Raw genomic sequence first — 144,179 nt, 5'->3', positions numbered from 1 at the left:
TCGCTGATGCAGTCAGCACCATCTGTGGTAAAAGGATTAATATATCATAAATAGTTTTAAATGTTATCCATTGTGTACATTATGGATAAACAGACACAGCAAACACATCTCCAAGCAGTGCAAGATCCACCTTTGCTGAAAGGTTTTGTTTCAGAAGCAGAACCCTCAGAAATGCATCAGTTTTGACAAAGCTCTGAACGTGAAGCTGTCCAGGGTGAACCTTCCCTGGTTACTCCTCACTGAGAGACTCAAATTGAAAACTTGACCTTTCAGACTGGTAAGAGACATTTCAACAGTTCCATTTCACAAAAATAGATAAATTCTTCTGTTTCATTCTCACCAAGAATGCTTGCCAAGGACAGCTGATGCTCTCTAAACATCAGCAGCCAGTCATTTTAACAAGGATCATGTCATATTCTTTACTTGTAACTTTCCAAAAAACTAACAAATGCTAACATGATGATATTTGAGTTTGGGGCTTTTTTTGGGGCAAGGAGGTTTTTGGTATGGATTACCAGGTTATTTTAAATAATTCCTGTCCTTTACATTGTGGAGACATGCAGTCCTACAACCAGAAGAAACATCATCTCTCACCAGCTATCCAGGCAATTAAAAAGGTGAGAAAAGATAAATGAAATTTAAAATGTGAGCTGTTCCTCTCATTTGCAGTAGGAGTTTAAGCTAACCACATCACCATCCCAGAGACCCAAATGCAGATTGCTGCAATGTGAGAACTCATGACAGCCTGGCACCAGGAAAACACCATTTAAAGTACTCTGGCTTTGACTGCCCACCCAATTCCTCAGCCATTCCAGCTGAAATGTGCATTGTCCATTAGGTCCATGTAATACATTTTGGTGTCCATCCTGGGCCCACCCACACCCAGTCAGATGGATGTGATCAGGGGTGCTGCGCTCCTCCTGCACAGGCAGGGAGCAGCTGGCAGATATCCTCCATGGCATTTCCATCACTGCAGCCAGAGCAGGCACAGCCCTCACACCCACAGCCAGAGCACAGCACAAGCCAGCCTTTCATGATAGAAAAACAAACACCTCTTTCCAGCACCAGCAAGAAGTTTCTGGAACAGTAAGGGCCTGTTAAGTAACCCAGACCTGAGCTGTGCTGTGAAGCTTCCATGGAACAGCTGCTCAACAAAGATGAGCCTGAACTTTGAAGATGGCAAAGCCTTCACCAGTGTTCAAAGGAGCTTCCAGGAAGAAGAAAACATTAATACCCTTTTTTTAAACACTAAAAAAGATCAGGCATATATATGAGGTATATCATCATAAAAGCAATCTAGAAATTCTAGTATAGCTTCTTTTCTTCAGCAGAAAGGAAAATGTAAAGTCCCAAGGCAAAAACCTCAGAACACAGGATTCAGGCAAGAAAGATGTGCAAATATTTCTGGAGAAGAAGAGCAGGCTGCTAGTAGAGATGAACCAAATGTACCAAATGTTCACATAGAATGGCTAAAAGAGTTTGCAATTGCTGTCATGTCACATTTTCTTGTTTTTGTCATGGGCCTCCATTGTCTTTTAAGTCAACCAAATTTCAGTAGGAGTCTGTCACCACACTTGAACTCAGCTTCAATCTGTTAGATACATCCTTGCACAAGTGTAAGGTGAGACAGTTTTGAAAGAAGATACTTAATTACAAATGGGATCCAAGCTACAGACCTCCCCCTAGCCACGATAGAAATATACACATGTGTATATTTATATATTACATATGCACAAATGCACATATATATTTGCGTGTATGCATATTTTTAATATTTTAATATATTATTACACATACACACATGTCTATATCTGTTATGAAGTTCTAAGCAGAGAGATTTCACTGGATCAATAGTTATTATCAATTACTATCACAAGAGCTGAGAAGAGAGAGTGGGACATGAGAAAACATCATTAGCAGCCAGCCCCTGAATAATTCCCACAATTCAAGGGACATTCTTTGAAAGCCAACTCGAAGTGCCCTGCACTGAATTCACCTGAAATGAAAACAAACCCTTTCAGACCAGCCCAAGGGAAAGTCTGAGCAGAGAGGCCACAGCTGATTAGGAACCCACCCCAGGCTCTGCTGCTGTTGCTTAAAAGTCACCCTAGGGAAAGTCTGAGCAGAGAGGCCACAGCTGATTAGGAACCCACCCCAGGCTCTGCTGCTGTTGCTTAAAAGTCACCCTGTGACTGAGCCCAGACTTACCACAAGCCTGTTCTCCCCCTCTATGGAACAATTAAATAGGATCCCATTAGCAGCATCAATTAAGGCAGATCAAGTAATAGCCCAATTGAATGCTCCAGGAGGCCAATGGCTCTGCTCTCACTGATAATGGATTGCACTCCCTGCTCTGTGCTATAGAGCCAGACATGGGATCAATACTTCCTTCTGCTTAGGAAGCCTGCTTGCCTGGGGCATAATAGATATCTAATTTAAGAGTCTTTGCTCAGGCTTTCTTCTCTTAATCAAGGAATAATATATCATTTCTTAAAAAGTACTTTTTTTAGGGGTGTAATTTCCCCATCATTGCATTTTAAGCAAGTTTTAAGTAAGTTCTCCAGCTTTAATTCCATGGAAGCAAAAGGTCCATTTATCTTAGGACACATTCCAATGCTCCCTTGGTAAAGGAGACACTGCTGACCAGCTCAGCTGCAGGAATGTGTCCCTGTCTGCAGCCTCACTCTCCCAGAAGGGCTCTTGAGGGACTGCAGAATGCAGAGTTTGCATGTTTACAATAAAATTGTGGGGGAAATCAGTTTGGATAATTCCATTGCTTTTGTTGTTCAAGGAAGCATATGGGTTTTTTCTTCCTCGAGGAAGGCTAAAGTGAACAAATTTTGTAGCATTCCAACTCTGAATCAATGCAAAGGAGAACTCTCAGCCCCAAAATGCATCAGGAGACTGAATGCATGCCAGAAAAATGCAGCTACATCAATATAATTGAGAGCTCACATTTTCAAGGACAATAAATACATACTTGCTATTGATTGCTGAAGAAGTTTGTCATGAGCAACATGGAAAAACCTCTCAGGTTATTGTAGGAGTGGGACCTCTAAAAGAAATGAGTCATGAAGAAAGAAATAGTGACCTTTGCTACATTTAACTGAAAAGATGTTTCTATTAACAGAGACTAACCAAACAGACTAAATGGCTGCAAATGAGGATTCAAAATACTAAACAAATAATGGCATAATAAGATTTGCATTTAGCACTGAAATCAGTGAGTAGCTTTAGCAAAGAACAGCTTTTTTAGGCTGCTGATTCTGCATTTACCACAAAAATCAGAGCAATCATGCTCACAGGAGCCAAGATGTGAAATTTGTTAAGGATGAGACAAATCCAAGGGGTTTTAGGACTCTGTCCATTCCTGAGGGTGACAATACTGTGGGTCTCTGGTGCCTGGTGGTGCCCAGCAGAGGATGATCACACTCAGTGAGAGCTGGAAGCAGGAGAAACAGGGAAGAGCTGCTGCTGGCACCAGGTGCAGGCTCCAAGATGTGCTAAGGAGGGCTCTCAGAGAAGCACTGGATAAAACAGGAATCCCAGAGCACACCCCTCTGAGCAGAGACAAGCAACACCTCCAAGGAGCTAATGCCAAGGAGGGAGGCTGAACTATTTGGGGACTGAAAGCAGTCACTGACTTCAGGCAGTGGTTATAGATACCCTAAATGGGTCACAGAATGTCATTTAGCCACTGCCACCATGGCAAAGGGGGACTGGAAACTGCCTCTGAGACATGACCTGACCTGCTCCAGAGACAGCTGGAACCAGCACTGAATGAAGCAGATCAGGTACCTGGTCCCAGAGTGATTCCTAAAGACTCTTCAACCATGTGCCTTTTACAGGTGTGCCATGCAATAAACATTTCAAATATTTATTATTTAAAGCAGCCCCTCCAAATGACTCCCTTTGCTACTCTGAGTTGACCAGTCTGCATTATCAGTCATTCTCCTGAGGAATTCCCAAGCCCCGTCCACCACTGACTTGGGTCTGAAAAAGCTCCACCTTATTGATTATTAGTCCCGATGTTTCCAGGTGTGGGGTGCCTGGCTTCGTCCGGCCCTCGCTGCTAGACCAAAGGCAGCAGCTGTGGCGTTTTACCCCAGAGATACCTTTGGCTGGCTGGATTCTGCAGCTAGGCACTCAGAACAAATCCAGGCAGAGTAGGAACTCAGTTTACCTCTGGTGGAAAAGGTTCAGGCGACAGTGAAGAGAAAAGAGTGGGTTCTATCGTAGAGTCTTAATCCAGAGTTTTATTTCAGGGTGGTAGACCTCTGAATGTGGTAACAGCTCACAATAGAACTCCCGGCCGCATGGTCTCGTGTCATTTTAAGCCCCGGGGACAGGGGGAGGGAAGGCATGGGTAAGGGCCAACCAGGTGTGAGGAGGGGAAGGCTCAAGGGATATAGACGCTTGGACAGGCCAATGAGCCCGGACCTGAGGGGCATCTTTTGAACTTCTGCCAACCACACGACGCCTTGCTGGAATGTTAAGATTGATGGACAGCTCTTAGCAGGAGGGCAAAAGGAGGAGGGGAAAGGTTGGCACACCTGAGGGGGTTGGGATAGGTGAAGCAGGAAATCACACTGCAACACCACCTCAGTGCTATCTGTATTAAATCAAGAGATTTAGCTCACAACTTGAATTACAGGAAATGCATATAAATAACTTCTAACACAGTAAGAAGTCAATTAATCCAGAAACTTCACTGTGAAGGCTTCCCCATATAAAAATTCTGCTTTATTGCAGTACCTAGACAAATTTCTGAAGAATGGTTAAGAAAAAGGTTTTAAGTGTCAATACAGAGGAGGTTGGCAAGACTTTCTGAAATATAAATGAGTATTTATATATCTTTCTAAAAAAAACCCCAGTAATCCCAGGAAATGCACACTGCTTCTACTGTTGCTTTTTACTCATGGACAACCCAAGAACTCTTTAAAAGCCCTCTTAAACTGGAAAACAAGGTGCCTGTTCTTGGAAGGAAAATGCAGACAAAGCAGCCAGATATAGAACCTGGCCTCATGAGCTCAGACATCACATTTCTGGTCTGGACATGCTGAGAATGGACACTTGCAATGCTATATTCCATTCCTAAGGATGCTACAAATGCTCTTATGTCAGGGCAGAGACCTCCCCAGAATTAGAATGAGAGACAAGAGGTATGAGCAGAACTATTTTACTGCCATTTAGCTCTTCCCAGAGGTGCCCAAGGCTTCAAGGCTTGTCTCCCCCCAGCCAGTCTCTTGAAGTTCTTCAGCACATCAGGGTTTTTCAGTGAGCTCCCATAGGTTTACTGGGACCTCTCTGATTTCTGCAGTCCTGCTCTAAATCCAGAATTATTTTGCTTTCACAGTCTCTTCTCTGCCCATCCATGGCCCCCAGACACTTTGTGTTAAGCCATTATAAATCAGAAGTGAGGGAGGTTTTGTTTTTCCTCTGCCACCATTCCACCAATCCTGTCTGCTCCCAGTCCAACAGCCCACAGGAAAACCACCCATCCTATCCAAGCGTGCATTTGTACTGCTCCTCCCTGAGGGAATTTCAGCTCCCTGTTCACTCTCTGCACACACAGCATGAAAGGAGGCTGGGCTTGCTTCTGTACTCAGGCTGCCCTTCCAAACTGGAACCAGTTCCTAGGGACTGTCAGAGAACAGCAAGGCACTCAGGACTGCCCAGGTGAGAAGGGAGGATGCTCAGTAGGAAGGAGGTAGAGACAAATTACTGATGTGCCCAAATGAGGTGTCCAAGTGACAAATTGAGGTAAAATGAGAACCAACATCACTATCAGAGCTTACCCCATGAATATTTCTTCATAAAGACATATTGCAGAAAGCCTGGCTAAACACATCCTTTGCCTACTTTGAACTTAGCATTCTCAAGACACCAGCTGCATGAAGCATCTTGTCATTCTAAAATTTAATTTGATAATCATTTCTGTCTCCTCTATTAACTCTAATGAAGCAGGCTCATTAATTTTCCAACAGGTACTGCTTATTTCATCAAGATGATCTGTCAAAGCACAGCAGTGTGAGGAGGGCATTCCCTCCTTCTCCAGGCCTGCAGAAATTGCTCTGAAAGGCCAAGTGCACACCCTGGGTTCAGTCTGGGGTCCCAGAAGAGTCACACTTTGTAAAGCCTTGCAGAGTTATTGCTGCTGGACTGGAGACAGCAGCACTTCTGTGACACATGCAAGGACACCAAGGCAGTGCTGTTATCCCTCTTACCCCTGACAGATGAGGAGCACTCAACAGAAAAAATTAAGTCCTTTCTGATGTCTTAGCACAAGGCATATTGAAATGCTTAGAAGACACCAGCTAGCTCTTTATCTCTGGGAAGTTAAAAACACACACATCAATTCTGTCATTTCATCTCAGGTAATAAAACTGCCATGCACAAGTCACCCAAATCACAGCAACGGGGAACAGTGGCAAAAAGCTGAAGGGCACCAAAATCTCAACTACTGGCAACACCTCTGACAGGAGAGGCTGAATTTCCAGGAGAGAGCAAAGCATGGACTGTGGCTGCCTGCTGAAACAAGAGACATCTGTAAACCCCTGTAAATCAGAAGCTGCCAACAGCTTCAGAGGTTTCTATAGCAAGAAAAACCCCATGCTAAGTGGAGTTTTAAGCATACAAAAAGGAGACTCAGAGAGCAGCATTCTGGAATTGAGAAGGCAAAAAAAATCATCATGTTTCCTTTAACTAGTTCTGATTTCTCATTATAAAAATGTGCCTTGAGGAGTCACATTACTGGAGGGTTATTACACCCAGTCACTGCTGACCCTGAGGTGACAAATTAAAATCAACCAGATCTACAGCTCTATTTAAATTATAATACACCTCTCATTTCATGGAGGAATCTCATCATGAAGATCATAATTGCAAATTGCCCACCACACACATTAGGCAGAAGCTGGATTTATTTTAAATTAAAAAGTAGCATTTCTTGTACCCCACCAGCATACTGTAAGGGTCATTAAAACATTTTGGAAAGCTCCAGTTTTAGTTTGCCTTCAACTTTTCTGCAGTACAAAAATAAGTTCCTTATTTGAATTTACATTCTTGATCCACGATGTTAACTCTTTTCTGACTTATCTTGTCTTGGGTTATCAGAAACAGTTAAATTTATCCTTCTACCATAGAACATCAGAAGAGTTTAGGACCTGACTGTTAAACATGGATTTAAAAGAAATATTTTGATCAGGTTAGGCTTCGTTCAAGTTTATGCTGCAAGGAAAGGAACGTCTGCATCCAAACAGGCCATAAAAAAGATATTGATGGCACTGACCAAATGTAAACTGTTTGATAATCTGAAGTGTGTCAAGACAGGTAGAACTTTTCCACAAGACCTGTCAACAATACAAAATATTTCAGAGAAGAAAATATTTCAGTTGGAAGGGATCCACAACAATCATCCAGTCCAACTGCAATGTGTATCACCTGTAATTTTTATCCCAAAAGAGCTTAAAATGTTTGTCTGACTTTGTGCATAAGAATCACTTAATCCACTGAAATACAGCAGCTAAATTAACTAGGCCTGGAATTGAAGAATAAGGATAAAAATTTGAGAGAACATTGTCACTGTTTAGAGTTTATAACATTTGTTAAAGGACAAAAAAATCCAACCATGGAAGAGCACTTTAAAAAAACAAGCAGGAAAATAAGCACTAAAAATTAGATACGAAACTGAAGCAAAGTACTCTGGAATTCCGTTTCAAAGCATTAGAAGTGAATCAGTGCTTAACATCTTCTGTGGATTATATGTTTAATTTTTAGCAATCCAATGAGACATTTTTCTAAGAATGCACCTAAAATGGGCAGGGCAAAATTGTATTAATATTTACATTTCCAGGAATTTTTTTTTCCATCTCTGTTTGGCCAAAACTGAAAAATATCTATGTGACACACAGTTTGACCCCTCAGAGTGTGCAGGGTGTGATCATTTTGTCTAATGCCATATTAACAATTTTTCTTTTACATTACTGCTAAAAGTGTCAAAGAAACATCATATCCTTGTCTAAGCTCTCATGGTATAAAATGAAATGAAGTACAAAAAATTGAACAGAAATCACAAATACTGAAACATCAGCCAAGTTCAACTCTACAGGCAAAATTCTGTTCTCCAAGCACCAAATAATTCCGAACAAAGGCTAATGGAAAATGAACTACCACGAGCTGTCAGCTCAATCCCTTTCTGGACAGGGATTATTTGTGAATTGTCCCTGTGCTGCCCTGGACAAAGGTAGGGCACAGATTTCTCACATTGAGCAGTCAGCCTTTAAAGTGAAGGGCTCCCAGCAGGAACAGAAACCAAAGCCCTTTGCACAGAGCAAACAGCACTGCCCAGAATGTCCCTGCAGCAGCCCTTGGGCAGCCAAGCCCAGGTTCCAGACTCACTGCACAACAGGCAGCAGGGAAAGGCAGAGCCAGGCAGAGCTGATGAACAGGGACAAGCTGCAGTGGCACTGGGAAATAAAGAGGGACACGGATCATCACGATGGACAGCTGACATGTACACAGGAGAGTCACTGTCAGGATCAGTAGAGTTCAAAAAAGGTGTTTGAGACGATGAAGTACAGATGTTTCTAGAAACTTTGCCACATATAATGTGGGGTCAATACACTGAAAAAGCACACAGAGGTGTATTTGAGGGAAATGGACCCAGGCAGAATCCAACCTCTGGGTAAACAACAGTGCAAAAAGGGGAAAGGGAAGCAAGGTCCTCTGAAGGTTGAGGTAAAATGTTTGATGTGAAAGAAAACTGGGAGGCTGCAGAGGAATAAAAAGCAAAGTTAAAAATGGTCAGAACCACCAGCAGTACATAATCTTTTGGCAGCATTCTCCAATCATACACAAATTTGTTACAAAAATTGGGACATTAGGCTTTGAAAGTCTGTTCAGGGAGCAATAGAGCAAAGCAACATCTTCAAGATGCTTTGGGGAAAGAATCTGTAATGGTTAGAGGCTGAAAAGACTGAACTAAAGCAACCCAAGAACCTGATAACGGAGTCACAGAGCACCAGAAAGGAAACCAGTGTCAGTGTCCCTCAGAGCAAGGGCAGAGACACAGCAACCTGTCCTACTCATCCTGAGCTGGATCTAATGGCAAAGGGACAGCCAGTGGGGTAGACAGATCGAGAAGTGAGCTCAGAGAGAAAACAATTCTGAAAGGGAGCTGTGTCCAAGGGGTGCTCACATGAAGGAAATTATGTGCACATACTCACAGCAAGGCACGCCACTACACAGGCACAAACCACCCAAGTCACAGGAATAATATTCCCTTTGAGTATTTCCTGGTGCCAAAGTTTAAAAACATCACAAAGAACATCACAATATTTAGCCTGTTTTGTCCCTAAGAACACCCATAAATCCTTTCTCACCAGATTTTGTTCCCATCTCAGCTGGAAGTATCCTTTTCCCTTTTATTCTCCTCCAGTTTTATTACTGGATGACAACAGGATTACAGAGGGCTTTGATCTCTGCTCAAGTACCAGGCAGACAAGCACTCAAAGTCTGCAGGTGAAATATAATTCTTACAGTGCTTGGGCTTGGGTTTATGGTTCTTTTTTTCCCTTTTGGGGGGTTGCTGGGTTTTGGCATGGGTTTTTAAATTTTTTTTCATTTTTGCTTTTCTTTTTAAACCCAGTTTTTCATATTCACATGTTTGAGGCAGTGATTTTTAGGTAATTTCAGAGAGCTGTCTGAATTTTTCCAAAGTTATTTAGCTAGGTAAGTCAGCACTAAAATGCAGGTTGCAGCAAGGGAAATGCTTTAGCTGAACACACGGACAAGATTTCCCAAGCATGTTTCCTGTGCAAGTGCTCAGCACAAGGAAACTCACACAGACCAAGCTGGTTTCTCTGCCAGACTTTATCCACACTCTGTGACTGAACTGTGGATAACTGAGTGGACCTTCAGGAGTACAAGATAATACCCAGAATTATTCTCTTTTGCTGCATATTTGCTTTTCATCATTTCCATTGTGGAACCAGCTACACTGCTAACCTAGAGACAGTCCTTGTTTGGCTGGATAGACCCAAATATTTGGGTTTCTGTTTTTATGCAGCAATGGTTTCCAGTTTACAACCAACACACAAGGCAAGGGACTGGAGAGGCTCAATTAGTACAAATGCTCTGGCCAAAGATTATCCATAAAGCCAATGCTGCAGAGTTCTGCAGGTTTCTGTTGTTTGTGTCAATATTCTCTGTGCAACACAAAGTTCACAACAAGAACAACTAAGAAAACTCAGATATGAGGTATTTTGCTATTTATAACCCAGTCTAATGATTTAAATGAAACTTTAACTGTTTTCATGATGAAATGCCTTGTCAGTAACAACCAGGGCATCAAATTCAGTTTTATTTTCTCTAGAGGAGTGGCAGTGAGCTGTTTCAATTACAGTGAAATTGTTTTGTCAGCACACTGTTTAAAAGAGCAATAGGGCTATGCTGTACAAAAATACTGATGCTGCTTACTGTGACTTACTAAACAAGAGAAATGGCATAACCTACTCATCTCTTCAGGTGGCTCAGTACTAGAAATATGTAAAAACTCCTGAAATCTCCATATTCAAGAATTTGAGAAGGTAGAATGTGAGTAGAAGACATTCACTCAAAGACATTACCACAAAGAGCCTTTGGAGCTACTTTTTACAATGTCATTCAATGAAAAGCTAATAGAGATTTTTATCTTTCCTTGATTGCTAGATCATTACATTTAATAAATGTAATGGTGTTTAACCCTATTGCAAATGAAATGTACTCTTCCAATGGCCTGAGTCATCTTGTGCCTTCACCCTCCTCTTCAAAACACCACTGGCTCTGGACTGACCATTAAGTTCTATTTCATCTATAAATAATTGAGAGGGGAAAAGCACTGTTGCCACTCAAAAAGTAACCAAATTTTTACACTGAAAAAATGCAAATCTGTCCTGTAATGCTCCCTAATCTATAAATAATTAGATCTCAAGTGCTTTCTAAAGGTCAGTGATATTATCTTTTCCCTCCTGAGAGGCAAACCAAGGATGCAGCAGAGCAATGTGGCCTCTCCAGACCCACCCAGTGGCAGACAAAAACAAAACCAGGTCTCCAGAGGTCCAATGGGCTGCTCCACTTTCAATCCTTGTCATACACCAGATGTACCTCAGGTACATCTTTAGAGATTGAAGGAGTCAGCTCTGACTTGTGTAACTTCCAGATTAAATGGAGCATGTGAATTAAATGGAATACCTAAAACATTTTCAACATGTAATATGAAGCAGTGATTTTAACCTCCTAGAGGTGGAAAAACGGCAGGTGAATTTTTGTGCTCACAGTTAGGCACAGACTTACCTGAAGAAATTAAGTTTGTAATTGAATGATGCACAATGATGCATACTCTTTAACATCTCTTGAAAACATTTGATTTCATTTAAACCAACACTCTTTATTCCTCCTGTTTGTTGCTGGTTTTGATTATTCAGAAGTTCACCAGTTTTTTTCCAGTTCCTGTGCTTACCTTGATCCTCTCGAATCTGACTGGAAATGTCACTTCAAAAGCAATAGCAGGCCAGGTCCTCAGAGCATGCAGTTTTCACTTCCTGCTTGAATTTAACACCAGCCTTCTCATTTGCACATTTTAAATTAGATTAGAACTTTTTTTACCTTTGGACACAGAACTCTTAATGAATTAGCTTGGTTACAGCCTCCTCTACCAATTTAACCATTACATCAGGGTGGGTGGAACTGGATGATCTTGAGGGTCCAATACTCATCAAGTCCATTTCCCATCACCTTGTACCTTCTCTCCTCCAATTGCCACCTGAAGTGACTCAAGGGGTCTAAAACAGATTTACCTATGACTCAGAGATCTTGGAACTCCTGAGATAGTTTGAAAGAGAGCAAGCCCCAGAGCAAATAGGGATCTAAGGAAAACAAGGTGGGAAATCCACTGTCAAACAACAGGACAAAATTAAAAAAAAAAAAAAATCCCAACAGGTCATCTGCAGAAAATGTTATATTGGTACCAGAATACCAGAATGTGCTGATTGAAATCAATTCTTTTTTTTTTAAACCAGGAAAATTCAAAATGCAGAACTCAGACTGTTTTTATCTCATCTTAAGTTTTCCTTTTTCTCATTTCAAATTCCCTTGTTCCATTTATCTTTAATCCTCCTGTATGAATTATTCAATTGCAGTGAAAAATAATGTCTTCCAATGTTCATTTGATTATTTTAGCCTTTCCTTGAAATATTTTGAGACTTTGATTTTTTGCTATACTTCAGAGTGAAACCACTAAATTGATTGAAAATTTCCCTGTTTTTTTTCCAGCTCATGAAATAATAAAGTTATCATGGGGGAAGAAGCAAGAATATTCCCTCAACCTGTTAAAAATCAAAGAAACAGTGTAGAAACAATTTCCAACTAAAACCTACACGGTTTTCTAGCATGATGAAAACACCAGACTAGGAAGGTACAGCCCTCTGTGAGGTCATGGTACCTGAAGTCCAAATAAAAGCCAATAACATTTTGTATTCCTGTGTGATCTGCAGTACCCAATGGCCCCTCATGTTGTGTCAGGTTAGGAAATTCACCCAAAAAACATTGCCTGATAAAATACTGTGAGGAACTCTACTGCAGGGCAGAGCTGACCTCACACGGCCTAAGGGCAGATGCCAGGGAAGCACTGTCACCACCTGAGGTGAAAATTCACCTCATTTCCTTAACAAACCAACCTGATTTACATCCTTTTTTTTTTTTTTCCTGGAGCTATGTAAGAATGTCGGGACCTTACCTACTCTGAACCTGCTCCCTAAGAGACAGAGTGCCATTTTTCCTTACTGCAACTTTCATCTCTGAGGTGAGGAAACAACCACTAGGAATGTCAGTTTTATTGTGTGTCCTGGAATGATTTGAGACAGGAAGCTCCTTTTCTGACATGAAAAGACAGTTTTCTACTGAGTGTCCGAGGCCAGCTACAGGAAAAGGGTTATTAGCACAATAAAAACCATGAATGGTTCACAACCATATTCCAAAGCCAGAAACAGCATCTAGATTTATGAGCTATAAATGTTCTCAGAGTCAAAGGAAAGCCCAGCTTCCTTTGGCTCTGTCCCTATCACTCCACCTTTTCTTCAGGGAAAATGTGTAATAAAAATAAAATGCATAAATGGGTATGGAAAGGCTGGAGCTGCCCTTTCTTTTTCTCTAGAGTTTGCAGCTTGGTACCATTGACAAGCATCTGCTTTAACTGTTATTATAAGCCAGTACAAGTGCCACCATAATCTGGCAATTCCTCACACCCCAAATTCCACCTGTTCACCCAGAGCAAAGTTCCTGACAGAAACCCCAAGCCTATGCTAAGAAAATTGGCACTTGCAGGCTCCCTTCCCCGGAATTCAGCTCAGGCTGCTTTAGGGCCACCTGGATATCCTGTCAGACCCCTCCTGATGAGAATTGCCAAATGAAGCTCTTCCCCTCAATTGTCACGAGTGCCTGATTCCATCTGCAGCCTTGATTGCCCCTTCAAGTGCACCAGGGAAGAACTTGCTGTGCACATCAAGCAGGGAGATGGAAGAGTGCAAAACAGAGATCTAGGGTGATTATCCAAAAATCACACTGCTGAGAAATGAGCATTATATCAGTTCAAGTGTCACTGAAACACAGGGATGAGTATAGTCAGGTAAAACACCTGATAATTGCTTATGATTTTCAGTGTTTGGTAAACAATTTCCTGGCCAGATGCTTTCACATTGTATCAGACATTTCCCTCCCTGTCAAGTGTTGTGCATTTTCCCCAGTTTATGATTCAAGGTGTTAATCATATCCAGTCTTTCAAGATGATTACCTGGTAGCATTAACATACAAATGTACAGTGATTATCTCTGCTTTTCAGAATTCTTTGCATTTTACACAAGGAAAACAAATAATAAAAGAAATAAAGCAGTCTCCTTCAACTTGCATGTTGCCTATTACAAAATGAAATTACTATGAATTCACAGTCTATGAAAATTAGGTATTAATCAACTTCAAAGTACAAAGTACAGAAAACTTTCGCCTGAGCTTGAAAGTAGCAACACAGTCTTTCAACAGGCTGGAGCTGACAGGCATTACTGCCTCATAAAACAAGCACATTCCTTACCTCCAGGAATCATCCAGTGCTTTCATATCCTGTTGATCACACTTACCAAGTACTGAGTATCTGCAGCCATTTCTGAGAAATATACACCAATTTACAGCAGACAATCATGCAAAATTAGGACACTATTTTAGAGTGTAAAATACTGTTGAATCTCCAGGCTTCTATCATGAAACAGCAAAAATTAATGTAGTTAAATTGGGTCATGTGCAACACCACCTGAATCTAAAAAAAAATAGAGGTTTTTTACAAAGGAACTTGATGAAGGCAGTATGATGGGAATACATCTCCAGTTTCCAGTGATTTCACATGAAGGATATAAATTTGTTCCTAGTGCATTAATACAGTGATTTTTCTGTGTCTGAATTCATTATGTGCCGCTTCTTAAAACAAACACGACAATCCCAGCAACAGTTCTGTGTGGAGTCATTGCCAGACACATTTATGCAAGATTTGCATTTTGAACCCTTGTCTTGTTAGATTTCTGAATGAGTTCATAAGATAAACTTTCATGTCCATAGCAAAGTGTCCTGTAACTGTGAGATATCCAATGGCTCATGACAGGTGTTCAGAGGGACAGAGCACAAGCCTCCTTCACTCCCAGCAGCAATCAGGGCTGAGTCCAAGGGATCACAGCCCAGGCAGGAGCACCAAATCCAGATTTACACACCCCCCACTAACATGGCCCAATGCCTTGGCTAATTCCTGCTGCTGTGCTCTGCCCACTGCTCTTGTTTCTGTTTTTCTGTTGGGCCTTTCATGCTACAGCATCAGGGCTGAGCGATTTAAAATGAAATAAATCTGATTAATCTTCCAATTCCTTCAGTTCATTTTTACTCCTTTGCTCTCATGGTTGATACTCCCCCAGTCCTTTTGGCCCCTCCACAGTTCACAGTTCTGGTACTGAAAGATATTATTTTCAAAGAATATGGGAGAAAAAGCCAGAGGGAAACATCAATGCATCCACATTTCCCTTTGTTTTTCCTCACTAAATTCCTACATATTGGTACTGCAGATTAACATACAGCTCCTCTTATCAGGCAGGAGCCAGGATCACCTATTCCAGAGTTTTTCACTGTTATCTAAACACCTGGACTCAAAACCAGAACTGATAAATAATTAAAAGCAGCAAATGAAAGGAAATGTTTCCCTAGGTTCAGAGGAAAAAACATAAATGGGAAAGTTTGGATCAAATCAATCACAAATGAGTTGCAGCATTTTGCCAATAATTGATTAGTTCTGATTTCACTATGATGAGAGTGCACCTGCTCCTGCTCATGTCTAGTGCTGGTAGACATTTGCTGCTTCACACTGAGTGCTCTCTTTCTTTGCAAGCAATGCCAACTCACTGCCAAGCCAGCTTTTGAGCTCCAGTGGCACTGATGACTCCAGGATTTTTTTGGAGTGAGGTGCCACCAGTGTCATCCACAAACCCAGAAAACCAAACCTGTGCCTAAACCACTCTCCTGTTCTGCGTTCCAGGCTGGTTCTCAGAAGTTAAGGTAAATTCCTGGTACTTTTGGCCATTTGCTAGTAACTTGCATGAAAACAGAATGTCACTTTAAATCTTGCACCGCAGAGCCTCATTAAACATAGAATCTGCTACTGAAAAAATGCCATAAAGACAGTAAGAGCCAGAAGAATGAATCCTGGCTTTTATTCAAGCCACAGGCAAAAGGATTACAAACTTCATGATGTGAAATGATGTCTGCACAGAGGAGGAATGACAATTAAGAGCTGGGCAAGGGATTTATATCCAACAGGCACAGTGCTGATGTGTTCTGTCTAATGTGTTCAAGCCCACATTCTCAATACATCTCTGTATTTAATATTAATTTTACTTTTCTCTGTATCAAGTCCATCATTTATCTATAAATATCTGATTTTATTTTTCTCCAATTTTTAAAGTCTAGCTAAAAAATAAAGCCTATGCAGAAATTGCACCAAGCTTTGCCCCCAGCGACTCACCAAAATCCCTGAACCATTTAAGAAAACCTGCTCAAAGCTTATCAGCCCACAGCATGTTCTCTCCTTGACATTGGGCTTTGAAACATCTTCTGGTGCACTCCAGTGTGGTCTGCTGAGTTATTACCTTAGAGGCTGCATTTCCAAAGAAGGAGACTGACTTTTGCTTGGCTATAAGGCTTGCCGATTGACAAGGGGAAAAATCCCCACAGTGCTTTAAGGGCACAAGCCCCCATCACCACCTTTCCTAAACCTTGTTTACTCTTCCTGAGAGAGTTCCTAGAGGTAAGTCAGCATCCAAGGAAAAGATTGAAAGGATTCTTTTAAAAAGGTACCTCAAAAGAGGAACTATTAGCCCAACAGATAGTCTTCATTCTCCACCTCATGTTCTGAATTATGTATCTTTTATTCCATATGACTTTGCTTTAGCTCTAAGAGCAGTATCATATAATAAAATTGGAGACAAACAACATTTACCTAGCTCCATTTTAAAGGAGTAATTATTTCAGCAGAGAACATGACTTAGAATTTCAAGCACATTAAACTATATTGACACATGCTGTTGCTTTAGATATTTTTCTGTTAAAACTTTACTGATTATTTAGAAACAAGGAGGCAAAGTGAGTGTTATTTCTGGAAAATGAGCCATCTTTCAACACTAGCTAAGACAAAGTCCCAACAAATGTAACTGTTTGAGGAGTAATTAATGCGCTTGATGTCTATTTCTATTGCAGGACTACATGATTAATGAGCTGTCATGTTCCTAAGGCATTCCCTGGCATATCTCTGTGAGCCTGTTCAGATAATGAGCCTTAAGAGATGAATGAAGCATGTCCTGCCAGACCTGCTGGGATGATTTCCTTGTACCATAACCAGGGGATATGAACTATCTCATCTATTCCTAAAACAAATCTGTCTGCTCATTAATCACATCCTGTCTCACACTGCGTGAGAGCCACGATGAAGAGGAGAAGCACACGACAATGCACACACAGCATCCAACAGCCTGGACTCTCAGCTGTGTGGGCTTCCCCAGCTGGAGGAAAGGTGCACACAAGGTGTTGTCAGTGTGCAGTGACCATCACCAACAGATCACCTCAGACACAGCCAACAAAACTTACCTCAACCTGATCAACCATTTTCCAGGATCTTGGGAGCAGGACTTCAGTCAGGACACAGCACAGCCCTCCAGCCACTGTCCCTTCCTGTGGGCTTACCTCAGAGAGAGCAGGTGCAGACAGGACATGGGGGCATCACTGCTCCAGGAATGAGTTCTGCTCTGGAAAGCAGGATCGGGGTGGTCAGCTGGCAGGTTCTTCTGCAGAGACTAAGTCAAGAGGTCATTAGAAAGCATTTTTAAAACAGAGGAATTCTACAGCAAACACAGGGTACCTTTAAAGCCTCTTTGTCTAATTTCTGGGTGGTGGTGTAGTGTTTTGGTTGCTTTTTTTGTCTTTCTTCAAAACATAATCCGAACTGTGACTTCCCTGACTCAGATATTGTACCTAAAGCCATGTGGACAGAAGGCACTGCCCAATAGTCTTTGCTCACTTAAGTTATTTGGCAAACTCCTGAAATGCACCTGCTGATACCAGGAAATTATTTGGATGGCTTTCAACAAGTGTGGAGCTAGACACAGTGAGAGCTAGAACTTGTGCCCTGATGGTCCCTCTGTACCTACCAAGTGAAGGAGAGAGTGCAGCAGAAAAGCCACCCCTGCATCTACAATAGCAGCTCTGGGCTATTCATCACTAACACCGGCAACAAATGCAAAATGACCAATTAGAAGTGAAGCCCTATCACCTCCTGGGTTTCTTTTCCCTGCTGTCATGAGCAGAGCTTTAGACTGCCTAAACAAAAAGGAAAGCTTGTGAAACAAGCTGTAAAATTTCACATCGCTCTCACATCCAATGAATTTAGAGAGAAGCATCTCTGGACTGCAGTGTACTGTGAGAAAGTTGCCAGGAAACAAAGTATTCCTCCTGTTCTCTCTTATGTTTCTCTAACCTGGTTTTCCTTTCCCTGTTCCCATTCATCAGATCCAATGACTTGTCCACCTCATTTTGTACCATAATATTTTGACAGACTACAGGTTTTTGATAGTCAGATGGTAACTAGCTTTACTAGTTTTCAATTGCAAAAGAAAATAAATCCCAGCACAGCCAGCATTTCTTATAACTTGTCTCTTTTTGTTCTATTTCTTTTATTTGCCAAGCATAAAACAAGGACTGAAACTAGATTAAGTAATTTTCACAGTTTGTTCCAGCAGAGCAACAGCAAGTTATGATGCTTTCTCTCACTTCCTAAAGACCTAAGAGACAGGATTTGGGTTTTATGATTTGTTGGTTTTGTTTAGGGTTTTTTTAAACAAGAGTTAAAATCTGAAGGATTAGTTTGAACAAAGAGGCTTTCAAAACAGAAACAGTTATTGTATGGTTAGCTGCAGAGAATCCTGATAGAGATCAGGGAAACTGGATGCAATGATTACAGCTCATCTCTTGACTGAAGTCTAGGCCAGAGAAAGAAAACTGCAATCTTCTAACTAGACCACTACTTTTGCAACACAATCATCCCATGCTGGTGCTCATTAAACAGCAAAATCTGTCCACACCAACTGAATGAAATACATTTCTAATGCCTGAGGAAACAAATAGAGGACAGGGGAAATCTCTTCCTATTCATTTCTCAGCTAACTGGGGGGAATCAGCTTTACTAGAAGCATTTTTGCAGTAACAGGTATGGCTTAGTACATGATTTATTGTGATGCAAGGGAATGCACATCTAAGTTTACATCAAGAATTAAGTCCAATATTATGGGATAATTAATGTGACATTGACAGAGCAGCTCGCTGTATGCACACATTACTTAGCAAGCCTCAAATACATTTGTCCTTTTCTGATAAGCAGCTGTGCAATAAATCATAGAAGCTTTTTTGCCTAATTCTGCAAACTACAACTTAAGGACTGACAGAATTAAATCAGGTCACTTCCAGCTCCATGCAGGATCCAAGCAGTTTCCTGAACTGGGCATGGCCCCTATTGGAATTCAACCATGGCAGGCACCCAGGCCTAAACTCAGCAAAACATGGAACCACACAGGATACCACAAGGGAAATTAAATTCCCTATGTCCAGCCCAAAGCAGCACAACCCCCCACACACACAATGGCAACACCTGTCAAACAAGGCTCAGTTCTGAAACCTCAATAGCTGAGACCTCCCACAACAAGACAGGCCCAAGGAAACCAACCTCTCCTGTACTCAAATGACAAACTCTGGGGGATTTTGTGTGTCTGTGTGGGTGGGTGGGAGAAATAACGCTGTGTGGTCTGAAAAAGAAAACATGAAAACAAATACATAGAAACATTGCTTTCTTTTTGGAATTTACAGATGACTTTTCAGTAGGCTGCCTTTCAGCATCAAATGCTTCATTAGACTGAAAAAGTATTGAGGTGCTGGAGTCTTAGGAAGCTTTTAAAAGAATGAAAACCAACAAAACAAACCAGAACATTTGCTAGTAAATAAAACAAGCTGCATCAGTTCTAGAGGGTAAAATAAGATACATCTCTCTGGGGTGGACACCATGAGAACACCGTTTCTGTCAGTCCTCAGAGCAGGGCCAATCAGGACCTGTCACCAGAATCACTTCTCAATCAGTACTAATGTGCCACATGCAACACAGACCATGTGGAGGAAAATGAACAAACGCTGGAGAACATCACAGAGCTGCTGTGTTGAGCTGCCTGGAAGGCCCAGATCTTGTTTTGCTCTGAGCAAGACCACACCAAGTCTGCTCCTAAGCAAGCACAAGTTTGGGTGTGCTTGTGGTTGCTGTGCTCTGCCCAGGTTCAGCTGTGCCCTATACAAACACACACAGTGCAGAAGGTAAAACTGAGTTTATCACACCTTGTATCTCCCTGAACTCCCCCAAAAAACCACTGCCACCCCAGGCTCTGTTCCTGGTGCCGTGTGCCCGAGCACAGGAAGCCCAGGGCCGAGACCGAGCAGGAAGCAGGTCCCTGCCGCGGGGGATTCAGGAGCCGGCAGGAACCGGGAACAGCCCCGCCGCTCCCGCTGTAAGTACCCGGCACTGCCCCCGATGAGCTGGAGCTGCTGACAGGTGACAGAATCATTTGTCTTCTATTCAACTCCAGCGCTGAGTTACTGCCGGCTGGAGCTGTCTGGGGCCTAGAGGGAGGCATCGTGCTGGAGTTTCATTTGCTGCTATCGAAGCCAAAAGGTTTATGAAAGAAATACAGCCAGCAAAGAGACTGCAGAGGGTCTCCATCTCAGCAGCAGCACATAGATGCCTCTGGCTGTTACACAGGGCAGCAAAAAGGCACCAGCCTTTCCAGGCTCCGATGCCATCCAAAATATTTAACATTTTCACTGGAACTGCTGTTTTTCCATCATTTGACTAACTGCTAGAGCTGTTAATTTTCCTGACTTTTTTTATATTTTAAGTCAAGCACAGCAAGCTTATAGAATAGACACTGAAATGAAGACAAAATAGCCCAATGCTATTGAATATTTTCATGCCTTAAGGGTGTCTCTCAAGCAGTCCATGCCTACAATTAGCACAGTTAAAAATCTGCAGTTAAAGATGTCTCCTGAACCAGCCTGTTGTTAGGGACATGGTCTTGACCTAAGGAACAGGTCTCAGGTAGACTCTGACTACAAGAAGTGCAAATCATTTCCAAAAAACTTTCTGACAGTTAAAAATTTAATCCTATATGAGGCACAGAAAGTCACATAATCCTAGTGTAAGATGAAAAGCAATTTGACAGAAAAAAAAATTAACATTGCTTTAGAGTCATCACTAAAGGACTTAACACCCGTTTACAAGGCTTGGTTGTGTGGGTTTAAATTAAATCTCACTAATACTTTGGGAGAAATCATGATGCTATTTGCTTTCTGGGATATAAAAAGAGATTAAAGTGTCAGGAAAAGCAGCACGTTTTCTAAGATGCACTATTTACTGATAATGGCTAAATAACTTTCTCTCATTACAAAGGAAAATGATTCTGTAGCAAAATATCCATGGATATCCAGTGTGAGGAACTCTGTCTTTAAAGCAGCAATGCTCTTCCACTAGAATAACTTGGGGAGAAGAATTGCTCACACTTTTCTCTTTCAAACGAAACAAGGGCAAAAAGGTTGACCTTGAATGTCACTTGTATTACAGCAGCCCCTCCAGCTCTGTCACAAAGCCCCAAGGCTCTGGAACCCAATTTCCCTGCACAGCAGCACCAGTGCTGCTCTGGCTGCTGAGCATTTCCTGAGCTGGGCAGGGGAACACCAGGAGGGCTCCAAAGGAGTTTCCCAGTGCCTTGGCTATCAGAACTCCAAGCCTGTCTTCTGTGCTATCAGAGCTGCTGCCTGCACACCTGAGCAGTGTCCCAGGGAAGGTCCTGCCCCAAACTGCACAACACTGAACTCCTTGTTCTTCACCCAAACTCTCTCTCCATAAATCTGCACGCTCTGCCCCTTCTACAAGCACCACAGCAGAGCTCCTGCCGGAACACCACCTAACCCCTTCCCATCCCCTGCAGCTGATTTTCTGGGGAAGCTGAATGTTGCAGTAATTCCTGTTCTGCTTTTGACCATCTCAGTCAGAGAGGCAAATGAATAAACCAGGACAAAACAGTGAGAATACAGAGGCAGGTGTATAGGAGGCCAGAGGGGAGCACAGAAGAAAAACTGCTGCAAAGAACCAAGAGAGGGGAGAGGAAGGGAGAGGGAAAGTGTCAGAGGAGGGGAAGAAAGTGGCTGAGCAGCACCCCAGGTGAGGCTTTCCTGTTGCTTCTGATTTCTGCTACGAGCAAAGCTCCTCTCCAGTTAAAAATGAGCTTTTTCAAACTGCTGCAGAATAAAGCTGTACCCACACAACCCCCTGAACTTCTCATTTGTCCCTGGGTGAGCTCTTAATTCACTGCAGCCAAGCACTGCTGTACAGCACCCTCCAGCCAGAACCCCTTATTCATACACAGATACAAAAACACACCAACAGTCCCACACTTGCACATTTATTTACAGCTCCCTTCAGTTTTCCTTCAGCATTAACAGCAGTGAGATATCAAGCATTGTGGGTTTTACCTTGAAGGCTTCTGCATGTCTGAGCAGGCACACTCTTACCTGTAAAAACCTGGAGGCTGCTCCTCACCTGATAACATTCAGCCTTAGGCCAGGATGAAAACTTCCTTTGCAAAGAAGCTCAGAGGCAAACAAGCTTTATTTACTCACAAGACTTGCAGAAAGGTAACAGTGCATTCAGAGCAGAGAGAAGTGAAAGTTTTTCAACTGAAAACCGATGTAGGAACAAGTAAAACTTGAACAATTACTTCAATGTTCTTTGATGCTCCATGAACTATTTTCTTTCCCCATTATGCTGTGTTGCAGATTCATTTAGTACACACCAGATACTCTTTGCTCTATGGAAATGTAATCCTATTCCCTCCAAGTAAAGCAGATTTCTTTCCCAAGAAGAAGCGGGATTGCACCCTTGCAATTACATCCCCCAGAGTTACCAAAGTACATTAAGCACTCTTGTCAGAAGTAGTTTTATCAGTCTGTCATTTCATAAAAGACTAAATACTGTATAAATCCCTAGAAATGATTGTGTTGACCATTTTAATACTCTCTATACTCCGTTTTCACTGCACTGGAGAATGCTGCATGCATATTTGCCCACAGTGCTCTGCCTGAAGATACTCACTGGTTCTGCACTGGTGGAGAAACACACTCAGATTTCTGAAAAAAATGCTTCTCCTTAAAGTTTAAAGCATTTTCTTCTTCATTCTTGTTCATTCTTTGATATATCATTTCTATAAAATACCTGCTTTTTTGCTGCTCTCTAATCTTGTTCAAGCACTTGAACAAGTTGATTTTAGGGGAAGTTTAGGGGGTTTGTTTTGTTTCTTTCCTTGATCAGTTCGTTTATTTTTTCAGAAAATTTATTTAGTTGGTTTGGGTTTTTTTGGTGTGTTTTTCTTTATTTGATTTTCCTCCTATTATCCCAGATTCAGATTTTTTATGCCAAATTATCTAGGTTCTCTTGTCTCACATTTTCCCCCTTTTTCCATCTATGGAACCAGACTGTCTTCACGCTTTCCAAATGCCCCAGCAGAAGCTCTGAAATCACGGGAGACTCCTGTGGAAGCTTTTGTACAATTGTGCAGAATTGTGTTTGCCCTGAAGAATACTTTGTTAAAAATTCTGAAGGTTAGAATGTGCTCAAAGCTCATGTAATGCTCAATTTTTTTTTGTGCTAAGCCAAGCACAAAAACATTGAAATGCTTTTCAGATTGTTGAGAAAAATTGATAGTCTTCAACAAGCAGGACTCACCTTTCAGCACCTCACCATGAAAAAAGCTCCACAGGATTCCCACCCGTTTAGCTTGGCTTCAGAAGCAGGAAAGCCAAGTTTCTATAGCAGGAACACAGCTTTTCTGTCCTTCAAAAAATGACATAGGAAAACATGATATGCACACAAATTTGAACACATGTCATCAACCAGACACTCTACACTGAACCAGCCATGCACAAGGAATAAGGTTAATCCCGTGTTCCTCATTTAATCTCATTGCAAACACTTGGCTGATGTCTAACTGTGGACATCAACAGGAAAACCAGAAGAAACCCCACAGCAAAGACAGCAGGGCAGGTAATAAAACAAAATAATAAATATAAGTTTTTATTTCATGACCCTAGGGTTTAGGGCTGCCAGGCAGTGTGCCCATTCCCATCCTGCCTGTGCCTGAAGGAGCTGTTCCAGGGCCATGTTTGCTGTGCCATCCCCACACAGAGGATGGAGTGCAGGGTTTCAGCTGGAGCACTCACTGCTCCCTTGGCTGATGCTGACTGACACTCCTCAGTGCTCCCTGCTGGTGCTCTGCAAACCCCAAACTGGCTGCAGTGCCACAGTCCATGCTCCACAAGTGCCTCGGGCCAGGATTGCAGCTGGAAGTTCCTGCTAGAGCAGCCTGTCATTTCCAAGAAACATTATCATTTTCTCTTCACCTTCTCTCCTTCCTCCCCCCTGGAAGACTTTGTTTAATCCATGCTGAAATAGGCTATTTTTATTCAGCTGTCATCAGATTTCCATACACCTGCTCAAGGCACTGGGGTTTGATGGTGATGCTAAAGGTCATCCAGCTGCACATGCAACTTGATTTTATGTCTATGAGCATCCACCTACACACAGAAATGCCAAGTGGGGTTTTTTTGTTTGATTAGAAGTTTGAAGTCTACTGTCACTGATTTCCCAAAGCACTAAGCTTTTAAACAAAATTCACATGCACTGAACATACAACACCTTGAGGTTAATCAACATTATTTGCACTCAATTCTCCCAGGAAATGAGGGAGGGTCTTACAGAAAGAACTTCTGCATGACAACAGAACCAAGCAGAGCTGCACTTGCAGCGCACAGTAACACAGCAGCTCACAGCTCCCACCTAGATGTGTGTCAGTGATTCAGTCCAACCCTGTGTGACTTGAGGAGCCCTGGAAAAACTCAGCTGTGGCTGCAGCCTGCAATGCTGCAGAGCAATAGGTGCTCACAGCTCTGTTCCTCTTCTCTCTCTTTTCCCTGCCCTCACACCCCTGCTCATTTCACCCTCCCACACTGTACCCAAATCCAGGAACAGACACACCTGATAATTCTGCACTGGGAACGTGCTGACTCCACACAGACTCCTCAGTGTTCCTCTGCCCCTTTTAGGAGCAACTTCAGGATCCCTGAAGGTGAAGAAGTTGAGAGCTAAGTCAGAAATCCAACAGCCATCCACACTCTTTTCCTGTAGGATTGCTGTTCAGCCTGTGTAGGAGCTCCCTCACTGCACTGGGTTTGTGCTTCTTCCACACCCACTGTCTGAAGCAGACTCTGGCCTTGTGAAAAAGGCTTTTCTGCAGCCCCCGCATGTATTAATTATGGGAAAGATTGCAGATTTTTACTATGTTTTCTCAGAGAAACTGAATGAAAAGTATCTGAAGATTTTCATTAAAACCTTGCCACAAGCAAAAAACCTTATATTCCACCAGAAAATGTGCTGGATTTCTCCTTTGTGGCAAGCAGAAACAAATGACAGAATGGTTTGAGTTGGAAGGGGCCTTAAAGACCATCCAGTCCACCCCTCTGCCAGGGGCAGGGACACCTTCCACCAGCCCAGGCTACTCCAAGCTCCATCCAGCCTGGCCTCAAACACACCCAGGGATGGGGCCAAGCCACAGCCCCTTGGAGCAACAAACTGGGGAACACCAACAGCACTGCAGAGTCCTCCACACACATCTGCACCAAAGTCATGAGGAAAACTCTCCCCCTTTAAACCTTCCATCAAATGCTGCACCTGGGTTAATTGGAAGCCAGTCTCCCCCACTATAATGGACACTGAATTCTCAGCTCCTGTAGCTTTCAGACTCCTTGTCACAGGAGGGAACTCTTAGGACAGTCATTCTGTGTGGCCTTGTGTGCACTTACTGTTCACAGTCAGGCATTGACAAACACCAGTGTAAGAGTTTCTGAAGGGGATGTCCCTGCACAACAGAAACCATTGTCATTTTGGCAATTCAGAAAAGTCTTGATCTTCAGCCCTGTTTAGGATGGGAAATACTCAGAATGACATGCCATGCCTTTCTCTGTTATGGGCACTGTTCAGGGAATGTGGTCAAGGAGCTGTCAGCTCCCACCAGAGGAGCATTTCTGCTGCACTCTGCTTGGAGCATCTCCTTTCACCAGGAGAGAGAAAGGAAAGGGTCAGAAGCACACACAGGTTTCCTCCAGCAACTTTCCCAGGCAGGGATTTGGAGCATTTTGTCACCACCCATGACTGGTTGGGCTCAGTCAGTACTTTGTACTCTGGCACTCCAAGCTGTACCCAAAGGGAGAAATATGCTCTCTTTAGATAAAGATTCATTTGCTGAGTCACACCCGAGGCCCTGTCTTGCTGTGCACAGATCTGAGGCTCGGCACAAAGGGGGGTTTGTAACCCGATCTGACCACGGGGAGGCCAGGCTGCTTCCACAGGGACCCTCGGATTTGGGAGGCTGTGAGCCCGAGATGCCAAACTCTTAAAGGCTCCTCCCCAACATCTTCTGAACTGCTTTACAAGTCTGACTTGAAAAGTCCCCAGCACGCATTCACAAAGCCAGCAATAATCCTTTAGGGGATGTGAAATGGCTTCACAGCAGCCAGGGCCCAGACATTTCAAGGCCCCAGGATAGAGGCTGGCTGGCATAAAAGAAAATTTCTTGTACAAAAAGCTTTAAAGGCTTTCAAAGCCTGCAGTAAATTCCTGCATTCATTCCTTTCCCCCGTTACACACTGCAGTGACTCAGCCCCCTGCAGTTACCCTGCACTTTAAATACTGTATCAACATCTTGTTTCAGACAGAAACAGTTTCACAGCCATCACAAAAATACTGTGTCTTCCTGCTACCGACACCAAAGCCTTGTCTATACTTACACCTTCCATTTCCTTTTCTCCTCATTTGCTGTAGTTACAGCGTTGGACCTAATCCTTATCCCTTCTGCTTGAGGCAACATTAACATCAAGGTATTTCCAAGCAGATGTTTGCCAGTTTACAGAAAACACAGAACCTCCCAAAGAACTTACAAGTATTTGCTTCCATTAGAGATAGGACTAGGCAAAAATGTAACTCAGTTAAGATACATGCAATTCGGTAAGTTTGTGCTGAAAAAACAAACATGGATTTTATACAGAGTAACCTTGAAATCAGCTGGAAAGTAACAGCCCAAAGCTGCTGCGCAATTACCCAAAAGAGTGGTAAGAGGTTAAAAGCAATACAGCTAAAATGCCATTATTTATTTAACATAGTAAGCCTCTCTCAAGAACATTTTAGTTTTTACTTTAGGAACAAAAGGCTCTCTAAGAAAAGATGTCAATACCACCATGCAAGTTTATCTGATAAGAATCGAGATAATGGTAACCAAAAAGCCAGGAAAAAGGAATTCCTAATTAGCCCTGTGCCCTTACAGCTGGAATGGCAGCCTGAGTGAACACATGGGCCTTCTTTTCTCTTAGGTTCACCTGAAACACCTGGTGGGCACTCGAAGGCATTTCATCTCTTGCCTTCACAGCGGCCCAAGCATTTCAGCATTGAAGCTAAAGATGCCAAACTTGGACATACACACTAGAATTTACATAGTACTGCCAACTTCAAATAAATCAAGACATGAACAATACTTTCTGTCGCTGTTGTGAAATATACCTAACATATACAGTGACACATAGCACATATACTTCAGGGAGCACAGTATATTGCAATAGGAGATGTCAGGCTCCCCATGGCTGGAAGACACACCAGTGTTAGCTAGGGAGTGGAAGGAAAACCAACCAGCATATGAATTAATGGCATCCTCAATATATTTTACATCTCATACACACATAGCCACATTTCTGACATAGCTATTCTGCCGTTAGGATGTGTTAAAGTGAGAAAGTGGGAATGGAAATTACAGTACGAGGCCAAAAAATTCACTTTAGCCCCCAGGGAAGGGGACAGAAACCATATCAGCCCAGACAACCGCAAGAGACCTGTCCTCACCACCCCGGCAGCCCTGAGGGGTTGTGCCCTCTGGCTGTGCCCGCCAGAGAGACTGCCGAGCCCTCATGGCCTCCCCACAGCAACCTCCTTCGCTCAACACCGACAGAACTCGCCCATCAGGCTAATCAAACACACCTACCTTCAGCACTGCAAAAAGTCCCGTCCATCCATGTCTTTCCTCGGATCAGTTCCCTTTCCCCGGGTTGGAAGAGCCCAGACCCCCGAGGGGCTCCGCCTCAGCGCCCGGTCCCGCCGCCTTCGCACCTCGCCCCGCCCTCAGCGTCCTTCACGCCGCCCTATCGAAGGCCAGAGCTCGCCAAGACCTGGCGAAGGTCATTGGCGCAGTTTAATACTTGCCTGCCCCGAGCCGCCTCGTGTCCATCTCTTACCCCGGAGGCTCTTACAAGGAAATAATTCGAATTTACACCGCTCCTCCCGCTCGCCCCCCGCCCCAGCCCTCAGCCACCTTCGCGCGCGAGCCACCAATTCCCGCCCTCAGGCGCCGCGCGTGGGGGCTCTCCCTCAGGTGCTCCCGGCCCGGCGGGCCCGGCGGGCCCGGCCCCGCTCCCCTCAGGGGCACAAGCGGGCGGGTCGGTGACAGGAGCTGGGCAAAGGAGAGCGATCGAAGACCAGAGGCAGCAGCGGTGACCCGAGATGGAGGTGAGGGAGCCCCGTCCCTGAGCCCCCGCTGTCGGCTGTAGCCAAACTGTTCCCGCTCAGGCCGTACCTGGTGAGGAGCTGCTGGCTCAGGTTGATTTCCAAGAGCGCTGTCCCTGGGACTTAGCAGGTGTGGTGGGCAGGCTGCCACTAGGTCTTTGAGATTCTAATTGTAGATCACAGGAAATACCACCAAACTGTTTCATTAAATCCCAGATAGATTTAAAATCATATTTCCTAGACTGTTATACCATGTGGTAATTAGTAATAACAGTAATCCAAATCTTAGTACCTTGTAACCTCACCTATATGACCTGGAAGTGTGAGCAATCTCTAATTAAAGTTTGGTAAGTGGCAGCTGATTGCAAAAGAATTGATAACCCACAAAAATTCAAAAAGTCTCCGTGCAGCAAAACAGCTCATAGCTTTAGCAGAGAAAGTTTGGGGAACATAGAAGGGTTTTTGCACCAGTGCTAAACCCAGTATATTTTGTACTCTGTATTTTGCAAAGTGCTGCAAAATACAGAGTACAAAACATTGGAGAGGAGCAAAATTTTTACCAGTTTCCAAAACTTCCATCTTGGAAATCAGTGGTGGAAAAGCTAAACAGGGTTACGTAGGCCAAAATAAAACCGAGAGAAACGTGTTATGTGAAGATTAGAAAAATTAGGCCCAGTTTTGAAGGAAGGCTTTACCAAACCTTCCATTGATTCCGTTGATGCTTTTCATGGCCATTACCAGCACAGTTTTTCTGAGCAACTTGAAGATTAGCTTCCCTCAAAAGGCCCATCCCATTTTTTTGGCGATAAAGCTGATGGGATTAAGAATAAATCCATTACTGTGAATAATGCATCATATGAGGAGTTATATTGGCTGAGTCTGAGTACCCTCTCTGTCAGAGGTAAATTCAGCACAGAAACGCTGCCCACCCACTCTGCAGAACCCAGTTCAGTCACACTGAGCTCAATGTGTTACAGCAGAAGACACCAGGCACGGCTTTTCCAGCAGAACACCGTGCAGGAGGCTGCAGCTCATGAATGTTTCACACAGGTCGGGTTAATTGCAGCAGTAATAATCAGCTTTTTGTTGTATGAGGCACCACAGTCAGATTCAGCCTGCCCTGCCCTGGCTGTGGGGACGTGCAAGGAAACATTCCATCAGTCAGCTCCCAGCAGGCCTCTGCCTTATCCCTGTGTTAAACAATTTCTAACAGCCTGTTCCTAAGCACAGCTTTCTCCCAGCCTTCAGAGCAATCCAAACTTGCAAACAAAGCAGGAGTTTAGGGGTTAACAGTAATTGGAGGAAAAGGTTCACCCATTGTAGTTGTTAAATGGGGGTTTGTTTCACTCTAATCACCCATTAATAGTGAAACACTATTTGTGTGCCTCTATATAATTCAGAATATATAGCTCTATACTTAATGCCTATATTTAGACGTGTATAAAGTATATGCATTTATAATTCATCCTATATAATGATATAATCAAGTTTAACTTCTGAAATGAACAATTCATTTACATTTTTACCAGGCACCTACCAGAAATACGGGAATGCTTAGATTAGCCTGATCCACTCTGACTCAGCTTGGTTATGGAATGAGTGGATGGCAGCAAGTGTCCCCTGAGATGTGGAGTGCAAGGAAGGATCCAGCACACCTCAAAGTGGTTTTGTTTAATTCATGCAAGTCCATGGGTCTCAGGAATTGGTTTAAGGCTTTCTTGATCCAATTTTGTGTAGCTTCTTCCCCTTGTATGGTGTTACTGTGCTCAAGGGGCCACAGCTCGTGTGTTCTGCTCGTGGCATTCCAGGCTTAAGGCCAAATGGAGCTGCACAGGTGTAAATAAAGAGCAGATTTGGTTCCCAGTGTCCCTCGTGCAGGACTTGAAGCCTAACTCGTAAGAGAAAGGAAAAAGTGGACTGAGCTCCTGCCTTATTTAATTCCCCTAGTAACTATCCTGTTCTTTAATTACATTTATGTAATTGCAGAACCTAGGAAAAGACTGACATGTAGTCCCTGTGACTGGAGTTTCTGCTTTTAAATTTAGATCACTGGCTCATTAAATACATCCTGTAGTTGTATGGCCAGGAACTGACTTAGTGTTGATCTGTTTGACATGATAATTACTCCTGTCACGGAGTTTACAGCTTCTCCTTGGAGCAGGGCACTCCAGAGAAATCCCTGCTCAGAAACCTTCCTGCCAGGCAGGGCTGTGGCTCAGAAGCTCTGCAGCACTGCTGATCCATGAACTGGCAATTAAGGGCTGGTAATTCAGGTACTGCAGGGCACTGAGTCTCTTCAGCAGCACAAGCACACCAAGGTGTGAGTTTGTGCTGAACTCACCTGATGGTCCTTGTTCATGGATGGGCAGAGGAGCAAAGGAGCAAATGTCCCTTTATTTTTCCCAAATGGAAAAAGGATCTCAGGAGAAACAGGCTTTTTTAGTGTTTGCCTCCCAACTACATTTGACTTTTCAGTTTCAGAGAACTGATCCTGTTTTTACTGAGGAAAGGAAGTTTAAGAGCAATCATTCTATGCCTCCGTGCAACTTATCCTTGTGCCAGGTTTTGGTTCCACTAAAGAGGGAAAATATCCTTGTATTTTAGATGTGCTCATTAACCAGAATTATGAGATAGCAGACTCTGAACCTGAGCTGTAGAGGAAGCAGAAATGGCTTTGACAACACCCACTGCAGCAATTTTTCTCTGTGGGTATTAATTAGACAACATGAAAAAAATGATGAAAAGTTCAGGGCTGAGCTTCTCTGGCCCAAGGAAGGAATTTAACTGTGAGAGCAATTCCTCACATTTCCAAAACCAACTCCTGGTCGGTGCAGTGGACAAACACCATCCATGTGTTCTCTGGCCAAAGGGACATGCTCTGATTTTCTCAATGCAAACTCCTCCAGTCTCCATGGAGCAGGACCCCTGGACTGCCTGGCATGAGAGCACGTGGCCTGGCTGTAAGGCAAGACATCTTCATCCTCATGCACACTGCTAATGTTTAATTTAGGTGTGCCCAGTGAGCAAACACATGAGTGTATTAATTCCTTTGCAGTCTCCTGATGTATACAGCAGCTCTGTGATTTGATTTGAATTGATTTTTCTGCTAACTCTGGTGACTTCCAATAAGAAATGGTTGCATTCGCCACAAAGTGATTTATGATGGCAGAACACTCTATTGTATAAATACTTTGCAATGCATTAGTCAGAAATCCACTATCTTACTTCATTAAACCAACAAATACAATCAATTCTTATCTGATTTACAGTTTTTATGCATGGAAAAATGATTTTACCTTTATGCCAAATGGAGTTGAAACGTAGCTCACATAATAAGAAATGTCTCTGCCTCAGTGTGTAAGTGCCACTAATCGCAATCAGAGCCTGCAGTCCAGGACCAAGGCTCTGATCACTCTCTGGCTGGCACATTACAGGAATGAAATGCACATGCATGTTTAGGTAAACAGTGCTGAGCATTAGCACCGTGCCTGTTTGCAGCTAAACACCCACCTCATTTTAATCACAATGGGAAATGAAAGGCATGGCTGGAATGCCAGCATGGAACAAATGGCATTAGGGGACCAAGTGTTTACCAGCAGTACATTATTAGTTACTGTTTCTCCTCTCAAACATCCCCCAGGTCTGTAACAGCTGATATGTGTCTCTTTAAAATATCATACACAGGAATCACTTCAGTCAGACTTGAAATGCAGAGCCAGGACTTGCTTGCTGTATGTATGCAAGCAGAATAACACATTTTCAAAAGTAATGCATCTTCTAATTTAAAAGGATGGATGTGCTGCTGAATCTATGGCTCCTTATTACAACACAGAGTCAATGAAAAGAGCTCTCACCCAACTGCTCTGCAGTCCATCCATAATTCTGCCAGAACCTCTAAACACTACATTGCCCATGGAGTCCCTCTGTCCCACTTATTTGCATCATGCTCCAGGTTCTGCTGATGCACAGCCCTCCCCTCTCTCCCATACTGATGGGGAAAGGGCCCGGCCCATGGCTGCTGCTGCTGCTGGGAGGGCTCTGCATTTCTGTGACATCAGCTGCACCTCTGCAAAGGCACGTGGCAGCTCCTGAAGGAACAATCCCACACAGATCCATTGCCTGCATTCCTATTCTTTGTGGGCACAGGTCAGACACCAGTGGGGCACTGTTAGCAGCACACTCAGCATCATGTCATTTGCCAGACAAGTTATTTTTGAGCTTTTAGGACCCAACACTTCCAGTTCCACAGTAGGCTTTTTTCTGTAAGGAATGGCAGGACCCTGGACAGATGCCTGGAATGTCAGGGGACACTCACAGAGGAATCATTCTGTCTCTTTTTTTGAGCCCCTCAAGCTAGAGCAGTAACTCTGCTAGCTGTCAGGAAATCACAGCACCCCCCCCCCCCCCACCCAAAGCAAAACATCTGATCTTGATCATAAAGCCTGTGCCCTACACTATAAATAGGAAAAAAAATTAAAAGCCAGGAAAAACTTGATAGCTGGGAAGGAAGAGAACCACAAATCTTTGTGGCATCTAAGAGTAGTTTCTGTTCTCTCTTGATGCAAGAATAAGAGGGAAAGGATAAAAACCACTGGTATCAAAGAATTTTTCTTGTCAGAAAGGCTGCATTGTTGTCCTTACTAAAGGAATTTCAAGTGGGTTTGATTCATCTAGACAGTTCAGTGATACCTGTCATACCTATGGACTTTTTCCAGCTCATACATTTTTTATCAGCAGGTAAAATGTTGCTACATCTTTCAGGAGTTCCTAAACACTAAATTGCTGTTTCTGGAATCAGAGATCCTTTTGTACTTTTGTACATGATCCAAGAGGTTGGATTTCCACTAGTTCTAAGAAACCTGCCCAATTACACTGCAATACACCATGAAAGCATCTTCATAAAGATGAATTAACAAAGATATCAGATGAATACATAGACAAAGCCTGACTTCCAGAACCAAAGTCCATTTAAGAAGATATTTCTCCCAGGCAAGGAGATTTCTCAGCTTGATGCACTGTCAGAGCATTTTCCTGTAAGATTTTTATCTTAACTTCATGCACAACTGAGTGCACAATTCATAGGTCAAAACTCTTTGTTTCATATTTTCCCACGCGCTCCCTTTCCCTTTGCCCCTGTCACACCGTGGCACTGCAGACTGTGCCTGTGCAATGTCACAGGGGGTGTGCTGGGCTGGGACAGAGAGCAGTAACACCCTCCTGGTTACAGGGTACCCCTGAGGAGTGGCCAGGTGTGAGTGCAGCTTTTTAAGGGCTGACCTTTGGAGAAAGGTCAAAACAGAAACTTACTTCTGATTTGGCATCCCCAGTTTTGCAACTGAGTCCTCTTGCTGAAAGGTGAGAATGAACAGCAGGGACATAAATGGCCCTCAAAGCTCTTTAGGCTGGGGCAGACCAGCTGCTGCAAACACAGCTGCTCACAGGCACAGGGTAATGAAGAAAAGGAGTTTTATAAGTGCCACAAAAAAGCCTTGCTGGTTGTTCCTCTGGCTCCACTTCTCTCTGGTGGAAATCTGTGCTTGGGAGTGACAAGTAGTGCCTGAGCCAAGAACCTGACACCTGGTGGAGGGGAACTACCTCATTGATAAATTAATGGACAGAGTGCTTTTCTGGCTGTGCATGTGCTCCAAAATGGAACCAGGAATAAATAAATGTTTGGAAGATCCTCTTGATTATGAAAAAATGAGAGTTTGCATGTGTTTTCAATGAGATGAAGACTTATTTCCTGCCCATTTCCCCACTGAGAGCCCAGTTGTAGGGATGTCTGCCCCTGCCTAATCTTTCCAGAGTGGGAGAGCCACTTAGCTTATACACCAAGAAAAATATTGCAAAAGAAAAAAAAAAAAAGGTATGAGACAAGTTTGATGTGAGCTGTATTCATTCTGTGACCAGGTGAGAAGCTCTCATTAGCAGGTGCAGTGCTCTTACAGAGAAAAATGGCATTTGGAAATTACAGCCCACATGCTTTCTTCAAAGCAAACAGCCAAGGGCACAAAGAAAACTCCTTAGTGAATCATGAACTCCTGTAGTGCAGTGTGCCTTGTGTTCAGAGGTTTGGCTGAAAGGGTGAAAAAATCACCTCCTTTGGTGGAGCTGTATTAGCACAGTGCCAGACAAATGAGACAGAAGAAATTTCTTGGTGGCCTAACAGTAGGCAAGCCTCGCTTAAATGATAATTTGCCATGTGAAATGTGTGTTTTTAGCTATTACCTGTAGATATTCCTTTCAAAGGTGTTTTCTCTAGAAAGGTTTTTGCCCTCAGAATGATGTGAGACCATTTATCCATGAGTTTCAGGCCTATCACATGAAATTAAGCACCAGAATGCTCAGTAATTAGAGACCTCACCCTGGAAAATGGATAATGACAGAGTCCTTGAAATCAATGAAGGTTAAAGCTGCCTGTTTATAACAACACCTCTATAAACCCAAAATAAGATGTTGATTAGGATATTGTATCAGCCACATAACAATTCTATTTAATGCTGTAGGGAGAGTTTATTTTGAGCATTGCATGACCTCACAGGTTTATCCAGCAAATAACCCCCCTACTTTGCAAAGACACAAATATTGTGCTTTGTTTCAACTTGTCCCATGTGCATACACTTCTCCCAGATAATCATTTAGGGGCATAAAGGACACATGAGGGGTTCCTGAAAAGAAATGTCTACAGCAAATCAACAAGTCCAATGTTGTTTTTCCCAATAGGAATGTGTAAATGAGCCATAAGTCAGCCAAAGCTCAGGCAAAAGTTCCCTACAAAATAACTACAAATTGTATTTAGGTCAGTTTGGAACCAGCTGACTGTCAAAGCAAATAGATGTGGTGCTCTCCTCTTGCCCTGCCTGCCTGAGAGGCTGCCTGGCAGGTGGCAGATGTCCCACCCTGGAACCATTCCAGGCTGGGCAGAGTTCTGAGCACCCTGATGTGGCTGCAGATGTCCCTGCTCAGTGCAGGGAGCTGCTCCAGGTGCCCTCTAATGGTCCCTTCCACCCCAAACCATTCTGTGACTCTGTGACCTTCCCAAGGGACTGACATGGGTAAACAGAAACTATCCCTTGGCCTTTTTCTCATGAATTCTCATTATTAAGTAATTACAGCTTTTGGAAATATGTTGGTTTAAATTATGCTTTTAAAAGAAGTTTATAAATATTTTATGATTTTGCTTTCATACAACAATTTTAATCTCACAGGCAATAAGGTTCTCCAAAATGATCTGTACAACCTCATATCTACCCCTGAGCAAGGATTCTCACACAGGCAGTGCCTAATACAAAGTAAGCCCACATTCTTCATTTCTCTGTTTGCATTATTCCTGCAGTTAGCCCTTGAATGTGCCCCTAAAGTGTTAGGAAAGATCAGACTTCCTTAAAATTTGATGCATGCTGTTCATAAAGAGTTAAAGATTTCAGGGGAGGTGGAATTGTTTGAGTACTCCTCAGGCCTTACAAGCATTTGGGTGTTTGCAACAAGATGTGTTTTGTTTTCCTGGTCAAGAACTGAAAAATAGGATTATGAGGGAGGAGGAAAGAATATCTGACCTTCTCCAAACACTGCAATTTTTGTCACCTGAAATCAGATCTGCCTTCCATTACATCCACACAGCACTGTCAGCATGTACATGACTGGAAAGATGAGCTCTAAATCCTTCTGAGAAGTTCAAGTCCACAGGTTTGCAATAGATCTTCCTTTGTGCTCTTTTGTCTTTAAATTTGCTCTCACAAAGAATCCATGAACTACAGGATTTATTACTTCTCACTCCTGGCTGCATTCAGCTTTTGGAGTCCAGGCCCTGATCTAATTTTGGTGGTTGTGAATAGTTTCTTTAACTGAAAAGAAAATCACCAGAGAATTTCATTGTATCGCCCTGTCTCCTAATGAACACAGACAGTGCTGCTCTAGAAAGTTCCAGATTTCAAAGGACAAGGTTTTGAGTTTTAGTAGTCCATATTGGCCAGTCAGAGACTTCCTTCTGGCAGCATCAATAACCTTAAATGCTGCAGATCTCTAAACTGTGGAACCTGTCAGCTGAGAACTTGCTCTACACTGACTGTGATGAAAGTGCTAGGTGATAAAACTTTCCAGCTCAGCCTAACTCTGTTATTAAGCCTTTTTTATGATTTCTAAGCCAAGGCTCATCAGGGATTCTAAAGTGAATGGAACTCCACACCTGCAGCTGGACAAGAGGCTGTCTACACTCCACCTTGTTTCTATGCCAGAGCCTAAGTAACCAAGGAATTCTTTCTCAAACATCCCTTTGTGAAAGGTTACGTTGTTTAAATAACAGCTTTAGGCCCAGACAGATAAAATAAGACACATCTGTTATTTTTTCCTCTTAGCCTTAGTATCTGGCAATAAGAATCGTTCCTTCAACTGACTCAAAGCAGCAGGCTTGTTTCTTGTGATTTTCCTACTTTTGCTGGAAGGTAAGTTAGCAGCATCAATTGTATTAGTGCTTCTGTCAACACCCACATTAAATATGTTTCTGTCTAGGAGACATCACATTCCAGCCTACTCTGGACATCTAAATTTATCAATCTTTCATCACATCCATATTGAAATCCAGCTACCACCTGGATTCCTGTAGGGTTTACTTCGTGAAATGTTCAGAATATTTCTGTTCCAAATATCAAATTAAAAATTAACTAAAGTTTATATTTAGGCAGGACAGCCAGTAAACCACAGACACTTTCTCTTCTATCTTTCTGCTTTTTTGTAGTGTCAGAGCAAATTCCCATTATCCAAATCAGAATTTGGTACATGCTGTGCTTTTTTGATATTCCTTTATGCTGCATTTATTTTCCCTTATTTTCCAAGTTTAGAATGCCTTAGTGGCACAGCCACTCAGCCCTTTGCACTCTTGACTCCAAAACCAGCTCCAAAAGGGAAATATTCCTGCCTACAGTTTTGTTTGCTGATTCCTTCCAGTTTTTTGTAAGACAAGACACTCTTGATTCAGGCCAGGGAAAGCCATGACAGGCTGGAAACAAAGGTGGAAATTCTATAAGCCTATTAAAATCCCAGCTGAATGCAAAATTTAGCCCAGGCTTAGCTGTAAACATTTAAGTGGCCTTGTTTTGCTGAACTGGGGTCTAAAGCTCCCTACTTCTAATGGACAACATAATTTAACTTTACACTCAGGATCACTATGAATGAGCCAATGCAGAAATCAATGGTAAAACCTAATGGAAAGTGACAAGATTTGAAGTTTCACTTTTTCTTTCCTTTGGAAAGAACTATGCCCTTTTTCCCTCAGTCCTCCCCACCTACCATGGCATACCCATAAATGCACATTTAGGAATGCTAATTAAGAACATATTCAAAGCAAGAGCAGTAGAAGGGTTGACGCAGACAAAGAGTTCAAGCACCAAAGGGCAAACTAATACCCATAAAGAAGAAACAAAGACAGGAGAGAGAAAATGAGGAGAGAAAAGAAGAGAGTTTGCTCTGTGCCAATAAATAAGCTGAAAATTACATTCCCAGATGGATACCAATAGCCTTTTCTGTCAGCAGAACACCAGGATTACTGCCACATGATTGAACATTATACATATTTCTTGAAGTTTACAGGACTTTATGTGAGCATCCAGCAAAATAATTAAGGAGCCACTCCAAGCTTCCCCCATAAAAGCACTGTGGTGTCTGGTTTTGCAGAATAATAGGGTATTAAAGCATCCATGGGAATGCCCATTTACCTGCTAAATGGATGTGTGCAGCCCTAAGTGTGGATACAAATTCTCCAGGAGCAGCTTTTCAGCTGCCATTTCGGGTGATGCTTGGTAACAGCACCCTGTGCCTGGGCAGAAGCACAATTGCCTGAACAGATGTGGGACACTGACTACAATTTTCCTTTTGTTAAGGTCAAGGACCAAAATTTCTGGTGTAAAAAAATTATTGCAGGTAGCCAAAACATCTCAATCATTGTAAACAACACAGCTACTGCTCAGAAATTCTGATGACAAAAAGTAGTCTTTCAATTATCTTTGAACACTTGTCCTGAAGTTTTGTTCATGCACACAGGTATTTGTATTCAGGGATGTTGATTTGCTGCCATGGGATGAGACTGCTGGATCCTGTGGTTATCAGCAGGTGGTTAATGGAAATATAAAAATGTGGTGGGAAGAAAGCACAGCCCCTTTGGATCCTATTTGATATCAACTATATTTTGAACAAGCCTGTCCAAAAGAGTGATGTGCTGTATCTTAGCCACCCATGTAATCCAAGGGATTTCATCTCAGTCCTTGCTTCACATGAGATCTGGAGGTAGGAAGGGGCATTTTGTTATGAGTGCCTGGCAAAACACCTACACGCAAAGGATACTATGTAGTGTACAAAGAGTGACTCCTTGTTCTTGCTCACCAGAGTTGGTAAGGGACACTTGAAAAACATCATTGTTACCTGAAATGCATTGGTAGTCTCCCAAAAAAATTTCACAGTGCCCATCAAAAATTTATTAGCTAGAACAAGTTGAAATGGAAGGTCAGAAGTGAGTGCATTACCTATAACAGATTATGAGTATGACCAAGGCAATTTTTATCCACTTTTAGGGACCTATTCAGATTAATTATGAGAGGCACTGCCACCAGAAAACACATGAGCAGAAGAACAGGATGTTGTAACAGGTTTAAAACGTGTCCAAGAAAACACTGAAGGTTTGGATTAGCATTTCCTTAATTGCTGGAGCTGTGAGCTGTCAGGAACCCCTCCCACCTAGCTCTGTGCCTCAAGCTGTTTAAAATACTGGTTCATCCAAAATAACAGCATTGGCTGAGTTGAAGATGTTGCCTCAGCTGGAATTAAAGCTGGAGCTCCTCCTACACCAGAGGACTTTTACTGTAGTCCCAGTTTCTCTGGGAAAAATGGATGAGTAAACTGCCTTTAGGGCAAGGGCACCTACAGGCTGAGCAGACCTTAGTGCATCCTACTGCAGCTAACTGAGCCAGGAATGAGCTTCCCAAGGAGTGCCAGGCCAAAGGAGAGAGACCCTGCCAATGAAAGCACAGCCCTCCTTACAGACACTCAGCATTTCCCCACTGCTGTGACACGTTCTGGCTCATTTTACAGAACTGACACTGCCTGCAGCAAGGGATGGCTTGGAGTCCCACAGGTATTGATGCTGGGGAAGCCTTTCCCAAGTGCTGAGTGCTCATTTCTTGAAAACCAGCTACTTGGAAAAGTGCTCCAAATTGAGGAGCCAAAACCACACCTGTCTTAACACATCAGGTTTGTCATGGAGAATGTCAAACACAAAGCTTTTCCAGTCTTTACAAGGATTTTTTCCGTTATATTTGGAGAGCCTGTAGAACACAGAAACCAGCTAAAACCCAAGCCCCGATTTACTCCGTGTGTAAGCTGTGCTAAATCACACACTGAGAAAACACAGCATCTCTAGTATTTCCAGGCTCATTTAAAGTTAGATATTTAATATTCTATCTTATTTGTTGGATAAAACTTTTAATTTCTTGGATTCAGATTTTTCCTGAGCAATCAACATTTGACATGAAGAACATTTTGATGGAACATTTGGTGCTCTCAATATAGGTTGTTTCTTGATTGTATGCAAGCCCTTAGAAAATCAGAGCCATGCTGCTTGTATTCACAATTCCAAATTTAATTGCTGAAACTGTTCTGCAATTGTTGCTTTAAAGGCTCTGGTTTGACCAATGCTCATAGTCTCACAAGGTGAACTAATACAGTTCAAATACAAAAGACCTTGGTGATAGAGCAGGAGGGACAAAAGCTCTCTCCATCCATTTTCATGTCAGGTTTCTTCAATCAAAGTCCAAGGGTCACAGGCACCAGGACTGGCACAGGAAATTCCCTCCCACAGCTCCAAGGACAGGCTCATCTCCCCTGCAGTGCACCCCCTGCACTTTGCTCTCACTCTGTTTCCCACTTGTGAGCACCTTTTGCTCAGGCAGGGAAGGCACCAACTGATCATCTGTCCTTTTGTGTTGTAGTTTGCGTTTGGTTTGTTCGGTTTCCCCCTCCCATGTTTCAGGTAATGGTTTAGCCCGAACCCTGGTCTATGTCAATCCCGATACCCCTCCCCTGTTTCCCCGGTTACCTATTATGCAATACCCCAGGCCCCTCCCCTGGTCCCCTGTCTGTCATCCGGCACCCAGCCTTTTCTTCCAGAATCTTCTGGCTGGGGTGTCGAGTGATTGGCTGAGGGGCCGGGGCTCCACCCTAGATTAGTTTCTATAGGTTCCTTCTTCCTATCCATCTTGAATGTATCCCTTTCTCCCGGTTCGCGATTGGTTCGTTGTTACCCCACCCCTTGCTTTTAAAGCATGAGTCCCTTGGGGGCTCGGGGCTCTCTCTGGCTCTCTCCTTCGGGCTCTCCCCTACTTTGCCTCTCCCTATTAAACCCATTTTACCCTAAGTCAGTAGAGAGTCGCCTCTTTCCTTTTCCTGCGGCGTTGGATCCTTTATCATCTGCGGCTACTTGCCCTTTCCTACCGACCCACGGTCGACACACGCCCCTGGCTTCGTGCCGGAGGAGTGTCGGGACAGCTGGAAGTGGCTGGTTCTCTGCTTCTCTTCTAGCCTGGGCACTTCTGCTTTACAGCCACTGCTCCACTTCTGCACTGGGAGCTGCTCTGTCTCATGGCTGGGACAGCAGCAGCTTCTCTGCTTAAAAGCTTTTCAACTCTGTTTCCACCTTTTTTCCATCTACCTTTCCTGCATTGTGAGATTTCCAGTATGAACAGGACTCCTGCTGGCTACTGGAAAAGTGAAATACCAATAAATAATTTTGCTGGATGGCAATCAACCACACTTCTCCCACCCATCACTATTCAGACATGCAAGTAAAGCAGAAGTATTGGAACAGAGATCCCTTATTTTTATTTTCTTTTTCCCCCCTTTCTCTTCATTGTGCTTTATTGATAGGTGAAAGGCTAATTCAGTCTCAAGAGTGTTCTGTGTCCACCCCAACTATTTCACTGCAATAAATGACCTTGCTGTGAATACATTTTAATTAGTGATTTCGTAGTTGGAATTGTGCGATTGGAATACAGTAGGCATGAGGAGCAATTGCAATAGTATAAAAAGGCATCATTATTTTCAAAAGCTCTGTGGGAATAACACAGGTAAAAAAATCCCCTGCTGGCACCTGTTTTCTGTGTCCAATGTATCATTAGCACCTCAGATTCTCTCTGTGTTCATCAAAGGCTAGATCACAGGTGCTGCAGGATGCTCCCACAGCGCTGGAGATTTTTCCTTCTTTGTTTGCTGTTCCTTGCTGAGGTCATTATAATGAAGACAAGATTTTTACTTCATCTGACAATTTTGTTCTAATTGACTGAAAGATGTTAGAAAGAAAAATGGGAACAAACCCTAGAGATTCAGAAGGATTTTCCTGACTCTGGGCCTGGCCTGGGATTCTTTCATGCAATGTGGAGTAAGTGAAGTAGGGCCTAAGAATAAAAAATCAAACCCTTGTCATATGCGTTACTGCTGAAGGCAGGCTGGCGAGGGCTCTGAGGAGTGAGCAGAAGAAAAATCTTGAAAGAAGCATCAGCTCATTTCAGATCTGAACTTGAACTTGCACGCAAGATGCTGGGCTAGAGGAACTTGGTATAAAATGAAGGCTCATGACAATGATGTCTGGCATGGATTACATCAGGCACTGGTTACATTTACTGGGATGCAGTTCACTTAATTTGGCCATTGCTCTCAGGACACCCCCTGTGGCACAGAAGAACAAGAGTGATAAAGGCCAGCTGCATTCTTAAAACCGGCTGCATTTGATTTACATGCACCCTTGAAGGCCCTTTTTGTATTTTATACAAAATTATCATGTTTAAGAAAACTGCCAGAACTTCACTGGCATGTCAGTGAAAACAAGAAAGTTCTTAAAATGCACCAATTTACACCTACTTAGAGTGACTACAACTAAGGAACAGCACACATGAGCTGTCATGTCTGCTCCCTTCAACTCCCTCGCGTGTGCTGTGGCCATTCTGGGAAGATTCCTGCCCTGCACAGGCTGAGGGAGTGGCTGCCTTCAGCTCCAGTGTGCTGGCACCTGAGCCAGCTCTACTAGCCTGGCCAGAGCAGCCCTCAGTCCCTCTGCAGAGAGGGGAGCCACAGGGTGTGCCCAGGCTGCTCCTCCTTTCTGGGATAACCACCATGCTGGTAATTCCCACCCTACCTCTGTGCTCCCATCTCCCTTTGGTTCTGGACTGTAAATCCCAGAATTAAGAGAGGAAGGAGCTGCAAAGCTTGGATCCACTCCCTGTCTGAGCTCAGCCCTGTCCCTCACACAGCCACCAGAGGCTCAATGGGCTCCTGGGAACGATGGCATTCCCAAGAGGGAAGTTTGCTGCACGTGCAGCCACATGTGCCTCTGCAGAGGGAGCATGGCAGTCCTGAGCTCTGCTGTCCCCTGGGCCTGGAAGTGGCAGCTGCCATTGACTGGGTGTGGCAGCACCGAGTTCAATGCAGCTGACTGCTCCTGGCTCAGCTGTGCCTTGGCGGCTCTGTCAGAGATTGTGTTAACTGCTCTGCTCAGTACCTAACCATAGTAAATAGGGAGAGAAAAGCTGATGGTCTCAAACCAAATTCATAGGAAAGGCAGTGAAATGGGAGTGTTGATACTCCATTTGAAACTTGACTAATTCAGAAAATGAGACTTTCCAAATCCTGCAAAACGAACAGACTACAAAAGCAATTCACTGAACCTGCCATGCCTTTCAACATGTATCTCACTGCAAAGGCTGACAGTGTCTCTGTTTCTCCTCTTGCAATGCAGATTTGGCCTCTGCCTTACTCATCCCTCTTTGGTGTTCAATTGTTCCACCATTTCTCCTGACTGGCTCTTAAATTTCTCCAATCCTAATCATCAGCTGAGAGGAGCAGGACTGACAGAGGAGGAGCTTGCTTGGGAGTGACCTCCTCAGCACAGCACAGCAGCATCCCTCCCTGGCAGCAGACTGCTGGAATTAATTACCTGGGCATGGCTCTAGGCAGGAAGGTGCTGTCATCGAGAGCACCAAACAAACAGGAGTCCTGTTTGCAGAGAAACCTCAGGATAAATTATGTACAGGTGTCATGGGATCTCCTGCCTGAATCCATCTATACTAAGGGCTTTGGAAGAGGAAGAGAAGGTTCAAAGATGGGGACTGGGAGTTCAGAAAGCAGCCAGGTCACCTGAAATGCAGCAGCCCTAAAACCTGGGATCAAAAGCAGAAAAAGGCCAAAAATCATAAAATAGTCCCAAGTATGAACACTTAGTGATGCAAGACATGAAGACTGAGAGTATTTGCTGTGCTTTTCTATAGAATGCTTGGGAGGAAGTCTGAGCAGCCTGCACAGACTTGAAAGGAACACGTAATAAAGCAACTCAACAGCAGAGAGTTTAAAAACTAGAGAGGGGTGGATGAAGAGTTAGGATATAAAGGTCCCTGTGCAAGGATCTTGCCAACTCTGTATTGGGTGCTTTCTTGGCTATCTCAGTTCTAAAAGGGAAGAGAAGCTCGCTCACTCAAGTTGCAACATGGAATAGACTCCAGTCTGTTTTGTACAGATAAAGCTCCCAAAATGTTGCGTATCACTGAGGAAATCAAAGCACAAAACAAAGTTCTTCTGGGAAAAATAAAGACTGAAATCAAGAAATAAACAGAAAAAAATTACCCCCACCTGCTGCCTTGCAGTTGGAAATTGAACATCTTGGATGCATCTGTCTGCCCTGGACAAATAATTGCTGTTTACCATCCTAGGGGAAAGCCAGGAAAGCCGGGGAGGGAGATCATAAACCTCAGAGCATTCCCCTCCTCTTCATGGAGTGTACTCAACAAAGCTGTGATCACTTAGAACCCCTGATGAGATGCCTTCCCTGGTGATCAAAGCTCAGCTTTTCCCAGATATGGCAATCTTAAAAAGAAGAGAGCAAGGAAATTGTCCACTCCATTTATATATTGCTGAAGTCTGAGTGAGAACAAGTACCTCCAGCTGTTCAAGGAAAGGCAGAGGGATGCACCACGTGCTCTCCACCTCCCTCGCTGCTGTATAGGGCTCTCTGTGCACATCAGTAAGAAAAGAGGCCGAGTTCTATTCCTTCCTGAAGTTCCAGAGAGGAGCAAGTACCTAGGACTGCACACCAGCCTTACAGAGATTGCACTCTGCTCCTACAGAACAACCCCCCCTTCTCCTGGGTACTTCCTGAATGGAGGAATGAGATGTGGGGGCTGTGTGGTTGAACAGAGGGAAAACACTGCTGAGACACTCAATATTAGCACTACACTTTCTGGGTCTCCAAATTAGGATGCAAAAGAAGAATGCAGTCCCTGCCTTAGCCAATGTAAAGGGAACATTTTTGCATATTTTTGATATGTGATCTTATCAGCAGACAGCTTTTTTTTTCAGTAAAACAAATCCTTGTAATTCCACAGTACAGAAATCTGACAGTACAGAAAGGAATCTTTATGATGGCTGAAAGTCTCTGCATAGCACATATTGTAGCTTAGGGTAATTATTTATTACTGGTGCTACTATTCCTGAGCCTTTAATGCACTTGTGGCCAGTGGGCAGAAAATGAGCAATCCCTGGTGACAACAGCAGAAATGCACTTCTTCCCATGGCAAGTAACTTTTTTCAAGTTCCTGTCAGGCTGCAATATTTTTCCCCTCCATGCAAGAGTATTAAAATTAAAACTTTGGATATATAAATCAGAGTAGGGTGAGTTCACTCCTGTGCCAAAAGGGAGCCAAATGAATCCTGGGGATGTTAAAGCTGAGAGGGGCCTCCTAGATCATCTTGGTGTGCCTCCCTTCCCCTGGCCATGAAGAGCTGCTGCTGTCACTGGAGCAGAATCCTAAACAGCCCAGGGATGGGGAAGGAATGCCAGGCTCTTCCCTCCAGCTGCTCATTAGTGCATTAACATTTTCTACAAGATATTTACTACAACAAACTACTTCCTATTTACTATTTACTTTTCTATGCCTCTCTATTTTCTCCTGTACCTTATCAACTACTCACATCATCACCTCTACAGTCACAGTGAACTTTCTCTAGCTAGGTAATTATCAGACTGACCTTCCCTCAAGAGGGCCTTTTTCTCCTAAAGCATAAAAAGAACTTTCTTTGTTCTGGTTTCCGTCCATTATATCTTTTAAATACCCGATAATTCTTCAGCATCTTTAGAGTCACTACAGTGCGGGTATTTATAGACAAGCACATCCCTCCCTCTCTGCTCCAGTATGGAGGCACAGAAGTGACAGCCATGTAACAAACAGCCAAGCTGAGGAACCACGTGGGAGCCTTTCAGAGCCATAAAGAGGAATTATCAATCCCCAGTGCCAGCATGTGTGCACACACAGGTGTGCCAAGGCAGAAGCAAAGAGAGCAGGGATTTGCTGCATGACCAATATTCCTCCTCCAGGAATGGCTCTCCTAAGGTGTTTTCAGAGCAGTCAGATGGATCTCTTGGGATCCAATTTCATCTCTTTCCACTTCACAGAAACAATCACTCTGGGGGTGAAATAAGTCACATGAGGGGATCCCACCCATCTCTTTGCCATTAGGCCCTGCAGAATAATGCCTCATGTTTCCTGGATTCAGCTGCCCAAGCCTTAAACAACAGGCTCTCCTTGCTTCCTGCATTAGCACCTGAGGTTTAGCCATGCCATGCTTCCTTACTGGCTGGACCAGGAGCAGAGACCTGCCAGTGCCCAGCAGGAGCTTCATCCTCTTTCCCTCTAGGTCTTCTCCAGCTGCAGCACCCACGTTATCCACCACCACTTCCCTTAGGTGGAATTCATCATACACTCCTGGTGTAATGGTACCTGTGTTTTCCCTAAAAGGGCTTTGCAGATGTGATCTTGAAAGAAATCTACCACAATGTTTTACACTCACAGCTGACTGCATTTCCTGGTTTTCCAAAAGGAAAACTCTCTTTGCCATGTTCCTTCTCTCACCAATCTCCTTGTTACAGCTTTTGAATATCTTCAGACCCTTTACCTGGTATTACCTTTCTGCCTCCTGAACACCAGAGTACCTGCCTAGCAGTTTTCTGATGGATCATCTGAATGTAGGCTCTTTTTTCCCATTATGGAAATATTTTTTTTACTGAGAATTTGATCTATTTCCATGTACATTAAAGAGTATAACAGCTAGTGCTCTTATCAGTAGCTGTAACTTAGACATATCCTGAAACTAACACCGTTAATGCTGGTAGTATAAGCTTAGTAACAGATAAAACTTACCAAAAAGTGTTGGAAAAATAAAAAAAGTCCAGTAGGTTTGGAAGAAAAGGCTAGCTGAAACCTCAGAGTAACCAATTTAAATATTGCTAAATATAAAGTTTTATCCACTATAAAAACTTCACAGGATGGTCTCATGTTGGATTTGAGTTTAGTTCAGGTCTGTCATTTTCAAAGGCTTCTTTTGCCATAGTTCAAAGCTCCATAAAGTAGGTGCAGAGATGGTAGCATAGCAACCACCACAAAGTGAGTTTAAACACTGAGAAAATGAGTTTTTAGCTTTCTAATAGCAGAGCTTTCATATTCATATCTTCTTGCTGGCTTTGAAACACCTGTATCTATCTCAGCTGACTGGGCTTCATTCTATCAGTAGAGAAAGCTGCATGGCATTATTGAACTGCAATTAAATGAACCTGGTTTATGTGAATATTCTTTGGTCATGGACAAACAGAAAACTGAATTGTCAATGGTGAGGAACTAATTTAGTTTTTAAATTAAATTATCATTTCCTTGAAACAGAAGAAGGGTGGTTTTGTGCATGAAGCAGAATTTGTTCCCAGAGTGGGCACAAGAATAAACCTACTTTTTCCTGCTGACTCAGGAAAACCAAATAAACCCAAACATTCACCACTGTGATTTTAAAAATCAGTTTTGAGGTTATACATGTGCCCTGTCTGCACAATAACGTGAACTCTGTCAGAACAGCTGAGGGACCAAGAGTTCAGAGTTTTGGCACCTTGGTGACTTTTCCTGTTCACCTGAACTGAGTTTAAAACCATGACTGGTCTTGGCTTTGCATCTTTGTTTGAAAACATCTTGGTGCCTGGAGAAGTGGATGTGAAATGCTGATTTAAAGAGCATCTCCAGCTGGTAACATCTGCATGCCCATGCAGGCACACAGCCAGAAAAGCAGTGGATAATAATCAATGAACACTTCTGAATCCAGTTTTGCATCTTTGTTAGGCTTGAAGCCTTTTGCCTTCTCCATTATTTTTTCTAATGAGGGTGATTTTTCCTGCTGATGTATTAACTGCAATGGACACAGAAGATCCCCTGGGAGGTATCTCACACCAGGCACACCCTCCAGCCTGGATTTATCCTGGAATGAAATGATTTCTACCCCACTGCAATCTCCCTATCCCCACAGTGCAGTTACTGATAGGGGATCTTGGGTCAGTGCATTTTCACCTGCTCTCTCTCCTGAGCAGTCAGCCCCACAGACACACACAGGAAGACTCTAAACCTCTAATAGTCAAAATTGGTTCCCAACACACCAGTGCAGATGGTGCAGCTGGGTGTGATCCTCTGGGAATGCCAGAGGTGGCACAGACATGTCCAGGGCGCCTGGATCCTGTCAGTCCCACTGCGGTGCCTGGGAAAGGCAAGGGTTGGATGGCAGGGCCACGAGGCAGGATGGAGAGCTGCTGGAGTGCACTCAAACGAGCTTCCACCTCCAGGCTTGTGCACAATGAAATAATTCCCTGCTCTTACACCCTGCATGCAAATCTTCACTTCTTCTCCTGCCTGTTCCGTACCCAGTTTTCCACAAAAAGTCAAAATGAGAAGTTCTTCAAGAGAACCCCACCACTGAGAAACAGCAAGCTGCTACCACTTAGACATAAAACCTTAAAACTCCAGTCAATCTTTTGCATGACTAAACTTCTAGGATGCCCTTTACTATGGAATCTTCCACTTGTCACCCAAACATTCAGTTTTCCTCTTCCAACAATAACTCTGTTGGCAGCATTTCAATAGTTCTAGAAATGGTGTTATAATTCTTCTCACCAACATGTGCAAAGCCTCTCAAATTATGGAGCTTTACAAAGAACCTAAAATTCTTACATCAGGGTTACAGGGGATTATCCAAACCCCCGAGGTTATGCAAATTGGCTGTAGTTATGCAGAGCAGAGCTCTGGAGAACATACTCATGTCCTTACTCCACACCTCATTCCTGTCTGACAGGAAACAGATCCACTGCCATAATCAGTGCTCCTATTTATGACTGACATCAGCTTTCAATATATGCTGCTTACTCATCTTCATTTTCCATAAACATTCTGCATTGGAATGTCATTGCCAATGACTTATTAGCAGCAAAATAACAACAGCAAAAAAGAACAGCTGTGTTGGATAGTTACTGATTATTGAAAAATGTGTTATTAAAAATGTCAAGTGTCCATGTCATTCTAGAAAGCCTCAAATAAATTTATCAGAGCTCCCTTCTAACTGTTCTTTTGGGTCTAATATAGGTATTCTTGTATTCACCAATATAGGGGTGTGTTGGGAAGTGTTGCTTTTCCCTACTCTATGCTCCATATTAAATCAGGATCATACAGATTGATGGCTACAAATGCCATGAGGTGTCATTAACTCATTTTTAAATAACCCCTGAATGTGTGAATTAATGAGATGTAAACTGCACAGAAGTTCAGAGAAACCCGCTCTACCAAATCTCACATTAGTTAAGAACTGGAAATGGTCATTTACAGAGCACAGACCCCTGCATTAACTGTGAGTTTCCTGTAATTCTTCTCTTTCATTGCATCCACCTATTTTGGGACCCTGGCTAGTACAGCCAGCCACAACCTGCTCTTTCCCACTCTCTCCAGATTCCTGAAGTAGCAGAGAGCAGAAAATGAGACATATGGCTCCAGAAAGGAGGCCTAGGCTGCCAGCACAGACTGCCACATCAGCAACAGGAGAGCCCCTAGGGATGCCTCTAGATGCCCAGGAGGGGACCTGGCTTCAGGTAAAAAACCTGGATGGAAAATTGAATTCAGAGTAAAAACCCAAACTCACTCATACACCCAACTATTTGATAGCCCATATTCACGTCTTGGACAAAGGGGGTTTTTTCTACTCCTTTTTGTATCTCTGGTTTCTGCTCCTGTTGGTTACTTTTCTTTCCTATTCTGTGAAGAATTCCAAGATACCAGCAACAAGAAGCTGCTGTGAGGCTCCCTGGATCAGTTCTGTTGGGAAACAGTGAAACAGGGAGTGCCACGGATTTCAGCCTCACTGACTGAGCTCCAGGGCTGAGTACAACATTTACAGTGGGGCTTGTCCTTAGTGTCACTGCTGGAATAGAGATGTAATAAAAATAATTTAACCATCTCTGTACTTCCACAGCTTAGGCAGGATAACATAGGAGAGATTTCAGGCAGTAAATAAGTATAGGAGAGAAATTTAGGATATGAACTTGTTTTGAAGGGGCATGGATCTTTCAGTGTTCCAACTACCCAGGGGGTTGAGACAGATGGAAATCAGAGCCTTGTGCTGAACAACACAACAAAACCAGAGAAGCACAAAAGGAAAGCATAACTATAACTGTGCTCATGTGTCCCACAGGAAGGGAACAGAGGATACAATCAGAAATGCAGAGGATTCCATGCACCCCAGACACGTCTACAAATGCTGTGTCCAGGACAGACACCACAAACTTGGGTCCTTTTTCTTATGGCTTTGTCCAAGCACCTGTATTAAAGGAGGGCTCACACTTGCTGTGACCTGGTTACTGAACAGAACACTGCAAGCTAAAATGGGACTTTTCCCCCTACAACCTACAATTAGGGAATCTACAAAATTAATCTCCTTCACGTCTAACGAGGCTCTGTGATGTGGTTTGGCGTGCATTACTGTGTGTGTTAGTCACAGCCTGGCTGAAGGGAAATGCACCATCAAATTTACTGTAACAGCAATTTTCCTTAAGGTACATCAGCACAGATGAATTGGCAGACCCCTAATCCAGGGCTTAAAACCATCTGTGATACAATATTGCCCTCTATGGGAGCCCAAGGTGTAACAGATTTACAACAGAAACACCACGCTGCTGCTCTCTGGTCCTGTTCATTTTTTTAGCATAGTATCTACTTTCCTAAAACACTTCTCTTGAACATAAAAGCTTTATGCCACCAGGAGAAATCAACCTACTATCATCTCATCATGTAATTTATTTCTTTCAAGCCTACCCTTCAAATTGTAACAGATATCTCCATTACTGGTATTTAGCTTTTATGTGATAATTTCAGTTCACAGAAGCCCTGCTCTAAGTGTGTCAGCATTTCTGTCACATTTAATAAATAAACAAAACTTAAACCCAAGTGCACACAACGCAGTAGCCTCAGCACTAGTATGAATAGGCAAACAACACTTGGAATATTATTTCTAAAGTGCCCCAAACTCTTCAGAGAGACAAGATGTAACTCCAGAATACATTACAGATATTTTCAAATGTAACCTGCTGAACATTAGAGCCACAAGTAAAGCAGGAATGAGCATGATAAAGAAGTACAATGGTTAAGTATCAAGCTCTTATTCACTTGGAATGTTCTCTAGATTATTCCATCCATAGTTTCCTTTGCTTATTTTAATGAAGTCACCTTTGTTTTCTTTCCATGAGAAAAATATATTTTAAAAAGAAACCTCAGTCAAGAGATGGCTGGAGAGCCATGATTACTGGGCCTTGTTCACACTGAACTGTATTGCATATCCAAAGCAAAAACCCAACCATTCCTTCTGCCACCATCCTGACATTTTAGGGTTAGTGCTGGAAGTCTGTAAGCAATTCCTACCTCCAGCAAAGGGAATCAATAGCAGGGAGACATTAAAAGCATTTCTTTAGCTTATTAACTCTGTTCTAGCAGATGTTGCAGAGAGATTTCACATCTCTAGAGAAGGCCAGTTCAAAGTAAATATAACATTGTGATCTTGATTTCCCTTGTCAGACTAGAGCATTTTCAAGTCTTTAGCCTCCCTTTTGCTGAACACAGGTTTGTGTGCGTTTTTTTAAATTTTATTTTGAAGCACAGCCTAGTCACATCAGCCTAAAAAGAGACCTTAGGGCGCACTTCCATTTGAGGATTTCCCACCCTACTTGGAGCATGAGCACGAGGCCTCCTCCTATAGCACCAGATAAAGCAGAAAACAAATTATAATAGGATGACCTAAAAAATTAAAAATTAAACATGGCTAGGAGGTGAAACAAAACCCTGCACAACAGGATCATTTATTACAGCAATTCTAGAATACCAGTTTGGGAGTGTGTCAGTAATGGATTTTTCACTTTGAGGGTTTTTTAAGTTTTAAATTATGGGATATAAAAAGCTCTGCTTGTGCAAGCTAACCTAGAAAAGAGTCATCCTTAGAATGCAATGGGAGCTTGATATCTAGATGGTAAGGACAGAAGAGCAAAAAGAGAAAGATAGATGTTCTTTTAGTTCCTCCTTTGAAACTACCAATCCTGGTTTCACCTTTAATTCAGAGGTGGATTAGAGTATTAAAAGAGTCTCTGTAGACAAGTTAAAGGGGACTCCCACTGGAGCTCTGGTCTAATTAAGCTACTTTATGAATCATTCCAGTTTGACTAACTCAATTTCTTTTAAAAAGTAATGACTTAATACATCAAACTGAGAGTTCAAGCCCCTTTGTTTTTAATAATCAAAGAAGAAATGTTTGAGATTTGTAAGCCATCACTTCATGTTATGGATGACACTCTCTATGATAATTGCTGTGCCAGCAGCTGGCCTGCATTGCTGTCTGTCAGCAGTCCCCTTTCCCCTGCCCTCCTCAGCAGCCCTCCTCAGCTCAGACATGGCAGCAGAGTGCTGCTGTCACACAGAGATCATTGACCCGACCCATGGAGATCATCAGTCAGATTTTGGTGCTGGCTTGGCTGGAGATCAGCAGGAGCTGGAATGGCCTTGCTGAAGTTCCTGCAGGGAACAGCAGAGCCCTGCCCACCCTGTCAGGAGCCCCTTGCAGTGCTGGGGGCAGAGCTGTACAAAATGTGTCACCACCCAAGCCAGCCCCTGGCCAGCCGGAGCTGGGTCTGGGAGCAGCTGCATAACGGGGTGACCCCACTTCTGTCTGCAGCACTGGGGACCAGAGAAACCCTGTGGTGGTCCCTGGTGAAGCAAAACCTTTGTGAGTCACACAGCAAATGATTCCCTGAGCTTTCACAGGAAGGGGACATGGGGGCACAGCCAAAGTTCCTAGATCTGGTTTTGTGACAGTTTGCCATGCAGGGGGACAGCAGCCAGCCTTTCTGGGTGAGGCAGTGAGGCGAATGGGACCTGCACCTGCTTTTAGTCTTGTTCTTGCAAGGATTTACAAAACCAGACTGACTTGCTTACCAGCAGGGAGGTCACAAAAAGAGTCATCATGGAAACAGAGCAAAGGGGACACAGCTCTTAGACAGTGTCACATGCTACAGGGAAAAACAACAAATCCAAGGGGGCTGAGCAGAGCTTAAACCTGCTCGCTGCTTTAGTCTCTGCTGCTACACTCAAGTGTGGCCTGGGAAAAAAGCTCTTCTCTCTCCAAGCTCCAGTCCTGCCCCCTTTCACTTCCCAGGAGCTGTCAGCTCCTTCAGGCCAAAGCAAATCCTGGGAAGGATTCTGTTAGGAAATTGTGGGGCAGAGCCCAGAAGGCTCCATGGATGCACACAGACATCCATCTCTCTCACACATCAGGACCCCTTGGCTCAGTGTCACAAGTGGTGACAAAGGTCAGGCTGTGGATTAAGCACAAACCCAATTTTTGCTTTGATGGTATCTCAATAGGAGCACTTAAAACTGCAGTTTATATTTTCATAGCTGAGTAAGCACCTAAGACATAAAACAGTACTGTAATTAGAGATATGTGGAGAGCTCTAATGCTGGATGTAAATGAATCTGCATTGGTTTAACAGATATTTCCACATCAGTTTCTATCAGCACCCTCTCTGAAACTAATACACCCAAAGCCATACAGGAACAAAGCCACACTAGGATATCAAAGTTATCTTACAGAGGAATAAAAGCATAAGATAAAGGTCATTACAGAACTGGTATGCACTGATTTGCCTTTATCATCTGTACAAGTGTGTCCAGACAAAAAGAGGGGATCATAGAAGCTGGAAAAGAGATTGTGTAGCTGGAGAAAGTCAACAGTCAGGGAATCCACCTATTTTTTACATTCTTTAATTTTACTTGAGGACTGAGCAGCATTTTGGCTGTTGATGTTGTTGCAAATCAGCACTTCATGCTTAAATGCACCACCAGCAGCATGTTCTGCCCTGACATCTGGGAAACAAGAGCAGTCTAGGACAAGGCAGGCACTGCCAGTACAAGACATGAAGGCCTTAACCGAGTTCTAATGCACAAAACTCAGCTCCAAGAGTATCCATATTTCATCCCTACATTTCTGCTTCTGTAAAACCTCTGACATGTTTTGAGCCAGAGCCAAAATAGTCAGATGAAAAACCCTAACAATTTATTGAGACATCAAGACAACAAAATAGACTTTTCTTAATGAAATATATGAATACTCAAAGAAACCCAAACCACATTCCAGTATGCCTTTGTGTTTCTTGCATTTTTGATGTTAATTAAGTTCTGCATATCTCAAACTGCTGCTGGAGAACTAAGACTAATCTATACCTCTTATAAGTTGTCATAGTTCCTCTGAAATCAAGGGAGGTTTTGACAATTTACATCATCTGAGGAACTGCTCTGTGTGTGTCTAATAAGGCACACTGCCGTTTAATTACAGGCAGGTTCAGAAGGAAGCTCCAGAAAAAGCTGGTTCTGCCAGGAAGAGTCTTTTTTTTTTTTTGTTCTCTTAAACTTATTATGAACCTCAGTGTCAAAAGCCATCTTTCTTTCACTAAAGACCACAGATGTGTCTTGAGCTGAAAGAAAAGGTTCTGTATCCTGCAGGCAGCTTTGAAGCATGGCCTTGGTGCTGTGAGGGGGTTTTTGAGAGCAGAAGAAGGAAGTGCCTATTCCAGTGTCCTCAGAGCACTGGAATAACAGGTGGAGAGACTGGGAGCAGCCAGACCACAGAAATTCAACATAGAAGCAACAGAACATCAATCCAGACATTCCTGTGACAGTTTTCAGACAGTCTGGAGAGTGAACCAGGGAGATGCCACATCTTCACACACTGACTTTTGAGAGGATTCGCTCACTCTGCAGCACATTTAGGAACATCATTTAGTGGTAGGCTTGGCAGTACTGGGTTAATAGCTGGACTCCATAACCTTAAAGGTGTATTCCAACCTAAATGGTCCTAGGATTCTGTGTTTCCAACCACAGAACTGCAGGAATTGTGTTTTCCACATCTGCTGGTGTGAAGATGAATACTTTAAAATATGTACAGACATTGCAGTGAGAGGTGTGTAAACTGCAAGAAGATTTGGACACAAGACAGCAACACTGACTTTCACCTGACCAACAAAGCACAACAACAAACAACCAACCACCTAAAACAACCCCACCAAAACCCAAAAAACCCAACCACTGTCAAACCCACAGTTCAGAACCAGAAAGTCATGTTTTCCACAAAGTTTTGGGCAAAGCAGTGGTAGGTTCCATCTCTAGGTTTTGTGCTACCAAAATAAGTAGAATAAGCTGTTGTAATTGCCTGCCTGTACAGGGAGGAAACGAACCACATGAGGATTAACAGCTACAGAATAATGTACATCACCCAATGCAAAATCTGATCTGCAGGGTAAGAGCCAGAAAAACTTATATCCTGGGGCAAGGATCTCAGCATAAGTGTGCTGCTTCATTAATAGAGTGTTTTATTACTAGGATTTCTCTTATTTTCTTGTTTCTCTTCATCCACACTCAATTTCTCTTTCTTGCTGTCCTGTTTTCTTTCTTGTCTATTTTCCCCTCAAGCAGAGCTTGAGAATTATGTCATGATCAGAAGGACATTCCAGGTACCACGAGTGCATCTGTGACCGAGCTGGAAGAGTTCAATTCTCTCTACTACCCAAAGGAGAGGGAAGTGAAAATTCAAACTGCACTCTTGTCTCCCAAGGGTTGGTGTGCTCTTTCTGCTACACAGAGTTGGAGCAATTCTGCCAACAGATTCCCACATGTTTCTCATGAGGGCAGACCCTGGCACAGTCATTCTCCTGATCCTGCACTTGAAATGAATCACCAGCAGAGCAAACAGCTCTAGAGGCAGCCCTGTGAATCCACAGCCCTGCCCCTTCATGCTGAATTCACCCAGCACAGCAGGGCTTAAGCCAAGGATTTCAGTTCAAAGAGTGACTTTAGCATCTGAATTAAAACACTCTCAACAGTTTGTGCAAGCACTTGGCCGCTGGCCCACCCAGGAACATCCACAGCGCAGCGGTGGCTTCCAGGGGGCAGAGCGCTGCTCTCACCATATCTGGATCAGCACAGCTGTCCCTCAGCCAAACCCTCCTGCTCACTGGCACCTCTGCAGTGCTCCAAGTGCAGCCAGGAGCCAAGGACAGCAGTACCAAGAGCAACAAACTGGTCTTTTCACACCATCAGATAAGCAATGGAAGCTCTGGCACTTTTCAGACAACCTGCACCAGAAGATTTCCTTGTGTTGGGAAGAGACTCTGTAACTCAGTTTGGCTGTTTTAGTTTGCAGCCTGACCAAAACTCTGGCCTTCACATAGAATGCAAGGAGGCACCTGCTCACCACCCAGCTGCAATGGGATCTCCATGCCCAGCACTCCCAACAGTCTTTGGAAAACAAATCCCAAATCCAGAGCTGGGCCATAGGTGCAAGGCATTTTTTAAAGATCTCTCAGCAAGTGCTTTGTAATTAGGAATTGCAGGAAATTACTCAGTGGTTTGAATCTTAATTTTCACTCAGTTTCCAATTTAGCCAGAAGGAATCAATTAGTCCCCAGTTCAGAATCTCTACCATCTCTGAAACTTGGATATTCACAGAGAGCAAACAGCTCTTCATGTAGAAGGTCCCAGCTGAAGGATGTAAATGCTGAACTGCATGGAACACCATTTATTCACGCTGCTTTGGAAACACAAAAGGTTGAGCTGACCCTCCTATGATTCAAATCTGAGTTTACAGCATCATTCATCATCTCAGAACGGGTCTGTTCCAGTCTCCTTGAACAAAACTGTTTTCTCCTCACATTTGCTGCACAGAACTGGCTGAATTTCAATTCCAAGGTGTATTGTACAAAGAACAGTTTTGGAGTGAAAGATGTCAAGCTGGCAAAAATTGAAAATTAGATTGGAATGAAATCTAATTCTTTTAATATAGAAAGTGTTTAGTTTTGCCTCTGTAATATAATTTGAAGTCATGTAGCAATCATGTTTCTTGGCTGTGGAGGTTGGTTTTGTCTCCAGCTGGATGAAATGAAGGATTTTAATAAGAAATTATGCAACAAATAGGTGGAACTTGTGTCACATAGAGCAAGAAAATACTTTTCATCTCCAGGCACTGAATATTTGCTGGTGCCAGGGAATATTTGCTGGGTGACTCCTCCTTGATTTTGGTCATGCACTAAAACCCACCTTTTATTGTACCAGGTGATCTTATCAGTGACCTAACAAGAGTAGGAACCAAAAGCCTTCCAGTGCTGGGATTTTGTTAAGCCTCTTTTTTTAGTGCCTGGAGACAGGAGAAGTGATGGGGGGCACTGGGGGCACAAGCATCCTCCTGCCAGAAAAATGACTCTGCCAACTTTGCCTTGCTCCAAGGCTTTCCGCTGCAGGCTCCAGGTGTAAAACCGGGAGCTGGAAGAGGCACTTCCCTCCCGCATTTGGGGCGGGCAGGAGGGGAGGTGGTCCAGCCGCACGATGACAGATGATGCAAATCCTCGCGGAGCGCGGAATCCATCGGGGCGGCGGGAGAGGAACACAGCTCATCTCCGAACCAGCCTCCGCCGCGGCGTCCTCGCCGAGCATCCCCCCCTCGGCCGGAATGACATCAGAGCAGCTCCGAGTCCCTGCAAGTCTGCGGGCTGAGTAGCGGCAGGAATCGGCCGCTGCTGCCAATCGCAGCCCCGCGAAGCCGCCTCGCTGCTGCCGGAGATCCGCGGGAGCCGGAGGCTGGCTCCGGCACTCGGAGCGCGGCGCCGGCGGCAGGACCGCGAGCAGCGGCTCCTGGGCTGATCCCAGAGTTCTCGCAGCCTTTCTGCCGGAGCCTGGCGGCTCCCCGGCGTCATCCCCGTGCCCAGGAAGGAAGCTGCATTTGGAACGCTGTGCTGAGCAGAGGTTTGAATCGTTCCAGCTGGCTGCTCGCTCTGAAAGGACAGGCTGCGTACAAATGAGATGTGATTGTGCCAGTGGAGTTCAGTGGCTGGGGCCGGAGCAAGAGGAGCCTTCCTGGGATGCTGCTGAGAGCTGCTGGCAACTGAGAACTCTGTCTGGTTCACCTGGAGCCCTGTGAAGAGCTTTGAATAGCAGGAGTCTCTTTGCTGCACACCAGGAAAGAAATTCTTCTCTAGGTAAGCTGTTCAGCTTCTCAACCTCTGCTTGTGGGCATACACTCACACCAGCACACGGACAGTGCCTACACTCAGAGCAGGTACAAATACCCAGAGTGTGCCCAATGATCTGCCTGGAACCTCTGCACAGTGCTTCCAAAAGCTGCCTGGAGCCTGGCATCCCAAGGATTATTTGGAAGTTTGGGATGAGATAGTCTTTGCCATGCAAGTGCCCCTGATTCAAAGGGATCTTGTTCCCAAGGGGAACAGCTGTCGGCCTACATGCGTGAAAGACCACAGAAGGGAGAGCACGGGAAGTTAGATGAGGGGGGAAAAAAGATACAATTGCTTCTTTAGTCTTCTCCACATCCTTTGCCTTTTTTGCTACCATCCAGTAAAGTCCAGCAGAACTACTGGACTAAAATGACCTGGTAGAAGCTTTCCAGGAGATACATTAAATCTGCACCAAAGTAAGAGTAATTGTACTGTGAGGAAGCCAAAACCTACAGATCTGCTCTCTTCCAGCACTTTGATAGCAAACTATATCTGTCTGAAACCTTTTTTTTTTAAACAGCATGATCATTTATAGAGTGGAAGCAAGGATTGTTAGAGGCAGTAAGAGCTAAACTGAAGGAATCAGTGTGGGCTCTTCAGATGCTCCAGAGCCCAGTCCAGCAGCAGCCCAGGGGTTTTATCCCACAGCTGGCACAGGGGCTCTAAGTCACGGCTGCTGGGTGCTCTAAGTCACTCCTTTCCTTTCACACACAGGAAAATGCTCAAAGGTGAAGAAGTCTCTCCCACAAGCCCTGCACTGTCCTAACCACACATACCAACAAAACCCCACACTCAGGAAGTTCTCTTTTCCCCAGGGAATTTACCAGGTCATTTTTTACTAACTCCTGTTAGTAAAACATTAGTTTTCCACATTCTCATTCATATTGGCTGAAGCCTCCCTCCTTCCCTCTGTGTGAATCAATGCTGCAGAATCTGGCCTACCCCCTGTAGCAGGTTACTCCCCCTCTCCTAGCTGTGAATGCTCTCAGAGAACAAGATAAAAGATAAGTAACTCATTTTCACCCCATTTCTTGAGTAGCTTGAATCACGATCCACCTGCCATAAATGTTCAGCCTGTGCAAGGACAGCAGGATCTCCTTGTTCACGAAGTTTTAATAACTGGCAACATTTCCAGGTGGCTCCCTGTCTTGCCCCATCCTGTCTGTGCACTCTCCCCATGCACCTTTTCCCCTCCCTAAAGCTGCACTGCCTGCCTTGCTTTTGGGAATGCTGCTCTAAAGGAGGGGCTGGGGTGGGCTGTGAACTGCCAAGTCCATTTAACTAAGGAAATTCTTGGCTTCAAGTTCCCTCCTGAATCTTATCAATCAGACCCTATGATCTGCTCAGCTGGGTTAGATGGTTCCTCATGCCGTTGCTCTGTGCACAAGTTTACAGCTGTCTGTCAGGTTTTGTGCCATTTCCCCAGAACATGGCCTTTTTTGGATTCATAATAGATGCCTAATGTCTGAAAGCCTCAGAATTGAAAGCAGAGTATCTTCATGCCTTGTTGATACCACTCTCTTCTCCAAGGCTGGGGAAATGCTCCTCTAACTTGCCTTTTATGAGAGTAAATCAAATTCAAAGGGTTACATTTCAGCAGAGAACAGGATGCTTCAGTGACTGACCACTTGCACACACACACACCACATACAAGTCCTTTTCAGCCTGAACACCCTATTAACTCACACTATCAAGTTCTGCAAGTCCTATTAAAACTTTATGGGTGTTCAGAGGCTGTGATATCTGCTGTATCACTCTCTGTAATGGCCATGATCAGCCTTAGCACCGTGCAGGAATCATGAGCTGCTCTAGAGTTCAACTGCCATACTCACTATGAGCAGGATAAAAATATGCTAATAGTAAAGATGGGCTTTTTTAAGGTTGCAGTACAGGAATTATCCCAGCAGTGTAATGAGATACTTTAAGGAAAATGTGACCATATATTGCAAACCCATGGCAATACTGAGCACAGAAAATGCTGATGAGTTCCTATTAGTTCTGACTATGAGTTTTCAGTTAGATAAACAAAAAATTGCATTTAACTCTATGTCCCCAGAAAAAGATTCATCATTTCTCTACAAGCAGTAAAGGAAGCCATATCATGAACTTCTACCAAAAAAAAAAAAAAAGTATCATTTCTGTTCCAAATCATCCTGATTTGCCCACAAACAATTTTGCTTTGACTGCCTCTATGACCATAAGGATGGCTGAGCTTTAGCTGCATGAATAATCTGCTGTTTGCTTCCATCAAGTGTTTGCTTTGCAAAGCTTCCATAATCCCAGAATCTAAGAATGGTTTGGGTTGGGAGGGACCTTAGAGTATCCAATCCCAACCCTCTTTCTGCAGCTCCATAGGTGCATCCAAGAAACTGCTTTCCATACCTGCACCATTGGCTTTTCTGAACAAAGCAACCCCTGGGCTGAGAGCAGCAAGGCACTGAAGCCAGGGTCTGGATGGCTGAAGGAAAGGTTACCTTGGAATTGTGCAGGAAGCTGCACTTGGCCCAGCCTGGGGGGTCATTTCAGGAACAGGGCATTGAGCTTAGGGTGAGAGCCAAGGGCTCTCCACACTTCCCAAAGGGAGGGGAGCCTGGGTTGAAACCGTTTGCACATGTAAAGGAGCACAGTGTATGGGGGCAGCCCATCAGATCCCTTGTTCTCAGGCCTGGGATGCAGTTGAGGACCATTAGAGCAGGCAGAAGGGCTGGACTCTTGGGGAGAAGAAGGGTCTCTGCTGGAAATTGGGTGGAACATCAAAGAGTCCTGTCTCCCATGTTGAGATAGGCTGAAGAAGGCACAGCTCACAGCAACAAGTCTCTCTCTCTCCTATTGAGATGCTAAAGCAATGCCCCCCACCAAGGTAAGCCATCCAGAAGAGCACTAGATAGAAATTCAGAATCAATTCTCCATCTATGTCAACATTCAAATTAGAAAAATTGAGCCATTAAAAGCATCAGGTGCTGGAAGAAAATGAAAATCATGCAAGTCAATCCTAAACATTTATTACAACCACTGTCTCTAATAATTACAATGGAATTGAAATTCCTACTGAAACTAACAGTTGCTATAGAAAAATAATAATATTTTACCTAAACAGCAATGCCAGCAGAATTACATGGCAACAGCACACCAGTGTAGAAACCATGTCAGTATTTGATGAGGAAAACGCATTGGCACCACAAGTCATGGATGGCCATTTGAACTCAATTCAAAAGGAACAGAGAAATATTAAAACCTATTCCCTTCCCTCTGGCTATAGAAGGGGTCACAGCTGCTCTCCCCAAGTGGAGGCAAAGGGAGCAAATTCATCCTCCCTCCTCTGCTGCAAGGATGGGTTTTACAGAGCCAGAGCAAACACAGAAGGAGAAGCCAGAGCAGGGTGGGCTTCCTCATGAGGAAGGAAGCACAAAGGAAGGGATTCCCTCTTCTTCCTTGGATGCTGGTGGCACAAGAACTCTCCTTACTAAACCTGGCCAAGGGGGATCAGGCTGATGCCCCACAGCTCCAGACTCTTACTAATGGCTGGGTTTTCATCTCCCACATGTAAATATCAGTACTAGGCACAAACAGAAGAGAGAATCATGTGGACAGGCTCTCCCATGAGCAGAGCTCTGCACAAAACCTCCCCTCCTGAAAGACTATCCACAGCTACTTATTACAGCCCACACTCTGCCAGGCTCCACTGAAAGGACTGAATTTAGTTTTTAGTGTATAAATAAGTGTCCTGATAAATAATTAATAGTAGCTGCTGGCTGTAAAAGAGGCGGCTGTTTGGAAGGTTAAGGCAGTCTGTCATGAAATATGCACCCATCTCCTCTGTGCTCTACTTCCAGGGGATGTTCCAGCCAACATCTTGTCCTTTTCCATGGGACCATATTGTGCAAGGAGGAGGCCAGAGTTCAAGTTCCAGACCCTCAGGGTATTCCTGAATTTAATCTCTCTCACTGGGGTATAGATCACACCCTAAAAGCACCAGAAGGGAGGGCAGCTGGTCAGTGATTCACAGAGAAATGTTTGGAAATGAGATAAAAATGCACTCTTCTAGGCTTCTAGGTAAGATACAGAAATTAGACTTATTGATCACATTTGATTTTAAAGCCCTCAGAGCTTCTCAGGGTTTTTTAATTTAAATCAAAAAAAAAAAAAAGCAGGGCCCGCTGCCTTGATATTTTGCCAGACTACCTGCACTCCATCCCCCTAAATAGCTGGTATAACTATAGGGCATTTTTAGTTATTACTACTCTGTAGACCCTATTTGGGGTGCAATTTTAAATGGCTCCACTACTCTGCCCCCTTAGTGTCCTGCTGTTTAGAGCAGAACTATGCATCAGCGTCCTGGTGAATTAATCACCTGCAGAAGGGCATGGTACCATTGTTTGTACCTCAAAAATCACAATTAAAGACTAAGAGAATTCTGGCATATCCAGCGTGCACACAGCAAGCAAAGTGAGCCATGCATGCCTCCAAACACCTGACAGGCTCCCATCAGACTAACTCCCCATCAGCCTTGGTGCAAGCTCCATGTGCCTGCATCAACCACAGGCAATCATTCCACACACTCAGATTTTTAACTGAAGGACCTCCCAAAAGGCTTTCTCCCCCATGGAAAAACATATTTGTGTTCAGGCAGAAAATAAAGTCTCTACGTATATAGAGTTACCTAAACCTGAGCTTTATGGATTACAAGATATTGTGTCAAATGATGAGACACAATTTTCTCAGCCCCTTCCATAACCCAGAAAGCCAGGCTGGATTTCCTTGTCCATGATACGCCCTGGAGATTGTTTTTGAAAACCAAGTGGAGTTATACATTCAGCCCCCAGGAGAGGAGGACAGGGATGTAAAGACAATTCCAGCCTGATTCAGAGGCACTATGTTCAGAAAGACTGACAACCGTTTGGATTTTTTTTTTTATTCCACACTCTGCCCCTTCAACAATCAGTTAATGCCTCAGTAGTTCAATAAACAGAGATTTTTCATGAAAGCAAGAGGTTAATCAAAGCCTCTCTATTCCATCACAGAGCTCTAATGGCATTAGTTCTAGTTCCAGTCTCTGAGCTGAGCGTGACTCAACAAAAAAATCCCTTCAATTCCCAAGCAGGACCCTTATCCTACTAGTGTCATTTCCAAATTGAACTTTATCTAGACAAAACAAAGAATAGATCTTTCAAAAGGAAACATTTGTTTGTATTTTGAACCAAGAGCAAAACAGTATCTATAGGTCATAGATGACACACCAGAAATCTCCGCAGAGATCTTTCATTTGGCTGACAAAGTGGCTCCTCTCAGAGAAACCCCATAAAGCAGCGGCAGGAATAAACACAAAGGAATTTAACCAGGGTACAACAAAAAAGAAGAAACAGGAAGCAAGCACAGCAAATACATTTGCCTGCACATGAAAGCATGAATTTTGCACTGGCTTTCCCAAAAGCACACTTTGCAATATCCCTGCTATACACATCCAAACCAAACATAAATAATCTTAGAGCATTTTACAGCTAATGCCCATGTAAAGATAGAAAAGACTAGTATTCAGTCAACAAAGACAGGGAAAATGAAATACTGAAAAAAATCATTGGCCTCCAGAGGGCAAAGCATGATAGTGGCAGAGACAGAAATCAAAGGTTCTATTCCCTGCCTTACTTTTTCACCATAAAACATTTTTACTCTTGATAGGCAAACAGTACTTCTCCAGTCATTTCAAGGTAAGAATTTCAATTTGTGTTCATCATCTTGCATAAAACTTCCTCTGACTGTCTTGTCTGCAACACTTAAGTACATTAAAGGGAAAGTCTCTTGGATACTGTAGTATTTTTGTTACATGACCACATTTCTCTGTCTAGATTAGGTTTACTGACAGCAGTCATGTGTGCAGCCCTAAGTGGTCCCCACAAAAAAGCTGATCTTGCCTGTAAAGAACTGGTCCTAAGACTCAAAATTTTCTTGGAGGACTGCCTAGAACCTAGTGTAGAACCAAGACTAGGAAGAGACAGGAGAGATATTATAAACTTAAGTTGCCGCTCCCCAGTTGCCATGCAACAGAAGCAGTGCTAAATGCAAGTATTTATGAGCAAGGTGGAAGAGACTGAATTTTCCCCTTTAGAAGGTGTTTGGAAGTCCAAGAAGCACACACATACACAAAAAAAGTAGGCACACGTGGAGGGTCACCCTGGCTTCATTTACTCTCCTTGCTTCGTTTTGCTTGGAAGCCACTACTTGCCAAGCCCTGCCAGGTTGTCTACCAGGACTGGGGGCTTGGATGATGCTCCAGCCCTCACATCTGCTCTGATCAGAGATTGGTGGGACCAAACTCTGTGTCTTCCTCTTTTTCTACCAAATCCTCTCAACAATAACCAAATCCTTCAGCCAGTGAGGACAAAGATAGGGATAGGGGACTCCAGCAGAAACTACTCAAAGAATAAAAAAGGGAAGCTCTTCTAATGAGAATCAATGTACACAGAGCTTGAAAACTGTCTCTGACTGGCTGGAACTGGGCTTGAGCAAACTCAGAATAAAGCCCTGTTTAAATTTCATGTGGCAAACGTGCTGTATGAGAGATTTAAGTACAAAGTCTTTGTTATCTGGGTTTAAATAGACTTCCTCTGCAGTAGCAATAGATCACTACTATGTGACAGCAGTAGTCCCTCTGAAATAAGTTAGTGGCCTCCTTTTAATTCCTAGCACAGATGTGACCACATCTGACTTGCTCACAAATAGTCCCTGTGACAGGATACAGACACCACAAAACATGTTATTCAGTGAAATATATTGGCATTGGTATAAGAGTGGACACATTTTAATTATCTCACATGGTGGCAAACATTTTTAGCTCCCAGAAAAGCAATAGGACAACAAAGTGTGGGAAACAATTAACTACTAAAAGAAAAAAAGCCATAAAGACCGAATAGTTCAGCTTCTAACAGGCTGTTCCAGAGCCTGGGACTATATCTCTTTTTTTTGTAAAAGTAAAGTTTTAGTAATCACTCATAAACCTGTAATCCTTGGTAAATTTTCAAAATCAATACAGAAAATCTGCAGCTACTTGGTTCTAATAGAACTATAAGAAAGGTTTTTAGCAATTTTTTTTAAATGGCTTAGCTTGTCTACCCAATCAAGCAACACATACAGAGTTTGGCTACTGCATTAATTGACTTTTAGGAGTCCTAGTTAGGCAACCATTCTACGCACAAATGTTGTGTCTCAGCTGAGTTCACAGCACAAATCATTCTCTTGGAACTGGATAGCTAATTGACAGCCTTAGGAAAGGGGAAAACAGTACCAGAATAGATGGACTACAATAAAACATCTGATACAGCGTCTCACAGAAGTTTTATTTGAAGAGTTAAATGAATTCAAATTGGCTTCCATTGGAGCATTAAACTATGAACTGAAAAGTGATGAAGAGCCATTAACCAAGCGAGAGCAGGAGATTTGCTGCATCAAGCAGGGCAATGTTTTGTGGGCTGCTTCAGAGCACCATGCAAAGCCTGCTTTTATTCACCTGTGCTTCCCTGGGCTGGGGCACTGACAGTGTGGTGATTCCACTGCCCTCTCCAGTAATTCCACCAGGAAAGCAAAGCAAGGACTCAATCCTGCAGGGCACATACATCTGTGATTGCAGCCCCAACTCCCTGCCCTGGCATTTTGGTTCTGTCATCGTGGCTTTGGCAGTAAGCTGCTGCCCTTCAGATCATCTCTCAACACCACCTTCTCAGCCTTTTGCTGTCCTACACACATCAAGAAACAGCTGCTGAAGGGCATCATGCAAGGGGCTGCTGTTTCCAGCTCAGCCACGGGGTGTCTGAGTGACCTTGGGAAAGCCAGGCTTGATCCCTTTAATGCTGTTTAGCTTTTTGAATTTTTAGTGAGTTACTGGTGAGACGTGGTAGATCTTAACACCATCACTCATGCTAGAGAGACATTCATTAGAAAATGCATTGAGAAGGTATATTTAAAATAATCATGAAATTAAGTCTGCCCTGAGAGTTAAGATGCTTTGCCTGTGACATCAAAATATCATGTGTATTGTGATAATTTTGGTACCACCACACAACATCTGGAGCTGCTCAGAGAGTGAGTGTGGTCACTAACACTTATCTGTTGTGATGATCACTAGACCCACTCTGTCAAAAAACAGAAAACACATATATAGGTTCTCTCTTCATGCATCGTTCTCCTCAGACTATACCTTAATTACTGATTTCTGGGAGCTTCCACACCTGACACTCCAGAGAAGGCATGAGTCAGAAATTCCTGAGGAAATATTGCAACTACTCGTTATGTTCAGAACTACCAACACATTAGAGACCCATAAATGGTTCCATTTGGAGGAGGCCTCACTGAAACATCCCAGATGGGATATTTATGGGATTTCTGGGTGGTCCAAATGACTGTGGGACTGCTGGAAGTTAATGGGTCACAAGAAGGAAGCGGTGAGGCTGAACATCAAGCAACACTCAGCACAAGGGTGGTCTGGCTCAGCCTTAAAACACATTTCTGCAAGGAGCTAAGCCACATGAAATGTCACATTTGGGCTGGGGAACCAAAGGATGTGCACAGGTGTGAGAAGATCCCTATGAGCAAAACTCATCTGCAAATCACCCTCCAACCACTGCTCCACCAGGGAGCCTTTTCACCACCTTCTGAAATCATCTGGAAAAGCTCAAAGCCAAAGAGAAATAGAAGTCAGAAGGGTCAAACAGCTCCCTTCCAAGTACTGTTTCATGCTAAAAAAAAATCACACCAGCTTTCATCAAGTGCACAAGTTGAAGTATTTCAAACTCTTTGCTTTATATTCATTGATTATTGACTTCACCCTCTGGCATCATTTAGCTTTCTGAAATCACACAAGATTACGTGTGCAATATAGACTTGATCAAGCAGATGAAAACACCAAAAAATTGGGCATTTAACTTACACATGATTATGCATTGAAAAGAAACAAAAGAGGTGAAAGTACTGAGCAGCCTCTCCACTCAGAAATGATAAAATAAAAGTCAGAACTCTCCAGCCCTTATCAGCTCAGAAGCTGGCCTTATCCTGGGTAAAAAGAGTTTTCTAATACCTTGTGATGGGCTATGAGAAGCTGGTACTGACACCCCTCTCAGGCAAAGCCACATTTACAAACACAAAACACATTGCAGCTTGGTTAAGTTGGAAAAAAAAATTACTTCCAAAGAGGATGTAAGTTTTGTGAGCTCAGCCAAAAAATTTCCTGGAAACTTTGCTGAGAGAAAGAAAAGAAAAATGCTCTTTTTCTCCTTCCTCAGTGAACAGAAACCCTGAATTTTTGCAAATGGTCACCAGGAGTCATTTATCACTCAAATCAGGCTGCTTGTTTCTGTAATAAATGAGGAGTCCCATGCAAGGAGCAGCAAGGCAGCTGTCATAATTCATTGGGCTGGTAGTAAATGACAGTAGTCATACAAGCTTAGAAAGAAAAAGGAAAGGCTTTACATTAGGTTTTTAGCCTAAAGGGAAGTGTTATATATAGACAATAAAGACATTCTGACTTCTGATTTATGACAGAATAAGGAAGGGAAAGCTCTGGCCTGCCTCCAGGTCAATTGCTCCCAGCAGTGCACCGTGATGCAGACAGGAGATTGGGAATGGCCACAGTGCTGTGGAACAACCAGGGTCCTGCTGCTCTGCTGGGCAGTGCCAGCACTGCCACACTCTGAACCCACTGCAGATGTCAAGCCCATTAGCTCCATCCTCAGGGTGAGCCAGCACAGCTGATGGCTTCATATCTATATTTCTACTTCCCACAAGCTCAAGGAGCTCAGAGATCCTCTGCCTACCATGATCAGAGGTAAGAGGAGCTCCCCCAGCCCACACACCAAGTGTGCTGGCTCAGGCACCGAGCTCTGGGGGAAGCTGTGCCCGTGGGAGCTGGCCCACGAGGAGCCAGCTTGAATTCCTGCTGCACAGCTACCACATGGCATTACCAGGGGGCTGCTTCTCCTGGCTGTCGTGCCATCAGTTTTAAATAGTCAAGTCCTAATCTCCCAATCAATCATCTTCAGAACAGCACGCTTTAGTCATCCATCAAACGCCTTTCTGCGGACAAGCAGGAAGTGTTATTTAGCAAGGAGGCAGCAATTTTTAAACCTCCATTTTTCTTCAGCTGCCTGAATTAAAGAAAAATTAGAGTCCCTGCAGATGTGTCTGACATCACAACAGAGCTGTACCACAGTGCTCTGCTCTTGCTGGGCCAAGGCCCCACATGGAGGAAATCAGCTGAATGGACAAGATCTATTGAAGGACCAGCCCTGGATGAGTGCAGCCTTGATTCCTCAACCAAATGTGCCCAGCTTTGGCCTTTACCTCCCTGGAGAATCAGTGGATGCTCATCAGTGACCACAGGAGCACAGGACCTCAAATACCAGTTACCAAAATGAAACTCCATAAGTAACACTAATTATGAAATATGGCCTATTTTCATGTTGCTCAAATTCATCTAGCACAGGAACTCTCCGAAGAGAGTTGAATTCTGGAGTGAATGTAAAGCTGTTGAACTTTCAGGAGGAGAGTTTCAAAGGCACAAATGGCACTTAACTTCCAATTATGCCTTGGAGAAAGTTCCACTAATGGCTAATTTAGCTGATTTATTTTCATAACCTTTAATTACCTCACACCATTCTTTTTTTTTACTGAACAGTATAATCAGTTCAACAGAGCAGTTGAAAAACAATGGGTAGACTAAAAAAGGTCTGTTCCAATGCCAGGTTTCCTTATGCAGGTTTAAATTCTTTATCAATTTTATGTAATTATACATCTCAAGAAATGGGAATACTTGCACTTAATTATAATGTCTACATACAACAGATAGTAGCTAACATGAAATCTGATTATTAATATTTTATCTCAATGAGATTTTACCAGTGTTATTGGGAGGAAATAATTAGGGATGAAGACCATAGTTTTGTTTTGACTAGTATAAAGTCAGGGGCTTCTCCTGTTTTAGTAACACAAGCTGTAATATTCGTGAAGTTTATTGTTTTGACAGCTTGCAATACCAGTACCCAGGAGATCCGGCAGGGCCAAACACTGAAGAAAAACCGTGCCATTTTAGGTCTTCTCACAAGCTATTCCCTTGTGCCACAGGTGGAGGCTGGAAGATTTGCAAAGCATTCAGGGTGATCCAGCGGCACATTTCTTCGAGCAGAACTCCTGGCTTTTATTTAATTTTAAACATGGGAGTCTTAATTAAGGTGTTTTACGTGCCCTGGGGATTTGCGAAGCCTTTTGGCGGGAGCGTGGCCGCAGGCAGGGCCGCGGAGCGAGGGGAGAGCCGGTGCTGCCTCGCAAAAGCAAGAAGCGATTGCCCTCTAGTGCCCAAAGCAAGCCGAGGATGCACAGCCCGGCGAGCGGGAGTTCAAGATTCTTTCCCAGTCACCTGCCTGTCTGGTGCTGACCGAACAGGCTTTTTGCAGTCACCTCTTTGTGGGGGACACATGACCCAGCCCTGGAGGCTGCCCCTCTCACGGAGAGCAGGAGTCCTGATCTGATAAAGCCCTGAGTGAGTCCTCAATGTCACCCAAACTCCAACACTGTCTTGCAGAGGATGCTTCACTTGATCCAGTGTTATCTTTTGAAGGAATCTTAATTGGAGGTTTAATAAGAAGTGAAATCCCAGCAGGCAGACAATTGTAGAACAAGGGAAGCACCAAAGCAGGGCAAATACTCTTAAGATTATCAGGACAACTTCAATTTCCTAATGGTAGCTGTGATTCCTCTTACATTTGTTCTCTCACACATAAGAAATGAGTAAATGCAGAAGAGGTTTCCTATTTCTGTCCCTACCTCACTCCCCTCTTCGCCAGTTGTGTGACACAACAGGATCACTTCTGGAACACCCCACAGTCCAGGGGTATCAATATCTCCTTCCAAGCTGCCAACTGAGGAAGGTAAATCAGATAAGAGCTTGAACCCGCCAGAGTCACAAATGGTCTCAGAAAACAAACTCGTTCTTTCTAAATGCTTCTTACAAGCATTTCCCAGGTTCAGGTACAAACCTTAGGATGAATGAATAGTTTTCAGAACACAAGTCAAAAGTGTAATCTGAGTTAATGGAAGAGGACACGTCAACTGGAAGGATCTGCCTGGAAAAAGCATTTCTTCCCAGCAGTTCCAAAATCGTTCCTTGTTTACTGTCTCACATTGTTCCAACAGACAAACAATATCAATAATTCACAAAGATGTTAATTCCTGCTTAAATCCATAGAGCAGCATGGGCTATTTATTTAGTTAGCTTTAACTGTCTCTGAGTCATGGGGTTTACTGTTACCAGTGGCAATTTCTCATGAACTTAGGTGGAATTGCACAAGGGCTTCAGAGCAATGAGGTTTAGGCACCCTATACTTCATGCACACAGGGGCAGACCAGAGGCTGAGGGCTTCAGCCAGAGGTGCCATGGACTAGCACACACAGCACCTACTTGCCCACCTAGCACTAAAACAGCTTCCTTGAGGTACATCTCCTGCTACACAGCACCTCCCATTGATCCCTGGGGGAGGCAGAGCCAAGCACAGCTGCACCCCACATTAGTAGCAGCCTGCTCATTCACTTGGAAAATCCCCACAGAATCTTTATAGTTCCTAAACCGGACCATGAACTCTGCTCGCTCCAATTGCAGAATGGAAACTGCAGAGAAAGCCCTACAAATCTCTCCTCAAGCTCCTGTCATGTCTTTCACTTTGGTCACATTAGTTTTCCAAGCCAACACAGAATTTATCCCTTATGCAGTTTGAATTTGATGCAGAATATGTTCCCAGATTTATCAAAGATTGACTTGGTCCAAATTTTGCCCCTAAAATCTTCCATTGTTCCCATCTGCAATAGCAATGATGCATTTTAGATAAGAAAAGCAGATAAGGAGATACACATCCTCAACAAGTTTTCTTCAAAGTTCATTTCTGTATCCTAAGAACACGGAGGAACTGTTTAATGCTGCTTATTTTAATGCACCAAGAAAGAAAGTGACACTGAGTGCTCCTTGAACTACTCAGGAACTTCCCTCTTTACTCACATTACCAATACCAATCACTGGCCTTATTAATGTGTGGTTTTAATTGCTTTATGGATTTTGTTTTACTTACTCTTCTTTTACTTCTTGTTGCAGATAATGTTAAGAGTCCTCTTCATTGATTATTGGCAGCTGCTGCTCTCTGAGAAAACCTCTGCCAATTTGTCTTTCCGGATCCTTTGACTTCCTGCTCCGACAGCCTTACAGCCTCCCCAAACACCCCATAAATGCACTGCAATGGTCACATGAACACCTTGGAAAGGGCACCTCTGCAACTCCTCGTTCCCATGGCACATTAGGAGGCGCATCTGGAAGAGTGCTAAGTCCAGCAGGAGCTGGAAGCCCTGCCAAAGATGAATCTCATCGGGAAGCTCCGCAGAAGCTTCCGAATGCTGGTCATTCTCCTGGCCACCTTCTGCTTGGCAAGTATCGTCATCTCCGCCTATTTCCTCTACACTGGCTACAAGCAGGAAATGGCCCTCGTGGAAAGCACTGGGCAAGCAGAGTGCGAGGACCTCAAGCTTCTGCCCTACAGGTCTGCGGAGCTGAGAACACCTAAGCCAATTGATCCCTCTAGGACTGATCCCACTGTGCTCCTGTTTGTGGAAAGCCAGTACTCCCAGCTGGGGCAAGACATCATAGCCATCCTCGAGTCCAGCAAGTTTCAGTACCACATGGCCATTGCACCAGCCAAGGGGGACATTCCCCCTCTCACAGACAACGGGAGAGGGAAGTACACCATTGTTATATACGAGAATATTTTAAAGTACGTGTCCATGGACTCGTGGAATAGAGAGCTTCTGGAAAAATACTGTGTGGAATACAGTGTTAGCATAATTGGTTTTCATAAAGCCAACGAGAACAGCTCCCCCAGCAGCAGGCTGAAAGGGCTGCCCTTGCAGCTGTACAACAACGTGGCGCTGCGAGACTGCGTGGTGAACCCTCGCTCGCCCCTGCTGCGCATCACAAAAGCGCCCAGGCTGGAGCAGGGCCCCCTGCCTGGCCAGGACTGGACGGTGTTCCAGTTCAACCACTCCACCTACCAGCCCGTGCTGCTGGGCGAGCTGCAGCCAGCCAGGCCCACCCCGGCCTCGCTGCCCCGCGCTGCTCTCCATGCGACTGTCATCCAGGACCTGGGCCTGCACGATGGCATCCAGAGAGTCCTCTTTGGGAACAACCTGACCTTCTGGCTCCACAAGCTCATCTTCATCGACGCCATCTCCTTCCTGTCAGGGAAGAAGCTGATGCTGTCCTTGGAGAGGTACATTCTGGTGGACATTGATGACATCTTCGTGGGAAAGGAGGGGACGAGGATGAACATCAACGATGTGAAGGTAAGGCAAGAACTGGAGGCTACCATCCCAAACATGGGTGTGTGCTAATGGGGGTTTAAAAGGAGGCAAAGCTTGAAAAAGCTGAGCAGCTCTTTTTCCTGGTAAGGGCTGGAAGTGCACAAGTGCAGCCAGCAGATACATAAACCACAGCCTGAGATTAAAAGCCATTTTTCCCATATACATGCAGAGAGATGCACTTATGGATGTGTATATGTAGGGGCATACACATGTATGTTGCACATATATAATATCTTGCACATATATAATATCTTCTACAGGCCTGTTCTGTATTATTTCTCTCACTTTTGCTGTCAAGTAGCCAGAACAGTACAAGACGGTTGCCTTTTAAAACCTCACCATCACTGCATTTACAAAACCCAAAAAGAGCAAAAGGAAAAAAAGAGCCTGAAGAAGTCACAGCCCCAGCATGACTCCTAAGAGTTAGCAGGATAATTTTCATTACCAGACTAGCAGGTAAGCATTTAAAGTTACCAGTTACAGGGTGGAAGCACAGCATGCACTTGAGCAAGTGACATAACCATCTGACAGAGTGAAAGGCCCACAGACTACTCACTGGGGGCTCCTCCACACTTATTTTCTTGATTTGTTGTATCCAGGGACACCATTAAATTTGTTCAGAGTAATTCTCAAAGATGTGTGCAGCTTGGAAAGAATTGACAGAGCTCAGCAGCATGACAGTTAGTTCTTGTCATTTTCCACATGTGGGAATCATATTCAGACATTAATTGAATCCCTAAGCATGCACTATCACATTCTCCAGCCTTTATTCTGGAGGGTTTTTCCTGCAAATACCCAATACTTTCAGGAACAATAAGCAAGCCTTTTGTTTTTAAAAGCAGATTTCTTTTTAATTTCCAAACCCTTATTTCCATTTCTACAATTTCTATATTCATTTGCCTCTTCTCCAGACCATTGTGGTAGCCAAATACCCAGCAAGAGCAGTAGTCTCACATACAACTGAAACAATTTTGTACATCAGAACACTTGGGGTAATTGCATTAGCCACACCAGGTGTATGAATGCTCATCAGGGCTGATTCTGAGCACCAAGCATGTGGAGTGCCTAGTGCCTTAGAGATCTGAGCACTGTGCACAAGCCCAGCAATAAAGTGCTTTCTCTCTGGAAATACATGGGGAAATGCTCTGAGCAAGGGCTCGTACACAGGAGGAAATTCACTCCAAAGGCACTTGTGAAACAAGTTTTTCAGCAATAGCTTCCTGCCTGCACCTTTTTGAGAGAGTCTTTCTGACATGGTTTGCTGCACTAAGGAAGCCTTAATGGTACTGTTCCACAGCAGTTCAAGAGCCCACACTGCCAGCAGAGCAGTGTCCACACAGGGACACTTGGAGATTCAGAGCTGAGCTCTCACTGGAATCACCTCATTATGCAGGAAAAAACCCAAGTCACCCCCATTACTATCCAGCAGTCAACAACATTGCCAGGCAAACCTTTCCAGCTGTGCTTGGCACAGCAGCCACTCTTCTGTGCTCATTACACAGACGCAGCAGAAAACTCCACATCCAGGGGCTGCAGAAAGAGCTGGATGCTGTTAAAAGCATTCAGAATCATATTTACGTGCTGCTTGCCTTTATCCATCTGAAAACCAACCAGTCCACACTGCTGAATATCTAGACAATAACAAGGAAAAACATCTGCCTGGGATTCAGACCTTTTTAATTGCTTTTTTTTTCAAGCAAGGCATGGTGAGCCTTCTTTCATTCATTATGTTTGAGTCAGGGTACAAAGGGAAGCTTTCATTTTTCCCGCACTTCTCCAGTGCCAAATTAGCAGCCCACTTTCCTCACAAAAACACCAGAAGTGCCACTCACAGGATAAATCCCCTCCTCACCTTACACAATTAATCACCCCACAAACACCAACTACAGGGAGAAATCTTCTGCAGGCACAGGCTCAGAACCAACCTTCTCCTCAAGCTCTCTTCTGGGGACAATATAAAGTTTATCTCCCCCTTTTAGGTGAATGTTTCACACATAAATCCACCCTGCAACTTGAGCACCCACAGATACTCTGTCCTCAACACTATTGATTTCATTTCAAACCTGGCAGAGATTTGTTTCAGGGTATCTCACAAACACTTGCTACACAAATCAGTCTGTTCCTACAGACTGGACATTCTCAGCATACATTAACCCACTGAACAGAATCCTGTTAATGAGCATAACATAATGAGCATAACACTGAAAGCAGAGTGCACTTTGGTTAGCTTACAGAAAAGGGTAATTACAGCCAGTTAGAGAACAATCTCCCAAGTCACTGGGGAAGGAGGCAATTAAGAATCAGCAGACCTGCCTTCACCCTCTAAGGCACAGCAGCTTTGCTTGAGAGGCAAAAATAACTACTTAGGAGGCTGATATTTCAGTGATAGCAAAGCCTTGCCCTGCCTTTGGGAGACGGGGCTGTGGCTGCTCACAGAGAGCAGAGATTTAGGGACTCTCTGCTAGGCTCTCCAAATGTGCCATGCCCACCCAAATCCCTCAGAAATGCTTTAATACCCAGCCAGTCTCCTGATAACAATATTGGCATATAACAGTAATCAAACAAGTCAACCTGTGCCTGTGTAATTACTTCCTGCAACCTAAATGTTCTTATTCCCTCACAAAGCCATTTCTCAATTAGGTGCCTCAGGGATATATATATATATGTATATATGTATATATATGTATATATATGTATACATGTGTGTATATATATGTATATATATGTACATATGTATATATATGTGTGTATATATGTGTATATATATATATATATAGACACACACACACTTTTATAAAGGGTGGCATCAGCTACAGAAACAGAGATTAGAGAACAGGGTTATTATGGGCTCTGTTTACCACAGAAGATCTCCTAGTCCCTGGTGTTGAAGAAGTTGTGCAAGGTCATGTCTGGCTAAGTAATTAACAGGAACTCAGCAGAGCCACAGAAACCTGTTTTTCCCAGCTTTGTGGAGTTCTATCTTGAGCCTAGCGAGCCTCTGCAAATGAATTTCTCCCTTTCCTGCCTGCCAATATATTATCTCAATGCTTGATTTTCAAAGGCAAAAGAATTCTTCAGTTAATTTGCAGAAACAGTGAATTTGTGCTCTTGTAAATGATCCTGCTCCCCAGCTACATGAGTCCAGTATCACTGGCATCAGTGATTTGGCAAAAAAACCCTGGAAATGTCTTTTTATGCTGTCTCTGGGAGAGCCACACAGAAAAAATACAAAGCTTTCACCTTTAAAGTTTGCTTTTAACTGAGCACAAAGAGGGCTGCATTTCCCAAACAAGGAGCGAGAGCTTGCTGAAGTATTGCTATTTTTCCTGTTGCCATAGTATGAGCCAGTACAATATTTACTCACCCAGGAAGAGCTCCACACAGCCACCAGGGTTTTCCAGCACCTTTCACAAATACACCTCCTATTGTTAACCCAAAAGCCCTGCAAGAGCACAGTGCAAGCTAAGGCATTTACCCTTCAATAAATAAAACAAACAAAAAACTACTCTAAATGAAGAAAAAATCTTGAGCTTTTCACTTGGTACCCTCCTCTCAGCTCCAGGATTTAGACTGCAACAAACCTTCTTCCAGGGGAGTCAGGAACTACCTGTTCCCCTGTCTTATCCCACTCTCCCAGCTGGAGCTGATGAGATAATCAAGGAGAAATTGCCTGTCCCAGCACCACCATATCCCAGAGCCCCCTTCTCTAAAAGCTCCATTTCCCCTTTCTGTAACCCCTCTAATTGTCACTATAGGGATGGGAGGATCCTGGGACTTTCTGAGCTGCAGTAAAGTGATGGAGCCATGCTTGGGAATGTAATTTCTGTTAGTGCTGACTGCAGGCCTCCGTTCTCCCTGCAGCCTGTCTGCCTTCTCCTGCTGCCTCCCCCTCTGAGCTCCACTTCCTTCAGTGGAAATAACAATTTGTCTCTGACACCCCCTCACTGCCACAGTCTGCTCTTTATCTTTGACCTTCACCATCATTAAAATGCCGGGAACACTTAAAGCCTGTGAATTCTGGCTCGTTTTAGTGTTTTCAAGACAAAAAATCATGTTGGAGTTGCATCCTTCCTGGCAATTCCAAATTAAAAAGTCCTGGCACAGCAGGGAGCTCAGCTCAACCACTCCATCTCTCCAGCATATGATTATCCTTGATTTTTGTGCAAGGACAGCTGCTTTTGGGTGGAACTACTGGAAATGTCTGGGCCCCGTCACCAGGCATAGCAGCATGGTCAGTCCTGAGATAAAACACTCACCCTGATACCCTTTTAATCATAATAAGCCCCTTGCAGTAAAGTAGCCATGGCCATGGCCAGCCCAGGGAGAAGCTGAGCCCAGGAACCCAGAGCAGAGCCAAGCATTAGTCACTGAGGCTGGGTGACACTTCTGTCACCTTCTGAAGCACTTGAGAGTGACACAATGAAGTGGAGTCTGCAGCTCCCATTTTTGGACAGTCTCAAAGTCCTTAAAAATGAATTCAAAAAGCAGCTGAGAGGCATTACATGAAAACTTTAATAATATTTCTTTAAATGGGAGTGCCTGCTCCATTCTGCTTCATCAGAGATGACAGTTAATTCAGTATTTTCCTTGTTCAGGTCTCTTGAATCACCCAATTCTTTCTGTAATAATTTGAGTGTTGAATACTGCTCAAGTGCCTTGTCAAGACACATCAGACAGAATGTTTCATACTTCTTTTGTTTCAACAGGGCCTGTTCTTTCATTCAGAACTTCAGTAGCAGTGTAGTTAAACACCACAATTCCCTTGGCACCAGCAGAACCTGTATTCTTCTCCTTGGCAGCCTGATGGACTGACTGTCTATCCAAGGACCCTCCTGAATTCTAATAGATTTGGGGTTCTCTCGTCAGCCAGCTTCCCACTCAAAATTAGGTGGTCTTCAGAGTGTTTTATAGAGTCTTGCCAGAAAACACATTCTGGTGGCTCAAATTTTCCACCTCTTGAATTTATTAAACAATTATCTCCCTAGCAAGATTTTCCTCAATGTTTAAAAACTCACTTGGTATTCTTCTGTCGCAGGGAACACACTGGTTTTTGATCTGTAGGGTTCAATTTGGTATTGTTTGTACAAGCAATTAATCTCAGAATAATCTGTTAAACACAGAATTAATCTCAGATGTTTGGGTTTTTTCCCCCAAGGAAAAAAGTCTAATATTCCACAAAACAACAAATGAATTATTTTAAAAAGTGAGATAAATCATCCTTCATTCTGGCTATAAGAACTCAAGAGAACTTCATTTTGAAAAGCATTTTAAAATTTGATGTTTTTAAAAACATCACAATCCTTTTAATAATATAGAAATGGCAGGTCTTCCAGGTCAAATTCAGATTTCTGGTGCTCACATCCTATGCCAAGCTGACTTGGGTCACATTGCTCTTCTACACATGCACTGATTTCCTGGATTTGTACTCATTTCTTGAATCCTTTCTCCAAACCAATTCTGAAGTCATAGGTTATATCAAAATGGAATATATTTCCAGGATACACGTGGTACTCTATTTAATTTAGCCTCACTTAGGGAATCCACAGGAGCCAAAAAACACATCTGCTTAATATCAGCCCCTCCAGAGACCTGCATTAACCTGAGCTCTAAAACAACACATATTAGTTAAAAAGGAGCCCTAGCAGCTGCTTCCTGCACAGAAAACAACACTCTGCAATGATGGAATGGCCTTGTAGAAGAGCCAGGCAGTGCAGACTGCAAGAGCAGTCATAATTATTGCCTTAAAAGCACTTGAAGCAGCAATAAACACATTAGCAGGAGCCCATCCATAATGCAGCTCCTTCAGGAGCAGCGTTACTTAAGTGACTTTAAATAAGCCTTTGTCATCCAAATGGGAGCAGGAGGAACACTTGGAGCAAAAGCTCAATTTAGCACTCTTGGCATTATTCAAATGATGTGCAAGTGGCAGTGCCCAGGAAAAGGGTGGGGAGGGAGGGATGGACAAACAGGTGAGAAACTGAGAAAATCTCCCAGAGAAAATGAGAAATTTGAGACTCCAATTACTTAGCAATAATTAACCATGAGTTTTCTGTCAACCTCTGTGTCACAATGAAGTATAAAACCAAATATTTGACTATGTCTGGCTTCAAATCCTTAGACATATCCACCCACCTCTATAGCTTTACATACATATCGTCACAGAAATTAAGTCTTAAAGTCTTTGTCTTTTCTGTGAATATGGCCAAAGATCCCTTCAGTAACTGCTTTTACTCCCAGTGTTCTACACCTCCACCTGTCTTCTTTCCATCCAGGCAGAAAAAAAACCCAACAAAGTACTACAGAGTTTTTTTCACCTCATGGGAAATTCTAATATAAGACTATTTAGTAATTTAACTTTGTCATTTTGTGTCATCAAAATTTCTAATGTTAAATATGGTAATTTATAACTTAAATAGTCACACCCAATTTAGAGATAATATCTTAAGATATAAAGTTAAGTTAGTTAGTTAACAATTTCTCTCCAGAAATGTCAGGGAGAAAACAAAACCATTTTTATTCAATTCCATTAAGAATTTAATTTTCAGTACTTACAAGAAAATTAAAGGACAAGCTAATAAGAATTTCCTGCAAACCAGTGTATTAGTTAAAACACTTCATGGCTTTCTTTAGGAAACAAAGCCATTGATCAAGTATTTTTTTCCTCTTCAGAAGCACAAATTTTAAACGTCCTTTACCAAGCCATGAAAATTTTCTCTAAATATTTGTAAGCCTTCCTCTTGTCTGTGTTTCTGTTCTTTCTGCTAAGTACCAGCACTTTCTTAGTCTGCTGTTCCCATTTCTCATCCAGACAACACGCAAACACAAGTGGGATCTGTGGTGTGGGACACACTCAGCTTCTCTGGCACATCACATCCCTGCTATTTTTAATAATTCTGCCTGGTAAAGGATGAATCCCTTATGTCAGAGTTTAATTTTTTAATGGATGCCATCATTTAATTTGAATTTTAGCATTTAGTTTTGAAAAAACACAAACTAAATCTATTAAATCTAATACCACCTTCCCAATACTTTCTGATCAAGATATGGAAAAATTCAAAGTGTTAAAGGTTAGGATTTTAATTTTCCTTCCATCCTACTTCTTTAGCCATTTATCCCTATACTTATAAATGGGCGGAAAATCCTTCTAAAATGGCAAAGTGACAAGGCAGAGGAAAATGAAGTTTATATTCCTGTTACTTGATCAACATGGATTGCTCCAGTGAAACAGCTTCCCGTGGCAAAATGTTGATTTATGAAATGCACAATGTTTCACTGGAATATGATTCAAACTAAATTGTGTTCTGCCAGCTCATCTGCTCTGGCAGACTAAAGGAAAAGGGGGCAGTTCATAGAATATTAAAAAAATAAACTCCAAAGATCATAATTAAATGTAGCTTTGGAATTGCTGATCTTCCAGAAATTAAAAAATGCAAGTAATTCACACTTGCTGAGACACTCCTTTAATACAAGAATTTCCCAGGAAATGGATATTTCAGGTTTTTGCTGCCTCTTCATTTTAGTTAAAAGATAAAATTATTAACATAGCTTTTACATTACATATTAAATCTAAAATAGCAACACTGAGGCAATTCCTAAAAGTTGTCTCAATATTTCACTTGAACTGCTGGGATTGAATCAGATTCCATGAAAGCCATTGGCTTCAGCACCTGTGTGTTTTTCACCCCAAAACATCAGCCCTTCTAGTAAAAAATGGTATAAAAAATGATGGAATTCACATTTTTGACAGCAGACTGTATTTGCCTGCCTGGCCCAAACCTGATGAAATACTGGCTCTTCAACCTGTCAGTGATTCTTGATAGCACAAGTGCTTTTTTTGGTGGAGACCCAATTGTTCTTCGAGGGCAGCAAGTTGTACCTGGGAAAAAGCAGCCTGGTGAAGAGCAGGACAAGGGAGACAGGCTCAGGGGATGAGGATCAAAGTGCTTTGTCCATTTTCCAGTAATATTTAATCCCTGAGGGTCACAAGACTGGAGACCTCCTTTGTAATAATATTTACTGTAGGTTTTTCAACAAATTAGCACACATGTTTGGGAATTAATTGAATATACATGCATAAATAAGCATTAATCTATATGAATCTACAATTAATAGAGATTAAATACTCTATAATCTTATTAATTTAGGAGTTCCAGGGACTCCTGGAACTGCTAGTGTGAACTGCTGAGGCTATGCTCTGCATGGTTAATAGTAACAATAATAACAACAATAATGCATTACATTTAAAAAATAGGTTCATCTGTAGAATGTGAATTCTTTAATAAAAAAGCTCTGCATGTCTTTTCCTAGTAACATATCCCAAGATTTATGTGCATCATAAACAAACATGTCTGTGGTATTATCAAGTGTAATTCCTCTGTATTTGTTATTAGGAAAGGGAATATGGTTTCCCATATGTTTTCCCTCTTATTTCTGCTGTATCTGGGCACAGGCTCCCAGTACATTATCAGGAAACAAAACCCACCCATCCCTGCTGTAAATATTGCAAGGTGAGTGTTAAAGACCAGAGGCAATTTTGGGCAGGAAACCTGTGCCTGGGAAGAGCCCACTGTAGGATGGTTAAAACCACCTTTCTGTCTTCAACTGCTCAAAGCCAGCTGAGATTGCACCCACAGAAATATTCTGGATTATTCATTTCACTGGTGACCTAACACATGGGTGTGCTGAACCCCAGCAGAGCAGAGAGGGGGCAAACAAGGGGAATGCACAGCTCAAAGGAGAGCTTGAGGTGTAAGGAAGGTTTTCCACTATGGAAAAAAAACACACAGCTTTTAGCTCTTTCTCATTTTACAGCTGCAAATTATATCCAGGCTCTGGATGTACACCTTGCCAAATAGACCTGTTGGGCTAGCAGAGCATTACCCAAGCAAAGCCTGTCACAGCAATTCAGTATTTGTCATTTCTAAACAGCTATTCCCATATAATATAAAATTATGACATTACCCTTCAGCTGTGAGAGTAACAGAATCTCTCACTTCAGAAATGAGTGGAAATTTAGTGTAACAACTATAATTAAAAGCTTGATAGTTTGTGGAACATATTTTTCCCAGTTTAATGATCCTGTGTTACATTAATTCCTACTTTACACTGTAAGTAGCTACAGTTTTCAATGGGAATATTTAAGAGGGAAAAATGCTGCCTTTAATGATTAAGATCAAAAGCAAGTAGATTTAAAAGTTAACTGCCTCAGCCACTTTCTGGCTGACACCAAAATGCATATGAATGGCTCTGAAACAGGAATCTGTTGTAAGCAAAAACCAAACCTTCCCCCCCAACCTTTCTGTCTCAATTTAGCACTCTTGGCATTATTCAAATGATGTGCATTGTCTTTTTTAAGACAATGCCATGCAAGTATTCCATGTGCTGGTGAGATCAGCTCTCCTCCCTGTTCCCACGTGCTGGAGACCTATCACCACAAGGGCTCACAACCAGGGTGCTCCTGGATGTGAATTCAGAGAAAAGCCATGAGTTTCAACTATTAGGAGACTTAGGAAAGGATCACAAACACTGATTTTTCACTGGGTTATTATTGCCATCAGCCATTATTACTCTTGGAAGACATACTGCTCCTCTAGGATGTGCTCAGGGAGCTTGGGAGCAGCTGGCTTGCTGTGGGCACTCACACAGAATCACAGAATAATGAGGTTGGAAGAGACCTCTAAGATCATCGAGTCCAACCTATGCCCTAACACCTCAACTAGACTATAGCACCAAGTGCCATGTCCAGTCTTTTTTTAAACACATCCAGGGATGGTGATTCTACCACCTCCCTGGGAAGAGCATTCCAGTACACATAGAAAAAGGCTGGAAAAACCATGTAGAAGAGCTTCCTGTTAGCAGGAGTTTCCTCCCTAGGAAGCTACCGCAAGGACAAAAAGATTCCACTTTTCCACAATTACATTGCACCACTTGAATGTCTCAAGGTGCAGGTTTGAGTTTTTTGCCAGGTTCTATTCCAGAGTGATCTGAGGAACAGCAGTACTTCAGTTTTTCTCTGAGTGTAATTTTCCCACATATGGGAAAGGTGTGGTGATACTTTTGAACATGAAACATTTCCTTTGACTGTTAAAGAGATTTGTTCTCAATTTTACCTGAAATCACCTAGTTTTATGAAGAAGTAGCCTACTGAAAGTTCTGCAATGGTTCATTTCAAATGTGCCAGCCTCAGTTGGTGGTCTGGGTTGATTTTGTTGGACAACATACTGGCCTTTCATGTTTCTGTTCAAGAGAACTGAGTGGAAGTGTAACATGGGCATTGCCATTTAACTTTGGATCTTCCAGCCTCCTCCTCTGGACAGCTCACTATGCTGTCTTCATGCTGGGAAGGATAATAAAGCAGTGGTAAGCAGTGGTAAGTGGTAAGGAGGATTTTCTGGGATGGAGGGATTTTAAACCTATCCTGGAGGACAATAAAGGCTTTAGCTCCCTCTGCACTGAACCTGATGGAGCAGGGGGTGGCAGAAGCACTCTGATCTCTGGTGAAAGAGATGCAGTGAGAACGTTTGCCCGGAAATTCCCTTTTCGTTCCACAGAAACATCCAATTCTAGTTATCAAAACACTGAAGCCAGCTCCCTGGATAATGGAAGGCAGCATCACAAAGAAGGAAGAAAGGTCAGAGAAGTTAAGCTCTGCCAGACAAGTATCAAGCATCTCAAAAATATTAAAAAGCAACACTTAATCCTAGTGGTTTTTAAAGCACACCCTTACTCATCAAGATTCTGCAAAATGAAAGTTTCACAATAACCAAGGAAAACAGTTCTCCAGACTTCCCTGGATGCTGATTTTTATGGAGAGGGTGGGCAATGGGCAGACTCACACAGGGAAAAGCCCCAAACATGGAGGCACTCTCTTAAAGCCACAGGACACATCCATCCTTGTGCCAGCACGCCCATTCTGAGCCCTGAAGGACACACCTCAGTTCAGGATGTATCACCTGCTCCAATCTCTCCTCTATGATTGAATGTGTGCAGAAAAAAACCCCTTAATTCCCCACCACAAAGCATATACAGCAGGTAGTTTTTGAGCAGTAAATTTAAGGCAGGGATTTGACATTGCTGGTAGGTGCTCAGAATTTTGAGATGAATGTACATGATGAGAACTTGAAGAAAGTTTTATTTTTGTGACAAGCTATCCAAGTGAATGATTTCCAAGGGCAGTGAAGGAACAGAAAACCACTCTGATTAAACCTTAGTAGATCCAAGTCCATAAATTAAAGAAGATAAATAAGGTAGCCTCCATTAGTCTGGCCTTTAAATAATTTATAGCAACTGAGTACCCACCTGTAACAGATTGTAGAGCTTATTTGTAATTTTTTTTTTTGCTTAAGAAAACAAGTCTGAAGCACCAAAACACAAGAAAAAGAAAGAATATACAACTCAACCAAAATGCAGTTGTTGCTGTTACTTGTCTTTTACCCTATATTTGTACTGCGCCAAGGAGAGAGAGAGACTTTGATCCTTTTTTTTGGGCATGGCCTAATCATGACCTGAGCTAACTAATGAGCAGTGTGGGTTTTAGGTGGATGACATGCAGCACAGTGACTGACACCAGCACAGTTTTCTGCCACAGGACCACTATGGCTCAGCAACCATTTTTTATTAACGTACTACCTTAGACCTTGATGTTGTCCCTGTAAAGTCTTGAGATAGTTTTGCCATTCAATTTGTATTTTAGGGATTAATTTTGTGATTGATCAGAGCTGACATGAGGACTCTGTCCCTGCCTTTTGGGCCTCTTTCTTGGGAGCTCTACAGTGGAATTAGAGAGAGACAAACCCCACCTGCCTTGTGCAGATTGGATATGGGGAAATAGAGCATCTCTTCTTTATTTCATGGAGCTGTTGTGCTGGCCAGGCTGAACTGCAGCCACAGGGAGCAGAGCCACTGAAATCAAAACAAGCATTCCTGATCACATTGTTTCAAAAACTGGACCAATAATCCTTGATCTCCCACTGGCAGATTGCCTTCCCCTGATTCCCCTGCCTGAAGAGCCGTTCCTCAAGAGATTTCTATCACTGGAGATGCTTAAGCTTCTCAAAAGTCAGAACTGATAAGAAATAATCTCTAAACCCCCTCGCTGCTCTGCTCCAAGTGCCACCAGCTCCTGGCCCTGCTGCATGGACCTGCAGGGAGGGATCCTGCTCAGCCCTGGGCTTGTGCCAGCAGCTCCCCACAGCCCAGGGGATTGCCCCCTGCTCTCAGCTTGGGCACAGGCTGGCTTTTCCCCTCCAGCACTTGGCAGCACATTTGGTTAGTATTCCTAGAAAATCCTTCAGCATCAGCAGTGATTGATACTGGAGACCCTCAGTGCTGCCCCAAATAGGCTGTAAATCTTCTCTCTTCTGACACAGAGCAGCAATCACTGCTGGCAGGGAGCCACTGCAGCCACTCCCTGCTCTTGCAGCTCCTGCAGCAGCTCCTGTGGATGCTCCCAGCCAGGCCTAATGCCTTTGATCCTCCCCAGAATGAGAGCAATTGCCTTAACTCATCTGTGTGGCCCTGTTAAAATAAACCCTGCTTCTTAGTCATGCTCCCCATTTTCCATTCATACTTTCTGCCCTGTTAGACTGTCCCCCTGCTCTTCATTTGAGCTTTTTGCTGCTAGATGCTCTAACAAGGCCAGGAATTCCTTTTTCCAAGAAGAGAGACTGGATGATTGCCATGGATATTTTTATGTATGTGTGCACCCACACTTGAGCAGTTGGTCAGGGTGCTCTCATTGCCAGGCTGTGTCACACTCAGCATCATCTCTTCTAATACTAAATCAAGAGCCACCTCCTGAGTTCTCAGGGATGTTATTCACCACTTAGTCATCAGCAAGTAGTAAATTTGCTGCAGGATCCCCCCATTCATCTCCTTCTGCTGCAACTGGTTGAACCTCTACTGGGACAGATGCACTCCTCTAGGTCAAATTAAATGCAGGTAGGCTCCTGACAGTTTTCTGACTTCAGGACAGAGTTACAGCACAGCAGCAGAAACAGATCTGATAAAGTGGGTTATTCCATTCAAGAAGTAAAAACATCTTTTTTCCTGTTTCCAATAAACATACTACACAAGTATTTGCAAATCATCACCTGTTTCTTGCTTCAAAGAAACCCACCTATCCTGTCAGACCTCACACAAAGGCAGCAAACTCCAGGGAAATGCTGAACAGGCTCAGGTAATAGCTCTACAATGAAAAATAGATCTGCAGCCAGAGCTGGCTGTGTTCAGCCCCAGCTGAGAGCTCCCTGTTAATTATTTATATGGCACTATGGATTAGCAGGCTGCTTCACAGGAATAAAAACAGAAGGAAATGCAGTCCCAGCCCTAGGGAAGGCAGGGCCAAGGCCCTGGCTGTGCCCAGTGCTCTGCAGCCAGCACTGGGAGTGGCACCATTTGCAGGAAGGAGTGGGTGAGAAGCGTCTCCAGGTCTGTGAGGTTTGGCAGTTTCCCTCTGATCCAGGCCCTGCAATTCCAGTCAGGTTTGGCATAGGGTACAGGACAAGTGATTTCAAAATCCCATTAAAGATTTTACTAACACCAATGCCTAAACTGCTTTCAAACTCTAGCCACTAAGTCAATAATGTGGATTCTTGCTAATTCCTACACTCTGGTATTATCTGCTATAAGCATGGGAAGTGGGCTAAAATCCTCAGCACACAGAAATCATCAACTCAGCTTCCCTGGGCTTAAAAATTCCTCAGCAAGCTGAGTTTTAACAAGTGCAGATACAGCTGAGTTGATTGTCCCCCTTATGACAGAAATTTATGGTCCAATCTCAAAGCTGAAAATAAGGAACTTAAAATCCTGGTCTTGCAGTGACCCCATCAGGAATGTCAGGCTAGACATCACTTTTTTACTGACAGCTTTCCTGTCAGAAAATAGCAGTGGCTAGTTATTTCACACCTTCCTTACAGTCATTACTATGATTTTAACTGTGTTGTGGTATTCCTATCAATTCCAATTCCACCAGCTTTGAAAATTGCCAAGACCACAGCACGCTTAGTCAGATTTTTTTATCCTAGCATAGATTTCAGGGAGGGAGCAAGAGCAGGAAGAGGCAATCAGAAAATCACATCCTGACAGCAGCTGCTTGCAGTGCAATGAAATATTGCTGGAAGTACTCTTTGCTTTTTCTTTTTTCCTTCCAAAAAATTTCAGCTGGAAATTTAGAGTAAAAACTATTACTTTGTAGCCCTCCAGCTTTGCACAGACCAGCAGAAAATTGCTGCACAGAACAGCTTGGGAATGAACCACAGGGCTATGTAGCTGCACAAACATTAAGGACATGTTAGGGACAAAAATGAATAAATGCATTAAAAAGTTGTTATTAATACCATGTTCTTGGTATTAATAACAACTATGTGCCACAGAAGCCTGAGAAAACTGTCTAGAAGTGAAAAAACAATTTTGGTTGGAAGGAATTTCTGGAGGTGATCTAATCTAAGCCCCAGCTCAAAGCAGAGGTAATGTTAAAGTTATGTATGTGCAAATATTTGCACGTATTTTCTGCCCACAGTATAGATAAATAAAAAGTATTGTGTATATGGTGAGCATATCCATATTTTATACACACACACCAAAGAGCAGAAACCTGCAGCAGTGCAATCACTATCCAGCACTAGGATCTGCTCCCAAATGAATAACGACTTTGAGTAATGGCAAGAGAGCCCATTTTTGGCAAGACTCTCAGTCATACCCCTCAGAAGGCGATGGGACAGTGTAACCTTGGCCAGCACCCCTGGGAAGCCAGGCACTGGCACATCCTCCTGTGCCAGAAACACTTCCTCAAACAGTCTGTACAAGTCAAATAACTCAGGATGACAGCAAATTACAGATACACTGCAAAGCAGGGATATCCAACTTCCCCTCCTTGCCTAGATCTCCTTCCAGACTGAGTGAAGAACTTCCTCACCTGCCTTACCCATTGTGCATCCTCACCAGGAGACTCTGCAGTAAATTGGGATGGGGTTTCCTTAGGCAGCTCTCCCTCGTGGAATGCCCCAGAGCACCACAACCACACAGATCCTGCCATGGACCTCCAAGATCTGGAGGTTTTGCTGCTTCCCAAAATTCACATTCACAGCATTGTCTCTGGAAGGGCACATGTATGAGCAGGAGCCCTAATGAAATGCCAGGCTGGCTGCTCCACGCTGGGGAAATGTTCAGTCCTGCAAATCTTATATTCCTCCTGTGCTTTTCCTGATGCTCTCAGTTTCTGGCAATGTTCCTGAGACACCTCTGAGTGTCAGGAGTTTGGTTCTACTTTGCAGAAATAATGTTTAGAGGTGTCATAAAGATGTTCTGACAGCTGCAGTTTTCAAGCTAAACAATGTCTACATCTCAGAGACTTTCAGGATTTTTCCTCCAAAACAAGACTAAGTTTTCACCAGCTGATCTCACAAGCACTGATCCTTTCTTTCCCAAGAGCCTTTCTTGTCTCTAATGCTGTTACCTGCTGTGGGAACAGAATGAAAGGCATATGAAACAATACTGGCTAATAGAATACTAGAAGAAGGACAAGGATCTGTGCATCAATTCCCATAATGAATCCTTTTTTGGTTTAACTGAAGTTCCAGCGAGCACCAGTCCCTGTCTGTGCAGTTGCGCACACACACCAGCCCACAGCTGCATGTACATCTGTCTCCCTACAAACAGCCCCAACATGGAGCCCCAATATCTGCCTCACTTTCCCCAATAAAAATATGAGATTCCATTGTGCTAGCTCAATCCATGTGACATCTGTCCCCCTCACCCCAAACACCACTGCCCATGCAAGGAAGAGCTCGTGCTTTAGCAGCTCTATTGATCCACTCAGACCTTCGGGTGGGGAGGAAAACCTCTTTAATTACTTTGGCTGATTTTCAAGTTCTGTTTTGCCTTAACAATGTCTTCAGAAATCCAGTATGCATTTTAGCATTGTTATCGCTTCACTTAGATTTGGAGTTTTGCTCCCCAGAGAGGCACCTTCTACCTCAGCCTGGCCAGCCCATGCTTGGCATCAAAATCACACAGTGTCATTCATTTGCCTTCTCTTAGGATTTGATAACTTCTACACTTCCCTCAGCCAGAGGTGTTTTGACCTTTAATTAAAAGGAAAATTTGTTGTCTTCCACTCAGAAGGCAGCAAATAATGAACTCATTAAAATGAGGTTACTGTTCAGGCCTTAGAGCAATAAGAGCCAAAGTCTCATTAGCAGCTAACAATCCAGAACATAGCACGTAAATAAACCTAATTTGGCAGAGCAAAATGCCTTGGTGCATTAAATTTGAGCAGAATCAAATGTTTACAGTCAATGATGTCTGGGGCATGAAGTTTTAATGTACTTAATGAAGGAAAGCAAATTGCTTCTTATTAGGCATGAAATATTCCTGCAGAAATCGCCCCAAAAAGTTTATTATGTAAATGAGGGATAGAGTTAGAATTAACAAGGACATAGCAGGGAAATATCAACTTCTTCCTAATAGACGCACCAGTTATGAGGAATAAAGACACAGCAACTTCAAATTTAGAAAAGGTAATTATATGGATTAATGTAAAAAGCTACTGAATGCAATATAATGAAGAAACTGTATTTTGTGAGTGTCAGAGAAAAGCTTCACTGACAAAGCAAAGAATCAATTAATCAAGTTAAATCCGTGAGTTTTGAGAGATTCCAGGCAATTAAGGGCTTGTATTTGAAAGTGCAGCTTAGATTACCTTAAAAAAAGCCCTGTCTTTGCTTAGCCAGGCACAGAGACGTGCCTGTTTGTCCCTGCACTGTGTGCTCCGTGGCTCTTTCCCTGGAAAGTGATAATTAGTAAGCATGATCTATTCAGCTGTCCAAAAATAACCACCTGTGGTTCAACAGGGAATGCTGGTTTTACTTCCACAGGCATGCAGTGGCGACAGGGGTGGGATGGAGGGCACTGAGCCCCCAGGGAAGGGGGGGATACCTGTGAAGCCAAGGACAGCAGGCAGAGTGGGAATAGCTGTGTGGCACCTGGCCTTGGAAAGGGAACAGCTTTCCAGCTGTTAAAATTCAATAGCCCTTCTCCATCTTGCAGAGCCTTCAGAATCAAATAAAATAAATACCTTCTGCCTCCCATGGAGCCCGTGCAAATCCCAGGAAGGTTTCTGGCCCTGGGTGCCAGGGATATGCAGCTTCTGCACTCTTTCATTAAAGATAGGGAAGGCAGACCCTCATCACCTAAAAAGTTGTTCCATATTAAGGGTGTAGAATAAATGAGTGCCCTTCCTCCACACAGACAAGCAGTGACAAAATGAGTTTGGACTGCCTTAGCTGACAATATCTTCTTAGCATTAAAAGGAGGGGAGGTCATGACAGCAAAATTGAGCTGCATATTATATAAATTAATATGCATATATGGAAATTGAAATGGCAAGAAAAAAGCCTTTAGGACTAAGCCAAAGCCAGTTTGAGTGACAGATTTGCCCTTTAGACAGAGGAAAAAGCTTGACACGCTGCAGGTTCCAGGATTTACATCTTAATCCTCGCTCTGTGTTTTTAATGAGCCTGGCTGGGCTGGAAGGCTCTGCCTATCCTGCAGCTCTGTCATCTTGCTGAGATGTGAGGGGAGCAGGAGAGGAGCCCAGGTGATGAAATGATGTTTGTTCCCTGCCCCTTCTCCTACTGCACCTTAAGTGATGATAATTTCTCAAGATGTTCTTCCCTCAAAGGAAAATTAAATTGATTTTGCTCAGCCCATCAGTCTTTCTCAACATATCTAAAAGGCTCTAGATAGCTTGGAAAGTTATCTTCTAAGATATAACAACTCTGATTCTACGCTTCTGACTTTAATGGTGTCAATTTAGTGGTGGTTTTTACCAGCTGGGGAATTTCCTCAATGTCTCAGCTAACAGTGGTGTTCATCTCTGAGGTTTTGCATTTTAGTGAATGTTTACTTGTTATACATTGTGTAAATATAGTCCCACATGTGAAATTGTCACAGGATTGAAATAATCAACTTACTAAATGTCTGGCAAAATAGGCTGGAAACCATACAACCACCTTAATATTTAATGCCAAAGCACAAGATTTACTGTCATAAGATTGCTGTATTTCCTTCAGCAAGGAGAGGAATTTGCTTGGTGACTGTTGCAGCTGAGAAACACCATCTCAATTTTACATCTTCCTTGCCACCCTAAGCATGTTTCTATTTTAAAAAATCAAGGCAGATGCACCCTGCCTGGAAGTCTCTTGTATTACACTCACACACCTCAGCTGCTTAAACCCTGCTTTCATGGTTTATCCTGCACTGGAGATACTTTTGGGTTCTGGTCCCAAGTAGGGGGTGCTGGTCCTTGCTTAAATTAAATCAAAAAACTATTTTCCTGCCAAGTTAAGTGAAATTACAACCGCACAGAATGTAATTTTTTCAAATGAAGGATATTAGCTGGGCTGGGGTAGGGTGTAAACCACTGCAACCATTTTATCTTTGAACTCTACAAGAACATGAAGGTCCAATCAATAGGAGTGTTATTAATAGATAATAGGAAAAGTTCTCAAGGGCCACATAATGGAGGCACAGAAAATTGATGGAAACAGAGTTTATAACCTATTCAGCATTGGCAAGGCCAATAGGGAGAGAAATGCACTCCCCATCTCACATGCAGCACCCCCAAATTCCAGGGGCTGGGAACCCAAAGCAGATCTGCACACAAGGAGCAGCTGCAGGAGCAGTGCAGAGCTAACAACCAGTAGTAAACACCAAGTAAAGCTCACACAGGCTTAAGCATCTTCTCCCTTTCCCTAGTAGCTGGAAATATGTCCAGGACAAAAATTAGACAAGTGGCCAAGACTATTTCTTCCATAAACAGCACCCTTTCCTTCCTTTAATTTCCAGTGGGCTTATCTTAGCTTGGATGAGAGAATAAACATAAACATTAATTAAATTTAAAATGCATTTATGACATGGACACAACTTCTACCACAGGCCAAACCTGAAGCTTTGCTCATTCCCACTTAAGCCTGAATTTGCTATTCAGACACAGCCCAAAATGGTCCTGCAGGTAAGTAAATCCCAACACCTTCATGCCTAGATGATGAGTAGTACTCCTAATTTTATTTTGGGGTTTAAGCATATTTTCTCAAGCTTCACTAATGAAGTGAGCCAGTATATTGCTGCCTCTGAGTGGCTGGATTCAAGTCCTGCCATGGATCAGTGCTCCAGGGGAAAACATCCTGGGCCAAGGCACAGAACCATCACCTCCTTGGACACTCAGGCACTCCCACTACCTTTCCTAGCCCATCAAACTCTCATGGAGCATTAAGCTCTCTGTAATAGTCCTATAAAAAAAGGTGAGCCCAAAATAATATTAATTTTTCTAAATCCATGTTCATTTCTTATTTATTTCAGGCTTTACTAGAGACTCAAAATTTACTGCGCACTCAGGTTGCAAATTTTACCTTCAACCTTGGATTTTCAGGAAAATTTTACCACACAGGTAAGAAGGAACTTCATGCAGTTAAATAGGTGACAGAATTTAAAATGTAGCTTTAAACATTCCCTTTCTAAATATTCAGAGGCTCTGAGACATGATTTTCCCAATCTTTTATATTTCAGCATACCTATCACACCTGAAAAACCTTACTCTGTCTCCTGAGGAATTAGAGAGATCTCTGCAATCACTTTGCCTCCCTTATAACACTAACATTTACCACCACACATCTTTCAGGAAAACACCAAGGGCATCCGTGTGTACCTGAGCAGCTTATATATAGTGTGTCTTTACCCCTTTGGACACTGAAATGGTGGAACATCTATTGATTCTTCTTTAAAATGGAAAGCATTATGCTTCATCTTGTTTGGGTTTTGTTATAGTAAAAGCGCAAACTTTTATTAGGTGTATATCTAAATTTACAAAAAAATTAATGGGGAAAAGTAGGATTTTTTTCAAGAACCACACTCTCCTTCAGAAGTTAATAAGGCACTAAATTTTACTTTGACCTAAATCTACAATCTCTGCTTGTAGTTCTTTATGTATTTCAAATACCCACCTGTTTCCTCTCCATCCCTAACTTGGGCTTATCAAAGAGACCCTCAGCTGCCTCACAAACTCCATTTTCTCCCTACTCTGTCCCATTTTGAAAGCCTGGGTTAAGTTTCTTCCCTTGCCCATGCCTGAGTGACTGCAAGTGAAGCACAAACCCCAAAACCAGCCAGCAGTCACTCCCAAAATGCAGGGCACAGAGGGAGCAGCCATCAGGCCTTTCTTTTCAGTATGGAATTCTCCAGTAAACAAGGTTGTTTTCTTTTTCCTGAAGCACTCCCATCATAGGAGAGCAGCTTCCTTAGAACTTGCAGAGTCCTGCAAAGAGGGGAGCAAAGGGATTCAGTGACTCTGGGAGAAAGTTTAAAAGTACTGCTCTCCTTGTGTAGTGGCATTCTTCAAAAACCACTGCAGAAATGGAAAATAAAGGCCAAGAGCTAGAGTGCAGGCACTGAACAGGCATCTCTGGATGTTCCTGCCAAGTAAACAGTGACATCCGTGAAGCTTTTGCTTCCAATGAGTTTTGCAAAACATTGAGGGGCTTGTAAGAAGATAGGATTTCTGTGTTTGCATCAGGAGACTGATTTTGGCAATTATTTCTTCGACTAAGGCAAAATGAAAGCATTCAAATGGCAAAGAACACGAAGGAAATGTGCTAAAAAACAAATATTGTTGGGTAGCTTGAAGGTGAAGCTACTGGAATATCACTGTGCCTTTCCAGGCTGGAAAAGCAGGGCACATGTGTCTGCAGATGGGGGGAGCAGCATTGTGTCCTCTCTCAGATGGAAGGTTTTCTTTGTTACAGCCACATAGTCTCACTTCTGCCTGAAGCAGATACCCTTCACTAACACAGGAGGTTTTATTGAGTTTCCTTCAAGATTAAATCTGGCCAAAATTGAATACTGAACCCTAAGAAATATTTGGAAGTCTTATGCCATTACAGCTTCATGCTTTCCACCTAATTGTATTTTAAAATTTGTTCCACGCTTTACCAGAAATGATCAGATTTCAATTAACCAAGGCTAATAAAGCGGCAGTTATAAGGAGAATAGAGGGGAATCATTGATAAGATTTCATTTTTATCCATATGTTGCCTTTATGGAGAGTACTTTGTATTTAACAGTGACATTATTATCAGGACAAAAGGGAAAATAACTGATACCTTTTCTTTAATATCAAACATCATCATTTGTCCAGCTTTCAAAAGACCTGGAAAACAGCATTAATATTCCTGACACTGTTTTGTCATGTTAAATCCATCTGCCACGTTATGGGGATAAAAAGATAGTGTGGCATTAAAATAAAGCAAATAAAGAAAATGGGGAGGGGGTGGTTTTGAAGATCATATATGTTAAAAAGAAAGTCCTACTGTTTATATTTAATATTCCCATAGTTTGTAAACATAACAGGAACACAGTAAGACAAGCCAAGGACACCAGGGTTTTTGGCAGACTCTTCTGTGTTTAAAAAGCAATTATGGGCCTTTTCTGCTTTCTAGTAACTTTTTTGTCCCTTTCTTCCCTCTGCAGGGACTGAGGAGGAGGATGAGGGTGATGACCTGCTGCTGAGATCTGTGGATGAATTCTGGTGGTTTCCCCACATGTGGAGTCACATGCAGCCACACCTCTTCCACAATGAGTCCTCACTGATGGAGCAGATGATCCTCAACAAAGAGTTTGCAATGGTGAGGAAGAGTTCCCAAGAGATTTACTGGGATGCCTTGACTACCGTGGCCATGCCTTCCCCACTGGTTTCATGCTTGTCTATGCAATACCTATAATTTACTCAGGCATGCAAACAGAGGCAGTGAGGTTAGAAACTCATCCCAAACCCAGCCTGTTTGTGACTAAAACTGAATTTTGTCTTGGCTTTTCCCACTGACACAGGCTCTCTGCAGAGGGAGCAGCCCTGCCCCAGTATCCTGGCAGGACCAAGGGGATCAGAATCAGTGCAAACACAGCAGACAGCAGCTGGCCTTCTAAGCTTTAGGCAGCACTTGGTACACAGGTTATCAGCTTGGGAAACTGCGGCAAACATCCTCAGTAAGGCAGGGAGGAAGCTGCAGTGAACTCTAAACGTGGTGTGTGGTTTGGGAGAAATCTTGATGCTGACAGAGCCAACAAGTGAAGCTGCTGGGTTTCACTGTGCCTTTTTAAATGACCTGCTTGGAAAATGCCCTTTATACAGCTAGCCTCTTGCTGATATTGACAGATAATTGTGCTTCCCTTTTCTTCATTTGTGCTCTGAACTTCCATGACCCACCCTCCCCCTTGCCCAGACCTCACAGTACTTGTACTATTTACAGCCTTTTCAGGATAATTCTGCTGGCTTATTGCACATGACAAAGAAAAGCTGAAATCCCTAAATGCTGGTTTTGGAAAGACACTGTGTGGTCTTTGGTGAAGCACAGAAATGCCAAACAACCAGAGCTGCTCACAGGAGCTGAGGGACACAGTGGGGCTTTCTCAGCTGCTTTGGGAACAGCAATTCCCCAACCCTTCCCAGCTTCAAAAGGCCAAGCCCCTTCCTCCCAACCCTCACATGAGCCAAGGCACACCAGGAAAAAGGCAGAGGCAAATGCCTGAACAAGAAGTTGGAAGCAATTTGTTCCCTTGTTTATGGAAATATTTCCCTACCAACCTTGAAAGAAAATTAATTAAAAATGGCTTAACTGTTTACTTGTTATGCCAGACTTGCCTCCCTTCCCATCTCCTGCTTGGCAGGATGGCTTCTTTTTCTTTCTACACTCCTGCTTCCCTGTCAGCCTTCCTGGGACAGCCTGTTCATGCCTTTGGTGTAGCCTGGCCCAGAGACACAAACGGAGCTGAGACTTGAAATGCAAGAGTAATTTTTTAAACAATCCATATCTCAAAAATACACAGCCCCTTCATCTTTAAACCTCTGGGGAAATTCTCCTAGTATTTTCAGGAAGCATGGAGTCACCCAGGTCCAGCCACCTTGGGAGTAAAATCTATAGCATGGCCTGAAAACAGAGCTGGTAATGGAATCTGTTTGTAACTTCCGCTCCAGAAAGATAAAGCCTGTGTCCTGAAGGGTAGAGACTCCTTAGGGTGCCTATAAATAAGGAGCTGATGTCAGTGAAAAGCTGCTGTTATTACACTTTTATTTCCTGCTAACATTGCAACTGGGGTTGTATCAACCCCTTGACCTTGAATCTATATGAGCTGTACCATTTACTTATGAGAACATTTCTTTTCAAAAGGCTTCCTCTGAAATTCTCTCTTGTGGGAGAAATTCATCTTCCTTCTATGACAGCCTCCCTGATAGCTATCAGAGAGGTCCCAGCCATGACTTCAGAGTGGTTTCATTCCTCCCTGGCTGCCTCATCCTCAGCATCATATCTTACTTGAAAAACAAACTCCCTGTTCTGCAGCTGCACTTCTCTAAGCCCTCCAAGTTAAAGCAAACCTCTTCCCATTATTCTCTGATGTCACAAGGTGGATCCAAATTTAAATTAGACATCTGGAACAATACATGGAAAATTTGCTTGATATTACACGTGTTTTGTTTGTTGTCCACTATATTATACTCTGGAGAACACAGCTTGATGCTGGTGCCATTTTCTCCTGCATTTCTCATTTATTGACCACGTCTCCCCACCTCCTGTTTTGGCTGCACATACAGGTGGCACTTGGTGTCAGCTTCTGCAAGAAAAGCTGCAGTAATTATTTGGAAGTGTGATCACATTAATTCCTCACTAGGGTGCTATTTCTTTGTTCACTTTTTTTAAACATGGCTAAGGAGGTAACAAGGTTTTCAGGAAGGGAGAGCACACAATTATATCCAAGAACAATACTCAAGGTTGCTGAAGATGCCAAATGACACCCAAAAGTTCTGTTTATTATGACCTTTTGTCTCCTCTGACTGGTAGATAAGAGCCTTGGCTCTGTTTCACATGGCTTTATCCACACCTCCTAAGAAAGCTCTGTAAAATGGGAGATTACAATTGCAGCCTGCCTCAAACAGCCCTGTCAGCACACAGATAGAAATCAGGTACCTAAAGCCCTGTCAGCACACAGCTTTTCACACACAGAACTAATTGCTAATTAGGTATCTAATTGCCTTGATCTCAGTGCAGATATGGACACCTCTGTGCATCTGCCTTCAAGGATTCCCTTTCACGCACATTGTATGTGAACCAGGAGGCTGCCTTCACCCAGAGTCCTCCAAATTGTTCCATGCATCCCTGAGATATTTATCATTTCCACTGCCTCCATGGTGAGAGGAACAAACTTCCTCACATCCTGCAATAAATGTCATTGTCCCGTTGCTCTGGATCTGGTAGGCAGCAGGGGAAATTTGCCTGGCAAAATCCTTATCCATGTGTACCTGAGTGATGGCCCCACAGCTGCACCATGCATAGCCCAAAGTCCTCACTGCCAAATCTCTCATCAAGCACAAGATCCTCAGCCCCAGAGGAGCAAGAGGCAGAGGTTTTAACTGTGCTAAAGTCACAGGCTACCCAAAGCTTTGCTATCCCAAAGTCATCCTATTTATGGAAATATGGATGGTGTGTTCCAGGGCCTCCCTAAGGAGGTGGGAAATAACAGTTATTTTGATTATCAGTTGGGTTTGAGTTGGTCATGTTTTGTAGTTTGGGTTTTTTTCTCTATCAGAGAATCCCAAAATCCTTTAAAAACACTAACAAACAAAATCTCAGATTAAATTTTACAAACTGATAATTCCTCAAGTATTATTCTCCTTGTTTATAGGCAATGCAATAGATATACAGAGAGGCAAAAAAATTGCTCAAGGGGAAGTCTCTGATAGCATATATTCCAAAAATAAAGCAAACCAAGTTTTCCCTGCCATCAATAACAAGATATTCCTCCTCCCCCTTTGTACATCCTTATCTGACAAAACCAAGTAGAATGTATCTAATCCAAAGCCTGTAGCTCTTTATTCCATCCCCTGGTTTGTTTGCTCAGTGATTATCTTCTGTGCTCATTTGTGAGTACAAAGCCCAAAGCACAGCAGAGACAGGGCAAAAACTGTCACTGGCTGCACGAGGCAGCTGGGAGCTGACAGGAAGGAGAAACAAAGATGTAGAACTAAACAAATCAATTGAGAACCTGTCTAGCAGCACTCCTTGGCTCCCACCTCCTGCCTACAGTCAACTACAGATGCACATTAGCACTTCCTCTGCCTGCACCTCTTGAGCTGCTCAAACCACAAGTACACCAGGAGCTTTTAATACACCAATTAAATCTCAACAATGGGAGGGCCCAGCGACCACACAGCCGAGGCTAAAGCATCTACATGTGATGAAAAGAGCCTCATTTGGCCCATTATTAATATCTGTACTTCATGTGGGGAAGGAGAGCTGCCCACTGCCTCTAAAAATGGACTGTGAATATAAGATAACATCATCCTGTGCAGCAGGATGAGATTTATTCTGCCTCACCTTATTTCCTTCTGAAATACTCATTTGCTGCATCACCTGCTATCAAAGCCAAAAGGTTGTGCAAACTTAGCTGAGGTTGAATTTAGCTTTTTCATCTAATAAAAGCCTTCACACCTGCACCTTGACTGACTGTGTGCAAAGACCTACAGTAGACATAAAATTTATTCAATTAAAATTTAGCATTCTTATTTTCTCTAACAATGGCAAATCATACCTACAGTCCAAACTAAACCAACACGCACAAATTTTGAAATTAAAAAACCCAATGTACATTTTCAATGTAAAAATCAGGCAATTGCTCCCTAGAATACACAAGAAAAATGCTCAGTACAGGTATTTCTCATATCTTGACACACCAGTATACTCCTCCTTTAACACATGAGTTTTCACTCCCAAAGTTTAATAAGAAAATGAGAGGAAAAGAAGTACAACAGAAAATCATTACAAGGGGATACACAGTATTTGATCTTCCCAGGTAAACTGCAAATAGAACTGCCCAAAGAAAATAAAATTATTTGATAGTTGTTTCTTCTTAACTCCATATTGGCTATCTGGGTACCTGATGTATTTTTGTGATGAGCTATGTAGTGAGCAGGTTTTATTCATATTCAGAGACTAACTTGTGTTTTATGTTGAGAACTCCTGAAAAACTGCCTGATTTGATTTGTGAATGGCAGATCACCATTTCAGCATTCTGTTGCTATGGCAATTCCAGCATCAAACAGTCAGGAGATAAACAGCATCTTACCCATATTCATCCAGATCCCTACTTTGGGATAAGTCATCCAGAGCAGTGTTTATTGTCAACCCCAGGACACATTTGCCTTACATCTCTGTTTCTGTGTACTCCCTACCCCACATTTTGTGAAGGTTTGTCCATAAAAGCTGAGACAGGATATTCAGGTTAACATTTGACAGTCTGAGCATCACAGACCTCCCAAGCATGGCAATAAATGGGCCAGATTCAAAGAAATCTTTTCATACAGCTTTTTCCTTTTTACATGTCCATGGCAAAAAAAAACTGAAATAAAGAACAGGGTGATTTACCATCTCTCATTATAGAGCTATCCCTCATTCCACCCTTAAACTGACTCATGCCTCTCAAGTAGGTAACAGCATTAACAAACTGAAATCACATTTTGTTCTCAGTAAATGACAAAATAGAGAGCCTGGGTTTCTCTTTTACAGGATCAGTCTGTAATTGGAGGTCTTTACTATAAGGAGTGGATCATTTAAAGTGGTTGCATTATGTAATGTAGGAATGAGTGTTCCCTACAGATTTAACCTCATTTTTGCCAATGAATCAAAATCCTTTCTTTGTTAAGTACTTGAGGATGCCCAGCAGAACCTGCTGTTCCTGGAATTAAAGTAATCAATGAATAATGTGGGCAAAAGGCAGGACAAAAAACCCCCATAAAATAATCATCTCATATTTTAGCCATTTCTCTCTGCAGATCAGTTTTAAAGGAGTAGAAAAGAGCTGACATGTCTGGTAGTACTGGGAGCAAGATGAATTTGTGTCTTTGGAGGAAATTTGCAAGATAAGCTATAGATTACACAATGAACACACACATATTTCCATAGAGAAATTGAGCTAAATATAAATATTGATAAAATGTAAAAGTAGTCCAAGCTATTTTTTGCTATACTCTAACACCATGGAAAAAATCAGGAGGTTCAGAAGACATGAGGAATATTTGTTTATAAAACTAGGAAGGAATCGTTCTCCTATGCCAGAACTAGGAAACAAAACCCCACATATGTCACTGCAACATTTTTTCCGTCCGTTTACTAGCTTAGTAAATAAGCAGCAGTGGTTCACTAGATTACCTTTAAAAAGAACCAGGCAAAATATGTGCAATATCTAATGGAACAGGAGGCAAACCTATTCCATGTAACAGCAATGGAACATAATCCAGAAGGATTACTCCTTCCTCACTGCAGTCACCCAACTGTAATTCCAGTTCCCTCCAGCTCATGCTACAGTAGGTACAACTCTTGTCTAGGGACAGCAGCTTCTCCAGTGCCACAGTGTGCAGGAATACAGCTTTGAATGACGACATGTTCTGTGTGTCCCTAACTTGTCCATCCCTGTGGTGCCCTACCCTGCAGGAGCACGGCATCCCCACAGGCATGGGCTACGCGGTGGCCCCACACCACTCGGGGGTGTACCCGGTGCACGTGCAGCTCTACGAGGCCTGGAAGAAGGTGTGGCACATCCGTGTGACCAGCACAGAGGAGTACCCACACCTGAAACCTGCACGGTACAGACGGGGCTTCATCCACAATGGCATCATGGTACACTGCATTTCCATGTTCATAGCAATACTACTGCAGGGACTCCAGAGGGGGCTGCTCTTACTGCAGGCCTCATGTCTGCCAGCATCCTTAAAATTCCCCGGGATCCAGCAGCTGTAAGGATGCCCAAAGAGTGCATTTGTTAGGCAGTTTAAGAGAGGGGGACAAAAGTCACACAGACTCAGGCAATTGCAGAAGTATTCCTCAGAAACTAAATGTGCTCATGGCCCCATCACTACCAGCTGAGTCGTGGCTGCACTCTGTGAAATCATTAAACTGCCTAAGACCTCTGTTCCCAGCTCTGCTTCATCTTTATGCATGAAAGGATTAGAAACCCATCACCTGGGAAGGTGAACAGGTGTAAGTAATCTCCTCCAGCAATTCTGCAAGGCTGAAGTTTCAGCTCTGCTCCTGAAATTCCCAGAGGCAGGACTGGGACACCTGCCTGACTCTTACACCCCTCACCCAGGAGAGAGAAGGCTCCTCCCATGCACTTAAAAGTGCACAGAGGACAGGAAAACTTAGCAAACCCTTTGGCCTGTCCTACCAAGCTGGGTGTTCTAAAGTAAACTGACAAATATTCTAAAGGATGGTTTCAAGTCCCAAAAGCTGCTCTGAATATTGCCTGTGCATACCAAGTGCAAATTGTGATCCCCTAAAGAAGGCAGAGGGAGCGGCTCAAAACCAAATTCCTGCAGAGTCCAATTACTGCTGGAACAGACTCAAAATCAGCAGTGTTTTTACACATGTACCCAAATGCTCTATAAATGCAGGTTTTGGTTGTTGTTTTAACTGAGTAAAACTATATAAAATATTGAATTAAGGGAAACCAAAGTCCTTCCCCAGGTTGATTATGGCACTGCAATACCTGAGTAAGCTGCTGTTCCTCTGTTCCCAGGTGCTCCCTCGACAGACCTGTGGCCTTTTCACTCACACTATTTTTTACAAGGAATATCCTGGTGGTCCTCAGGAGCTGGACAAAAGTATCCGAGGAGGGGAACTCTTCCTCACCATTCTTCTGAACCCCGTAGGTACCTTCTTTTGCTGTTTTTGGATGTGCTGACTGGCAGGGAGGAGGGAGGGGGAAAGGGAAAGAGATCAGGTTGGGAAATCAAAACCAGGACGACTTGCTCAGAGGTAACTAGCAGTTTAAGAAGAAAGGAGAAAAATGTCTTCTGCCAATTTCCAGCTACAACTGTATCTGCAACAATTTCCTGGGAAATGCATTAATTCCAGCTCCTTATTGCTTCCCAGCCTCAAGCCAGGTCCCCCTGAGAGACACGTCTGAAGCTGAAACTAACCTGTGAGGGTAGAAAAAACTGATCTTGTTGATTTTTTTTCTTTTTTCCATGAGCTTGGCTCCTCAGGCACTCCTCATACAGCTCAATGGAAACCCCAGGGCTCAGGCCTGATATCTTTCCTCCATCACCAGCTCCTAAAAACAGGTTTTGAGCTGCTAAAAAACTGCCTGGTACCATTTAAGACAGGAGCCTAGATGTGCAAGGAGCAAGGTAAAGAGCCAAACCCCCCCATGTATCGATTATTTTTTCTTGACATTGTCCTCCCTCCTTCCCATTGCTCCAAACAAGCTGCACCAGGCCCAAGATGAATGTCCCTGTCTTGCCAGGTGGCCTCATTTTCAGTGAGTTTAAACTCCAGTACTCATTGACTCCTCTGCAGAGCTAAAGAAACTTCAGGTGGAGCTGACTGTCAAATCCAGGTCACTTTTATTTAGACACTTAAAAATAGATTTTTGGTGCTATACAGTTAGATACTAGTGAGTGAACATTTGGCTGGACAAGTAAGTTGGTGTCCGAGTGGGATTCAGTGGTCTTAAAGAAATGGAACTTTTCTATCAGGAATTTTTCTATACCATACACATCACACCTCACTTGAGAATAAAACCGATCCCTCTTCTTTATCCTGCCTCCCCATTACCTGCAGTTCTCTCAGGCTGGCTTTTCTTCCCATGCTTTCCTGAAGTGTAGCTTGGAATTCACACTGAGCTTTAGCATACTTGGATGAATACCTGTGCATTTCTCACTTAGGTGAAGATTTTCTCAGATTTGGGCAGTGCAGCAGCCTGCAGCAGAGCATGTACAACTCCTAACCCCACAAGCAATGCTTAGAACAGCCCAAATTCCTCAGCCAATCTGTGTCCCACTAACTTGAGAGTGCCCTAGATATTGGTGGTGGTATTTGAAAAATCTGCCATGATCAACTTTTGATGAAACAGTTTTTCAAAAGATATATACAAACTCCATCCCTTCCTCAGATCATGGTTAGCAATTTCAGCAAATATATTACAAATACCTATTAAGCTCAAATACCAAAAATGTTTGTGCTTCCATGAAGCAATATCACACAGATGGTTAAATTAGAAAATGCCCAAGGGACACTGCATTGGAATAAAGTTTGAAGAGAGATTGTCAAGAGGATCTTCTGATGGAATTTTTTTAAATGGCTTCTACTGAATACTCTGTGGCTCAGAGAGATATTTTCACTGTCTAATTTATGAATCCTAAAGATGAGTCATGTCGGCAGAGATGATGTAGTAGTAGGCAGAGGAGGGATAAATTCCACCAAGACAGACAGAAATCAAACCAACTTCCTTGGAGTTTTAATGAGGGTTACAAGAATCCCAGGCAGACCTTTCCAGAATCCAGCTAAGGCAGCAGGCTGCTCAAGTCTGCAGTTTGGGGTACTTACTCTTTGCATAAACACTTCAAAGCAAAGCTCATTAAAGTTAGTGGGGAAGGCTCAGCAAACAGACTGGCCTTGAAATAAACCCAAATAGCCAAACTCTTTCAAAGGTATCAATCCAGCTCCCTTCTGAAGGGTCTTCTTCATGTGGAGGCTAAGAGCAATAACAAGGAGCTTCAGATGTATGTACAAATAAAAAATACAAATAGAGTTTGGGGCAGAAAATTAAATATTATCTTCTTGGACTTTTGCTTTACTATTTGATACAAGTAAGAAAAATTTCAGTTTAAAGTTTCTTATCTCCCTTGCCAGACCAAAGCTGACTGTTCAATCAGAGTTAAGTTATAATCATCTTTGATGTTATTTACTATGTGGTTTGAGAAACATCAAAACCCAGTTAGTCACTAAATCTTAATTAGGACAGACCTCCCAAAAGCTGTAGCATCAGCACTTGCACAGCAGCAGTGAAAAGAGAGCAGCAAAACCACCACACTCACTAGAAAGAAGGGAAGAGGGAAAAATTACATCTAAAACTACAACCAACCAAAACGTAAAAAAGCTTTGCAAAACTGGTTTTGTGCCCAATCTAATTTTGATAGCAAAATAAAACTTGTCCCAACACTATGATTCTTGTATAGAGATGCTTACAGCATCTCTATTAAGTATAGTTAGATCTTAAGCCAAGAAAACACATTAATACTCAAAAAAGTACATTGCTGCTCATGATGTATCTTCAAAGACAGGAGTGCAATACCAAAGAGCATCTTACAAGAAAATCACCATGTCCTTAATGGGAACGTAACACTACCCAGCTATGTAAATACGTTAGAAAATTCTCTGGTTCTGATCAGCATTGGGAAAAAAATATTTAGGTTTTCTGCAGGTGTGCAGCATTCCACAGCTCCAGCAGCAGAGGCAAAGTCAGCCTGAAACTTGTAAAAATTTATTTTCTGTTTAAAATCACGTTGAACAGCATCGTGTCATTTTTTCTCTTCCTAAACCTTCTCAATACTTTACAACTTTTTGCAGTGCTTTGAGATATCTTTTTAACATTTACTTCATTGGGTTATATAAGATGAAAAAAGAAAGCTTATGGCATTTCAAAGGAGTGCAACATCTCAGTTATTTTCAGCCTTTTTAAAATTCTACCTCTCATTATTTGCTTAGCTTAATTGTGCTTTATAATAATTTTTTCTTCTCACAGAATATGTTCTTACAATCTCCCTCCCTCATTGTTTATTTCACCAGTGCTGCGCCACATTGGTTTTCTTTTAAACCTCTTCCCATCAGCTCTCCAGGCACTTCTGGTTTTGCCACACTCCATAGAGAAACCAGCAGTAGAACCAGCCTGCTTTAAGGTGCCTGCTTTTTTTTTTTTGGGAAGGGAATTTGGTGTGGAAGTTGTGCTTTTTTCCTAGACTCCCATCATCTGCTATCATGACCAAACACAGAACAGGAGATGTAACCCGTGAAAATTCAGAATTACAGGCAACCCAGTTGTAACAAAGTCCCCAAAACTGAAATACTTTCAGCAGGAAAAAAAAAAACAAACCAACAAAACAAACAAACAAACAAAAAAACAAACAGCTTTCTCATAGGCAAAGTTAGAGAATTCCATTGGTTCTGAAGTATTCAGGGAGATTTTCCACATCCAAATGCCAGGCTCAAAACCGAGTGGGTTCTCTGACCCTGCCCGTCATTCAGTCTCCCGGGAAGAGCCTGACATGGTTAATGCTTTTACAAACCGTTCTATTTATCACCTCTTGAGCATCCACAAGGTCTCCCACTATCTGTTTGATGGCTCCTTTCCTTTCCTCCCCTGCTCCACAGGCCATAAACAACAGCCATAAACATTTAACAGCCAAGATAAGCTAATAAATACAGCCCTAAATATTATTGCCTCCACAAACAACAGTGAGACAGTCATTTCTCCTAAAAAACAACACCTCTTTAAACCAGAGAGCTTTTTATTAAGCCAGCAAGTGACAGCACAAAAGGCACCTCAGTTAAGCACAACAGCAAAAATGAGTGCATGGGGCTTCAAGGAGAAGCAGCAACACCCACGGGCCTGGTCGAGCAGTCAGTGAGTTGGATTTATTTGCCAATGTGATACACGTTTTCCCATTACCTGTTCACCTTGAAAAGCCTTTGGATAACCCAGAATCCTGGCACCCCTTTCCTGCAGCACCCTTTCTTTCTCTCCCTGTTACACAGGAATTCACCTGGACTGACTCTTCCTTTCCCGTTCCTCTCACAAGGTGTTTTTACTCCATCTCCCACTGACTCCTTTCCATAGTTCCACCATAAAAATGGACACAAGTCATTCTTCTCCCTATTTTTATATGCATAATCCTCCCTATTCTAAGTTTACACCTGCCTCACCACATAGGATGTGGAGTCAGGCACACCCTGCACAGCATTTGGCCCACAAAGCCAACCAAGTATCACATATTTGCAACTGACAGATCAGGTTAAAAATGGAAAAGCAGCAGAAAAAGGGAGAAGTTAAACACTTCGGGCTTCTCTTCCCACTTCAATCAAACACCCCTAAGAAGCTTTAAGCAGAGGTGAAACGTGGCAGATGAATTTCAGGAAGATTAGCTTTTCTTCACAGGAATTTGGTTGTCGAGAGCGAAATCAGACCTGTGATTGAAAGGTAACTTTGAACTCCCATCAGTAGAAGCTACAGGCAGCCCATAATAATGTACATTAATATTCCAACTCTCTGGGAAGTGCCATGGAACACTTTTAATTCTGAGGGCCACTTAAAGGCATTTCCGTTTTTAAACTCTCCCCGTGACTAAAGGGCTCTTGCTCATTCCCAGCCTGTTGGATCTGCATTCTCCACATCCTGCATGTGCCACACTTGGAAGATTTTGTTCTTGTTCCCTGCTCCCTCTCATCACAGAGACAGGAGAATCACACGTTATTGCTTTGGCATATTAAAAGCAAATGCAGAGAGGGGTTAATTTACACCTTCCACAAGAGATTTGGGAATATTATTATGGAACATCTTGAGTGCTGGTAATGTTTTTATTTGCTTTGTTTCTCTGAGCATAGTTATAGAAAGAATAAAAAATAACCTTGGGCATTGTAGGAAATGTGCTGCAATCCAAAAGTAATTCACATTGCAGTTCTGCTGAGGGCCCTGTGAGCTGAGCAGCTCAGCACATTTTGGGGACAGAAAAAATCAGGCAGGCAACCTCCCAATAAAAAATGTCAATATTTGTGGAGCTGCAGTTATCAGGGACATGTGTCCCTCTCCAACCTGACAAGAGGGAAAGGTTCATTCCACCAAATTAAAAGGGAGTTTTGTTAACAAGTTACATCAGAATTTATCTTAATGGGCAAACACACAAATCAACCCTGACCTTCCTCATGGTCCTGAATATTTTTCCCTCCTTGGTAAATCATTATTTTCCCCCCTCATCCCACATGGCTGCACAGAGCTACTACAGGGAAATATTATCCCATGGAAACTCAAGCCTTCTGCCGCACATTTACAAACTAATTAGCTTGAAACCCAGAGCATCAGGAAAACATTTCAAGGATAGTACATCTCCTTTCCTTTCATGACATTTTCCTGCTTTATGAAAGCTGCTGCTCCACTCCACACATTTTGATATTTCACCAGAATTCCTTCCCAGCAAGTTGGGTGATGGCAGAAATAGCAGCAAATGACTGCATGTCAACAAGGGGGTACTGGGGACAGAAGGAAAGAATCTGATACCTTCATGCACACACCATGCAATTATTTATTCAAGTGTCAGGAGCAAGTCTTCCAGGTGAAAACAAGCTGACTCAGAACTCCCTGATTATTGAAAATGAATCCTTAATAGAAGTAAATGGCCAAGAACTAAATTTCCTCACTGTGCTTGCTGTTCAAATTAATTGGAAAGTGGCTGATTTGAGAATATTATATCCTCTAGTGAACTGAAAATGCTGCCTTTTTTTTCTCTCTGAAACCAAGAGTGGAGAATTAAATTAACTCTGAGGTTTGTTTGCTCAGAGTAGGCCACCAAACTGGATTAATTAATCATCATTTATGAACACTCTATCACCCAGAGCAGTCAGAAAACTGCTAAGATAGCAACATGACAGTAGAACTGTTATAAAAACAAATGATACATTTCCTGCATCTCCAGCCTATAGCAACTTGCCAGCATTTCTTTGCAGTTCAAAAGAAAATATCCTGGTGAAAACTCTTTCTTAGGAGTGAAAACTCTTTCTTTTATAGAAGTGCTGAGAATAAACAGAATGATTTAAACTTGTTCTGTAACTTGGTGTCCATAGGGAATGCCAGGGAATGTTTCCTTCCTCTGCCTGGAGTGTCATGTCAGGGATAAAAGACATCATTCATCCTATCATTCCAAGACCAGTTAGAAGGAGATCTTAATTTACCACATCTCTAAGGAGAAATGGCAGAGAAACTGTCATTTATGGGCACTTAGCCAAAGACATCATCCTTTGGGCTTCTTTTTACCTGTGTGTCCCTTGTCCTTCACATCTCTGTCTCATGTTCAGCTTGACCTAAACCAACAGTACCCAAAACCCCTGCAATCTGCTTTATTTCCTTAATTTGAACTTGGGTTTGTCCTTAAGTCTGAACTGAGTAGATTTATTTCTTTTCTTTAAGAGAGAGTTTGTAGTCTAAGGAAGTCTTTTCAATGAGAAAACACAGATGGCAAGAAAACAAATTCCTGTATCATGAATTTCACTAGAAAATGGAAATAACAAGAGAATTGAATTGCTGTATATTTCTGCAAAGGCTTCCTGAGGTCCACAGATGTGAGTGGCAGCAGCTTTGGCCACAATTAGCTGTGCTGCTGATCACAAGTGTCACAAATGAACAGCCATAAAACAACCATTCAGATCTTCCACCCTCACCCAGCTACATACCAATTGCACAAATTTATCAGAAGCAGCAGTTACTTTTTTCACAGCCTCTCAAAGCATGTGCTGAGAGGAAAAAAAACCTAAAAAACCCAAATTTTTTCTACTAGCAGGCTTGGCGGGGGGGGGGGGGGCAAAGAGAGATATTTAACTAATATATAAAACTAATGGATTAGAACCTCCCAACCAGTTTTCTTCATCTGGGACCCCACACACCTTGTGGTGTCACAAATGTCTATGACCTGGGGAGCAGTGGCTGTGTTGGAATGTGCTCATGATTTAGCCTTTACTTTAGAAGCAAAATTTGGAGAGATAACAGAAAAAAAAAAAAAAAATCAACCCTAACAACTGTATTCTCAGAAGGAAAGGAACAAGGCATAGGATTGTTCTGTCAATACTGAGGAATTCATTTAATCCTGCCAACTAAACAATGGAAAAGCAGAAAGCGTTCCTGGGTAAATGAGAACCAATTTTCTCTTCCAATAGGGAATTTTAAAACAGCATAGAGGCTCTGCAGCATTTGTACAGCTATCCCAAGGCCACTTCCCACCACTGCTGGACAGCAGCTTCCAACTCCCATCCTGGGAGCACCTCTCTCAAGGTGGAGAGCAGACACAGTAATGAATATGGGCACAGGAAATAAAATGCCATTCTGTCGTTTTGTTTCCCCTTCAATCAAAGACAGAAATATTTCTGTCCAAACACTGACTTTGTTGCTTTCTTTAGAGATATTATATTTGGAAAATATTTGATTATCCTGTCAAGAGCATTAAAGTATAAACAGATGTGCAGAGTGGAAAGAGAGCAAAACTAAAAAAAAAAAAAGTGCGATTTTCAGGCATATAAATGATTTTGCTTCAGCAGCAGAAGGGTCATGAATATGAATAGTGCTGAATTTTAGAGAAGCCATTTGTCATTATTAAAATTAGTGCTTTGTCAACAGAAAAATCTCCCTCCCAGCCTCCCCCTAGCCACAGAAGAATCCACACATTAATTTCTCTCTTCTGGCAAACCTTATTTAAAAAAGCTCAAGACACTAAACATCCATTTCCCCTCAGAACAGTGGAATTCCTACATGACACCCAACTTTGGCTCCTGGGCTTTCCAGCAATGGGCCAAGCAGCAGGAGGAAAGGACCTAAAGGGGAACATTGATCCTATTTAATTGTGGAGTGGCTGAGAGGATGAGGTGGAACACATTTATACCTAAGTTTCCTAATGGATTTTTTCATTGCAAGTGCTTGATCGATGGGTAGGGAGAGTTTCAGATACCAACAGAAACAAATCAGCCAATCTTTTATTCCCAACACAGAATTGCCATCCTTGAGATTGTGTTGCATTCCAGCTGTGCCCTCCAGAGGCAGGTGGCTAATCTTTGTCCAAAACCAAGTGCTTTTAGCGAAAGCTGTGCTAAGTTTGGCAGTTACAGAAGGAAAAAAAGCTCTTCATTCTGAATTAATAGGGCTGTGCATCCAGAGCAAGCACACAAACTCTGAGTACAGAATACAGTTTTGAGGCACTGGTTTCTATTAGAATAATTTTTTTTAAAAGCCCTTTGTTTCTCTCTACTGACTACTGTAAGTTTCATTTTCTATAACACAAGCCTGCATATACAAACATTCCATATAGAGAAAAACAACATTCCATATAGAGAAAAACAACATTCCATATAGAGAAAAACAACATTCCATATAGAGAAAAACAACATTCCATATAGAGAAAACACTGTATATCTAAATTCTAGATGTAAGTGATGTGAAATAGCCCTAGAGACAAAAACCACACAGTGAAATGGCGTGATAGTCCTGCCATTAGTTTGCAAACAATCTGCTATCATCCATACTCTAAAGTGAGCAGTTAAAACCCATCACCTTTCATCCCCAGTGATTTGGAGGTAGATGGCAAAGCATTAAATCCCATTTTACTCCATGAATAATGCATCATATCTGGGGCTTTTTCACTTCCAAAAAGACCACTGGAGCAAAAGAAGTCAAAAAAGTGTCCAAGATCTTTTGACTCCATGAAGAGTGATTACTGGATCTTTTAAATGGTTTTGCAGCATAACGAAACTCCTAGAATAAGCTAATACTCATCTCCTACAAGTACATTTTAACATTAAAAAGAATCTCATCCATTTTCAAGTGTAAACAAAGCACAAGGAGCACACAGATTTACTTGCATACTTCATTTGGTGCAATAACATTAAATGTCATTTAGCACTCATCAAACAAATGCTCCAGAAACAAGGTGATATTCTCCAGCAACATTTCCTACAAATGTTTTCCTTTTCAGCACTTTAAAACAGTTTACAGGAAGAACTTTGCACATTTGCAGGAGTTGAACTAGCAAGGATCTGTTTCTGTTGGCTGGGGTTTATTTTGTGAGGAGAGGATGATTTATTACCTTCCTTATGGTTTCTGGGGTAGTACTTAGAGACATGCACCAAGTTCAGGGTAATTTTAAGATTCACTCTGCTTATGTCAAACACTTGGGATCATAAAACATACAAGAACTGGAATCCACCAACTCTACCCACAGAAAAAAAACAACTTGTACAGCTTCCAATCTCTGCTTAGCCCAGGCCCAGAGCAGAATAAAAGGGAAGAATAAATTACCTTTTGTGGCATAAAGTGTGCAGAATGCCATCCCACTGCAGAGGGGCCATGAGGGACACTTTCTCCTAAGCTCCATCTGTCTCCCCCTCGGAGGAACACTAAAAGCTCCTTGTTAATAATTTAAGAAACTGATGGACAGGTTTCCAAGCACTGGGGGCTGGTGGTTAAAGAAGCACCACCTTGGCACAGCAAGAGGGTGAGAGTGGGAAGCTAGTAGCTTCTCATCCCCTGATGGACTGGGGACAAGCCTGGGACAGCAGAGCAGGAACCTGCAGGAGGGAAAGCTCTCTCTGCAGGTGGATCACTGCTAAAAATCTTCCTGAGACACACACAGAGGTATTTCAGAGCCTATCTCAAGCATATCTGACCCACAGCCCAGGCTCCAAAGGAGTGCTACATAAACACTGTCCCCAGGCCTGGGTTGGGCTAGGCATCACTCAAAACACACCCAGAAACCCTCCAGCATATCAATTCTATTCACTTTGAATTTAAAAACTCAAAACGCACTGACCTGAACATGACTCCTGCAACAGCTCCCAAAAGAAGAAAGTACAACCTCTACCCTACTGTCCTGCACATGACTTTATAAACTTCTCCCATTCCTAATCATCCCAGATGAAGCTCACCTGGACACAATTATCTCTGTGCAGAGCAAACCATTTACTGGGAAGCAGGTGTCCCCACTGTTGCCAGGTGTCCCGACTGCTGATAGCTCATTTCTTCAGAATGAGGCTGCTTCAGTCCCCGAGATCTACCTGCAGCTGTGATCCAATTTCATTGTCAGTCCATCCCAGCTCAGGCCACTGCACTGACTAAAACAGCCAAGTGACAACATTCAGTCTGGTGCCATCTTCATAAAAGTAAATAATGACAATCTACCAGTAAAACAGCCACAAAACTGAGTGTAATCACCTTGTGGAAAGAAAATGCTGGGAAATACATTTGTCACGTTGTTCTTATAAACTCTCTTTATTCCTCTGAAATAAATCATGGGATCTACAAGGCAGTGGCCACATAAAGGCTGATAACAAGAAGTTATATCAGCTTTAAGGAGAAAATGAAGACAGAGATACTTAGCTGAGATACCATCCTTCACAAAGCCTGGGAGTGTTTGTATCAGAATTTATTCCCTTACAGCCATGCTATTCTAGCCAGCACCGGGGGGGACAGCAAATTGGATTTTTGGTGTGCCATGCCTGAAAGGCTCCTCTTGCCCCCAGATCAGCATTTTCATGACCCACCTGTCCAACTACGGCAACGACCGCCTGGGCCTCTACACCTTTGCCAACCTTGCCAGCTTTGTCAGGAGCTCCACAAACCTGAAGCTGCAGACGCTGCCCCCCGTGCAGCTGGCCCAGAAGTACTTCCAGCTCTTCCCCGAGCAGACTGACCCCCTGTGGCAGGTAAAGGCACCTCCTTTTCCTCCTCCAGCTGCAATCCCCTCGTTGGAACGAGCATCTTTTCTTCTAAAAAGCCTTTCTCGAGCATGGGAATGTGAGTTCAACACTGTTGTCTAACGGTTACATGTACCTGCCTCTTCTACCTGGAATACCATTAGCCACACTGAGCTTGTGGTTACACAGGCTTAAATCCAGGAGGGCACCAAGGAAACCTGTGCAGTTACTTAGGGCTTACACTTGCGAAAAGGTGCAGAAAATTTCCCCTATAATTTTTGGCCCAGCTACAAAGGAAGTATAAATCTACAATATTTCCACTGGGCTGTAGCAATTCCATTCAGCTGATGATTTTCTCCATCATATTTAGTTAATTTTATTCACCAGCAAAGTGTATCCTCTGTTACCTCTGCAAAAGCAGCATCTGTATGGTAACTGCTTTGAAGAGTAGCCAGTCCCAACCTCTTCTGCAGGGCCTTTTGTTCACAGGTTTTTATTTTGCATTCATAGGTAGGAGAAAGATAAGGAGATGAATAATATCTCACATTTCTATTTTGTCCTTCCCTTTTGCATTCTCACGTAAATTAAAATTGGCACTAAGCCCCATGCATCCAGAACCACTCTGACAGCTCAAAAAGTAATGCCTCAAAGCCATTCAGAGGCTTCCATCTGAACCTCAAATGGAAACGTGATTAAATCAATGTTCCAATCTTTTTTTTTTCCCTTCTTTTATTTTTCTGCTAATGATTGAACCTTGTCCTCAGTCATTCAAAACCACTGTACACACACTGTGGGATGTTGCTGCTCAGTGTAGGGCTCTGGCATTAGTGCAGAACACTCAGACCCTGCAGAGGTTTCAGATTCCTAGTGTGATGGGCACCACCACCTTTTGTCCTTCAGAACCCGTGTGACGATAAGAGACACAGGGATATTTGGTCCAGAGACAAAACTTGCGACCACCTGCCCAAATTCCTGGTGATAGGACCCCAGAAAACAGGTAAGGAGCACAAGGAGAGCTTTTAAAAGTTTCTACAAAGTCAAAGGTCCTTTTTAAATTTTTTAATATTTTCTAATGGCACCTCTTTTCGTTGTCATAGGAACAACAGCCCTTTATTTATTCCTTCTGATGCACCCTTCCATTATCAGCAATCTCCCCAGCCCAAAAACTTTTGAGGAAGTTCAATTCTTCAATGGCAACAACTACCACAAGGGAATTGACTGGTAAGAAGAATTACAAAATCAAGGTGTTCATTCTTAATGCATGGAAAATCACAGTGGAACAATTCCAGGAGTGGGTGTGACATCCCCTAATTACTGGATGAATTTGTTATGCTGGGAATTATCAGATGGAAAGAGAATCTAATTGGTAATGATGGGGCATTTAATCAAGCCCCTAATTTTGTTTAGTAGTAATTGCAGTAAGAATTTTCTGAGTTTTCACACAAATGAATGCAAGAGGCAGTTCTGTCATGAGTACATCTCTGTCTTGTCATAGCTGTAGCTGCACTGACTTACACTCTGTTCCTTCCAAAGTGGCTTTTCATGAAGTGAGGTTCCATTTATCTCTTCACAAGGATCCATCCAATCAATTTTAAATGGAAAAGACCATTCAAAGCCAAAATTCAAATCTTGCATTCTGAAAGCGTCCAAAAGCAAAGATATGTCAGTCCCAAAATGAAGCACTTCAACAACGTTAAAATTAAACAGTTTGACATTTAAATGTTGACATTAAATGTTGACATTTTGAAGCTTTTCCCAATTTTTTTCTGCAGATAAAACTGAACTCACTGCAAACTGGTGAAAGATATCCCTTTGACACTGAAGTTATTAGCAAAAATCCCATCCATCACAGGAAAAACCTAATTACCAGACTTCATGAGGGTTTTATTACCAGCACCACCTAAGAGCCAAGATGCATTCCCATTACTCCAGTCTGGGCTGAGCTGAAAAATTCAATTTTGCTTCTTGAGAATTATGTCTGAAAATTCACCTTGTCACCCACCATGAAATGGGAAGCATGGGGCCATGACCCTGTTGTGCTGCTGCTCATTCTGACAAGTCTCTTCCCCTCCAAGGTACATGGAATTCTTCCCCACTCCTTCCAACACCACCACTGACCTCCTGTTTGAGAAAAGTGCCAACTATTTCCACTCTGAGGATGCTCCCAGGAGAGCTGCTTCCCTCATCCCCAAAGCCAAGATCATCACCATCCTCATTGACCCGTCGGACCGCGCCTACTCCTGGTACCAGGTATGGAATTCTGTGCCCCAGAATTGCACAGTGGGGCCACTGCCAGGGGATGGTAGTGGCATCAGTGGGAATCTGTGTCCTTGGGCAAGTAATGAGAGTTGTGGCACAGCCTTGGCACCCCATGGGAGCAGGAGGGTGCTGGATGCCACCTTGTGCAGCTGGCACCTGTGACACCGGTATCAGGAATGATGGAAGTTCCCAGAACAGAGCTGCCACCAGCTGGGAACAAACAGTTTAATCTCAATTACAGTTGACAGGGCACAGAGGGAGAGCAGTGCTCCATGCCCAAGGAGATGCACAGGGAAGAGGAGCATGGCCCAGCCAGGGAATCAGAGCTCTTGATGCTGAGGTCTGGCCCCACTTCCCTTCCCCCAGCGTGTACTCAGCAGTGTGCAGAGGTGCCCAGATGGATCCAGTGTCTCCTGAAGTTTCCAAGGAGGTAAAAAGAGCTGTGACTGGAGACACTGGCTTTTTTCTCTCCTTGGAAACAAAAGCAAGCCTGTTGTTTTCCCCAGGAAACCCCAGGATGCTTTTCCTTGCCTTTTACTGAGCCCACACCCTTCCATAACAAAATCTGCACTATTTAAAAATTCTATTTTTAGGGAAATATATAAGCATGCTTGTGAAAATGGCATAGGCAAACACATAAAGGAAACACTAAATGCAGTGTTAAAATAGCCTCAGATTAATAATGCTGGGATAGCATGAAATACATCATTTCTGATCCTGCCAGCAAGTTCTGCAAGGAACAAAGCACGGCCAGGGGCTGCAGTTTGCACTGGGTCATATCTCACTGGCAGCTTTCCAGCTGCCGAGGCAAAGCAGTAAACAGTGATTTTTAAGATTTTTAAGAATTCAGGCTTCATCTGCAGCATCCATATTGTGGCACGTATTTCCTTCCCTGTGTCCTCGCAGCACCAGCGCTCCCACGAGGACCCCGCTGCCCTGAGGTTCAATTTCTACGAGGTGATCACGGGCGGCCCCCGGGTGCCGCAGGAGCTGCGAGCGCTACAGCGGCGCTGCCTGGAGCCCGGCTGGTACGCGCTGCACATCCACAGGTGGCTCTCGCACTTCCCACCCTCCCAGGTAAGGGAGGCCGCCCAGCTCAGCCAGCCTTGGCATGGCCCAAAGCTGTCCCGAGGCTCCTGTGCCCCGGGAAAGCCGCAGCTGGAGCATCAGACCTTGTGCCAGGGCTTTTCAGAAATACAAATTTCATCCTGCTCCCCACTCAGTCCCTATCATAGAAAGCTTTACATGTCCTTGATCCTCAGATAGAATTGGCCTTTCTCAGGGCTGGAGCACAGATTCCTTCTTTTGCCCCCTCTTCCTTCAGATATTTTATTGTATTGTCTTTTATAACCTTTGCCATGAAAAACTTACCTAAGCCCATAGATCTAAAGAATATTTCCATTGTTGAAGTAATAATAATAAAATAACCTAAAGCAAACATTTTAGTACTGCAAAGCACATGCATGGGCACTCTTTGTCCAAGGACATGGTCACATGGCAGTTCACGTCTGTGCCTCCTGTCAGGCAAAGCTCTAAGAGGCTCTGTCATCAGCAAGAATCCCCAGAGTGCTCTGGATGGGACAGAATATGCTGAAAGGAGGCAGAGCTGAGCATTGCCCACTTTGTCAGGGACCTGAGGAAAAAAAAACAAACAAACCAAACAACAAAAAGAATTAGAAGCTCTGCCTTCTTGCAATCCTCATTTTTCTTTTTATCCAGCCTCAGCTGTACTAAAGAGAAGAGAAGCAGGTCAATCCCATTTCCAGGAGAAGGGAGGAAACCTCAGTCATTTACTTCCTTCTTTCCTCTCTGGCCTTTCTACCCTTTCATAAATGGGGAGGGAGTCCTGCCCAGAGCTGCTGAGCTGGCAGCAAGGGCAGCATTGCCGTGGGAGCAGACAGGCCACGTCTTCTCCTTGCCCACCTCATCCCAACTTATTCCTCCAAAGGAGAGGGGGATGTCCTGGCAAACTCTGAGCATGTAGAGGGTGCTGAGCATCCCATGCCCTGTTTCCTGGGCTCCTCCTCTGCCCTCACCTGGAGCTGCTGCCTTCTCTCCTCAAGATCTCCCACAGACACATCATAAACCTCAGCAATATTTTACATCCTTTCCTTCTCTCTTTTCTCACAGTTGTCTGAGTGTCAGGTTTGGCTTGTGAGGTTTAACTCTTGCATTTGAACAAGGTGCACACACAGAGTTACAAGGTGCCCACCTATGCAAATCCAACTCAATAAAGTAAAAAGCAAACCTAAAAAGGAGTTCATCCACATGAATGTTTTTAGCACTGTACAAAGTTGTGTTAATTTAAATCCAGGTTATCACGGAAGTGAAATAATGCCATTTTTTGGTTACCCTTAGTCCTGTTTCCAAATCAGTGCCATATTTATCTCTGCAGTTGCTCATTATTGATGGACAGCAGCTGAGAAGTGACCCTGCTACTGTGATGGATGAAGTGCAGAAGTTTCTGGGAGTCTCTCCTCACTACAATTACTCTGAAGCCCTAACGTGAGTGTATTCCCTTTCTTATCTGCCCTGTGGGATCCCAGGGCACATCCCCTCCCACCAGAATCCCTGCATTACTAATTACAAACACATCAGGACAACAATAACTTGGAGAAGCCTGGGGTTCTTTCCCATCAGTCTCCAGGAGCTGAAGCCTGCAGTGTCAGGTGTGGAAAGTTTGGCTTTATCATTCCAAATGAGCCCGATGGCAGAGGCTGGGTGAGAAGCACTCGTTCCCCAATCCCATTTTCCTGTCTGGATTTCCATGTACAGCTGAGACTCCTGCAGGGGAGGGAGTAGGCTGAATTCCCCTCTCCCCTCTTAGTCCAGCAGAAAACTGTAAGAAGCTTTTGCCCTGAGCCTCCCTGTGTGAGGAGCACCATCTCTTACAGCCCCAGCCCTGGTATATCTGTGGCCTGGGAAGCCTGGCACTGCTTTTCCAAGCCCCTGAGCCAGCACATGAAGTGGGAAGCAGCAAAGCCTCTGCTTCACCTTCCCTGCAGGCTGGTCCTGAGGGAAACAGAAGCATAGACTTTGCAGCTGCCCCACACTGCTCCTCTCTGCTTACAATTTCCATTTAATGTTTCCTCCCCTAGCAGGGTTCAGCTTATTTATATCACAGGTTCAAAGTAAGACTTCAGTGCTTAACAAAGTTGCTCTCCCAAAACCTTTTTCTAGAAAAAGAATTTTGGATTTCAGAATGCAATTTTTTAAGTCACTGGTTTCCAAAGCGGGTGGAGGGGAGGAGGAGTCTGATCACAGAGCTGAGCTATTGATGCTTGAACAACTCACAACTGCACATCTGCAGTGCCTTCTGCTGGGTTTTTAAAATCCACACCCACAGACATACATCTTCCTTGCTGGAACTAAATCAAAGTCAGTGGAGTTGCACAGCAGGAAAAAATTTGGCTTCTCATACTGGTTTGGACAGGAAAAATGGATTGTAAACAGATCCATAAAATTATGCACTCCCTGTTTAGAGGCATCAAGAATGCAAATGTGCTGTGGAAGCCCTCACTTCTGCACGGATTTGGGATGGAAGGGGAAAATGCATTAAAGTGTGTAGCTGCTTTCTGGCAGGGCTTTTCAAAGGGAAAAAGTTTGCCTAGGATTGTTCCTAGTCATTACTGCCTAACCACTGCACAGCACACATTCCTAAAGGTGTCAGGAAGCAGCCTAAGGAGCCAGGCCTGTGAAGAGCACTGAGCAACAAGTCCATCACCCTGAGTAATTGTGTGAAAGTCCTGCAGGAGAATAAAATCAACCCAGGCAGAAGGGAACCATGGGAGGGGAGCAGAGGGGCACAGAGGCAGGGCTGGAGGAAAACAAAAGATGAGAGGAGTGTGCTTAGGAAAGTGTTCTCCCTTGGAGGGCTGCTACATTCTGTCAGATAGTGAGAGAGAGATCCTCGTGGTGGCATTGCTTGGCTCTGCCCTGGCAGGCATTCCCTGCCTCTGGCATCAGGTACTGCCTTCCCAGAACCCTGCCTCTCCCCCAGGCTTCCTCTGCAGGGAAGGAAAGATAACCAGGCCTCCAAGGATTGCTGCTGACAGTTCTAAAATGCTCCCCTGTAGCTTCAGCCTTAGGGCTATCACTATTTTAAATAAATGCCTCCACTGTGCCCAATTACATTTACAGAAGCCCTGAGAGTTCTGTGATTTCTAAACACAGAGGGTTGAATTCAGCCTGAACTGTCTCACCGTCTTTTCCCCTTCCCAAATTTGCACATCCTTTTCATAATGTTCAATAAGCTTTTTCTGAGGCAGAAGGATTGTTTGGGGCATAGTTTTGCAGTTTCCCTTTTACCCAGCACATGATGTTGCTGCTCCTCTTGGGAAATCAATGCAAGGCAGCTACAGCACTTCACCATGCAAGGAGCAGATGGGAAAGGCCAAAGCAGAAATGAATCTATCATCAATATACCCATTTAATCAATGATTTATTTGTTTTTAATTGATACAGCTACAAAGACAATTTAGGAAACAAAGGTCAGGTTGCATTAATAGGCTGGGAAAGAAAAAACCCATGGAGAAGTTCACCCTTCTCCTGAAATTCACTCTTTTCTGCATCTGTGTCATAGGGACAGGGCAGGGGCAGAAAGGTGGTGTGTAACTAATTAACTCTGTGCTCCAGCCAATTATCATTCATCCCTCTCAAACATCTGCTGAGCAGCAGGAATGAGCAGTGTTTGGATGTTTTATGGCTGCTTCCAGTCCCAGAGCAGTAAATTCCAAACCCAACGCCACATGGTGCTGTTCGTTCCTCAGCAAACGCGCTTTTCCAAGCCCTCATCCAAACCCCTTCTATCTCTGCATTTCAGACACCACAATCAAATGGCATGGTTCAGATAAGGCTGCTAAGACAGTGTTTATGCTACAATGCCATACTAGGAAGGAAAATGGTACTCAGATGCAGTGATAGGGAGCAGCCAGCTTCTTCCTCAGGCATGTTAAATCATCAGCACCCAAGCAGCGCTTCTTCAGGAGACCTGCACATCACCCTGTGTGCTGGACAAGGACAACAAAAATTACCCAGTGCAGGTAGTGGGAAAAACTTCCTGCCTTTAGGCACTTCCAAGGCAGATTTGTGGGAAAAAAGTGAATCCCCAGAGTGTACACAGGTTGCCCCCGCTGTCCTCAGAATTCCAGTCATTTAGAGAGACATGTGCAGCACTAATTGTGGGCTAACACCGATGTCTCAGTAGCCAGGAGATGTTTCTGTAGCAAGGTCTTTTAAAAGATATGATCCTCCACAGGTTCGACCCTCAGAAAGGCTTCTGGTGCCAGTTATTGGAAGGAGGGAAAACAAAGTGCCTGGGGAAAAGCAAAGGTCGGAAATACCCACCAATGGACCAAGAGGTAAGGGCTGTTCAGAAATTTATGGGAGCAGTTTTAATACTGACCCTAAATAAACACACTGATTGCTTTTTCCCCTTTGTTGTGTTTTCACTCCGTTGATGTTTTTAAAAATCAGAAACTTGAGCTTTGGAAGAGAGGGCATTGAGTTCCCCCTATGAGAGCCCATTTGTGGGGTGGGTCCCCTTTAACCTGATCTTGATTTGTTTCTCCCCGCTCAGTCCCGAGCGTTTCTGTCGAGCTACTACCGAGAGCACAACGTGGAGCTGTCCAAGCTGCTGCACAGGCTGGGCCAGCCGCTGCCCTCCTGGCTGCGGCAGGAGCTGCAGAAGGTCAGGTAGCACCGGGGGCACCCGGCCCGGCGCATCCCTGCCCGCTCGCACCCCCCCGCTCCTCCGGCTCACTCGGCATCGTCAGGACAGGACCTCACGGACCCCGCCCTTCCCAGCGAATCCAGACAAACCACAGGAGAATAAATAAAAAGCCCCAAACCCAAGCCCGACAAGTGTTGGAATGGCCGTGCTGCCGGCGGAGCGGCACCGAGCCCTTCTGGCAGCTCCCGGATGCACCCCCTGCATCCCGGCCGGGGCCGCGCCGAGCCTCGCTCCTCCCTTCTCCAGGAGGCACCAGGAACTCTGCGTGGAACGGACGGACACCGCATGGACAAACTGCAGTCTGTCAGGACACGGGCAAAGGATGGGAACGTCTCTCGCTGGACTGGGAGGTTGGTCATGCGCTGGGCTTTTTCCGCTTTTGTTTGCAAATCCTTTCACGTTCCCAGCAGGCCGTGCAGCGGGGCGCTGCCAGCAGCCTGGTATTGACAGCTGAGCTTCTGTCTGCAGAGCAGCGCTGTGCGTCTGAAACCTCAGACACTGGGTGAGTCATTTAGGGTCTCAGTCTGCAAACTGGTGCGGAAAAATAACTTTAATTACCTTTTTCAATGTTCTGAACACAAATCGGTCTGCTGGAGCACAAACCCTTCCTGTAGACTTTTATGGAGTTGAAAGGACAAACACAGCCCCTGTATATCACACAAACATGTATGACATACATATCTTCACTCCTGAATATCTGCCTTGTGTATCTCTAGATCAGACACACACTCACTTTTAAATATCTGCTTTTTGTGCCCACAGGGAAATGAAGGGGGGGTTTACCAGAAATATGACATGAACTGTGCTTGGTTCTCAGAGCTGTGGGGGCAAGGTCAGCAAGGCAGGACAGAAACTCCTTGTCCTGTATGGAGGTCATTCCTCAGACCTGGAAGTGGTAAACACATGTATTTGTATTTAACATAGAAACCCACAATCCCTTATCTTAGAGCACTGGCAACACCACAGATGACTGGAATAATGAGAGCTCTGGATAAGTAAGGCTTGGTCAGAGAAGTGTATCTAAATGGAGCATTGATAGAATTATAGCTGTTAAAATGCATTAAAACTGGCTCAGCTTTAATTAAAAGAGGACTGCCTCACTCTTGATTAAAAGCTGAATAAACATGACACTGGTTTCAGGAGCTTTTCAAGGAAATGAGACAAACACTAGAGAATCCAGAAAATTATTTCTTGTTCTTAGCTTTTTGTTTAGAAAGAAGTCCATCTCTCCAGCTCTCAGCTCTGTAATGGCACCATGTCCTGAAAATCTACCCGATATTTTTATACTTCTTATTTTTTAAGTTTGAATGGGCCTCACATTTCTGAAAGATCTCATGTTCCATTGAGAACTGACATTTGAATTGACTTCTTTATGTGTCACAAAGATGAAATAACATTATTTCCAGGTTTCACTCCCTCCACTTGTAACAGGACCCACCAGCACAGAATTTCTCTGCACCACCGTGTGACAGAGGAGCCTTTGTGAACTGCCTGGAAATGATCTCCTTTGCTTTTTTATACTTTTTTATGTCACTGACCATATCGTTGTTGGGATTCTTACACACCAGCAAAACAAAGGCAGCAAAAATGCAACAATTATTGATGGCAAGAGAGCTGTGGCTGGGAAAGACCGTGCTGGTCCTTCTTTCCTGTCTGTAAACCACAGGATTCCTGTGCTGCAGGCTGTAATTCAGAATTTCACAGTGCTGCAGGGGGGCTGCAGCTGCAGTTTGCTCCCATTGCCCTGGAAATGAGAATTCCAGGATGTGACCCTGTGGGGCAGGCACGGGAGTCAGGGCCCATGGCAGCAGAGCTGATGATGAAAGCAGAGCTTTGGGAAAGCTGAGCTCCTATAACTGAGGTTGTCTTTGAGCAAGAAGCAATCAGAATCGAATCCAAACCCCTCTAAATTATGCATTGACCTCTCAAGGTGTAAAATAAAGTTGCAGGATTAACTGCTCCGAGATGTTGTCTAATAAACCAAATTTCCTCTCTGATAGGGGAGCAGGCTGCTGAGAGTCCGCCAAACAAATTAAAATGGCGGAATTAGAAATTCTTGAGGGAGGAAGAGGTTGCGTAATGAAAGCGCTGATGGGTCCAGGCTCTCTGATGTGATAATGAGGCAGTGGGGATGTGCCCTGAATACAGAAGCAGGAGCTGAGTGTTTGCTCCTCTTCCTTCTCCCCCTCCCCACTTTGAGGCAGGGAGATGGGGGATCTTTCATCCCCTGAACGATCAGGGGCTGGGGTGCTCATTTCCCCTCTGCTGGGCCACCCAAAAGGGAGACATCAACCACTCATTTAGCTCCCATCAGTAACAAATTATGTTCATAATAGGCTTAAAATTGATGTTTCTAATAGGAATGTGTGTGACATCTGTGTCAAGCAGGGACATAAATCAGCAGTGACCAATGGCTGATTTGATTGTACTGAACTAAGGCTAGATTTGGTGTTTCTTCTACATAACTCTGTGTTCATGGGACAGGAATTTCCCTGTCAGACAACATTTCTTACACTGTCTTCATTTCTCTTTTTGTCCTTCCAGTTCATCCTTTTAGTGTGACTGCAAAGGTGTGGACCTGCCCACGGACTCGATTCCTCCATCACTCTCCTATCTAGAAAAGCTGCCAAAAAAAAATCAGAATTTGCAAGCGACACAGATTCTGAAGTGTTCAGTGCTCCAGTGACTGGATAACTTTTATAATACTTCTATGATTTCTGCATTATTTCAGAACAAAGGACATCCTGTTGATAGAGCTGAGGAAAAACTTCACTGTCTTGCCCAAGCTCTTTTTTTTAAAATTTTTCTTTCCCCTTCTACGTGACAACAGCAAATCCAGTTGAACAAATACTTGGTGTTGAAGCAGAAGGAATTAAAATAAATTTTGATCACTCAAAGTATTTTTGTTGGGGGGGTAGGGATGGTGAGGGAGGTCAAGGGCTGTACTTGCTGGAATTGTTTTAAATAATTGATGAGCTCACAGCTGATTATGGGTTCTTCTCATGCCACAGATTAAACACTTCTGATGGTGTATTACAGACAGAGCTTTACTTCTTCCCTTAAACCCTCCTTCCCATTTCCTGAGCCCAAATGTGCTCTTCCACAGCCTCTGCCATCTATTTCAAACCCTGCACCTTCCCAGCTCCTCCTGCCTCAGCACCTCCCCTGGCTTCCACCCACCCTCAGCACAGCGGCCCCAAAACGTGGGATTTCCTGGCAAGGACACTGACCTCCTCCTCCTCCTCTTCATCCTCCTCTTCCTCCCAGGAGGGCACATGGATGCAGGCACATCTGACCCTTCAGTATTTGTTACATACATTTCTGGGCCTGCCCTGCCAAAGTTTGGCCTCCCTGCACCATAGGAGAGGGACATGCAGCCCCAAGCAAGCTCTTGTCCTAATTAAAAATAATTTCCTTCTGCTCCGTTTGAGGAATCTTAAAAGGCCCTGATTCCAGCTACTACAAATTCCTCAAATTGTGCACTCAGAAGTATGAGACAGCTTTTTTTCTCTCCCTGAAATCTCGTAATGCTTCTATTTTTTATTATAAAATATTCATTTGTTTTACTGATCTGTGTCAGAATGAGGTTAAATCATAGCAGAGTCGAGGATTCTTTCTACAAACCTTCCAGAATAGCTAATTCCACCTCCCAAGAGCTTCAATCATCGAGGAAATTACAAATGACATTACAGATATCTCACCACAAGTTTTGCCCTTTTTTTCCAGGTCTGCCTGATGCTTGTAGACAAATTTTCAAAGGTAGCTAAATTTGAAAAGTATTTTAGGAGTCTAAATCTGTTAAAAAACCAGAAAAACAAAAAACCCAAACTTGTGGGCCCCTATACTTGTAGGCCCTAAAAATCAGCTGGCTTTCCATCAGGCTTTCCAGGCCCAGGCAAATTTCCTGCCTCAGTCTTATTTAATAAAACAGCAGCCGAATTCTTGAAAAATTTTACTACTTCTATGAAATTCATGAATCAGACTATTCCCTCCTGGAACCTGGAAACCTGAACTAACTTGTGAGGTGATCTGTTTGTGTAAAGAGCCTTTCCTATGTCCAGTGGGAGAGGAGACGAGAGGGGAGGGGAGGGGAGGGGAGAGGAGAGGAGCTCTTTGTCAGCCCTGTAAATATCCAAATCCCAGTCAGCAACTGATTTATAGAATGGCAGAAATGAATCCTGCCTATAATTTATACTCCTATTTCCGCTCATGAGGAATTAAAGACTTCCCAGGAAAACAGATTGATATTTGCATTTCAGTCAGCTGCAGCTGCTGGGTGGGGAGAAAAACATTTAAAACATCTCAATAAACCCAGATCTGCCACTTTGGGTTTGCAAAGCTGTTTGTCCTGCTGCAGCTCCCTCTAACCAGACCTGGGCTAGTTTTATAGTGCTCCTATTTCTTTGGGAATGGGAATGTGACACGTTAATACACAAATCTGTCTCCATCACAGAAGGTCAGGAGGGTTTATGGATTGGCAGTTGGAGTTATCCTGGGGTTTTCTCAGAGGTTATTTTCAGCCAGGAGAAGGTCAACAGCGGGTGGAGTGGGATTTCTCAATCTGAATTGCAATTCCATAAAATGCAGTGGGGGTTGAAAAGTGTGGTTTATAATTTGGGAGATAACTGCATGCCATTCAATTGACTTTGTACTTGCCACTTCTCAGAGTCTGGTGGATGTTCTGCTGCCTTGCAGAACTTATCTGTAACACACATCCCCTCTTGGTAATTTAGCTTCCCTTCAGAGGAGGAGCTGAGCTACAAGGAAGAGCTGGATGTTGGAGGAGATGAGTTTTTTCAGAACTTGCTCTGAGGCAGATATTTATTTACAGTTTTTCTTTAACTCTGTGTGTGTGTGTGTTTCACTGTGTTTGCCTTAGCTGGGGAATCATCTCCACATTAAATCTGCACGCCCTCCAAAGGCTCACAATTCCCATCAGCATCGGTGACAATTAAATATTCTGGTGAAGGAGAGAATAGACCCACCAACAGAAAATGTTATTTAATGACATTGTAGCTGCAGCACATCTTCCTGCAGAGCTTTGTGTAATCACACCAAGTAAGCAAAGAGAAATTGTGCTGCAACGTGAAGCATTTAATATTTCATAAGCAATCTGATCTAAAAAAAAAGGCACAGAATCACCTTTTGAGTATTTTTGTCTTTTAGGAGAAAGTTTTGTGTCTTAGATTTTGGGGTTTCTGCCTTCCTACAAGGAAGTGCTGTAGGCCTGCTTCCCCTTTGTGCTTTCCTACTCACCCACACACCTTGGGGCTACTTCTCATCATCAGCATCTAGTCCTTCACCTGCAAATTTCAGTCCCAACTGACTTTCTTCCTTGACTAAATTCTGCTCCCTGCTTCCAGAGAGGAAAACTGCAGATCTCCCAGGGAAGCATCACCTTTCATTGCCTAGACCATACAGGCTTCAATTACTTTTAGGTTATCCCAGTTAATTAAGACAATGTGTTCTAGGAGAGTGCTGAGGATCTCTCTGATGTGGTTTTCCTGCATCATTCCCACAGTTTTCCCTCTGTTCCAATGCAGGGAAGCTTCTTGGTCATAAAGCACAGCAGAGCTGGATGGCACTGTGATGAAATCTGCCATCATTAGGCTGGGAGCTGCAGCTAAATTATAAATCGTCATCCTAAGTAGGAAGAACATTTTTATGGATCCTGGCTCACCCTCTGCAGACTTCAGCTATTTCCAGTAACTGCCACACAGAACACACTACAAATTTGTCAGCTGCTTGGAAAAGGAGACTTGAGCCTGGGGACTTAATTCCCTTCAATCTTCTTAAAAGATATGATCCCAAACCTGGGGATGAAAGCTTAGCAAGGTACAGGGAGGCAATCCAAAGCAGCCAGGACAATCAGAAGGGACAAGCACCTCAGCACAACACTAAAACTCATTTCTCCAGAGGTCAGATGCACAGCCAGGAAGCCTCTTTTATTTGCCTCCACGTTAGAGAAGTGGCAGAGTAAGAAGCATTTGGAGGATTGCCTGGATTGCTGTGGGAAGGTGTCATGTCAGGGCTTTAACACAGACCACGTTGTCACAGTCTTTCTAAAGCCCAGCTCATGACAAGCCATTTTTTCCCCCCTCCCACATGGGACAAGCCAAGACATGAAATTTTGACAGACATGTTTTATATTGGTGACATCCTGTGACAGTGTTTTGGCTCTGGTGTGCAAAACATCTGTAGAACAGAGGATTTTTATTGCCACAGGAGCCTGCTCGGCAGCTGAAGGTTTTAGTGTGGATCCTAAATCACCATTCCTGTAGTGCTGCAGATCCTTTTTTCCAAAATAGCTCCATATTTTCATAAACCCCAAGTGCTTTTACTTAGGGCTTGGCATGCTCACAGAGCCAAGCACTAACCAGGGAATGAGGTGAATTGTGCAGGGTGAGCCCATGAGTGGGCCTAGAACAGAGGCAGGAATCAGGGAAATACTGTAAATTAGGATGCTTGTTTATAGGGAAATCCCTAAGGAAGAGAACTGTGAGTCCTCTTGGAAAGCTCAGCAGCATTTAGAAAATTTCCACAAAGACTTCAGTGCTTTTCCAGCTCTGACAGTCTGACAGCTCCAGTTCTGTCAGCAAAGCACTTCCTCCCCCTTTCCCCAATGTCAGGTGCTGACTCACCTGCACATGGACCTGTCCAGGCTGTTTCCATCACGGTCCTTTGGAAATGAGAAACTCTTTTTTGCCCCCTTTCACAAAGACCACCCTGAGGAATTGAGCTCTGAGGGAAGGGAAGCATTTACCAGCAGCCCACTCAGTGTGGGATTTTTTCATAAAATGTTCTTCAATAAAATACTGAGTGCTAAAGGAGAAATATCCCTTGCAGACTTGACTTTGCCATGGACCTATTTAATACTGGCACATTAAACACACTTTTATTTTACACATTAAAGAATATTAATTCTGGATACTTAACAGTGACACAATGAAGACATTATAAAATTTGGTAATGTGCAATAAAACTACCTTCACAAGTGCCCAACCATAAGTACATCCATTTTCTGGTTTCCTTCCAGTGTTAAGTTTTGTACTCTTGCACCTTCAATTACAGAGCTTAGTGCCCATTTAAAATGACTCTAGTTTGCCCACAGACTGGGGCATCCATTTTGGCTGCCTTTTCCATTTGCCACCTGTTGATTAATGGCCTCAATAATTTATTCCTTCACAGCTTTGTTTTTTTTCCAATGGAAGAGCTGAATTGCGGAGCAGACACCCACCCTCCTGTGTAATAAAGGGGCAGAGGAAAACTCTGCAGCTTCTTGTGCTGGGATTACAGAGGGCTTTCACATGAAGCAGGGGCTGGGCACTGCAGGCAAGTGTCTGCTGGGAAAGCTTGGAGATACAGTTTGCTGCACTGCTGAGAGCCATCCCTGCATTTGGACATGTGTGGATGGAGAGGAGACTGTAAAGCCAAGGAGAAATCATTGAAAGCAGGGAATAGGAAATGAGTAACACATCCCTGAAGGGGAAAGCACTTCTTTGGAGGCAGAGCTTTGCCTATGGAAAAGAAAGTTGGGGTTCCTGGCAAAGCAACTCAGGAAAAACAAGCCCACGAGATGCTCTGCAGGGTCCCTTCCAAACCAAACCCATCCATGATCCTATGAATTGCTATATAAAATCCAGCTGACTGACCTGGCACCTGTGGCATTTCCCAAAATGCACATTCCAGTCTCTCCTCACAGCACACAGGTTTCATGAACTCTGTCACAGGGTTAAACTTATGTCTAATTTAAGAGGTGACTGAGATGTATTATTTTAGCAAGTGAGAGTAGGAGAAAATTGGCAGCAGCGCAAAGAGTGAGTCCTCATCCAAGGGAATTCAGTGGCACAGGGATTGGACATCCTGCCTCAAGAGCTGCTTCTGCAGGGCCTGGAGCACAGCAGCAATTACCAGGTTTAAATACTCCGTGTTACTAAGTGTTGGAGGAGTGCTGGGGGTGCTTTCAGACACGAGCCAGCTGCTGGAAGCCAAACCAGCCTGGCATAGCTTCACCAGGAACTCCCAGTGCTGAGGGAGCTCCTGGGGTCCACCACAGCATCACCCAGGGACAGGGACAACCCTGGAGGTGCTGACCCATCCAACAGCTCACAGAGGCGGTTGTTTTTTGGCTGCAGACTCCCTGGGAAAGCCAAAACTCCCCCCTTCTGGGAGCCACAATTAGCGCAGTGAATCGCAACCTTGCTCCCCAGCTTCCCAAAATAATCAAAAGCCGTAGGAATCCAAACCTGATCTCAAAATGCTGCTCTGAAGCTGGAATCATGGAGGGTTTAAAAGCATAATCCTGTTATGGTGACAGTTTAAACACTTTCCTTATCTGCCGGAGCAAAGATGACAGCCAGCACCACTCTGGAAAACCCAGGAGGAGCCTCTGGAAAATCAAGCCCCGTGACTGTAGGTGCAGCCAGGGCAGAGGAGGCTCATGGCCAGATCTGCATTTGTAGCACCACAGGAAGGAAGGAGAAAATAGGGATTGAAGGACCAAACAGGGATCAAAGGAAAAAGCCGCGTTAATCTCAAAAATCCCAAATGGCTGCTTCAGGAATAAGAAGCGTAATGCCCTAAAATCCTTTGGCTAATCCCAAAACACCAGGATGACTCAAGGGTCCTGAGTCATGGACCATGCAGGAAAAGCTGCTCTGTTGAGTGGAGCTGCACAGAGCAGAGCTGAAATAAGGCCATTAGGGCTGGAAATAAGAGCAGGTGCTCAGAAAATTCCAACAAATTTTCTCAACTACTGGAGCTGAAAGAAAAGCTAGAGATGAATAACACAGACCTCAAAATCAGGCATTGTGCCTCAAAGCAGCTGCCAACTCAAAATTTAATAATCAGATGTAGAGTGCCAAAAGCACATTTGTTTTATTTGTCTCCTGACAGCATTTCCTGTCAGTGGGTAAAAACCCCAAATTCATTGCTACCATAAACTCATGGAATCAGAGAATCCTTATGGTTGGAAGAGACCTTTAAGATTGTCAAGTCCAAACACGGCTATTAAAAGAAAAAGGGGAGGTGGGGAAAGCTCTGCCAAGAAATTAGCTAAGGTTTAGCCAAATATAGCTAGAAATTAGCACGGTATTCAACTTCTCCTTTCCTCACACCTCTCAATATCTTGCAAATGTTTAACAGCAAATTCACAAAGTAACCTTCTGTTTTCCTGGACTTGAAATGAGTATTTCTTTAGGCAAGGGGAGAATGAGAAGTGGGAAAAATATTTGTCTATAGGTGCAGAGTATGGCAGGTTAAAAATAAGATCCCTCCAGTGCAAAATTCACCCTATGTCAGCCTTCATTTCCCTACCAGCCCAGCAGTGAAGGAGGCACTTTTAATTAAGTGCAAGATAAGTATGGAAAACTGAGTTGGAGAAACAAGGAGGAATAGGATTATTCTAATCCAATGTGACATAATTAAATGCAGGAATCAAAGGCTCTTAGTGGCACAGAACTTGTTAGAGCCTTGATGTGGGTATTTGCACTTCATTCTGACATGCTACAGACTCTTCACAAAAGCAAAGCTTTTTCAGAAGGGATGAAAGGGTGACAGAGATGTTCACAAATCACTTGGAAAAAAGAAACAAGGAAAAAAATCCTTAAAACAACATTACAGCAAAAGGCTCTTCCTCAAAAACACCCAGCAAAACAAAAGCAAAAAAAATCCTGGCAGCACTGATGCTGACATTATTTTGAGGTCTTTTTTCTCAATTGTATCTTAATAATAATAATAATAATCTTCCAAGCTACCAGAAGGAAATTTGCCCTCTGCAAAGGTGATTCCAGGTAATGCCCGGGGAGCAGAGAATTTAAGGCAGAAATGAATTAATGAACTAGCAGGTGTATTTTGTGTCTGAACTCCAGTTTTTGTTTGGTTAGTTTTGGTGGGTTTGGAGGAGGGGGGATGGAATGATCTTACATCACCCTGCAGTGATTGGTGTGGCTGGCTGCAGCTCAGGGATTTGCCCTGGAGCTCACTAACTTCTCACAGGAATTTTTATTTTCCAGCACCACACCTCCCCTACAATGGCTACAATAACTACATTTAATTCCAGGTATCAAGCTGGAGAATTCCACTTGTTTCACTCACGTCCTTCACTTCTCACAGAGCTTCCCCAGACCCTGAGAGGCACCTGCTGCTGACAGAGACAATTCCAGCTTCTGCAGGAACTCAGGAGATAAACAGAGATGGGTGTCCTTGAGGGGTGGCCTTCCTGCCCAGAAGGAACTCTTCTAATTCCAGAATATGCTGAGCACACCTGGAATTTTGAGTGGGAAAAGTTGTGCCAAAGCAAGGTCTGGAGCACTTGCAGTACAAGGTCAAATCCCCCCCCCCCCCCTTGGAACACAGCTCCCACTTCCCATACCAATGAAAAGTAATCAGATTCCTGTTTTCAGTAATTCAATACTAAACCAAATTCTCATTAGATTAATAGAAGGATGTCAGGAGTTGTCTTTTCAGGGTTGGGTTTTTTCCCCTGTTTTGGCATTCTGTCCCTTTTAGCTGTCATCCTTGTTTTCTCTGCTCCCAAGATGGGAAAAAGCGGACAAAAGGTCAAAAAAGAAATATATTAGATTTCCCCACTGTCTAAAAAAAATAAAAGAAGACCCATCAGCCCCAAACTCTTGCCATGTTGTTTTGGGGTTTTTTTCAGCTTCTCAGAAGAGAGAAATAGAGAAGCAAACCGGGCCATTTCTTTCCTTTTAACAGACTTGGAGACAGAGTGGGAACACACAAAAATTTATCCTCATCCCTTTCTGGGTAATCAATACACCTGAAGAAGTGTTTGCTATCGATCCCCAGTTCCTGTACCCTTGTGCTGGTGTCAACACCACATCCAAGGATCCTGGGTGGTGCAGAAACAGCAAATAAAAGGCAACATGTCTGTTGTGATATATTGATTACCTGGCTGTAAAACCATTGGGAAGAGTTATCCGTGGGTGCCTGTCTTTTATTGCTGTCAGAGCCACCGTGCTTTGGTTGGAAGCCCCTTTGATACTCACATAGATCTGATATTTAGGGCAGACAGAGCTCTGGGAATAAATACTATGGCTCATTTTAGCTGCCTGAGTATCAAACAGATCTTTTTCTGGCAGGCTTTGTTTGGAGTGTGAGGAATTGTCTGTCTCCTGCTGTGGAAAATCTCCTTTCCCCACACAAGAGCAGTGACAGGACTGCTGAGGGACTTAGCTGATCAGTGGATGATGTGCACAGGGTGACAATCCAGCCTGACAATCCCTCAGCACTGGAGAGGAAGCTCCTCTCCCACTGCATCCCCACTAAAATAAATGTGGGGGTGACTCCAAGGCTGCCTGGACACATGGATATGGGAAAAGGAGGGACCATGCCTGAACTCAGGTATTTGAATATATATATTCAAACTGCCCTCCCTCCTCTGAGTTGGCCCCAGACATGAGAAACCAGCAGGAATGCATCCATGGCTATTAGAAAAAAAGAGGGCAAGAATGTTCTCAAAAGAGGACTTTTCCTCCACTCCCCTCTCCTGGGCTCCTCTCCTGGCAAAGCCAGTCCAGCTCTCCAGGAAGGCTGACACAAAAGGGCCACAGCTCTTGTCTCCCACCCTGCAGAGCTTAAATACTCTCAGTAGCAAAGAGCTGTGTCTTCTCCCCTAACTGAATTTTTTTTTTTTTTTTTTTTTTTAATGAACTGAACGCTTCAGCTCCATCTTCACGTAAGATGAGAGAGGCAGCAGCAAGCAAGGCAGAGAAGCAGAGCTGAAGAGTCCCGTGCCCCTTCTCCCTTCCCAGGTGAGCAGCCCCACAGTGCCACCTGGCTCATTTATCAGGCAGCAGCTCCAGGCAGGGCAGAGCTGCATCAGTTCCCTCCTGACTCACACACACACACCACTCCCCACAACGTATAAATACATTAAAAACCGCAAAACAAGAAAACAAACCCACCCCATTCCCCCTAAAAAGCATTTTCTCACTGTCCAGCCCTGGTGAAGACAAACTTCCCCATCCCAGCCCAGGGAATTGGCTTCTTGGGCAGCATTCCCAGGATTATAAAGCTCTCTGGTGCTGCCATCCACCAGCTTTCCCCCTGCTGACCTGTGAGAGGAGAAAGCTAAAAGTACCCAGGGGGCTCTCAGAGAGCTCCTAGGAGTAGCATTTCTACACTCCTAAAATAAATTACTGTTCCAGGCAGCAGGGCAGGGCTGCCACAGGCAGTTTATGCCCTAAAACCTTACCAGGAGCAGGCTCTGTACCTTCTCCAGGTGGGAAATGTGCCTGTTTATGGACTTCCAGCTCATCCAGCTTCCATAACCTCCTACCACCCTGCCCAAAGAGCCACCACCAGGCAGCTGCAGGTGCCACCCCTGGGGACAAACCTTAAATGAATGACTCAAAGGCTGCTCACACAGATGTGGGCAGCCAGGCCCATCCTGAGGTTACCTAAAATAATCTGTTCCTGCTCCAGGATTGTGTGGATGCACTCAGCAAAACCAACCTGAGGGGCACAAAAGATGTGCCCAAATGTTTCCTGCTGAAAGATCGCTCGTGGTGGGAATGTCAGTTCTCCAGGGCAGTGCTAGAGAAGAGAGAGAACTTTTTAATGTTCTTTAAAAACAATTTCACGAGCAGAAAAGCCATAAAATGCTTGCTTAACATTGCTTAACAAAAGGCTGTTCCTGGATGATGCAGCATTAAATTGGTGAACTTTAGGATGGTTAAAGAATATTAATATACAACCTGAGGACCACAAATGTATCTATGCACTCCTTATCTGCCCACAAAGCAGCAAAGCTTGGGAAAAAAAATCTGGAAGAAATCCAGAGAAATATTGTAGCTATGAGCTGCAATCCAAAGAAGATCCTGGGATAATGAATTAATTAGAATTAAATTACTGAATTTAGGTTTTTAATTTTTTTTTTCTTTTTAATTCTTTAAGCTCAAAGTTGTAACAAAGCCTATGACACTGCGAAGCCTGAAATACTTATAAGCTACCAAGGAGAGAACCTGCCTTTATTTTTTATGGATTAATTATGTGGTGCTGGGTAGGAGGCTTTGCTCTTGTAGAGCCACCTGCTAATCTCATTATAAAATGTCTTGTACCAAGTCAGGAGCTGTGATTAACCACCCAGTGATGCTGCACAGGCACAGGGAGTGTTTGCAAAGCTGGTGTCAGACCTGGTGACACCCAGAACCTGCTGTTCCATCTCCCCTTTGGTCCTCCAGCAGCTAGCCAGGACCAAAACCAGCATTTACCACACTGCTCCTCTCTCCCCACACCAGCCCAGCAAGAACTCCCTTGGGTTTTGTTGTTTTGTTTGCTCTCTGATCGAGCAGAAATTGAAGAGGGGCTCTGAAAACAAAGCCACCTTTGTGGCAGCTGTCAGCAGAGTTTTATTATTGTTTCCATCTTGATGGCTGTCGAGATAAAAGGAGGAGCTCTTTCAGATCCCACAATGGATGTAATTTAATAAGTGATCAGTGCAGTGGTGCTGAGCAAAGAACTCCTACTGTTCCTTCTCCTCACTTCCCTCTGCAGCCAGGCCATTTGTCCCTCATCCCTCACAACTCCCAGTGTTAATTCTTGCCTGGCCAGGGAGCAAACAGGAGGTGCTAGGCAGAGCCACATCCTCCAGTGCAGGTGGTTTAATGCCTACCTGAATCAGGAGCTCTTCTTGAAAACAATTTTCTGAAAAAAAGAATTTAGGTCTGCACACTTATTTTCCTTCTAATTACTTATTATATTCCCTCCTTTATATATCTGTGCAATAAAAAAACTGCAGTATCTGGCCTCCTCCTGTGAGGAGGATGTCATGACCTAGATTTTTAGCATCATCCAAGACCCTTCACCCTCAGAAAGGAACCAATAAAGTCCATTTCAGCCTCCTTACAGAGGGAAGCCAAGTACTGACAGTTCAGCTGTGCCTGTGAATTATAGGAGCAATGGGATGGAGACAAGCAGCAGATTTACAGCTGGAGCAGCAGCCTCCAGGGCTCCTGTTCTCCACCCTGATCCAAACCCCATCTGCCTTTGCCAGAGCCTGGGAGAGTAGGGTGGGATCAGATGGGTTCCTCTGTATCTTGCCACCTCATCAATCATCCCCAGAGAAAGAGCCCCTGAATTTCCCATGGAGTCTCCTCATTTTGGGGGTTTCACAACTCAGATTTACCTTATCAAAAGATGCTTTTGTCCCAAGGCCTCCATTAACAGATCCAGCAGCAGGGAACTGCTGCTGACATTCCACAGAACACTTGAGCACTGGGGAAGTTACAAAGGTCCAAACACAACTAAAGTATTCCCCAGCAAACCCAGGGACTGCTCCAAAAACCTGAACTCCTGAGGAGCTGCAAAGGTACCCAGGACAGAGAGCAGCTGAACACCACCATGCCAAGGCAACAGGGAAGAGGTTCCCATCCCTGCAGGACAGCTGCTGGATGTGCCAGTATTGTGAGAGATGGGTAAATTTCTCCCTGAATAAAACCAGCTACCTTGGCTCCTTGCTGAGCCTGCAGAGGTCCTTTGCACCCAAAGACAGTGGCTGGGACCAGCTGGGCTTTAGGTGGAAGCTGCTGGCAAACCACAGAGCCCTGGAATGGTTTGGGTTGGAAGGGACCTTAAACATCATCCAGTGCCAAGGCCCTGCCACGGGCAGGGACCCCACACACTACTGCAGGCTGCTCCAAGCCCTGGCCAACCTGGGGCACTTCCAGGGATCCAGGGGCAACCCCAGCTTCTCTGGGTGCCCTGTGCCAGGGCCTCTCCACCCCGACCGGGAGGAATGAAACAGCTCAGGATAGAGCTGGATCTCTAACTTTGCTTCCTTTCCCTCCTGCAGGGCCAGGCACATCCAGGCTCCCCACACGCTGTCCCGCGGCTCTGACAGCTCCCCTCGGGCCACAGATGATTCCCATTCACGGCAATTTGCAGCAGGCCTGATTTTGGAATCATTCTGGACGCTGTAACACTTTGTTCTGTAAATGTTTACCCGGCACACATCAGCCTGTCCACTCCCAGCACCCCAGGAAAGCAATCTGCATGGCAATGAAAGGGAAATGGAGACAGGCTCTGCTCTACAGCTGCTCACAGAATTGCTCACAGAGCTTTGGATGCAGACACTGGGAATACATCACATCGTTCCCCTGATTTATCTCCTGTTGTTCAAGCCAGAGAAAATGAAACCTTAAATAATTCCATCACTTTTGATGTCCGGCCTTTTATGAATTCCAAGGGACATTTGTGGGAACGCTTCCCACTCAGCTTCTAATTTGATGGAGGTTATTTGAAACATGCTGAAATTTTTTTTCCTCCCTTTACAGATAAAACAGCCCCTCCAGGAGGATGTGGAAATAAATAGCAAGCAAGGGAGATGAACGGGAACCCTTCACTCACAAGGTAAAGATAGCGTGCAAAAAGATGGACAGAGCACACTCATGGAACCTCACAGGGAGAATCCAAATACTGCATAAATATGTGGGATTCATAATTGAGCTGCTTCAGACCATGCACCAACAGGGTTACTCATCCTTTCCACCAAAGTTCAACAATTTGGTCAAAATGTTGGTTTCAGGCACATTTTCTGTGGCACAGCCCTCAGCACACTCAGTAGGATGCCTCCTTGGGATTGAATTCAAACGTAAAGATTGATTCTGGTTTAATCTTCAGGGCACACAGGAAAAGGGGAAAACGAGTAACCTGTGTTAAGCCCTCATTTGACTAAGTTATTAACATATTTAGAGAGCAGTAAAGGAACATTTTAACAGAATTTTTTCCATCTGCTCTGCTGGGAAGCAACAGCAATTAATTTTGAAAATATTTATAAATTTTGCTTTGCAATTACTCTGTGTTTTGAATTGCTATTCATTTCTGTAAATATTTATTCTTAGAGATGGTGATTTGGCTATCCATTAGGACAAAGTAATTACTTCCCCTCATTTGTGCAGCCACTATTAAAATCTCTTCAGAGAGAGAATCCCAAGATGGTTTGTGTTGGAAGGGACCTTCCAGACCATCCAGTTTCCAGCCCCTGCCATGGGCAGGGACACCTTCCACTATCCCAGACTGCTCCAAGCTCCATTCAACTTGGCCTTGGACACTTCAAGGAATGGGGCACAGAGGGAATAACAGAGGGGATAACCCTGTTTTTGCCCCAGGTCTCATCCCTGGGGCTGATCAGGCTCTTGCCCTGTCTGCTCAGCTCAGAACTCCCAAACTCCCAATTCACTGGCTCACCACACTGCTCCCAGTGCCCTCAGATACAGGGCAGGAGGGAAAAGCCTAACTCAGAACTGTTTGTCCTGCTCTGGTACCTCCAGTAAAGACATCCAGGATTCAGGCAGTGATCTGATGGAGCGTATCCTTGCTGAGTTCAGCTGGAAGAGCCCTGATTAAGCAGGATAACACCCTGGGAAGCAGAGGGATTTCTGTTTACCCTAAGCCAACACCACAGTTTCACCCCAAGACATGCAGCCCTGTTGGGTGCTGAGTGTTCCCTAAGATACTCTGGGCACTGCTGGAAGTATCCAGCAGGCTTTTACCGTGGGCACTGATGTTTGCCATCAGGGCAGTCCTGCTCCTATCCCATTTATTCCAGAGGGATGCTCCACCAGGCTGTCCCTGCCCCCCTGACAAGCAAACAGGCTCTGAAGGGAGAGCAGTAGGAAGCATCCCACAGCCTGGGCCCTGGCTCTCTCGGCAATTCCTGTTTCCACGCACGCTGAGCCCCTGGCACTAAGGCAGCCTGTCATCTTTGTCATCTTCCTGTCACTGCTGTCTCTGTCAGCTGCCCCTGGGGAATGGGAATCAGACAGAAAGCACAGCTCTCACCAGCCGGCACCATCCCCCCTCCTGCCTGACAGCAAATCCCCAGCTCTGCTGGATTGTCCCTATCAGAGGTGTCTCTGTCGTGCAGGCAGCGATCCAGGGAGCAGGGGGATGTGGTGACACTCCAGAGGGTGGTGGCAGGCTGGGGAATGAGCTGTGGGTCAGTGCGCAGGGCATGTTTGTCCTCATTTGTACACAAGCTTTGACTTTGGGTTTTGGCCGCTTAGTTTCTCTGCAAAAAAAGGCACTGACTGAGGGCACTCTCCAGGTGTCAATCCTGACTGTCCAACAGCTACTCCACAGTAACAATCCCAGCAGTGACCACTGCCATGGGCTTCAAGGGCAGGCTGGTTGAGGCTTGGAGCAACATGGCCTAGTAGAAGGTGTCCCTGACCATGGCAGGGGTTGGAACAAAATGAGCTTTAAAAATCCCTTCCAATCCATAGTACTCCAGGATTTTAGGATCTTACCTAAAGAAAAAGCTTTAGACCCTATTCCAGGAAGAACTGCAAAGGAGTTCAGGCATGTAAGTACTCCTCACAAAGGGCACACACCTCCTGATGTTTTCACCCATCCTCCCCAAATACCATTGAGTACTTTGCCCCAAGCTGTGAGGTCACCAGAGCCCCCACGAGCCCATGGAGTGGCTGTGGAATGTGCTAAAGCAACACGAAAATAGCTGCAATATCTGAAATCCCAGTCATCTTGGGAGACCTGCCAGAGTGTTCTGGCTCAGAGCTCCCACCTCATCCATTGGGAAGGCCTTGTCTACAAGGCAGCACCTGTGGCAGAGAAAAATCCCTGTCGGTGTTTTCCTTTCCAGAGTACCATCCATCCTGAGCAAATAGACCTTGTTCCTACAATCCATCTGCTCTGGCTTCAGGATGTGGCAGAACATTTAGTAAATGGGGACGTGACCAAAACCATCTCCCCACAGTCAAACTCCCCTGTTCCCTCAGCCACCAACACCGCCAGGCTCCCCTTCCTGGAGCAGCACAAGATCTGTGTTTGGATTTATTTATTTATGTACCAACTGCCCTTCCTGGTACACCTTGTGTGGGAGGAAGAGCGATCAGAATGGCTGCTGTAATTGAGGAGCACAGTCCGTTCTACTTCTTTGCTATAATCGGGAATTCTGACAAATCGTTCCTCCCCAAGCTTCTGGCTGGTAAAATGATTTAAGACATCAGGATTTCAGTCAAGCAGGGTAAGAAAGGCTTTTTTCCCCAGCTCAGAGCCATGGTCAGCACAGCCCCTCTGCATTGCTGTTTATTATACCTCATTTACTCTGATCTACAGCTATTACTGAACCCAAGTTCAAAATGTGTGAAAACCACATTTCCCTACAGGCAAGGCAAATTTGGCTTGTCAGAAGCACGTCCTTCATCCCTATCCACATCATTCCATTTGGGCTATCCTTGCCCTCCCTTCCCTTAAAACTTTGGGTCTTGTACTATCTCTCCTCCAGCCTACAGACCAAAAGACTTGGAGCAGGCTATTTCATGTATTTATCCTTCCTGAAGATGAAGAAGTGGCACCATTCCCTGTGCCACTTGGGTAACACCCAGATTTCTCCAAGGCTTTTCTCCAGCCACACCAGCTCCCACACACTTTAACCTCTTCCCTGTGACTTTTCCAGGATCTGTGTCTGTGCCACAGGGGATTTTCTTACCTCTTTGTGCATCTCCATAAACTGGCTGTGTCTGCAGCAGTGGAACTCCAGGAAACACAGAATGACAAGGCTGCAGAGCCATGTGCTGAATTTCACAGTCCAGCTCCCCGACACAGAAGACAGCCCCGTCTCTCTTGTGCATCCTCCAGCCTCACAGGGCTACAGTGCTCAGCAATTTATATTCATCAACCACCTGACACACATTTTTATGGATTACACTTCCAGCCTGGAGCCTATTAAAACATCAACAGACAATGCAGAAGTTATTTAAAGTTCTAAACCACCCCCCCCCCCCCACTTTGTCACTGCAGGTAAACAACATCCTCTAACAGTGCTTTAATACATACACAGAGTACCCACTCCAAAACATTTGGGATTCACTTCAGAAGGGTGAGGATTTGGGGAATATCTCCACTGGAAGCAGCTGCAGTAGGAGAATCTGGGCCCCTGTGTTTCTATCCTCTCCCAGATGCCCCCACAGACCTGCAGCTTCACAGCTCCTGCCTTTGCAGGGCAGTTTCTCTAACAAGCTGAATGCTGCTATGACAGGAAGCCAGCCCCTGGAGCTTCAGACTATCCCCAGGACATGTGTTCATCTCCTTGGCAATAATTTTTCCTATATACATATAAGCAGTCAAACAGCACAAGTAAATACCCCACCATATTAAGGAGGCCTGAAGCAAAAAGCATTCCTGGAACAAAGCCACATATTTACAAACAGAATCAGGAGGAAATGGGTCCTGGGGGGAATTCACAGGAATCATCCCACCATATACTACACTGATATGGCACCATGGATTGTACAAGGCTAACATGGAAACAGAAGTTGGAATTCAGCTCCTTCACTTCTCTGAGGGGCTGATTCATCTCTGCTGATGAAGAAAGACCTGAGGTGCTCAAGCTTTCCCCTGATTTGTGGATTGAAATGCATCTGAAATCTCAGAAGAATCATTCCCATGACCAACAAGGTCAAGCCAAGCAGGATTCCTTTTCAACCTTTCAAGCACTAACTTGCTTTTTAATTTCTTTTTTAAGCTATTGCAGAATCCATTTGGGTTGAAGATGAATGTCAGAGCAAAGCCATTAAGCAATGCCAAGGATGCTCTGAACAACCTCCAAAGTTGCCTTGAGGAAGTCAGGGTGTTAATTCATCAGGAACAACATTATTTGTGATATCTGCTGATTCCCACTCTGTGACTCATTCCCACCTTCCCTGAGTTAGGGATGCACTGAGGAAAGGAATACAGCTAAATCTTTAACTAGCAACTATTCTTCTGTACTTAGGAACCCATTATTTTTTGGGAGTAATTTACTCCATACAAGCTATGTGAATCTGGAAAGGTAAAATATGTGGAGAAAATGTGTTCATTTCCCACCCCAAAAGCGGGGGAAACCAGGGGGTTTAAACCCTGGTTTTAAACCCTGGTTTAACCACCAGGGGTTTAAAAACATTACCAGTTCTCAAATTCATCTTTGAGAGAAAGGATGCAGCAGAATGAAGGGGTAAGACATGACCTTGTAGACCTTAAAGTTATCCCTGCCTAAGGTCACCCGTGTTTGGCAAGGCTGAGATGAGACAAACTGCTGCCTTGGGGTTATGAGTGCATGCATGGACGTTATTCCCACATCGAAAATAAATCCCCACCTGCCCATTCTGGCTATAATTTTATCTCACATTTCCCTGCCATCACTGACTCCTTTCACAGCTGCACTTACATCCAGATTTTCTTTCCCTCAGCTTTAAAGCTGTGGAGCAGCAGCAGATTAGGGAAACAAGGCCCATTCTCAGCATGGTGCAGGGGCTGCAATTTCATCCTGGGATGGGGCTGCTCCACCTGAATCCTGCCTTTGTGCTGGGGGCACCAATGGGAGCCTCTCCCAATCCCTGAATCACCCCCTTGTGTTCAGGCACAGACTGCACTTGGTGCTAGCCAGGTCCTCACAAATCCAAAGGCACTGGGAAGGACAGCCAGGGCAGGGCTGGAGCAGGATCCACCCAGAGCTGAGTCCCCCAAATTCCACTTGGGCAGTGGTGGCACCCTTCAAGCCTGCAATTAGTATTTGCCAGGGAGATTCCCTGTAAAATAGAAATTTCCCATTGTCCTAAGGAAAAATAAACATTACCTTTCTGTTTCCCCAGCCTTCAATCCCAAAGCCAAGCATATTCATGGCTGTGACTTTTGCTCCTGACACCTGGCTCTGCCCTCAGAGCCTTGCACAACACAGGAGATGTAAATATGGGAAATTAGTGGGAAAACACATCTCCTGAACCACAGGGATCCTCTGGGACAAGAGCAACATGTGAAAGATTCTACTTGACTTATTATAGAGATCAAGGAATGGGGATAAGAAAAAGGATACTGCAGAAGGGCTCAAATCCCAACAGCATTATCTAATGAAAACTTATAATAAAGAGCACATAACATCCAAAAAAACCCTTCCCAGGGAGGAAGCTGCAGCTCTATGGGACATGGCAAAAATGTCTCAGTGCTTCCCTTCTTTTGTTGTTGGTTTGGTTTTTGGTTTTGTTTGTTTGTTTTTGTTGTTGTTGGGTTGTTGGTTTTTTTTTTTGGGGGGGGGGGAATATTTGTTTGTTTTGAGGGTTTTCTGAAGGTCGCACAGCCCCAAGGGGCAGCAGAAAAACACTTTTCCCGAAAAGCAGGAGGCTCCTTCCCGGCTTGCGGGATCGTGACGCCAGGTGGCAGCACAGCCCCACCTATGGAGAACAGCGGGGGCATTGGAAAACGGGAGGGAAAAAAAGATGAAAACGGAAAAAAGCGGCGGATGTCTAACAGGGTGTCTGCAGGGAAAGCCGCTCTACTGTGGGAATACCTTCAGTGGGATGCTCCAGCTTCCAGCCCCGGGAAAAAGCACCACAAGGTGCTAAAGGGCTGGCACAGAAAACAGGGATATATGGACACAGTTGTAGGATGTTGACACGTGTACAGGGGTGCACACATTTGTTATTCTTCTTCAACCCCTCAAACAAACAAACAAAAAAAATCTTATTTTTAACCAGAAGCACACATTACTGTAAATTTCAAATAATGCCATGAACTGGGATTTTGGATCTCAAGTTAAAACATCAGCCAGGATGAGAAGCAGATTTTGGATTGGTTTAGGCCTGTTAAACTCCCTTTTAAAAGCAAAAAAGCACACCTCCTGAGGAGAGCCATCCTTTCAATCAGATAGTGAGAAGCCAAGGTGATGCTGGGAAACACTGAGATATTTCCCAGCCCAGAAATGCCCAGACGTGGAATAGAAAGTGTTTTCCAGTCTGCATGTGCGCCAGAAGGGGCTGGCTCCAAGTTCATCAAGCTCCAGAGTGAAACTAAGCTGCATTTTCTTCCTGTGGTACAATCAGAAAGCCACCAGCCTAAACCACAGAATGAATCATGGAACTACTGAATAGTTTGGGTGGGAAAAGACCATACAGCCCATCTGACTCCAACCCCTTCCACTACAACAAGTTGCTCCAAGCCCCATCCAACCTGGCCTTGGACACTTCCATATTCTCCTGCCCAACTTCCCCTTTACCTTTCTGGCTTAGCCTCACAGAATAGTTATTTGGCTAAACTCCCTTCCTAGGCCCTTTTCCACACTCCTTGCTGTGTAACCTCAGCTCCTCCCAGCCTTTGTCTGTCCTTGGTGGGACAGAACAAGCTGGGCATTGGCTTTTCCTTCCTTGAAATCTGGTGCCAACAAACCCAGGGGTTCAGGGATGCTGAGAGCAAAGAGCAGCACTCCAACAACTGAGTGCTGGAGCAGCCTGTCCAGAGAGGGGCTGGGGAGACTCCTTCCCTGGGAATATTCAGACCTACCTGGACATGATGTCCTGGGGAGAGCAACTCCTGTCAAGCAGGGATTTTTCTGGGAAGTGGTCGTCTCTTCATATTTCTCACAGAGTGAGGCAAAGCATTAGGAGAAAAATGCAAATAAAGGCAGTGAGGAGAGTGAGGGGCAGCAATGCTTCAGCAGTTATGGGAATATTAATGTTCAGCTCAACTGAACTTCCCCAAAAATGTCAATAAGAGCTGTTCTGGCTTGCATGATTGGTCCCTTGCCATGGATGATCTCTCACACCACACCTGACATACCTTTCCATGGCTCCAGCCCTGAGAAGCAATTGTTCTCTGCCAGGAAGTTCCTGAACTGTGCACACTCAAGAGGCTGAAGGAACTCTCCCTTGGCACCCAGACTGTCCCTGAACACTGAAGGGGAGCAACAACCTGGCCTCCATTTTACACAGATCGTGGTGGTTCAGGTAATTCAGCCTCAAATATAGCTCAAATTGAGTTTGTAGGCTAAAGACTTGAGAAATCAGCCTTTAAATAGTGACCAGAATTATACATGGCTTAAATCCCTCTAGCCTGAACACTGATATTTGAACTTGGCCTGGACATCTGCCCTCTGGCTGCCACCCACACAGCTCCTTTATTCCCCACTCCCATAACTGGGATGTAGACCATGTTCCCAGTCATGGTGTGAGTAAAGGGACCTCTCATCCCAGCATCCCCACCTTGAAGGCTCCTGCATGGCCCAGGGCAGCTACCTTCTCCTGTATCCCAGCCAGGAGCAGAGGGCAGGAGATGAGGAGCCCCTACACAGATCACCCAAGATCAACCAGCAAGTGCTGGGAATAATCCTTCCTGTCCTGGAACAGAATGGGAAAACTCAGAGCATTAAAGACAACCACTAAATAGCCTGGCCAGAGAAGGCCACAGGGGTCACCTTTTTGGCAGGGCAATGACCTGAAAAAGGTACAAGGACACAGCAAGAGCATGAGGCAGAAGTGACACAGCAGGGGGGTACAGTCCTGACATGAGCTCCTGAGAGATTCCACAAACAAATTCCTCATGCCATAGGATGGATAAATCAAGGAGAAGGTCACACTCTTGCCATTCCTCCCCCACCCCTCAAGGATTGCCTCTGTGTTTTCTCTCTGCCAACACACCAAGGTGTGCCCTCACCAGGACAGCCACCCAGGTGGACATGTGGTGACTCCTATGACACAAGGAAGAGTGTCCAGCTTTCCCAACCTTTCCTCCCACACCCAGGAACAGCAGGACTGCCCAGAACCCATCCATAACAATACATCTGGTGAAATGGTGTGGGTCTGTGGGACATTTCCTGAAGATGAAGAAATTGGCTAAGAAAGTAGTAGCAAGAAAGTTGGTCACAGGTCTGGGAATAGTAACCTACCCTAAAGTTGCTCTTACATCATTTGATCAGTGGTGACAATTTGTTACTTCTGAAAAGTTGTTTTACCTATAATGTTACTTTAACCCTCTTAACTAAAAAAGCTTTTTTTTTATACACCCCCCCCTTAATTTGATACAGCAATCCCATCAGGCTCCCAAGGATAGACTGGAATGCTTCCTATTGTTACCTTGAGATGCTCTTCTCTTTACATCCACTAAAACACAAAAAAACAAAGAAAAATAAAATTAAAGAAGCTGATGAATCTTTGAGGAATCCCAAGTGTCATGAACAGGTGTGGATTCATTTGCCTTTTTTGGAAAAGCATGGAGTCACAGAGTCCTGCCCCTCATTGCATGCCATTCCTCACCCCCTGGTTTCTTCACTGCTCCATCTGCTGTTGTGAGGCTGCTCTGAAAGAGACAAACAGGGAATGACCTGGGGTTTATTCCCTTAGGGTTATTTTTAACCTGGATCTTCTCACCCTGTTCGTTTGTGGTGCAGCTCCACACAAAGGAGATCTGTCTGCAAAAACCAGGAACCACTTGCAGTCCACAGCAGGAGAGGTGGCCAGTACGAATGAGTCCTTAAAAAAGAATGGATGAAGTTCTTGTACCTGAGTAATTCAAGCAATGGGATCCAGGGAATAAACTATTCCCCTTGCTGTGCCCAGCCATCAATCACACTCCAAGTTCCTATAATTTCATCTAAAAAAGCAAATTCCAGCATTTTCTTCCAGTAAAAGCAATGCAGATTTTAATCATGCGTCTCCATGTCACGCTTTTCTCAGCGCCACCAAAAGACCCAGAACTGCACCTTTTCCCAGACCAGAGGCTGCAGAGCCAAAAACAACAAAGAGAAAAAGCTAAATAAACATTTCTTTCATCAAGAAGCTCATGGGTGAGGCCTGAAGTGTTGAAAGGTCTTATCTGCAGTGAAATCCAATGTCCAAACTTAAATCTCAGCTTGGAAACGCTCCCTGGGGTGAGGCCACCTCCACCCAAGAGCCAACAGAGGCCAGGGAGGACATCCAGGATCCA

The 144,179-nt window shown here is 43.8% G+C and overlaps 1 protein-coding gene across 1 annotated transcript; it reads left to right on the top strand.

Annotated features, from left to right (window-relative positions):
- Positions 1-57,389: 57,389 nt before the first annotated feature.
- On the top strand, positions 57,390-122,506 carry LOC136556291 (bifunctional heparan sulfate N-deacetylase/N-sulfotransferase 4). Its single transcript, XM_066549423.1, has 15 exons — positions 57,390-57,746; positions 70,903-72,140; positions 91,518-91,605; positions 93,681-93,835; positions 99,689-99,874; positions 100,773-100,901; positions 111,305-111,487; positions 112,379-112,475; positions 112,576-112,699; positions 113,554-113,728; positions 114,644-114,814; positions 116,133-116,242; positions 118,995-119,097; positions 119,316-119,818; positions 122,013-122,506. Exons 2-14 carry the CDS (start codon positions 71,160-71,162, stop codon positions 119,433-119,435), a joined length of 2,622 nt encoding a protein of 873 aa, XP_066405520.1. The 5' UTR covers positions 57,390-57,746; positions 70,903-71,159; the 3' UTR covers positions 119,436-119,818; positions 122,013-122,506.
- The last annotated feature ends 21,673 nt before the right edge of the window (positions 122,507-144,179 follow it).

This window comes from Molothrus aeneus, chromosome 4 (genome assembly GCF_037042795.1).
Source record: "Molothrus aeneus isolate 106 chromosome 4, BPBGC_Maene_1.0, whole genome shotgun sequence".
Classification (NCBI taxonomy): domain Eukaryota; kingdom Metazoa; phylum Chordata; class Aves; order Passeriformes; family Icteridae; genus Molothrus; species Molothrus aeneus.
This window is presented reverse-complemented; position numbering and strand designations above follow the sequence as displayed.

What these genes read in the sequence shown, in the direction of transcription:
- LOC136556291 (XM_066549423.1), top strand. Translation starts at nt 71,160, where the DNA reads ATGAATCTCATCGGGAAGCTCCGCAGAAGCTTCCGAATGCTGGTCATT. An exon ending in TCATCCACAATGGCATCATG is followed by an intron (nt 99,875 to 100,772) that starts GTACACTGCATT and finishes CTCTGTTCCCAG; the next exon opens with GTGCTCCCTCGACAGACCTG. An exon ending in AATTACTCTGAAGCCCTAAC is followed by an intron (nt 116,243 to 118,994) that starts GTGAGTGTATTC and finishes GATCCTCCACAG; the next exon opens with GTTCGACCCTCAGAAAGGCT.